The sequence below is a fragment of the Lithobates pipiens genome, unplaced genomic scaffold (genome assembly GCF_037356315.1).
Source record: "Lithobates pipiens isolate NorthernLeopardFrog02 unplaced genomic scaffold, aLitPip1_a1.2 Scaffold_28, whole genome shotgun sequence".
Lineage (NCBI taxonomy): Eukaryota > Metazoa > Chordata > Amphibia > Anura > Ranidae > Lithobates > Lithobates pipiens.
Window position 1 is genome coordinate 230,539,291 of NW_027507789.1, and position 116,583 is coordinate 230,655,873.

Sequence of the window (116,583 nt, forward strand, 5' to 3'; positions counted from 1 at the left end):
CCAAACCCCCCTCCCGCCTCCTCCGGAGGAGGAGGAACCCAAACCCCCCTCCCGCCTCCTCCTCCGGAGGAGGAACCCAAACCCCCCTCCCGCCTCCTCCGGAGGAGGAGGAACCCAAACCCCCCTCCCGCCTCCTCCGGAGGAGGAGGAACCCAAACCCCCCTCCCGCCTCCTCCGGAGAAGGAACCTAAACCCCCCTCCCGCCTCCTCCGGAGGAGGAGGAACCCAAACCCCCCTCCCGCCTCATCCGGAGGAGGAGGAACCCAAACCCCCCTCCCGCCTCATCCGGAGGAGGAGGAACCCAAACCCCCCTCCCGCCTCCTCCGGAGGAGGAGGAACCCAAACCCCCCTCCAGAGGAGGAGGAACCCAAACCCCCCTCCCGCCTCCTCTGGAGGAGGAGGGACCCAAACCCCCCTCCCACCTCCTCTGGAGGAGGAGGAGGAGGAGCCCAAACCCGCCTCCTCCGGAGGACATAGGTGTCCTTTTATGAAGCAGTGAAATCTATTCACTGCTTCATTCTCCGGCATTCACATAGGAGATCTTTCTCCTCTGTGTGCCACTATATGAAGCGGAGTAGATCGTTTCACCCTTGGAGGTGTGAAGCGATCTACAAACGCTTCTAACACTGGAGAACGGCCCCTAATACTGGAATCTCGTGAGACTTTACGAGATTACAGTACTAGAAATTCACTCATACACACAGATGTCAATATATTAAGCAGTGATAAATTATCACAGCTCAATACACTGACACGCGGTGTGATTAATGTTAGTGAAATAAAGCGTCCCCCTACATAATATATACATGTATACACACACAGACATTATATATACATGTATATACACACACACATTATATATATATACATATACACATTATATGTATATATGTATATATATGTATACACATACATATGACAGGGGGACATGGTTACAGTGTTGGGGGGTCTGAACGAGGCATAAGGAAGTTAATTATCTTCCTCTTTCCTCCTCAGATCCCCCCCGATTCCCTCTTCACTACCCCGGTTCTCCACCTCTGAGTTGGTGAATCGGGGAGTGTGAATTCTGACACAGATCACAAGTGAAGCGCTGAGATCGCAGCTTCATAAAGTGACCGTTACTGTGTCAGTCTATGAGGATTCTCCATGTGCGGAGATAATCGGCGGGAGAACAAGTTCAAACACATCTCCCCCCGATTATCTCTGGTTTATATACTGTTTATGGGTTGTGATCAGCGGCGATTCTCTGGATCTCCACTGATCATTGCTTCATAAACGGACACCATAGTCAGGTTGAAATAAAAGATCAATTAAACCAATAATAAAATAAATAATACACCGCCTCGTCGGGGGAGGGGGTTTTACACACTACGCCCCTTGGTTGAAGGGGGGCAATACTTTTAGAAGAATGGAGTAAGGACTACTATGGCCCATATCTGCTCCGGTGTAGAACCTCCTGAAATAGAGATATAGCCAGGGTGACAGTGCGATCAGCGGCACATTGTCAGAGCGGATTCCATCCAGCAGGGGGATCTCTCTCTGCTCAGCGGGGCCATAGAGAACAATGGGAGGGGGGGGGGGGGGGGTCTGATTGGTCCCCGGCTATGAAGGGGCCTTATAATTCCAGAAAGAGGCCATCAGAGACGTATGGACCAAGTGTAGGGTCTACAACAACCAATCACAGCTCAGTATACTACACCGCCCTCTACACCAAGAAACAGACACTAATCTCTGGTTTATCCCCCTTCATGACCTGGACATTTCCTACTACTCAGCACTGCACTACTTTAGTCGGTCATCACACGGTCATGTGACACTGTCCACCAATCACATCTTTATCTTTTCCTTCACACAGATTTCCTACATCCAATAATTTCATCATCAATTCGGAACAAAATGAATTCTACTCCATGTCTGGAAAATCCCAATCCGTGTGTTCTATATCTATATACTATGGGACGTATACATCTATATACACTGCACTGGGACGTATACATCTATATACACACACTGCACTGGGACGTATACATCTATACACACTGTACTGGGAGTATACATCTATATACACTGCACTGGGACGTATACATCTATATACACTGTACTGGGAGTATACATCTATATACACTGCACTGGGACGTATACATCTATATACACACACTGCACTGGGACGTATACATCTATACACACTGTACTGGGAGTATACATCTATATACACTGCACTGGGACATATACATCTATATACACTGTACTGGGAGTATACATCTATATACACTGCACTGGGACGTATACATCTATATACACTGTACTGGGACGTATACATCTATATACACACACTGTACTGGGAGTATACATCTATATATACACTGTACTGGGACGTATACATCTATGTATACACTGTACTGGGACGTATACATCTATACACACTGTACTGGGAGAATACATCTATATACACTGCACTGGGACGTATACATCTATATACACTGTACTGGGAGTATACATCTATATACACTGCACTGGGACGTATACATCTATATACACACACTGTACTGGGAGTATACATCTATATATACACTGTACTGGGACGTATACATCTATGTATACACTGTACTGGGACGTATACATCTATACACACTGTACTGGGAGAATACATCTATACACACACTGTACTGGGAGTATACATCTATACACACTGTACTGGGAGTATACATCTATACACACACTGCACTGGGAGTATACATCTATATATACACTGCACTGGGAGTATACATCTATACACACACTGCACTGGGAGTATACATCTATGTATACACTGCACTGGGACGTATACATCTATATACACTGTACTGGGAGTATACATCTATATACACTGTACTGGGAGTATACATCTATATACACTGTACTGGGAGTATACATCTATATACACTGTACCGGGAGTATACATCTATATACACACTGCACTGGGACGTATACATCTATATACACACTGCACTGGGAGTATACATCTATGTATACACTGCACTGGGAGTATACATCTATATACACTGCACTGGGAGTATACATCTATATACACTGCACTGGGAGTATACATCTATATACACTGCACTGGGAGTATACATCTATACACACACTGCACTGGGAGTATACATCTATATATACACTGCACTGGGAGTATACATCTATACACACCCAAACCCCCCTCCCGCCTCCTCTGGAGGAGGAGGAACCCAAACCCTCCTCCCGCCTCCTCTGGAGGAGGAGGAACCCAAACCCCCCTCCCGCCTCATCCGGGAGGAGGAGGAACCCAAACCCCTCTCCCGCCTCCTCTGGAGGGAGGAGGAACCCAAACCCCCCTCCCGCCTCCTCTGGAGGGAGGAGGAACCCAAACCCCCCTCCCGCCTCCTCTGGAGGAGGAGGGACCCAAACCCCCCTCCCACCTCCTCTGGAGGAGGAGGAGGAGCCCAAACCCGCCTCCTCCGGAGGACATAGTCAGGTTGAAATAAAAGATCAATTAAACCAATAATAAAATAAATAATACACCGCCTCGTCGGGGGAGGGGGTTTTACACACTACGCCCCTTGGTTGAAGGGGAGCAATACTTTTAGAAGAATGGAGTAAGGACTACTATGGCCCATATCTGCTCCGGTGTAGAACCTCCTGAAATAGAGATATAGCCAGGGTGACAGTGCGATCAGCGGCACATTGTCAGAGCGGATTCCATCCAGCAGGGGGATCTCTCTCTCTCTCTCTGCTCAGCGGGGCCATAGAGAACAATGGGAGGGGGGGGGGGGAGGGGTCTGATTGGTCCCCGGCTATGAAGGGGCCTTATAATTCCAGAAAGAGGCCATCAGAGACGTATGGACCAAGTGCAGGGTCTACAACAACCAATCACAGCTCAGTATACTGCACCGCCCTCTACACCAAGAAACAGACACTAATCTCTGGTTTATCCCCCTTCATGACCTGGACATTTCCTACTACTCAGCACTGCACTACTTTAGTCGGTCATCACACGGTCATGTGACACTGTCCACCAATCACATCTTTATCTTTTCCTTCACACAGATTTCCTACATCCAATAATTTCATCATCAATTCCGAACAAAATGAATTCTACTCCATGTCTGGAAAATCCCAATCCGTGTGTTCTATATCTATATACTATGGGACGTATACATCTATATACACTGCACTGGGGCGTATACATCTATATACACTGCACTGGGAGTATACATCTATATACACACTGCACTGGGACGTATACATCTATACACACTGTACTGGGAGTATACATCTATATACACACTGCACTGGGACGTATACATCTATACACACTGTACTGGGAGTATACATCTATATATACACTGCACTGGGACGTATACATCTATACACACTGTACTGGGAGTATACATCTATATACACTGCACTGGGACGTATACATCTATATACACACACTGCACTGGGAGTATACATCTATACACACTGTACTGGGAGTATACATCTATATACACTGCACTGGGACGTATACATCTATATACACACACTGCACTGGGACGTATACATCTATATATACACTGCACTGGGACGTATACATCTATACACACTGTACTGGGAGTATACATCTATATACACTGCACTGGGACGTATACATCTATATACACTGTACTGGGAGTATACATCTATATACACTGCACTGGGACGTATACATCTATATACACACACTGTACTGGGAGTATACATCTATATATACACTGTACTGGGACGTATACATCTATATACACACTGTACTGGGAGTATACATCTATGTATACACTGCACTGGGACGTATACATCTATATACACTGTACTGGGAGTATACATCTATATACACTGTACTGGGAGTATACATCTATATACACTGTACTGGGAGTATACATCTATATACACTGTACTGGGAGTATACATCTATATACACTGTACCGGGAGTATACATCTATATACACTGTACCGGGAGTATACATCTATATACACTGTACCGGGAGTATACATCTATATACACTGTACTGGGAGTATACATCTATATACACACTGTACTGGGAGTATACATCTATATACACACTGTACTGGGACGTATACATCTATATACACACTGCACTGGGAGTATACATCTATATACACTGTACTGGGAGTATACATCTATATACACACTGTACTGGGAGTATACATCTATATACACACTGTACTGGGAGTATACATCTATATACACTGTACTGGGATGGGGGTGATCAGAGATTTATGGGGCGGAAATCTGACACTAACTGACCGGGGGGGGGGGGGGGGTCACTGACCTGTAATGAGGTATTACCAGGGCCAGTGGTGGTGTATCAAGGATGGTTATGGCATGTTGGAGGGCATCATGAGGTAGTTATGGGGTATTATGGGGTGTCGGGGGGCATTTGCGGTACCCTATGAGGTGTCAGGGTGACATGCGGCGACGAGGAGCACTCTGACACGCCCACATTGGGGTGACTCACCCGCTCGGTGGATCATCTCCGGGCCTCGCTCTCTCGGCTCTCTCAGGCGCGGTGAATCGCTTGCCGATCACACAGACTCTCCGGCTCGGCGCTCCATTCCCCCGCCTGGACGGCCTGTTTGCGGTGCACGCCTCGTTCTGAGCATACCGCGCTGATTGGACGAGGCGGAAAGCGAGCTCTCCATTGGCTGAGAAAGGGAGGAAGTTGATTAGCTGGTTTCATCTGAGAGGGAAACCAGGATGTAGATCAAATCCACCGACTATACACCCCTCCCCCACCGGAGAGACCCAATATATCCTAAATTTCATTATGTACACTGCACCCTCCCCTCCTCCTCCTCCAGTGATCACATGATCCTTTCCCCTCCTCCCAGTAATCACATGATCCTCTGCCCTCCTCCCAGTGATCACAAGATCCTCCCCTCCTCCCAGTGATCACATGATCCTCTCCCCTCCTCCCAGTGATCACATGATCCTCTCCCCTCCTCCCAGTGATCACTTGATCCTCCCCTCCTCCCAGTGATCACATGATCCTTCCCTCCCAGTGATCAGGTGATCCTCTCCTCCCAGTGATCACATGATCCTCCCCCTCCTCCCAGTGATCACATGATCCTCTCCCCTCCTCCCAGTGATCACATGATCCTCTCCTCCTTCCAGTGATCACATGATCCCCCTCCTCCCAGTGATCACATGATCCTATCCCCTCCTCCCAGTGATCACATGATCCCCCTCCTCCCACTGATCACAAGATCCTCTCTCCTCCTCCCACTGATCACATGATCCTCTCCCCTCCTCCCAGTGATCACATGATCCTCTCCTCCTTCCAGTGATCACATGATCCCCCTCCTCCCAGTGATCACATGATCCTATCCCCTCCTCCCAGTGATCACATGATCCCCCTCCTCCCACTGATCACAAGATCCTCTCTCCTCCTCCCACTGATCACATGATCCTCTCCCCTCCTCCCAGTGATCACATGATCCTCTCCTCCCAGTGATCACATGATCCCCCTCCTCCTCCCAGTGATCACATGATCCTCTCCTCCCAGTGATCACATGATCCCCTCCTCTCCTCCTCCCAGTGATCACATGATCCCCTCCTCCCAGTGATCACATGACCTCTCCCCTCCTCCCAGTGATCACATGACCCTCTCCTCCTCCCAGTGATCACATAACCCTATCCCCTCCTCCCAGTGATCACATGACCCCCTCCTCCCAGTGATCACATGATCCTCTCCCCTCCTCCCAGTGATCGCATTATCCTCCCCTCCTCCCAGTGATTACATGATCCTCTCCCCTCCTCCCAGTGATCAAACTATCCTCTCCCCTCCTCCCAGTGATCACATGATCCTCTCCTCCTCCCAGTGATCACATGATCCTATCCCCTCTTCCCAGTGATCACATGATCCCCCTCCTCCTCCCAGTGATCACATGATCCCCCTCCTCTCCTCCTCCCAGTGATCACATGATCCCCTCCTCCTCCCAGTGATCACATGACCTCTCCCCTCCTCCCAGTGATCACATGACCCTCTCCTCCTCCCAGTGATCACATAACCCTATCCCCTCCTCCCAGTGATCACATGACCCCCTCTTCCCAGTGATCACATGATCCTCTCCCCTCCTCCCAGTGATCGCATGATCCTCCCCTCCTCCCAGTGATCACATGATCCTCCCCTCCTCCCAGTGATTACATGATCCTCTGCCCTCCTCCCAGTGATCAAACTATCCTCTCCCCTCCTCCCAGTGATCACATGATCCTCTCCTCCTCCCAGTGATCACATGATCCTATCCCCTCTTCCCAGTGATCACATGATCCCCCTCCTCCTCCCAGTGATCACAAGATCCTCTCCTCCCAGTGATCACATGATCCCCCTCCTCCTCCCAGTGATCACATGATCCTCTCCCCTCCTCCCAGTGATCACATGATCCTCCCCTCCTCCCAGTGATCACATCATCCTCCCCTCCTCCCAGTGATCACATCTTCCCCTCCTCCCAGTGATCACATGATCCCCTCCTCCCAGTGATCACATGATCCTCTCCCCTCCTCCCAGTGATCACATGATCCTCCCCTCCTCCCAGTGATCACATGATCATCTCATCCTCCCAGTGATAACATGATCCTCTCCTCCTCTCAGTGATCACATGATCCTCTCCTCCTCCCAGTGATCACATGACCGGCAGGAAAGGTGAGGTGGGGTGGGTTTCCTGGTCACTTTGTCACCTTGGTCTCCATATATTCTTATTATTGATATTGTCCGGTGCCGCCATGATTAATGATTCTCTGATTGGATGCAGATTCTCCTCTCTGCTTGTCTATAAGATCCCCATGGATGATGTGCCGTCCTTGTCACAGGCCTTTCTACAGCTGGAGGAAGGTGAGGACCTCAGAACTTACCCACATTAGAAGGGGGTTAGTGACAGTGGGGGAGGTGCTGGCATAGTGGGGTTATGCCATTTGGCAGTGAGTGTGGGGGTGATGTATGGGGACAGGGTTGCACAAGGACTGGTGAGAATGGGGAGGGAGAACTGGATCAGGGGAGGGAAATGCAGGAGGATCTCTAACCTCTTACAGTCTAATGAGAACCTTTGAGGCCACGAACCGCTGACATCCTTCAATATGTGAAGGGTAGTGAGGCATAGTGGTACAAAGATGGTGAAAGTCATTGGGTGCCAGACACTTCTTGGATGCAAAAGAGGTTTTATTTATTTTAACAGTCCTTTTTATATTTTGCAAGGGAAAGAGGGTTAGGGCCAGGACACCCTTACGTGGTTGCAATTTCCATTGGCAGACTCCAAGACTTCAGGAGGAGGACAGCCGTACAGGGAAAGGCACCACTTCTGCACATGCACATTTGCTGTCTCCTATGGCAACAGTACTTAACAGTTTCTAACGCAAAGTTCGACCATTCTCTCAGCTTCACTACAATGTCCACTTGCAGCTCTTCAGCCCCTTGAGCTCCTGGTCTCTCACTGGATTCTCTGACTCGCTGACTCTGAATCCCTGGAGCTCCTCAAGGCTTTTGTGGTGGTATCTTCCTCAAGTGTCACCCACCCTTCCCTGCTGGGTCCCTAGCTTAGCATCCCAGATACTTCTCAAGCTTCACCCCTGATAACCAGCTTGGTTTTCTATCTTGACATACAAGGCTGCTCTGCAAGGGTCGCCTCCGCAGGTTGGGAGGTTTAAATACCTGAGCATTATCCAATGGACAGGTCAGGTTTTTATTCATGCAAGAAACAGCCACATCAACAGATGGGACCCCCCACTTCTTGGTGAAACTTTCCTCCAGAGGATAATGCATAGAAAACCTTTTAGGAGGAGCAAACAGTTTATCGGGATGTCCCCAATCCTCATACAACAATTTATCCATTAAGGGATGAATTGGAAAGGAATAGGCAGTCTGTGGGGCTTTCCTGACTCCCAGGGAAGAAACAGAGGACGTAGCGACTTCAGCAGCAGGCATTCTGAATGTGGTACGCACCAATTCAGTATAATACTGCACCTGCTTTCTGAGTGCCTGGGAGGAGGGGACTCTCTCCTCTTCCTCTGATTCATCCGACTGCTCAAGATCCCTGTCCCAAGATAGGGATCTCTCCTCATTGTCAAAAGAATCATCTGAGAGAGGAATGTCAGCAGAGGGAGGGGATCTACCCCTTTTCCTGCTATCTTTCAGGGAAGCAGAAATAAAATTCATGATTCTCCCTTCAAAACCCTCCAATGTAGCCCTAAGGGAGTCCTCAGTGACATATACCGGGGCTGACACATTAGGAGAGGCTGCAAAACCTGACAGGGGCACTGACTCATCCTGTGAGGCTGGCTCCAGTCTTGCAGGGGGGATGGTAACTTACAGGCATTTTTAGAACCTCTGGACCTAGGCGGTGATTTACCAGTGCTCTTGTTACCTCCCCCTGAGACCCTCTTACGAGGAGACATAGTCCTAAGCTACAAGCAGAGGTACTAGTACAAAGTCCAATCACTGTTGTGCTAAAAGTCTCACAATAAATATATATGCTTAATACTGCACAACCTGATGCTGAGTAGGTGTCTAAGGTTTGCCTGGATCCAATCCCCTGGGATGCTTACTGCCCACAGCTCCTGTGTCTCCACTTACAGCCCCCTGACGCTCTGGGCTTTTAAAACTGCCGCCTGGCGCCTGCGCAGTACAGCGCTGTGCATACCAATGTGCACGGCTCACAACCACACTCCCCCTCCTCCATTAGCCCGGGAGCGTGCTCGGCGCGTGCACGAGGACCGCCGGAATCCAGGGGGGGAAAAGGAGTCTCATCAGAGCTGCGTGGGACCCCCAGACTACGAGGAACCCCTGTATTACCTTGTTGTGGCAGGGACTGCAGTGGAGACGTGAGACCTCTGGAGAACCAGGCTTCACTGAGCATGTGTACTGAAAGGCATGTAAGTATGCATCAGGCTGCTCTTACTCCCTCTAGTGGTGGAAACCAGGTAAGACATACAACTACTCAAAATGAAGAAATACATCATATAAATATATATAGTATTAACTTCCCTTACCTGTCCTCGCCGCAGGAATTGCTGAAACAGACAGAATCCAGCCTTCACCCATCATGGCCGGCAGAGTTAGAACCCCAGATAAACCTGAAGGTTGGCTTTCTCAGAAGAACCTCCTACCTGGACCTTGTAAAAGACTCTGCCAGAAACTTTCGTGCGCTCTGTGTAAACAGTACACCAATCTGGTTTTCCTAGAGCCCAGTCTTCCAATAGGAGAGGACTTACAGGCCAAACCTCGTTTCTTCGGATGACGAGGCCCGGGTACCATACCATCTTGGGAGTCAAATATCGGCCCGAGATATGGATTTGGTTTGTTGTAGCCCTTAGGCCCCCGCAAGGACCTGCACAGAGCTTTCTTCATAGCACATGTTTTACGTGACCAACCACCATAGACACTGGCGAAAAAACTGAGGTGCCTCCCATATGGGAGGGGTTATATAGGGGAGGAATTCTCCTTAATTGGGGTTAACCAGTGTCCAATCACCAGAGGTGACTATATAACCCACTATGTGTCCCGTGTCCCGTGATGTATGATCAAGAAAGTCATTTAAAACTGCTTGCGGTTTTAATGTAATATCTTGTTCCGGCAATATGGATAAAAATCATTGAGAAAAATGGCATAGGTAGCCCCCCCTGCCCATTACCAGCCCCTTTGGGTCTTGTACGGATATTAAGGGGAACCCCGTACCCATATTAAAAAAAAAGAAAGGCGTGGGGCCCCCGGGCCCTATATACTAAGAACAGGAGTATACAGGCAGTGCAAACAAGACAGGGACTGTGTAGGTTTGTTGTGTTAAGTAGAATCTGTTTGTAATTTTGAACTGGTACATTTTTAAAGTGTAGCTCCAGTCAAAAAATCTATTTTTAAGCTTTTTGGAAAACATAGGAAAGGGTTATCACCCCTGTATCATTTTTTTGGCCGTCCATATTTTTTCATCTCACTTCCTGTTGTCTCCTTCCGTTTGCAAGTAGGAAACGTTTGTAAGTTGGATGTTTGAAAGTAGGGGCCTGCCCTATATGCTCTGCAGAAATGGCGGAACAAGGTGTTGGTTTTGCCACAACATTGTAAGCCCTCAAAGTGACTCTTGGTGGGCGCTGGAGCGCCCTGCTGTGAACGATTATATCAAGAATTGTAATTACATGCCATTGTTGAACAGTGGTAGAAAAATTGGGCCTTTGGTGGTTGTGGTGCTGGTGCCACAACACTATAAGTCCTCACAGTTACTCTCGGTGGGCGCAGGAATGAGCCCTGCTGTGAATTATTATATCAAGAATTGTAATTACATGCACATGTTAAACAGGGGCTGAAAAATTGGGCCTTAGGCACTGCTTGCTGGTGCCACGACACTGCAATCTCTCCCAGATACTCTATTTATTTGTAGTGCAGGGATGAGCCCTGCTGCAAAGCATTGCATCAAAAATTTTAATTACACGCCCCTGTTAAACAGGGGCTGAAAAATTGGGCTGGTGGCATCACCCAGAACCAAAAATGTTCTTCCAAGATATCAGCGGAGGAGGAAGAGGATAGACAGTCAACATAACAGGACAGTCACTCAGCATCAGCATAGGCAGTCTTGAAGGGATGTGATATTTCAAAATAAATTATTCGGTTACATCAGCTTCAGGTGCTTGGTAGCTGGTGGTGATCCAAGACTGATTCATCTTTATGAAGGTCAGTCGATCAACCGAGTCGTTGGAAAGGCGCACCCTGTGATCGGTTACAAAGCCACCAGCAGCACTGAAGGTGCGTTCTAAAAGAACGCTGGATGCAGGACAGGCCAGTAGCTCAATTGCATACTGTGCAAGCTCTGGCCAGTGATCCATCCTCAAGATCCAGTAAGCCAGAGGATTTTCGGTGGGAAAGGTGTCCAAGTCTGACCTTGTTCCTAGGTATTCCTGCACCATGTAAATCAGATGCTGGCAATGGTTGCTGGAACCGATCATACCTTGGGGCTGCGGACTAAAAAATTGTCTGAATGCATCGGTCAGACGGCCACCTTCTCCATCGCTCCTTCTGACCGATGCCTCAGCAACACGTTGTCCAGGACCAGGAGTTTGTAACCTCCCAGTCTCTGGGAAAGCGTTGCACAGACCTTTCTGCAAGGCCTCCCGGAGATGTCTCATCCTCTGCTCCCTCTGCGATGGCAAGATAAGGTCTGCAACCTTACCCTTGTACCGTGGATCAAGGAGAGTGGCCAGCCAGTAGAGGTCCCTCTCCTTGATCCGAAGAATACGAGTATCCTTCCGCAGGCTTTGCAGGATCAGGGAGGCCATGCAGCGTAGGTTAACTGAGGCATTCGGTCCGGAGTCCTCTGGGTCACTAAGGACAACATGATCCGCAGCTACCTCCTCCCAGCCACGTACAAGTCCACAGGTTTCTTGGGACTGTAAATCATCCCTACAAGACTGCTGCTGCTGATGCTGAGTGCCAGGCTCCACCTGCATGCTGACACAATCCTCCTCCTCCTCCTCTTCCTGTATGATGGGTGGGACAGCAGGAACACTGTCTGGATAAAGGGGGGCCTTGAGAGGCAAGGAAGTCCTCTTCCTGCCTCTGTTCTGCCTCAAGTGCCCTGTCCATTATTCCACGCAGCCTATGCTCCAACAGGTGGACAAGAGGTACAGTGTCACTGATGCATGCACTGTCACTGCTCACCATCCTTGTGGCCTCCTCAAACGGTGACAGGACAGTGCATGCATCCCTGATCATGCCGCACTGGCGTGGTGAGGAAAAAACCGAGCTCCCCTGACCCTGTCCTGGTGCCGTAGTCGCACAGGTACTCGGGAGTTCCACCTGGTGGGCATGTCACATATAAGGCGGTTCTTGGGCAGGTTCAACTCCTTTTGGAGCTCAGCCAGCTGAGCACAGGCATTAAATGATCGATGGAAATGCACACAGACTTTCCTGGCCTGCTTCAGGACATCCTGTAAGCCCGGGTACCTGCCCAAGAATGGCTGCACCATCAGGTTAAGGATGTGAGCCACACAGGGCACATGGGTCAGTTGTCCCTGTCGGAGGGCGGAGAGGAGGTTAGTGCCATTGTCGCAAACCACCAATCCTGGGTTAAGCTGGCGTGGCGTCAACCACCTCTCGGCCTGCCCCTGCAGAGCTGACAAAATATATGCCCCAGTGTGGCTCCTGTCCCCCAAACAAACCAGCGCAAGCACGGCATGGCATCATTTTGCCTGCGTACTTGCGTAGCCCCTTGAACGCCTGCGGAGCACCGCTGGTTCAGAGGACAGAGCACTGGAAGAGGCCATGGAGGAAGAAGAAGAGGAGAGGGTGGAGGAGAGAGGTGTGTCACAACCAGTAGTAGCATTTTGGAGGCGTAGTGGCGGAACAACCTCCAACACTACTGCACCTTGTCCTGCATCCTTCCCAGCTGCCAGAAGAGTGACCCAATGGGCCGTGAAGGACAGGTAACGTCCCTGTCCATGCCTGCTGGATCATGAGTCAGTGGTAATATGCACCTTACCGCTGACCGCCCTGTCCAGCGAGGCAAGGACATTGCCTTCCACATGCCGGTAGAGAGCGGAATCGCCTTCCGTGAGAAAAAGTGGCGTCTGGGGACCTGCCACTGAGGAACTGCACATTTCACAAACTCGCGGAAGGGGGCCACGCAAGATACGCTTGAGACATATGTTGCAAATAGCGGTGCGATCTGATGCACTCGTCTCAAAAAAGGCCCACACCAAAGAACTTTTAGAATAACGCGCAGAGGCAGCGCCCTGCACAGGCGGAGCTCTGCGGTGTGATTCAGTCGGTGTGCTGCCCCCCGGAGAGCATCCTGCCTCGTTGGAGATGTGCCTCCTCCTCCTCCTACCAGGCACCCATATGGAGTCAGTGCCCTCATCAACCCCTACCCTTTATCACTGGAGCAAACCTGGCAGTATGCTGCAGCTTGTGGAACATGACTGCTAGATTGCTTTCCTTCTTGAGCATCCCCTCTCTCTGCGCTCACGCTACTGCCTTCCTATAGCTGAGTATCATCATCAGAGCCTACAAAACGCTGGGCATCCTCCTGGAGCATGTACCCAACACTGTGCTCAAACAGTTCGGGGGACTCCTCAGGAGGACGTGGTGGGTCTAGGGAAGGAGTCACTGATGATGACATTGAGACGAGGGAAGGGGATGCATTGGCAGCTGCTTTGCCAGTACCCTGAGCCTGGGTGAGAGAGGATGAGGAGGATGAAGAGGGCTTGGTCATCCGCTCTACCAAGTCTTTGGCATGATGCGGCTCAACAAGTCCAGCTGCTGAAAATAAGGACAAGCGTGTCCCATGGCCACGTGCTGATGACGATGCACCGCGTCCATGACCAGCACTGTTGTCTCTAGACACAGAGCCTGCTTGCCCTCTTTTATTGGCTCGCGCCTGTCTGCCTCTCCTTGTTGGCCTTCCAGACATGGTAATGGCCTGCAGGGAGATGGGGAAAACCAGCAATTGGGTAGTGTATATTGTGCTGGAGGCATAAAACGCCCACTAACTCCTGCAGATGTCTTTATTATAGAACACCAGCAATAAAGGGCAGATACAGGCGTGGCCTACACAACGTTCCCGGAAGTGACGAGTGTGTTCTGCCGCTAACCAAGATCCAGGAAGTCACCCATAGTGTCTGCAGTGAAACACATGCAGATGATCCTGGCGTTAGGAGGCACGGTGAAACACACAACTTTTAATGCTGTTTTTCTATTTTAACAATGTACGCAGATAATTAAATGGGGTAACTTACTAGCTTGTGCAATTAACTTTAAAATAAAACGGAATTACGCTATGTGCAAACTCTGCTTTGTTTTATGACATTTGTGGAGCACTGTTGAAAGCTGGACCCTAGTGGATGACGTATGAAATTTGGTAAACCTAGAGAGGGAATACTTCCTTAGGGCTCTTTTGCTCAACTTTGTCTGGTGAGTTTAACCCCCTAAGGGGGACGTGTTACATGTGGTTAAATCCTGCCATTATCTGGTGGAAGTGACACTAACAGCACTTTGAAACAACCACCGTTATCACCTTGCAACATTGATTAAATCACTACAGTCACCTTTCCTGCACATTAAGGACTCTTTTTAACTTTTTATGGATATAACTTTTTATGGATATATCTTGGACTTTATCTAGAGCGCTGTTTTAATACTGAAATTTTCAGGAATCGCATTGATTAATTTCTGTATTACTTGTTACATAGATACAGGTGTATATTGTGCTGTGCTGGAGGCTAGTGATGGCCGAACGGTTCGCCCGGCGGTCGTTTCGCGGCGAATTTCCGACATTCGCGGTCCGCACGTTCGAACGCCTTTTTCCGTCGTTCGCCGCGGCGGACTTACGTGTTTAATGTATACAAGAACTTTAACCTTTGGTGACACGTTTATCATGTGATACAGGACAGCCAATTGAGACATGACAGCACATGGACACTTGTACATTCCCCCTAACCTATAAATACACCCGATCCGGTGGCCATTTTACATTCTTTCTTCTGTTAAGATAGGGACAGGTTCCTGTGTGGAGTAGGGAGAGATAAACCACTAGCTATTTGGTACACAAAAGTTCTTTTCAGGACTGGTATAGGTGTTAGGTGTTGATAGGTTTGCTGTGCTGCTGATTCTTGCAGCAGCCTGAGTGTCTTTTGTTAGTTTAGAGAAAGGGAAAGGACGGTGTATGCTACAGGGACAGCCAGATTAGTCTTTCATCATCATCATCATCATCATCATCATTAGCTGTTACTATCAAGGTCCACAAAAGAGCTGTTCCAGTAACCACTAATCGTTCTCTTTTTTTGCCAATTTGTATAGGGACAGGAAGGAAGCAGTGTTGTCAGGCAGTGAGGGTAATTTTAAAGACTTGCTGTTATTATTAGTTCCACAAAGGTTCTTTTCAGGACTGGTATCAGTGGTACAGTAATAGGCTTGTACATGTATAATATTCTTTCTTCCAAATATAGAAAGGATATTATACTTGACTGCTGCCCTTCTGCTGCAGTCTGCTAAACATTCACAACTCACTTGTTCCACAAAAGTTCTTATAAGGACTGGTAACTTGGTATAGGGTGCTACGGTACATAGGCTTGAGTGCGGTACAGTCTGCTGTTCTGTAAGGACCGCTATCGGTCCACAATAGATAGGGTTGACGTGCACCACTGCTGACCGCTGCCCTATACTGCAGCAGTCCTTCAGCGGTATAGGGACTGACGTACAGTCTGCTAATCACTAACACACAACCTGCTTGTTCCACAAAAGTTCTTATAAGGACTGGTAACTTGGTATAGGGTGCTACGGTACATAGGCTTGAGTGCGGTACAGTCTGCTGTTCTGTAAGGACCGCTATCGGTCCACAATAGATAGGGTTGACGTGCACCACTGCTGACCGCTGCCCTATACTGCAGCAGTCCTTCAGCGGTATAGGGACTGACGTACAGTCTGCTAAACACTAATACACAACCTGCTTGGTCCACAAAAGTTCTTATAAGGACTGGTAACTTGGTATAGGGTGCTACGGTACATAGGCTTGAGTGCGGTACAGTCTGCTGTTCTGTAAGGACCGCTATCGGTCCACAATAGATAGGGTTGACGTGCACCACTGCTGACCGCTGCCCTATACTGCAGCAGTCCTTCAGCGGTATAGGGACTGACGTACAGTCTGCTAAACACTAATACACAACCTGCTTGGTCCACAAAAGTTCTTATAAGGACTGGTAACTTGGTATAGGGTGCTACGGTACATAGGCTTGAGTGCGGTACAGTCTGCTGTTCTGTAAGGACCGCTATCGGTCCACAATAGATAGGGTTGACGTGCACCACTGCTGACCGCTCACCTATACTGCAGCAGTCCTTCAGCGGTATAGGGACTGACGTACAGTCTGCTAATCACTAACACACAACCTGCTTGTTCCACAAAAGTTCTTATAAGGACTGGTAACTTGGTATAGGGTGCTACGGTACATAGGCTTGAGTGCGGTACAGTCTGCTGTTCTGTAAGGACCGCTATCGGTCCACAATAGATAGGGTTGACGTGCACCACTGCTGACCGCTGCCCTATACTGCAGCAGTCCTTCAGCGGTATAGGGACTGACGTACAGTCTGCTAATCACTAACACACAACCTGCTTGTTCCACAAAAGTTCTTATAAGGACTGGTAACTTGGTATAGGGTGCTACGGTACATAGGCTTGAGTGCGGTACAGTCTGCTGTTCTGTAAGGACCGCTATCGGTCCACAATAGATAGGGTTGACGTGCACCACTGCTGACCGCTGCCCTATACTGCAGCAGTCCTTCAGCGGTATAGGGACTGACGTACAGTCTGCTAAACACTAATACACAACCTGCTTGGTCCACAAAAGTTCTTATAAGGACTGGTAACTTGGTATAGGGTGCTACGGTACATAGGCTTGAGTGCGGTACAGTCTGCTGTTCTGTAAGGACCGCTATCGGTCCACAATAGATAGGGTTGACGTGCACCACTGCTGACCGCTGCCCTATACTGCAGCAGTCCTTCAGCGGTATAGGGACTGACGTACAGTCTGCTAATCACTAACACACAACCTGCTTGTTCCACAAAAGTTCTTATAAGGACTGGTAACTTGGTATAGGGTGCTACGGTACATAGGCTTGAGTGCGGTACAGTCTGCTGTTCTGTAAGGACCGCTATCGGTCCACAATAGATAGGGTTGACGTGCACCACTGCTGACCGCTGCCCTATACTGCAGCAGTCCTTCAGCGGTATAGGGACTGACGTACAGTCTGCTAATCACTAACACACAACCTGCTTGTTCCACAAAAGTTCTTATAAGGACTGGTAACTTGGTATAGGGTGCTACGGTACATAGGCTTGAGTGCGGTACAGTCTGCTGTTCTGTAAGGACCGCTATCGGTCCACAATAGATAGGGTTGACGTGCACCACTGCTGACCGCTGCCCTATACTGCAGCAGTCCTTCAGCGGTATAGGGACTGACGTACAGTCTGCTAAACACTAATACACAACCTGCTTGGTCCACAAAAGTTCTTATAAGGACTGGTAACTTGGTATAGGGTGCTACGGTACATAGGCTTGAGTGCGGTACAGTCTGCTGTTCTGTAAGGACCGCTATCGGTCCACAATAGATAGGGTTGACGTGCACCACTGCTGACCGCTCACCTATACTGCAGCAGTCCTTCAGCGGTATAGGGACTGACGTACAGTCTGCTAATCACTAACACACAACCTGCTTGTTCCACAAAAGTTCTTATAAGGACTGGTAACTTGGTATAGGGTGCTACGGTACATAGGCTTGAGTGCGGTACAGTCTGCTGTTCTGTAAGGACCGCTATCGGTCCACAATAGATAGGGTTGACGTGCACCACTGCTGACCGCTGCCCTATACTGCAGCAGTCCTTCAGCGGTATAGGGACTGACGTACAGTCTGCTAATCACTAACACACAACCTGCTTGTTCCACAAAAGTTCTTATAAGGACTGGTAACTTGGTATAGGGTGCTACGGTACATAGGCTTGAGTGCGGTACAGTCTGCTGTTCTGTAAGGACCGCTATCGGTCCACAATAGATAGGGTTGACGTGCACCACTGCTGACCGCTCACCTATACTGCAGCAGTCCTTCAGCGGTATAGGGACTGACGTACAGTCTGCTAATCACTAACACACAACCTGCTTGTTCCACAAAAGTTCTTATAAGGACTGGTAACTTGGTATAGGGTGCTACGGTACATAGGCTTGAGTGCGGTACAGTCTGCTGTTCTGTAAGGACCGCTATCGGTCCACAATAGATAGGGTTGACGTGCACCACTGCTGACCGCTCACCTATACTGCAGCAGTCCTTCAGCGGTATAGGGACTGACGTACAGTCTGCTAATCACTAACACACAACCTGCTTGTTCCACAAAAGTTCTTATAAGGACTGGTAACTTGGTATAGGGTGCTACGGTACATAGGCTTGAGTGCGGTACAGTCTGCTGTTCTGTAAGGACCGCTATCGGTCCACAATAGATAGGGTTGACGTGCACCACTGCTGACCGCTGCCCTATACTGCAGCAGTCCTTCAGCGGTATAGGGACTGACGTACAGTCTGCTAAACACTAATACACAACCTGCTTGGTCCACAAAAGTTCTTATAAGGACTGGTAACTTGGTATAGGGTGCTACGGTACATAGGCTTGAGTGCGGTACAGTCTGCTGTTCTGTAAGGACCGCTATCGGTCCACAATAGATAGGGTTGACGTGCACCACTGCTGACCGCTGCCCTATACTGCAGCAGTCCTTCAGCGGTATAGGGACTGACGTACAGTCTGCTAAACACTAATACACAACCTGCTTGGTCCACAAAAGTTCTTATAAGGACTGGTAACTTGGTATAGGGTGCTACGGTACATAGGCTTGAGTGCGGTACAGTCTGCTGTTCTGTAAGGACCGCTATAGGTCCACAATAGATAGGGTTGACGTGCACCACTGCTGACCGCTCACCTATACTGCAGCAGTCCTTCAGCGGTATAGGGACTAAGAGTTTTGTCACAGGGTCATTTAAAAAATGACATGCAGAGGAAGAGGCAGGCCCTTCCGCAGGGGTGGTAGGGGTAGGGCAGGAGCAACAGGCTTGAGCCAAAGTGGGAAGTTGCAGAAGGTGCGTTCAATTACTTTAAAGGATGCACCAGACTTGGTTGAGTGGCTCGCTCAGCCTTACTCTTCTGCACCCTCCTCATCCTCTCGATCTGCACCCTCTTCTTCACTCTCTGCTATGTGCACCCCCAAAGACACTACCACCAACAACACGACCACCACCACCACCACCACATACCTTCCGCTTGAGTCACTGGAATTATTTTCCGATCCATATCAAGAGGACATTTCTGATGCGCAGCCACTCTTGGTATTGGATCAGGAAGAGGAGGTAGCAACAAGCGCTACTCAGCAGTCTGACGCCAGTACCCAGATCAGCCCAAGGAGGAGGTTGGTCCCCGGTGTTGCTGCCTACTCTACTTATAGCGGTGGGGAAGGTGACGTTGATGATGACGTGTCTAGTGATGTCACGTGGGTGCCCACAAGAGAGGAAGAGGAGGGGAGTTCAGAGGGAGATATGGACCAGCAGATAGGGAGGAGAAGCAGCAATGACTTACATTGCACAGCAGGGACAAAGCAGACTGCAAATGTATCAGGAGCGAGTCATCGACCATGTACGGTCACATCTGGCGCTCCCAGGACACCGGCACATGGCTCCGCAGTGTGGGCTTTTTTTAACGTGTCCGCTGCTGACAATAGCGTTGCCATCTGCAATCTTTGCAGTCAACGCGTTAGTCGCGGTAAGCCCAATACTCACCTAGGGACGACCGCCTTAAGAAGGCACATGAGCAGCCATCACCGAGCCCAGTGGGAGCAACGGAACACACAAAGCCACACTGCAGGCTCTCACCGTCCAGCCTCGTCTTCTACTTCTCCTTCTCCTCTCTCCTCACAATTGTCCTCCACTCCACCTTCCATCACGCCAAGCTCACATTTTTCTGCAAAAAGGCAGGCTTCCGTGGGCCTAATGTTTGAGCGTAAAAAAATGATGACGCCGGATAACCCTCTTGCCCAACGGTTGGCGGCTGGCTTGTCAGAACTCATAGCCCGCCAACTACTGCCATATAAACTGGTGGACTCGGAGGCCTTTCGCAAATTTGTGGCCATTGGAACACCACAATGGAAGGTCCCAGGAAGGAAGTATTTCTCAGAGAAGGGCATCCCAGAGCTATATGGCCATGTTCAGCGGCAAGTGAATGTATCTCTGGCACACAGTGTCGGTGCCAAGATACATCTGACCACAGACACGTGGTCTAGCAAACACGGGCAGGGAAGGTATATCAGTTTTACTGCCCACTGGGTGAACCTTCTGACGGCCGTCAAGCATGTAACCCGTGGCACCCGTGTAGATTTGGTTTTACCGCCACGGATTGCATGCAGGCCTGACTCTTCTTCTCCTCCTCCTACTCCATCCTCCTCCCTCTCCTCCTCAGCTGCCTCCTCCTTTTCCGCTGCTAGCGTCTCTTCCACTGCACCGCCCAAGCTCCCCAGAACCTATTCCACATGCCAGGTGAGACGTTGCCATGCCGTGCTGCGTCTGTTGTGCCTGGAAGCAAAGAGCCACACTGGCCCGGCACTCCTTTCAGCTTTGCGTTCACAGGCAGATGAGTGGCTAACACCGCTCAATTTGACAGTTGGTAAAGTGGTGTGTGACAACGGTGCCAATCTGCTTAGCGCATTGAAACAGGGCAAAATCACGCACGTGCCGTGCATGGCACACGTCTTAAACTTGGTCGTGCAGCGATTCCTTGTCAAATACCCTGGGGTCCAGGACATCTTGCGGCAGGCAAGGAAAATCTCGGCCCATTTCAGAAGATCTTACACGGCCATGGCTCGCCTTGCTGACATTCAGCGGCGACACCATCTGCCGGTCAGACGTCTTATTTGCGATTGCCCGACGCGATGGAACTCAACCTTCTATATGCTTGATAGGCTGCTCCAGCAGAAACGTGCAGTTAACGTCTACCTGTATGAACTCTGCGAAAGAAACGGTTCTGGGGAGCTGGGTTTTTTTTCACCGCGCCAGTGGCTGCTCATGCGCGACACATGCAGACTTCTGCGGCCATTTGAGGAGATCACCAAACTGGTCAGTCGCAGCCATGGCGCCATCAGTGACATGGTACCTTATGCCTTCTTTCTGGAGCGTGCATTGCGTCGTGTCATTGATCAGGCTGTGGAGGAGCAGGAGCGGGAAGATGAGGAAGTCGCAATGCTGGATGAATTCCCAGGGGGGGCTACTCTATCTGAGACAAGTCAACAACAGGAGTCTGATGAGGAGTCAGAGGAGGATGGTGCCGGGGCGGATGAGCAGGAGCAAGAAGAGCATGCTTTAAACCTTTCTGGGATCCCTGTTGTGCGAGGATGGGGAGAGGAGAATGAAGAGGACGACATTATCCTGGATGATGAGCAGGAGCCAGGCCACCACACCGCTTCCACTTTAGTGCAAATGGGGGCCTTCATGCTCCAGTGTTTTAATAGGGACCCCCGTATAAAAAGCATGAGGGTCAAGGACCAGTACTGGGTGGCAACGTACTTAGACCCCCGGTACAAACACAAAATGGCGGAAATGTTACCGCCGTCGCAGAGGGCTGTCAGAATGCAGCACTTCCAGGCCTTGCTTCGAGAAATGCTGCATTCTGCTTTTGCGTGCGCTGGCAGAGGAGCAATTCCCACTCCCAGAGAAGGATTTGCGGGTACCAATCCAACAGCGCCTGCAAGAAGAGGCCGGTTTGAAGATGTGTTGGTGACTTCGGATATGAGGTCATTCTTTCAGCCGACCCATCGACAGGTGTCATCCGGATCCAGCATCAGGGAACGCCTAGACCGTCAGGTGTCCGACTACATTGGGTTAACGGCCGATGTGGACGCTCTGAGGAGTGATGAACCCCTAGACTACTGGGTGGGCAGGCTTGACCTCTGGCCAGAGCTTGCCCAATTTGCAATCGAACTGTTGGCTTGCCCCTCATCCAGTGTCCTGTCCGAAAGGACGTTCAGCGCAGCAGGGGGGATTGTGACCGATAAGCGTACTCGCCTAGCTCACCACAGTGTTAACTACCTCACATTTCTAAAAATGAATGAGGCATGGATCTCGGAGGAATTCAACACATGTGATCAGTAGACCATGTATATGTCTATAAACAATTTTTGGAATCAAGCACACAGACCTTCTTAATTCATTTGGCTCACTTCCCTGACCCAAAAAAGCACACCGTACTATATGCCCCTACCCTCCTCTTTGAAGAGGTTGAGCGGTGTCATATTTCTACTGGGGCTGCTTATTATGAGGGGTTCCCACCATCCCTGTGCTGTGCTGACTTCCTCCTGGGTGTTCTTATTATGAGGGGCTCCCACCATCCCTGTGCTGTGCTGACTTCCTCCTGGGGGTTCTTATTATGAGGGGATCACACCATCCCTGTGCTGTGCTGACTTCCTCCTGGGGCTGCTTACGGTGCTGCTGTCAGCGCTGTATGTCACGGAGCTGCTGTCAGCGCTGTATGTCACGGAGCTGCTGTCAGCGCTGTATGTCACGGAGCTGCTGTCAGCGCTGTATGTCACGGAGCTGCTGTCAGCGCTGTATGTCACGGAGCTGCTGTCAGCGCTGTATGTCACGGAGCTGCTGTCAGCGCTGTATGTCACGGAGCTGCTGTCAGCGCTGTATGTCACGGAGCTGCTGTCAGCGCTGTATGTCACGGAGCTGCTGTCAGCGCTGTATGTCACGGAGCTGCTGTCAGCGCTGTATGTCACGGAGCTGCTGTCAGCGCTGTATGTCACGGTGCTGCTGTCAGCGCTGTATGTCACGGAGCTGCTGTCAGCGCTGTATGTCACGGAGCTGCTGTCAGTGCTGTATGTCACGGAGCTGCTGTCAGCGCTGTATGTCACGGAGCTGCTGTCAGCGCTGTATGTCACGGAGCTGCTGTCAGCGCTGTATGTCACGGTGCTGCTGTCAGCGCTGTATGTCACGGAGCTGCTGTCAGCGCTGTATGTCACGGAGCTGCTGTCAGCGCTGTATGTCACGGAGCTGCTGTCAGCGCTGTATGTCACGGAGCTGCTGTCAGCGCTGTATGTCACGGAGCTGCTGTCAGCGCTGTATGTCACGGAGCTGCTGTCAGCGCTGTATGTCACGGTGCTGATGTCAGTGCTCTGTATTACGGTGCTGCTGTCAGTGCTCTGTATCTCCTGCACCCTCTTGTTTGCCTACCCTGGTCCCTGACCTTCCCTCTCCTCCATTGCCTTCATTAGCTCCATAGTCCTGAATTGTCAGAACAATTTCCCAAATAAAAAAAAAATGCTTGTAGTTATCGATCCCAAATTCACCTCATACATGTATTATGCTATTGTCCAGGTGGTGGGACTACGTGCTACCCCCTAATAATTACCCCGTGGCCGCAAATTCGACCTAAAGGTTTGCGAAATTCGCCTCCCATTGAAGTCAATGGAGCCCGCGGCGAACGGTCGTTTTCGCGAACGTTTGTGTCCGTTCGCGTTTCGCGTTCGCGAAACGTCCCGTCGGAAGTTCGTCCATCACTACTGGAGGCACACAACACCCACTAACTCCTGCAGAAGCCTTTATTATAGAACACCAGCAATATACTGTGCTGGAGGCACACAACACAAACTAACTCCTCCTGCAGATGGCAGATGGCTCAATTAGAGTACAGCAACAATGGGTAGATACAGGTGTTTTCTGCAGTGCTGGCACACAGACAACACCCAGTTGCCCACTAACTACTACAGATGGCAGATGGCTCAATTAGAGAACAGCAACAATGGGTAGATACAGGTGTATTCTGCAGTGCTGGCACACAGACAACACCCAGTTGCCCACTAACTACTGCAGATGGCTCAATTAGAGAACACTCAGAACAGCAATGAAGGGTAGATACAGATGTATTGTGCGGTGAAGGCACACACGCAACATCCACTAACTCATGCAGACACCGGAACACTACACAAGGCCGCCGCGCTGGTGGCCTTATATAGTGTGGGGCGTGTACTACCCAGCCTGAGCTATAATTGGCCACAGGCCTCCTGTCTGTGGCCAATCATGGCTCTCCTCGCTGCCGGCGCTGTGATTGGCCAAGCATGCACTGTGAGCCTGCATGCTTGGCCAATCACGAGCCAGCAATGCACTGCAATGGCACAGTGCACCGTGGGCCGTGAGCGGTACGCGAATTTGGCGCAAACGGCCCACAGAGTTCTGGCTTCACCGAACGGGCGAACCGCCGGTGTTCGAGTCGAACATGCTTTCGGGGGATGTCAGTGGGTGTACTAGGAGTATCGGGGGATGTCAGTGGGTGTACTAGGAGTATCGGGGGGATGTCAGTGGGTGCACTATGAGTATCGGGGGGATGTCAGTGGGTGCACTGGGAGTATCGGGGGGATGTCAGTGGGTGTACTAGGAGTATCGGGGGGATGTCAGTGGGTGTACTAGGAGTATCGGGGGGATGTCAGTGGGTGCACTAGGAGTATCGGGGGGATGTCAGTGGGTGCACTAGGAGTATCGGGGGGATGTCAGTGGGTGCACTAGGAGTATCGGGGGGATGTCAGTGGGTGCACTAGGAGTATCGGGGGGATGTCAGTGGGTGCACTAGGAGTATCGGGGGGATGTCAGTGGGTGTACTGGGAGTATCGGGAGGATGTCAGTGGGTGCACTAGGAGTATCGGGGGGATGTCAGTGGGTGCACTAGGAGTATCGGGGGGGGATGTCAGTGGGTGCACTAGGAGTATCGGGGGGATGTCAGTGGGTGCACTAGGAGTATCGGGGGGATGTCAGTGGGTGCACTAGGAGTATCAGGGGGATGTCAGTGGGTGCACTAGGAGTATCGGGGGGATGTCAGTGGGTGCACTAGGAGTATCGGGGGGATGTCAGTGGGTGCACTAGGAGTATCGGGGGGATGTCAGTGGGTGCACTAGGAGTATGGGGGGGATGTCAGTGGGTGCACTAGGAGTATCGGGGGGATGTCAGTGGGTGCACTAGGAGTATCGGGGGGATGTCAATGGGTGTACGGGAGTGTTGGAGGAAGTCAGTGGGTGTATGGGGAGTGTCGGGAGATGTCTTTGGGTGTACAACAGGTGCCGGTAATGTCTGTGGGTGGATGACGAGTACTGGTAATGTCTGTGGGTGGATGATGAGTACTGGTAATGTCTGTGGGTGGATGATGAGTACTGGTAATGTCTGTGGGTGGATGATGAGTACTGGTAATGTCTGTGGGTGGATGATGAGTACTGGTAATGTCTGTGGGTGGAGGATGAGTGTCTGTGATGTCTGTGGGTGGATGACGAGTACTGGTAATGTCTGTGGGTGGAGGATGAGTGTCTGTGATGTCTGTGGGTGGATGACGAGTACTGGTAATGTCTGTGGGTGGATGATGAGTGTCTGTGATGTCTGTGGGTGGATGACGAGTACTGGTAATGTCTGTGGGTGGATGATGAGTGTCTGTGATGTCTGTGGGTGGATGATGAGTACTGGTAATGTCTGTGGGTGGATGACGAGTACTGGTAATGTCTGTGGGTGGAGGATGAGTGTCTGTGATGTCTGTGGGTGGATGACGAGTACTGGTAATGTCTGTGGGTGGAGGATGAGTGTCTGTGATGTCTGTGGGTGGATGACGAGTACTGGTAATGTCTGTGGGTGGAGGATGAGTGTCTGTGATGTCTGTGGGTGGATGATGAGTGTCTGTGATGTCTGTGGGTGGATGACGAGTACTGGTAATGTCTGTGGGTGGAGGATGAGTGTCTGTGATGTCTGTGGGTGGATGACGAGTACTGGTAATGTCTGTGGGTGGAGGATGAGTGTCTGTGATGTCTGTGGGTGGATGACGAGTACTGGTAATGTCTGTGGGTGGAGGATGAGTGTCTGTGATGTCTGTGGGTGGATGACGAGTACTGGTAATGTCTGTGGGTGGAGGATGAGTGTCTGTGATGTCTGTGGGTGGATGATGAGTGTCTGTGATGTCTGTGGGTGGATGACGAGTACTGGTAATGTCTGTGGGTGGATGATGAGTACTGGTAATGTCTGTGGGTGGATGATGAGTACTGGTAATGTCTGTGGGTGGAGGATGAGTGTCTGTGATGTCTGTGGGTGGATGATGAGTGTCTGTGATGTCTGTGGGTGGATGACGAGTACTGGTAATGTCTGTGGGTGGAGGATGAGTGTCTGTGATGTCTGTGGGTGGATGACGAGTACTGGTAATGTCTGTGGGTGGAGGATGAGTGTCTGTGATGTCTGTGGGTGGATGACGAGTACTGGTAATGTCTGTGGGTGGAGGATGAGTGTCTGTAATGTCTGTGGGTGGATGACGAGTACTGGTAATGTCTGTGGGTGGAGGATGAGTGTCTGTGATGTCTGTGGGTGGATGACGAGTGCCGGTGATGGGATTGTTCCACTTTCAGAGTTTGGGAACACAGTGCGGTCAGGACACACAATGGATTCTTTGTATACCGTGGCTGATCTCCCAATATCAGGGGTCATTTCCCTGGCAGAGAGAGAGCCTCATTCTGGCACTTCTCACGTACACAGCATGTGCGGGCCAAGTGGCCTGGCCTAACATCCACCGACTGTATGAACTAAGAAGGGTCGTTCATAGGAAGTGCCTTTTTCTTTCATTACTGGAGAATGTGTCTGTAAGATTTCTAGAACTGTTCTAGGAAAAAGGTGGGAGAGTGGACACTGGATGGACCTCCTACCGCCCTCTGCCAGGACTGTTCTAGAGGCGAGATGAGAGAGCGGCCACTGGATGGAGCTCCTGCCGCCCTCTGCCAGGACTGTTCTAGAGGCGAGATGAGAGAGCGGCCACTGGATGGAGCTCCTGGCTGTCCTTGGTGTAGGACACATGTAGCACCCTGATGTTTAGGCAGGGTTGCTCTTAAATTTACCTGCCAGGTATAGTTGCCTTGACCAATTGATAGGAGATCAATTGATTTCGCCCTAATTCTGTAATTGCTGCACTTCTCTCTTTTGTCACTAGGTGACCGGGTATCTGGTGACATTAGATAAGACAAGGGAATTTCAAGGACAGATTAGGAATAGAAGGGGTGTCTCAGCCAATGGGCAGGGATTTTCTTGGGTCCCTTGGCCTGCTGGGAGAGCCTATATATTTGGGGGAGGTCAGGTGACCGGGGTTCTGTACCACCTGGATGGCTGTCTGGGTGAACGTGTGTCGTATTGCCTGGGCTGCTAGGCCAGGATCTGAGACCTATCCTGGGGGGCGTCTGGCTGCCAGGCAGTCCTGAGGGTCTATCCAGAAGCAAGAGAGCAGCACAGGGTTGGGATTGGGGGTGACGGTTCTGCCGCCGAGACCCTGTCATGGTCGGAGGTAGAGGGGAAGCTGTCGCCACTAAGGGACCGTCCACCTTATTACCAGGGGCCACCGTGAGTAACTGAAGCAAGTACCGGGGCAGAATTCTCACCAACCGGGGACGGGGAAGAATCAGGAAACTTCAGCAAGTGCCAAGCCAGGGACCCAACCAGCTGAGTTGACACTTGCAGAGCAGTCTTGTGTGCCAAGCCAGGGACCGAGCAGGCAAATGGGGTGAAGCTTGAGAAGTATCTTGAATGCCAAGCTAGGGATCCAGCAGGGACGTGTGGATGGGGCTTGAGGAAGATATTCTGTGATATGATTGGAAGAGCTCAGGAGATCCAGTGGCAGTGGATCAGTAGATTTAGGTGATAGACTGGGAGCTCAGTTGAGTGAAAATATAAAGAGGAGATTGTGAAGGAAACAAAAGAGTTCATTGCAACTTTTTCTAGAAACTGTTCAAGATTGTCGCCACAGGAAACACAGTGTCTACACGTACAGATGTGGTGCCCAGCTGGATGCCTTTCCCTGCGTGGCTGCCTACCTATAGAAGTCTGGGAGTCTCGCAATTACCATTGCAACTACTAAATGGTGTTCTGGCCCTAACCCTCTCTCCCACAGTTCTGTTTAAGAGAAAATAAATCTCTTTGCATTCAAGAAGTGTCTGGTGCCCATTAATCTACCTACATTGCACCCACCATGCCTTGTAACCCACTCTACACAGAAGGATGTCAGCTGTCCCTAACTCTGGAGGTCACCATTAGGCCTGGAGAGGTTTGGGACTTGGCTACACACAGTAAAGGAGAACTCCAGAGTTCTGATAGAGAACAGTGTTCATGTTCTGGATCTGCTAATACACTTCTACAGTCCAGCACGATGGAACACTTCCAGGACTGTTGTCAGTGGTTGTCATGTAGGTTGTAGAGGTGGGTTCGGAGGGGTTAATCCTGGCCACACACAGTGATAGATTTCCTGAGGTGTCACAATGACAGATGAAGGAGAGGGTGCCGCCTGTTCCATATCAGTAGCTGAACACAAAGGCTTGTTGTGGAGATAAAATGACTGGAAGGTGGCTACCTGGAGTCATAACGTTCCAGACCGGGCCATCAGGTATGAGCGGGGATGGGGGCTCTCTGCATTACTCATTATCGTTACTAGCAGGTCATGTTTTATAGATGTCCAGCAAGCAGCACAGCTTTGATTGTTTTGAAAACCTGGCCTGCTACTGACATAGGGCTTGTTCAGACATATATCCAGGGGGTGTTATAAAGCAGGTGGTCGAGCCATACTTTTACCACCCCTTGGAACTAAGCCCTCTGGTAGAAGCACTTTGTGCGTTTTCCTGGAAATGAGACACCTTAGTGAATATGGTCCATCTGAAGAGGTGTTGTGTTCAGAGCTGAACTGAGTTCTCTCTCCTCTCATAGACATTCATAATGCCTCTACCGCCCTTATTACAGAAGAGAGCGCTCGCCCTACAGAGACAGCTGCTGTCTGCTTCTCTCCTGCAGGAGCTAGAGACCTTCCTGAAGACAAAGGTAAGGAGCAACCCTGGTCTGACCCTTCCCCTGTCTTTGTGTCTCACTTCTTCTGCTGCAACAGGGAAATTCCTCTTCACTTGCTGCATTCTCCCTCCTCATTCAACACAAGGTGCAGGCAGACCTGTCTGGGAACCATAGCAGACCTTGGCTTCAGATGTCCCCTCATACATTGTGCCCCTTTATAAATCCAAGGACTCTGCTGACTGGACTGAATGTCCCATTGTTTCCATTGATGGATATGAGGAGGGTGGTGTTTGTGGAAGTGTGTGATGGGTCATATGAGAGATATAAAACCGTCTCTCTTATTACAGGGAGTCCAGAAATCAGACACTCAACATGGAAGCTTCAATGACGAGGAGAATGTTCTCAGGTAAGCTTCCATCATTGTATTCTGAGGTACACTTCCATCATTGTATTCTGAGGTACACTTCCATCATTGTATTCTGAGGTACACTTCCATCACTGTATTCTGAGGTACACTTCCATCTCTGTATTCTGAGGTACACTTCCATCTCTGTATTCTGAGGTACACTTCCATCATTGTATTCTGAGGTACACTTCCATCATTGTATTCTGAGGTACACTTCCATCACTGTATTCTGAGGTACCCTTCTGTCACCGTATTCTGGGGTATGCTTCCATTGTTGTATTCTGAGGTCCGCTTCCGTCATTGTATTCTGAGGTACACTTCCATCATTGTATTCCAAGGTACGCTTCCATCACTGTATTCCGAGGTACGCTTCCATCACTATATTCTGAGGTACGCTTCCATCACTGTGTTCTGATGTACACTTCCATCATTATATTCTGAGGTACGCTTCCATCACTGTATTCCGAGGTCCACTTCCATTGCTGTATTCTGAGGTACACTTCCATCTCTGTATTCTGAGGTACCCTTCTGTCACCGTATTCTGGGGTACGCTTCCATTGTTGTATTCTGAGGTCCGCTTCCATCATTGTATTCCGAGGTACGCTTCCATCACTGTATTCTGAGGTACGCTTCCATCACTGTATTCTGAGGTACGCTTCCATCACTGTATTCTAAGGTACACTTCCATCACTGTATTCTGAGGTCCGCTTGCATCTCTGTATTCTGAGGTACCCTTCTGTCACCGTATTCTGGGGTTCGCTTCCATTGTTTTATCTGAGGTACGCTTCCATTGTTGTATTCTGAGGTCCGCGTCCGTCATTGTATTCTGAGGTCCACTTCCGTCACCATATTCTGAGGTCCGCTTCCGTCACGGTATTCTGCAATCCCCTTCTGTTGCTTATTCTGAGGTAGCATTCTCATACCTCCCAACTTTTAAACTTCCCAATGAAGGACACTTGAGTCAAGGGACAACCTGCGGCATGTGCTGCAGCAAAATGTGGGTAAGCAATGCACAGAGCGCAGGGTCGGGAGGGTGTAATGCACAGAACGCAGGGGTGGGGGGGTGTAATGCACAGAAGGCAGTGGAAGGAAGGGTGTAATGCACAGAAGGCAGAGATTGTGAGGGTGTAATGCACAGAATGCAGGGGTGGGGAGTGCTTGGAGTCTGCATTTTTTTTTACTATACGTACAGAGTGCAGGGTTGTGGGTTGCACTATATACTGAGTGCAGGGTTGTGGGGTGCACTATGTACTGAGTGAAGGCTTGTGGGGTGGGGGAGAAGGAAGAGGGGAGGAGAAGGGGGAGGGGAGAAGGAAGACGGGGGAGGGGGAAGTGATAGAGATCCTAGCCCTGACATGGAGATCACCATGCAGTAAGGCGTGAGCTGCGCCTGCTAAAAGAAAGCCTTGTGACAGCGCGCCCTGTCATTAATTTCAATGGATTGCCCTTGCTCCAGGACATAACTATGATTGGCTGAGACCTCGGGACATAGATCAATTTCCGGGACAGTCCTGGTCAATCCGGGGCGGTTGGGATGTATGCTTTCTGTCTCCATAGTCTGAGGTGTCTGCAGATCTTCCAGGTATGAAATCTGGTGGATGCTGGGAGTGGATCCTGCTGATCATTATCAGTAGGTAGGTGGGATCACCTCATACATTCACCTCCTTCTCTCCTCATCTTTGTATATTACTGTGGTGTTGGAGATGCCATGTCACTTCTCACAATGATTTGATGGCTCTGTGGACCAAGCTGGCCAGACACTGCTGAACCTTTCAGACAAATACTTCTGGCTCAGTAGAAGTTCAATGAGTGCAAGTTCCAGTCATCACCGCCGCATTCTCCACACACCATGAAGGAAGGGACCTGATCCGTCTATGGCCAGCTTGGAGCTGTATTACAAAATCAAACATTTCTTATTTTGCATTTTACCAATCTTTAGATGCTTGCATTTGTTTTCTTTTTTAATGCGTTCTTTCTTCTATTCTCATCTGGTGATCCAGCCAGTAAGTCTGTTGTTTTATCAACAGAACAAGCTGTCCCGAAGATCTGTCAGTTAGAGGGTTGGGATAAACCATTTCCCACTGACAGGGGTACTACAATGATCAGCCTTTATTTATTGATGTAAATCCTTTACCCCGAAAGGAAGAAAACTATTACTGTAACAGCTGTAATACTCCGGGGTATTACGCTAGGGTTGCCACCTTTTGTTCAAGTCAAACCCGAACACTTTAGCGGCGCACAGCAAAGAGTCCCCCTTTACATCAGATTCCACAGAGTTCCCCTTTTACATCTGAACTCACAGATTTCCCTTTCACTGTAAGGGGGGACTCTGCAGACTCTGATGTAAGGGAGAACACTGGGGCCTCTAACATAAGGGGGAACACTGAGAACACTGATGTACGAAGAAGTCTCTAATGTAAGGGGAAACACTGTGGCCTCTGGTGTAAAGGGGAACTCTGATGTAAGGGGTCCTCTGAGAACCCTGATTTACCTTTGTGTACTTACTCAGAGGCAGGGGAGAGAAGGGGGGTGAGACTTAAATCACAGACAGGGAGGGATGGTGAGCTCACTCACCCTTTGGCAGCACCTCTCATCCAGATGTATCTGAGGCTGCTTGACTTCAAATTTCCGGCCCCAACTTTCCTTTTCTGAGGCACAGCGCCAGGGAATTGAGTGAGAGAAGACAAAGAGGGGTAGGGGTGGGGTAAGAGGTGCAGATCGAACCCTCTCTCCTCTCCCATCTGTGTTTTTTTTTTTTTGGGGGGGGGGGGGTTGTTAGTGTTGCCTTTAGGCAGTGTGAAAGAGTGTAACAGACACTCTCAGCTGAGACAACTGCAGCCAGCAATCCTGCTGGGAAGCCATAGTCCAGTCTAAATAATGTGTCCGAGTTTCAGACAGTCTGAAACCCGGACACATGATTCCAAACCCGAACTGTCCGGGTGAATCCTGGACAGGTGGCAACCCTATATTACGCTCTAGTGGTGTGTTTGAGTTGGAGAAATCCTGTCAGTCCGACTGCATTTTCAAGGGCATGGCAGCCCATTTTTATTCAGAAGAAACAGTTCAAAAATAAACATCTCAGGGTATCCAGCATGACAGTCCTGCTTCAGAACAAGCAGCATTCAGCCTTCCTGGATAACACACAGCACTCCTCCTCAGGTCTTCCACCTCAGGCCTTCCACCTCAAGCCTTTCTCCTCAGGCCTTCCTCCTCGACCACTCCTCCTCAGGCCTTCCTGGATAACACACGGCACTCCTCCTCAGGTTTTCCTCCTCAGGCCTTCCTCCTCGGCCACTCCTCCTCAGGCCTTCCTGGATAACACACGGCACTCCTCCTCAGGCCTTCCTCCTCAGGCCTTCCTCCTCAGGCCTTCCTCCTCGGCCACTCCTCCTCAGGCCTTCCTGGATAACACACGGCACTCCTCCTCAGGTCTTCCACCTCAGGCCTTCCTCCTCAGGCCTTCCTCCTCGGCCACTCCTCCTCAGGCCTTCCTGGATAACACACGGCACTCCTCCTCAGGCCTTCCTCCTCAGGCCTTCCTCCTCGGCCACTCCTCCTCAGGCCTTCCTGGATAACACACGGCACTCCTCCTCAGGTCTTCCGCCTCAGGCCTTCCTCCTCGGCCACTCCTCCTCAGGCCTTCCTGGATAACACACGGCACTCCTCCTCAGGTCTTCCTCCTCAGGCCTTCCTCCTCGGCCACTCCTCCTCAGGCCTTCCTGGATAACACACGGCACTCCTCCTCAGGTCTTCCGCCTCAGGCCTTCCACCTCAAGCCTTTCTCCTCAGCCACTCCTCCTCAGGCCTTTCTCCTCGGCCACTCCTCCTCAGGCCTTCCACCTCAGGCCTTCCACCTCAGGCCTTCCACCTCAGGCCTTCCACCTCGGCCACTCCTCCTCAGGCCTTTCTCTTTGGCCACTCCTCCTCAGGCCTTTCTCTTTGGCCACTCCTCCTCAGGCCTTTCTCTTTGGCCACTCCTCCTCAGGCCTTTCTCTTTGGCCACTCCTCCTCAGGCCTTTCTCCTTCGCCACTCCTCCTCAGGCCTTTCACCTCAGGCCTTCCACCTCAGGCCTTCCTCCCCAGGCCTTCCTCCTCGGCCACTCCTCCTCAGGCCTTCCTCCTCGGCCACTCCTCCTCAGGCCTTTCTGGATAACACACGGCACTCCTCCTCAGGCCTTCCTCCTCAGACCTTCCTCCTCGGCCACTCCTCCTCAGGCCTTCCTGGATAACACACGGCACTCCTCCTCAGGCCTTCCTCCTCGGCCACTCCTCCTCAGGCCTTCCTGGATAACACACGGCACTCCTCCTCAGGCCTTCCTCCTCAGACCTTCCTCCTCGACCACTCCTCCTCAGGCCTTCCTGGATAACACACGGCACTCCTCCTCAGGCCTTCCTCCTCAGACCTTCCTCCTCAGGTCTTCCTTCTCAGCCACTCCTCCTCAGGCCTTCCTGGATAACACACGGCACTCCTCCTCAGGCCTTCCTCCTCAGGCCTTCCTCCTCAGCCACTCCTCCTCAGGCCTTCCTGGATAACACACGGCACTCCTCCTCAGACCTTCCTCCTCAGCCACTCCTCCTCAGGCCTTCCTGGTTAAAACACGACACTCCTCCTCAGGCCTTCCTCCTTGGCCACTCCTCCTCAGGCCTTCCTGGATAACACACGGCACTCCTCCTCACACCTTCCTCCTCAGACCTTCCTCCTCAGGCACTCCTCCTCAGCCACTCCTCCTCAGGCCTTCCTGGGTAAAACACGATACTCCTCCTCAGGCCTTGGTCTGTCTTCTCCAGACCCGCCTCCCTGTATCTAAACCTGCTAGTCCATCTAACACTCTCCCCCCGACTGACAATGCTGCTGTCCAAAGGTGCCCCCTGTGCCCCTTCCTCCAGAGTGAGGGGAGCAGTCTAATACAGAAGGTGTGTTACTGGCCAGATCAGCGGGTGAGGGGATAAGCTGTAATATGACATTTCTGGTTTGGGGGGTAATAGCTTCTTTCCCCTGGATGTGATATGCAGTATGAGCTGAGAAGTGTCAGCTTCCGTCACGGCCTAACTGTGTGACTTCCCCCACCATGACTCTTCATCTGTTTATCCAACGACTGGAGTCCTTACCTCTGACCTGCAAGACCAAGCCGTGCCGCCGCTTCTCCACGCTACCGGGTGTGGCCATTGCTAGGCGGAGGACCATATCAACCAGTCTGTGTGTATATACTCTATATATGTGTGTGTGTGTGTGCATATAATATACTGTATATATGTGTGTATATACTCCTATATACGTGTGTGTGTGTGTGTGTGTGTGTGTGTGTGTATACACTCTATGTGTGTGTGTGTGTGTGTGTGTGTGTGTGTGTGTGTGTATATATATATATATATATATACAGACAGGGCTAGGAGGAACCTGTATACACATATTGTTCCTCTATACACAGTATCTGACAAAAGTAAGTACACCCCTCAGTGACGTGTGTAAATCTTTTCATGTGACAACACTGACTACTTTACATTGTAGAGAAGTGTCGATTGTTAGAGATCTATTGATTTCTCCCTAAGTTTGGCCTTGTTGCACTTTTTCTCTTCTAGCACTAGGTGGCCGGGCAATTGGTGGTTAGTGATGGACGAACTTCCGACGGGACGTTTCACGAACGGGGCCGATAGTTTGCGAACCGTAACGTTCGCGGCGGGCCCCATTGACTTCAATGGGAGGCGAACTTTGCAAACCTACAGGTCAAATTTGCAGCCACAAAATAATTACTAGCTGTGCAAACATAGTCCCACCACATGGCCAATGACATAACACATGTATGAGGTGAATCTGGGATCGACAACTACAAGCATTCTTTTTTTATATGTGAAATTCTGACAATTCAGGACTGTGGAGCGCATGAAGGCAATGGAGGAGAGGGAAGGTCAGGGTAGGCAAAGAAGAGGGTGCAGGAGATGATCACCAGCAGCGTGACATACAGCAATGACACCTGCACCGTGATAGAGAGCACTGACATCAGCAGCGTGACATAAAGCACTGACACCAGCACCGTGATATACAGCACTGACACCTGCACCGTAAGCAGCCCCAGGAGTAAGTCAGCATAGCACAGGGATGGTGGGAGCCCCTCATAATGAGCATAGCACAGGGATGGTGGGAGCCCCTCATAATATGCACAGCAGAGGTACAGCCCCAGGAGGAAGTCAGCATAGCACAGGGATGGTGGGAGCCCCTCATAATAAGCAGCCCCAGGAGGAAGTCAGCACAGCACAGGGATGGTGGGAGCCCCTCATAATATGCACAGCTCCAGGAGGAAGTCAGCACAGCACAGGGATGGTGAACTTTACAAACCTACAGGTCATATTTGCAGCCACAAAATAATTACTAGCTGTGCACATGGCCACCACATGGCCAATGACATAACACGTGTATGAGGTGAATCTGGGATCGACGACTACAAGCATTCTTTTTTTATATGTGAAATTCTGACAATTCAGGACTCTTGAGACAATGGAGGCGAGGGAAGGTCAGGGTAGGCAAAGAAGAGGGTGCAGGAGATGATCACCAGCACCATGATATACAGCACTGACACCAGCACCGTGATAGAGTGCACTGACATGAGCACCGAGATGGAGAGCACTAACAGCAGCACTGATACCAGCAACTTGCTGCTGGGCCCCAAAAATATGACACCGCTCAACCTCTTCAAACAGGAGGGTACGGGCATATAGTATGGCATGCTTTTTAGGTTGTGATCAGCAGACTGTACCTCATTCAACCCTATATACTGTAGTACACTATACCTTACCAGTCCTTAGAAGGACCTATACTGATAAAGGACTGCTGCAGAATTGGGCAGCAGTCAGCAGTAGTGCACCTCAACCCTATATATTGTGGACCTATACCAGTCCTTAAGGATTAGCAGACTGTACCTCACTCAACCCTATATACTATAGTACGCTATACCTTACCAGTCCTTAGAAGGACCTTTGTGCAAATAGTAGGTTGTGATTAGCAGACTGTACCTCAGTCCCTATACTCATAAAGGACTACTACAGCAGAAGGGCAGCAGTCAAGTATAATATTCTTTCTATATTTGGAAGAAAGAATATTATACGTATACAAGCCTATTACCATACCAGTCCTGAAAAGAACCTTTGTGGACCTAATAGTAACAGCTTGTCACGGTCGTTCCACTATCCCGGTCGCCCAAGGAAGACTTACCCGCAGGTTCCCTGTACGAGGGGATCGTCGGTGCCTTCGGACGCGGGTTGGCGCTAACGAACGCACGCGAGTGCACGTAGTCCCCAACAGGCGCACGCGGGTGCGCGTTGACACGAGCGGGCGCACGCGGGTGCGCGACGAGCCGAACGGGCGTACGCGGGTACGCGGGGTCACGAACGGGAGCACGGTTACCCGCGGGGGTACGCAAACGTACCGTGCGACCGTTCTTGGCGCCCAGTTGCCTACTTAAGGGACCTGCTCCTGCTCCTCTGTGCTGTCCTGTCTACAGCGTTCCCGAGACTCCTGCTATCCGTTCCTGTGTGTGTGTTCCTGATTCTGTACCCGGCCTGTTCCTGGACCTTGCCTGTTAGCCGCCTGCCTCCGACCCTTTGCCTGATTGACCACGCTTCTGCCTTCTGCTTTGTACCTCCGCTGCCCGATTGTTGCCGACCCAGCTCGTCCCTGACCACGCCTGCCAGTCTGCCTAAAGTCCAGCGCTGACTACTTCTGCAGTTCCTGCCTGTTCACCTGTGCCAGCTGTCCAACAGTTCCTGCCCAGCATCCAGCGCTGGTTGCACCTGCCGTTCCAGTCTACCACCTGTTCCGGCCACCCACTACCAGCTATCCTGCCTGGCACTTGTGTCCTCCGGACTCCTGAATCCCTGTTCCCATCTCCAGGGGCTCTCGAGCCGGAGGCTTACGAGGCGCCACTCCCTGCACGCTTGGGCTCTCCAACCAGGTACGTGACAGTACAGGACAGCCATGTCCGAGCCCTCGCAGGGAGCGTCTCCAATGGATGAACTTTGCCACCATCTAGCCGGCCTCACCCAGGCCGTGAAGAACCTGCAAGAGGGCTACGGTCGTTTGGAAGAACGGGTTCAAGCCCTATCTGCCGCAGCTCCAGTTGCCCCTGGACCTCCAGGCCCACCTTCAGTGGTCATGTTGCCGCCAGAGCCAAGGGTCCCTACACCAGACCGTTTCTCCGGTAACCGAAATAAGTTCAGGGCCTTCCGGAATTCCTGCGAGCTCTTCTTCGCCCTTCAACCCCGGACCTTCTCTCTCGAGGCAACGAAAGTAGGGTTCGTTATCTCCCTGCTAACCGACGAACCCCAGGCCTGGGCACATCGCCTTCTTGAACGAAAAGACCCCTCTCTGGACTCCTTAGATGCTTTCTTCCAAGCCATGTCTCGTCTATATGAGGACCCCCAGCTTGCTGCTACCGCAGAAGCAGCTTTGCACGTACTCCAACAAGGTCGCAGGCCAGTAGAGGACTATGTGTCTGAGTTCAGGCGCTGGAGCGCCGACACGGAGTGGAACAACTCAGCTCTCCGCTACCAGTTCCGCATGGGACTCTCGGAGGCATTGAAAGACGAACTGGCCCGTGTAGGAACCCCTGAGACCCTTGAAGCGCTCATCGACCTCTCTGTCCAGATTGATAGGCGTTTAAGAGAGCGTCGTCTGGAGCGTTCTTCTTCCACCTCTCGCCCAGTCTGGATGTTGCCACGGGTTCCAAGTTCCAATCCACCGGTCCTTCCTGGTCCTTCTTCCCCGGATTTATCGGAACCTATGCAGCTGGGTCTACTTCGTCCATCTCTGACCCCCGAGGAGCGCCAACGCCGAAGAACTGGTAACCTGTGCCTCTATTGCGGGGGATCTGGACATTATGTTCGCACTTGCGCCGCCAAGTCGCGTAAGTGCCTTCTTATACCTCCTGCCTCTTCTCCTACTCCGCCTAGTACCAGTACCATCTCTCACCTGGCTGTGCCTCTTCTTTTACAGTTCTCCGGAAAGACTAGCAGCGTCAACGCGATTATTGACTCTGGGGCCTGTAGCGGTTTTATGGACCTATCCTTTGCCTTGAGAAACAACATTCCCCTTCGGCCTAGGGCCAAGGAACTTCCAATCTATTTGGCCGACGGTTCCTCTCTGAGATCCGGACCTGTAACCCAGGAAACATCCCCCCTTCATGTCACCATCGCTGGGGACCACCAGGAGCACCTGTGTCTGGACATTATTGAGTCTCCACTCTTTCCCATAATCCTTGGCATGCCCTGGTTGAAGGCCCACAACCCCTTGATAAATTGGTTCACCGGAAGAATTGAGTTTCCATCTGCCTATTGTCATCAGTATTGTCTTCCAGCCATCAAGACGGACCCTTCTTCTCTGCTCTGCTTGGAGACAGACGCCGAGATCCGACAGGCGGTGCCCGAAGTCTATCATCAATTTATGGACGTTTTCAGTAAGAAGGGCGCAGAGACTTTACCTCCCCACAGACTATATGACTGCCCCATTGACTTGCTTCCGGGAGCGGAGATTCCCTTCGGGAGAATCTTCCCCCTATCTGAGACCGAGCTGGGAGCCCTAAAGACCTACCTGGATGATAACTTAAAGAAGGGCTTTATCCGACCATCCACTTCCCCGGCAGGTGCAGGGATTTTCTTCGTCCAGAAGAAGGACCACTCCTTACGGCCATGTGTAGACTACCGGGCACTCAACAAAGTTACTGTAAAAAACCGCTACCCTCTACCGTTGGTGCCCGAATTATTCCAGAGACTGGGGTCGGCTAGGGTGTTCTCCAAGCTGGATCTGCGGGGTGCCTACAACCTGGTCCGTATTCGCGAAGGCGATGAGTGGAAGACTGCCTTTCGTACCCGCTTTGGGCATTATGAATATCTTGTTATGCCCTTTGGACTCTGTAATGCCCCTGCTACATTCCAGCATTTCGTTAATGATGTCTTTAGAGAGTACCTAGACCTGTTTGTTGTCATATACCTTGATGATATTCTAATCTTCTCTTCCTCTTTAGTCGAACATCGGGAACATGTGAAGGTTGTCCTGGCTCGTCTCCGCCTCCATGGCCTGTACGCTAAACCGGAGAAGTGCGTCTTTGAGCAACAGAGCATTCAATTCCTGGGCCTGATCATTTCAGTAAATGGAATAGAAATGGATCCCCAGAAGATCTCAGCCATCCTAGACTGGCCCGCTCCCTCGGACCGAAAAGGGGTCCAACGGTTCGTGGGATTTGCTAATTTTTATAGAAAGTTCATCAGAGGATTTTCATCCATCATTTCCCCCATCACTGAACTGACCAGACAGGGTCAAAGATTCCTGTGGACTCCTAAGGCACAAGAAGCCTTTGAAACCTTGAAGAATCTGTTTGTATCTGCTTCGATCCTGAGACACCCCGACGCCACGCTGCCTTATATCCTGGAGGTGGATGCTTCGGAAGTAGCCGTTGGGGCAGTATTATCCCAGAGACAGGGACCTAAGTCACTTTTGTACCCGGTGGCCTTTTTCTCCCGTAAACTCTCGGAAGCTGAGCGGAACTACGACGTCGGTGACCGGGAACTACTGGCAATCAAGGCAGCATTGGAGGAATGGCGCTACCTCCTTGAAGGTGCTTCCCACCCGATCCTGGTTTATACGGACCACAAGAACCTGGAGTATCTTAAATCAGCCAAGCGACTGAAGCCAAGACAGGCTCTTTGGGCACTTTTCTTTTCTAGATTCATGTTCCATATCACGTACAGGCCCGGGTCAAAAAACGTGAAGCCCGATGCTCTCTCCCGGATGTACAATGAATCAGTGGTACCTCCTACTCCAGACACCATTCTTCCCCCAGGAAACTTCCTCCTGCTTCAGGAAGATCTCCTGTCCCGAATTAAGCAGGCCTCCAGTGATCCGGCTCTATCATCTGACACCTCCTTAACCTCCAAAGACGGTCTTCTCTGGCACCAGGACAGAATCTTTGTCCCCCAGGAGATACGTACTGCGGTCCTCAGCTCCTGCCACGACCACCCATTGGCCGGTCACTTTGGGGTGTTCAAAACCACAGACTTACTCCGACGCACGTTTTGGTGGCCTCAAATGAAGAAGCACTGCAGGGAATATGTAGAAGCATGCACCACTTGCATTAGGAATAAGGGGAGTAAATCGAAGGTTTGGGGCTTGCTGAGACCATTGCCCATCCCGGATAGGCCATGGAAGATGATATCCATGGATTTCATCGTGGAACTGCCCCCCTCTGAAGACTTTTCCTCGATCCTGGTGGTGGTAGACAGGTTTACTAAGATGGCCCACTTTTTACCCATGAAGGGGACCCCGTCGGCCACAGAGATGGCCAGGACTTTTATTAAAGAAGTGGTAAGGCTCCACGGCATTCCTGCTGACATCACCTCTGACAGGGGAGTTCAATTCACATCCAGGTTTTGGAAAGCTCTCTGTGGGGCCCTGAAAATTGAACTTCGCTTTTCTTCGGCCTATCACCCTCAAACTAACGGCCAGACCGAGAGAACCAACCAAACGCTGGAGCAATATCTGCGTTGCTTCTCTTCCTTCTCCCAGGACGATTGGGTATCGCTCCTACCTTTAGCAGAATTCGCATATAATAATTCTATCCATTCGGCCACCAAACAGTCCCCTTTCTTTGCAAACTTTGGTTTCCATCCACTTTTTCTACCCGGTAATCTTCCCGAGTGTTCAGTACCGGCGGTTCAGGAGGACCTTAACTTCTTCAGGAATAACAACAGGATTCTTCAAGAAACTCTGGCTAAGACCCAGGAACACTATAAGGAAGTCTTCGATAAGAAGAGAAGGGGCGAACTTAACCTCCAGGTCGGGGACCAGGTCTGGCTGTCTACTTTAAACTTGAAGTTAGCTTGTCCTTCCAGGAAGCTGGGCCCGAAGTTTGTGGGTCCATTCCCCATTCTGAGGAAATTAAATGAAGTAGCCTTTGAGCTGAAACTCCCGGGGTCATTCCGGATCCACCCGGTCTTTCATGTCTCATTGCTCAAGCCTGCGGTTCCGGACCCCTTTGCCGATCGGAGTAACAACCCCCCAGAACCCGTGATGATCGATGGGGAATTGGAGTATGAGGTTGAATCTATCTTGGACTGCAGGAGGAGACGTAACCAGACCCAGTTCCTGGTTAAATGGAAGGGATATGGCCCTGAGGAGAATTCGTGGGAACCGGAGTCCAACCTGCATGCTAAAAGACTGATCCATGCCTTCAAAAGGGCTCATCCGGATAAGATGGCACAGTTGGGCATCCGGAGGTTGCCCCTTGGGGGGGGGGCAATGTCACGGTCGTTCCACTATCCCGGTCGCCCAAGGAAGACTTACCCGCAGGTTCCCTGTACGAGGGGATCGTCGGTGCCTTCGGACGTGGGTTGGCGCTAACGAACGCACGCGAGTGCACGTAGTCCCCAACAGGCGCACGCGGGTGCGCGTTGACACGAGCGGGCGTACGCGGGTACGCGGGGTCACGAACGGGAGCACGGTTACCCGCGGGGGTACGCAAACGTACCGTGCGACCGTTCTTGGCGCCCAGTTGCCTACTTAAGGGACCTGCTCCTGCTCCTCTGTGCTGTCCTGTCTACAGCGTTCCCGAGACTCCTGCTATCCGTTCCTGTGTGTGTGTTCCTGATTCTGTACCCGGCCTGTTCCTGGACCTTGCCTGTTAGCCGCCTGCCTCCGACCCTTTGCCTGATTGACCACGCTTCTGCCTTCTGCTTTGTACCTCCGCTGCCCGATTGTTGCCGACCCAGCTCGTCCCTGACCACGCCTGCCAGTCTGCCTAAAGTCCAGCGCTGACTACTTCTGCAGTTCCTGCCTGTTCACCTGTGCCAGCTGTCCAACAGTTCCTGCCCAGCATCCAGCGCTGGTTGCACCTGCCGTTCCAGTCTACCACCTGTTCCGGCCACCCACTACCAGCTATCCAGCCTGGCACTTGTGTCCTCCGGACTCCTGAATCCCTGTTCCCATCTCCAGGGGCTCTCGAGCCGGAGGCTTACGAGGCGCCGCTCTCTGCACGCTTGGGCTCTCCAACCAGGTACGTGACACAGCTACTGATTAAACTGACTGTCCCTCACTGCCACACACAGCTTCCTGCATGTCCCTATTTAAACTGACAAAACACAGGCTGCTGGAACAATAACTTGAATAGCACTCAAAACTATATCCTGTACTATTATACCATACCAGTCCTGAAAAGGACTTTTGTGGACCTAATAGTTTAATCATTAGCTGTTACTGACTGTCCCTGCTGCACACAGCGTCCTGTCCCTCTCTCAGCACTGACAAAAGACAGACTGCTGCAACAATGACTTGAATAGCAGTGCCTCAAACCTATATCCTGAACTACACCTATACCATACCAGTCCTTAAAAGAACTTTTGTGGACCTAATAGCTAGCGATTTGTGTCACTGCAGTCTCTCCCTGCTCCATACAGCAACCTCTCCCTATAGTGACAGAAGAAAGAATGTAAAATAGCCGCCGGATCGGGTCTATTTATAAGTTAGGGGGAATGTCCAAGTGTCCATGTGCTGTAATGTCTCAATTGGCTGTCCTGTACCCCATGATGGATGTGTCAACATAGGTCAAAGTTCTTTTACACAGTAAACACGGAAGTCCGCCGGGCAAACAGTGGCAATAGTCCGCCGATCGGGCGGACTGCGAACAGCCGAAATTCGCCACGAACCGACCGCCGGGCGAACAGTTCGGCCATCACTATTGGTGGTACTAGATATGAGAAGGACAACTCAAGGTCATGTTATGGGTATGTGGGATATCTCAGCCAATGGGCAGGGGTTTTCTTGAATCCCTTAGCCTGTTGGGAGAACCTATATATTTGGGTGAAGTCAGGTGACCTATGTTCTGTGCCACCCGGACAGCTGTCTGGGTGGAGGTGTGTTGTGTGCCCTGTGCCGCTAGTGAAATGGATCAGACCAATCGTCTGGTGAGTATCTGTCCCCATCCTGATTAGGCCTATGTAATCTGATGCATCATGAAGAACCACAAGGAGACTGTGTCCAGATAGGTGATACTACTTTATCCTTCCTGGTTACATGGGGTTATATATATATATATATATATATATATATATATATATATATATGAGTGACTTGTGCTGTGGGGGAGTACATCGCTAGTACAGTCTTATCTATATAATTGTAGCTTCTGATTGGTTATGTCCATGTAAGGTGGATTTCTTCCAGGATCTAGGTGTCATCATCTTGGGCATAGCCAGAGATTGGGCCTATCCCGGGGGCATCTGCCTGCCAGGCTGTGTGAGGGCCAGAAGTAAGAGGGCAGCACAGGGTTGGGATTGCGGCTTGCAGTCCAGCCAGAAGTGATGGTTCTGCCGGTTGGAGAAGCTGTCAGTGGTCGGAGGTAGAAGGGAAGCTGTCACCACGAAGGGACCAATCGCCTTTACCAGGGACCTCAGTGAGTAACTGAAGAAAGTACCAGAGCAGTTTTCTCACCGAACGGGCACGGTGGAGGACCGGGAAACTTCAGGCGGTGATGAAGTCAGGGACCCAACCAGCGAAGGTGACACTTGCAGAGCAGCCTTGTGAGTCAAACCAGGAGCCGAGCCGGCGAGCGGGGGTGAAGCTTGAGAAGTACCTGGAGTTCCAAGCTCGGGAGCCAGCAGAGAGGCGGGGGTAACGCTTGAGGAACATACCACGCCAACCTTGGAGGAGCTCCAGGGATTCGGAGTCGGTGAGTCCGGTGAGAGATCGGGAGCTCAGTGTTGAAGAACTACAAGGAGCAGTTGTAGTGGAGCTGAAAGAACTGTTAAGCTACTTTCACACAGGAGAATTGAGGGCGTTGGCGGTGTCCTATTTTTAGGGGCGCTTTTAACCCCCGCTAGCAGGCAAAAAAGGATTAAATCCACCCACAAAGCACCACTGCAGCAGCGCTTTGCTGGCGGTTTGGCAGCGCTGCCCATTGATTTCAGTGGTCAGGGGAGCTTTAGGAGCGGTGTATACAGCGCTGCAAAGATGCTGCTTGCAGGAGTTTTTTTAGCGTCCTGCCAGCGCACCACTCCAGTGTGAGCTCTCTGGGCCTTCACACTGGAGAGAGGAGAGGTGCTTTACAGGCACTATTTGTAGCGGTAAAGCGCCTCAGTGTAAAAGCAGCCTAACGTTTGAGTTAGGGACTGTTAAGTACTGTTGCCATAGGAGACAGCAATCCTGCAAGTGCAGAAGTGTCGCCTTGCTGGAGCTTTTCCCTGTACAGCTCTTCTCCTATTGAAGTCTCGGAGTCGGCCAACTGAGTTTGCTACTATCTAAGGGTGTCTTAGCCCTAACCCTCCTTCCCTTGCAAAATATAAAAAGGCACCCACTGTGCCTCACAACCCACCACATATTGAAGGATGTCAGCCATATCTGGACCTGGAGGTCCTCATTACACCAAAAGACCTTCCAACACAAAAAATGGGAGGGGTCTACGCACTCTGGTGAGATACTGTATATGCCCCTATACACACATATTGTCCCTCTATATACTGTATATCCCCCTATATACACATATTGTCCCTCTATATACTGTATATCCCCCTATATACACATATTGTCCCCCGTATACTGTATATCCCTCTATATACTGTATATCCCCCTATGTACACATATTGTCCCCCTATATACTGTATATCCCCCTATATACTGTATATCCCCCTATATACACATATTGTCCCTCTATATACTGTATATCCCCTATATACACATATTGTCCCCCTATATACTGTATATCCCCCATGTACACATATTGTCCCACTATATACTGTATATCCCCCCTATATACACATATTGTTGCTCTATATACTGTATATCCCCCCTATATACACATATTGTTGCTCTATATACTGTAATTATATCCCCCTATATACAGTATACATAGACACACGTTGTCCCGTGTGTGTGTGTGTGTGTATGTATATATATATATATATATATATATATTATACTCCCCTATATACAGTATATAGACACGTTGGGGGGTTTCTAGGGGAGGGTTTTGGTTTTCTCGGTCGCTGAGCGGATCATCCAGACTCTTCCAGTCTGTTATTTATTCACCAATCGGAATGTGTGACCGTCCTGCAGACTGACCGGAGGAGCCCAACACCTGACGGGTCAGGATGAGCTTCTCCAGAACCGACCTCCGGATCTATGAGGAGGAAGTGCCCAGCTCCATCACACGGTAATATGACTGGAGGAGGGGGATTTACTGACCAATGAGAGGAGAGGTGGGGGATTTACTGACCTGTGAGAGGGAGATTCACTGACCAATGAGAGGAGGGGGATTTACTGACCAATGAGAGGAGAGGAGGGGGATTTACTGACCTGTGAGAGGAGGGGGATTTACTGACCAATGAAAGGAGAGGTGGGGGATTTACTGACCTGTGAGAGGAGGGGGATTTACTGACCAATGAGAGGAGAGGTGGGGGATTTACTGACCTGTGAGAGGAGGGGGATTTACTGACCAATGAAAGGAGAGGTGGGGGATTTACTGACCTGTGAGAGGAGGGGGATTTACTGACCAATGAGAGGAGAGGAGGGGGATTTACTGACCTGTGAGAGGGGGATTCACTGACCAATGAGAGGAGGGGGATTTACTGACCAATGAGAGGAGAGGAGGGGGATTTACTGACCTGTGAGAGGAGGGGGATTTACTGACCAATGAGAGGAGAGGAGGGAAGTATTCACTGACCTGTGATAGGAGAGGGCTATTTACTGACTTCTAACTTCAGAGCTTTTCCTTCACACTAATAAGAAGCAATATTTAGTAGATTTGTGGGTCCTCACAACCTCTCCAGAGGTTCTCCATCCATAATACGGTCACACAATCTCATCATCATCCATAATACGGTCACACAATACCACCATCATCCATAATTAGGTCACACAATCCCATCATAATCCATAATACGGTCACACAATACCATCATCATCCATAATACGGTCACACAATCCCACCACCATCCATAATACGGTCACACAATCCCACCACCATCCATAATACGGTCACACAATCCCACCACCATCCATAGTTAGGTCACACAATCCCACCACCATCCATAATACGGCCACACAATCCCACCACCATCCATAGTTAGGTCACACAATCCCACCACCATCCATAATACGGTCACACAATCCCACCACCATCCATAATATGGTCACACAATCCCACCACCATCCATAATATGGTCACACAATCCCACCACCATCCATAATATGGTCACACAATCCCACCACCATCCATAGTTAGGTCACACAATCCCACCACCATCCATAATACGGCCACACAATCCCACCACCATCCATAGTTAGGTCACACAATCCCACCACCATCCATAATACGGTCACACAATCCCACCACCATCCATAATATGGTCACACAATCCCACCACCATCCATAATATGGTCACACAATCCCACCACCATCCATAGTTAGGTCACACAATCCCACCACCATCCATAATACGGTCACACAATCCCACCACCATCCATAATATGGTCACACAATCCCACCACCATCCATAGTTAGGTCACACAATCCCGCCACCATCCATAATACGGTCACACAATCCCACCATCATCCATAATACGGTCACACAATCCCACCACCATCCATAATACGGTCACACAATCCCACCACCATCCATAATACGGTCACACAATCCCACCACCATCCATAATTGGGTCACACAATCCCACCATCCATGATACGATCACGCAGTCCCATCATTGGACAGTACAATTGGTGAATGAGATGTAGGTCGAGGTAGCTGTGAATAAATCGCACAGCACTGGTGCCATGGCATTGAATCTATTGGCCAGTGTAAAGGTAAAACTCCCCCGAGATAGTGAAATCTGCCATTCTGGGCGGTCAGTTGAATCCCTGACATTGCTGAAAGCACAACCCCTGTAGGAGTCGCTGAGTACAGATTTTCCTGGGCCTCCCTCTTATTATCCTCAGCCAGATGCTTGGGTATTGTCACACTTATCCGCTCATTATCCAATGACCAGTCTAAGGGATTTGTTTTTTTTTGTATTTATTGGTAGAACTTGGATAGGAGAAGAGATTAGTGGGATACTCCAACTTTAAAGTGGTTGTAAACCCTTGCAAACCACTTTGACCTACAGGTAAGCCTAGATTAAGGCCTAGATTAAGGCCTACCTGTAGGTCCAAGAAATATCTCCTAAACCTACACGGTTTAGGAGATATTTACCTGAAGACAGCCACCGCTGTCTATGGCGCATGCACTGGGTAAGCCGCAGATCGTGGCGATATGCTGCGAGTGTTGGTTCCCGTGCGCATGCGCGGGAGTGACGTCAGCTAGACCCACGGAGACCCACCATGAAGATGGACGCTCGGAACTACAGGGGACAGCATTGACTTCGCTGGCTCCTGTGTCAGGTAAGTGACACATAATGGACTACTATGTGATGCACAGTAGTCCATTATGCTTTACCTTTGCAGGGAATCAGGGTTTACTTACTCTTTAACTAGACACAGATGAGGACAACTCTCACTTGGCTTCGCTTGGTTGAATTGAAGAGCAGACCCTCTGCAGAATTTGTATGGAAGAATAAGTCCTTTGCTTGCTCTGCCAGGAGACTCAATGAACCCTGAATCTTCGGGACACTAACCAGTATCCTCTTTAGCTGGCACCTGTCCAGGGATGGTCCTCACAGAATAAGCTCCTAGACTTATGTCTGTATTCACAGTAGCCAGGAACAGATCCTTCTAGGTGTGACTCCCTCCCAGTCAGTTCTGCAGGAAATCTGGGTTGCGACTCTGGACTCTGACCCTCAGGTCAACTACCTGAGGCCGCATGACAGCCTGTACAGAGGAGGGGCAGCAGCCCCCCCCCCCCTTCCTCCGAGACCCCACTCTCCAGCCGAAGACCCGTGCACATGTGCTCTCCTGGTATAAATACAGTCACCCAGCATGCCTTGTGGCAACCTCCTCAGCCAGTGGCCTATACCCATGCTCCCATTTGTCAGGTTTCCTCCCACTTTTCAATAGACCCCTTCCTATTGGATCAGAGTGAAAAAGGGCAGACAACATGAGCAGCATCTGATCACACTGAGCAGACCCAGTGGTATAAAGCTGACCCCTGAGGAAGCTTCACAGAAGCAGGAAAATAAATAATAGCAACAATATAAAACACTGACACAGAAGCAATAACTGATTGTAGAATATAAAGACTTTTCAAGCAACACTCCATTCAACTAGAAACCTATGTGATCAGGCAGGAGGGGGGGGGGGAGGGGTGACCAGGCAGGAGAGGGGTGACTGGGCAGGAGGGGGGGGCAGAGGGGTGACTGCTATTGTGTAACACCACTCCCTTCTGTGCCACAATACCACAGGTCAGATCAGATAGTTCAGCAAGTTACAGGCGTGGTCCTCAGTGACAGGCCTCGCTGGAGCCCTTCTCAAAGGGTACAGCGGTCCGGTGACACACCGCGCTTCAGGCTGGATCTGGCAAGGACATGTGAAGAGTGTCCTCCAGGCCACCGCTGGTTGGACAGAGGTACCTGGTGATGGATGCTCCTGCACCCACACGCAATGAATCTCCCTAGATCAGCCACAGTACACACCAACACAGAGTCACTTGCTGAAAGTTTGCAGGCCGGGGTCCCAAGAGGAAGATCCCGCCAGTGTTGCCAACCGTCAGTATTTTTACTGGCATCCAGTAAAAAACAGGCCATTTTCTCCTGCCAGTAAATGGCAGTAAAAGGAAAAGGTTGCCAGTAAAAAATATGGCTGTGACGCTTGGCTCAGTCCGGAGCCAGCCGAGACCATCCGAGTTACTGCTACGGTGTGTTCGGGCGACTCTGGCGGAGGTCGTTCCTGACCATGTCGTGTGATCTCATAGTGCAAGGGAGCCAAGCAGAGCAGCCTCGTGTGCAGGTCAGGGGCAGGGCAGGAGTGGGACTGTCAGTGCTGTGTGGACTGGAGGGACCACCTGGCGTGGAGAGAGACTGTCACTGTGACTCAGGAGGGGGCGTGTCCCGTCTGTGATCTGTACTGCTGTCATTGTCACTGTGACTCAGGAGGGGGCGTGTCCAGTCTGTGATCTGTACTGCTGTCATTGTTACTGTGACTCAGGATGGGGCATGTCCTGTCGGTGATCTCTACTGCGGTCATTGTCACTGTGACTCAGGAGGGGGATTGTCCCGTGACTCAGGAGGGGGCGTGTCCTGTCGGTGATCTGTACTGCTGTCATTGTCACTGTGACTCAGGAGGGGGCGTGTCCCGTCGGTGATCTGTACTACTGTCATTGTCACTGTGACTCAGGAGGGGGTGGCGTGTCCTGTCGGGGATCTGTACTACTGTCATTGTCACTGTGACTCAGGAGGGGGCCTGTCCCGTCGGGGATCTGTACTGCTGTCATTGTAACTATGACTCAGGAGGGGGCGTGTCCCATCGGTGATCTGTACTGCTGTCATTGTTACTGTGACTCAGGAGGGGCCGTGTCCCGTCGGGGATCTGTACTGCTGTCATTGTCACTATGACTCAGGAGGGGGCGTGTCCCGTCGGTGATCTGTACTACTGTCATTGTCACTGTGACTCAGGAGGGGGTGGCGTGTCCTGTCGGGGATCTGTACTACTGTCATTGTCACTGTGACTCAGGAGGGGGCCTGTCCCGTCGGGGATCTGTACTGCTGTCATTGTCACTGTGACTCAGGAGGGGGCCTGTCCCGTCGGGGATCTGTACTGCTGTCATTGTAACTATGACTCAGGAGGGGGCGTGTCCCATCGGTGATCTGTACTGCTGTCATTGTGACTCAGGAGGGGTGTGTCCCGTCGGGGATCTGTACTGCTGTCATTGTCACTATGACTCAGGAGGGGGCATGTCCTGTCGGGGATCTGTACTACTGTCATTGTCACTGTGACTCAGGAGGGGGCATGTCCTGTCGGGGATCTGTACTGCTGTCATTGTTACTGTGACTCAGGAGGGGGCGTGTCCTTTCGGTGATCTGTACTGCTGTCATTGTCAGAGTCAGTTTCATGTGTGTGCCTGATCCAATCCAATTTCTTACCCTCCTGAGTCCTGTTTCTGAGCTATTTACTGAAAATAAAATAAGAAATATGTTTTTTTGCCTTATTATCATATTGCTAAGTGCATATTGTGCATGTTTGTAGCCCAAATACTGACATTTGCATTTAAAACAGTCATTTTTTTAACTTCTGGAAATGCCAGTAAAAAACTTGGCTCTGCCAGTAAATTTAAACCTGGTAGGTTGGTAGCACTGGATCCCACGCCCACACAGGCCTTTTATCACCTCTTCCAGCATCCTGTTCTACTTCTCCAGCCGGCTGGTATTTGTAGTTCAAAACAGTCCAGCTAATGCAAATCTTGACTCCATGGACTACACGTCCCAGGATGCTTTGCTTTACTCATAGAACTCAGTCACTCTATATTCAGGATATGACAACACAGAGTCCAGCTGAACACTAGGAGAGAAAAGCTCCATAGCAGCGTCTTGTGACAGCTTATGGCTACATACTGTAATAATGTCGGGAAATCCAATCCATCATCTAATGATGCCGATGCAATGTGTCATCTTTTCATAGATCTGTATTGTGTGTAGCCATCCCTCAGTGGCAGGCAATGGGAGATTTTTCCTAGAGCTTCCAACATCAGATAATACGATTGTACAGAAGATGGTCTCCTAGCTGTGGTGTTCATGGGGGCTCTACATGTCCTCCTCTTCTGGTACCTCTACATGTCCTCTTCTGTCTGTAGGCGTGGTTCCTATTCTGGGACCTCTACATGTCCTCTTCTGTCTGTAGGCATGGTTCCTCTTCTGGGGCCTCTACATGTCCTCCTCTGTCTGTAGGTGTGGGCCTCTACATATCCTCCTCTGTCTGTAGGCGTGGTTACTCTTCTGGGGCCTCTACATGTCCTCCTCTGTCTGTAGGCGTGGTTACTCTTCTGGGGCCTCTACATGTCCTCCTCTGTCTGTAGGCGTGGTTACTCTTCTGGGCCTCTACATGTCCTCCTCTGTCTGTAGGCGTGGTTACTCTTCTGGGGCCTCTACATGTCCTCCTCCGAAGGAGCGGCTGAATTTTTCTGGGCTTACCGATTACCTCCACCAGCAAGTGTAAAGGATTGTCTTTTTTTTGTAGGGATTACAATTAGTGAAGAGAATAGTGGGAATTAGATACTTTCTGGTCAGTCTTCTGATTCCATCAGTTAAACTTCTGATTCCTTTTATTGATCCAGCTTCGATAGAAATGAGAACATGCGGCTGGAGGAGAAGTTCCGTTTGGATGACTTGCTGCGGTTAGAAGAAATTTTTGCCAATCATAACCAGCATGAAGAGAAGACTGAAGTGATGGGGGGAAGGAGGAAAGCTGTGCTGGGCCCACAGCGGGTCGGGAATATGACCCTGATAGAGTTTCAGAAAGTTCTGTCTGACCTATTCGGTTCACAGTTCTGGGATAACAACATGGAGCTTCTGTTTAACAAGGTATGAAGAGTCTCCTTCTATCTTCCTTTTATAGGTTGGTACTAGAAGCTGGATCCGGCTGTGGATCACTGGAATGGGGGAGGCTGGATCCGGCTGTGGATCCACTGTAATGGGGGAGGGGCTGGATCTGGCTGTGGATCCACTGTAATGGGGGAGGGCTGGATCTGGCTGTGGATCCACTGTAATGGGGGGGGCTGGATCTGGCTGTGGATCACTGGAATGGGGGAGGCTGGATCCGGCTATGGATCACTGGAATGGGGGAGGCTGGATCCAGCTGTGGATCACTGGAATAGGGGAGAGGCTGGAACTGGCTGTGGTTCACTGGAAAATGGGGGGAGGCTGGATCTGGCTGTGGCTCACTGGAATGGGGGGAGGCTGGATCTGGCTGTGGCTCACTGGAATGGGGGGAGGCTGGATCTGGCTGTGGATCACTGGAATGGGGGGAGGCTGGATCTGGCTGTGGATCACTGGAATGGGGGAGGCTGGATCTGGCTGTGGATCACTGGAATGGGGGAGGCTGGATCCGGCTGTGAATCACTGGAATGGGGGGAGGCTGGATCCTGCTGTGAATCACTTGAATAGGGGGAGGCTGGATCCGGCTGTGGATCACTTGAATGGGGGGAGGCTGGATCCGGCTGTGAATCACTGGAATGGGGGAGGCAGGATATGGCTGTGGATCACTGGAATGGGGGAGGCTGGATCCAGCTGTGGATCACTTGAATGGGGGAAGGCTGGATCTGGCTGTGGATCACTGGAATGAGGGGAGGCTGGATCCAGCTCTGGATCACTGGAATAGGGGGGAGGCTGGAACTGGCTGTGGATCACTGGAATGGGGGGAGGCTGGATCCGGCTGTAGCTCTCTGGAATGGGGGAGGCAGGATATGGCTGTGGATCACTGGAATGGGGGAGGCTGGATCTGGCTGTGGCTCTTTGGAATGGGGAGGCAGGATATGGCTGTGGATCACTGGAATGGGGGGAGGCTGGATCCGGCTGTGGATCACTGGAATGAGGGGAGGCTGGATCCGGCTATGGATCACTGGAATGGGGGGAGGCTGGATCCGGCTGTGGATCACTGAAATGGGGGGAGGCTAGATCCAGCTGTGGATCACTGGAATGGGGGGATATGAAAAAGTTTGGGGCTTGGGTTGATGACATTCATGCAAAACACGCAGAACCCACAAATCTGAATAAAGTCCCATTAGGTGAGGAATAAAGTGCTCATCTCCCGTACAATGGGGCTCGTCTCCTGTACAATGGGGCTCGTCTCCTGTACAATGGAGCTCTTTTATTGTACAATGGGGCTCGTCTCCTCTATCCTCTCCTCACTTCTCCTCCTCCTTATCTCCTCTTGTATCCTCTCCTCACTTTTCCTCCGTCTTTCCTCCTGTTTCCTCTCCACACTTCTCCTCCTCCTCCTCCTCCTCCTCCTCCTCCTCCTCTCCTCACTTCTCCTCTGTCTCTCCTCCTGTATCCTCTCCTCACTTCTCCTCCTGTATCCTCTCCTCACTTCTCCTCCGTCTCTCTCCTCCAGTATCCTCTCCTCACTTCTCCTCCGTCTCTCCTCCTGTACCCTCTCCTCACTCCTCCTCCCACCTCTCTTCCTGTATCCTCTCCTCACTACTCCTCTTGTATCCTCTCCTCACTTCTCCTCTTGTATCCTCTCCTCACTTCTCCTCCTGTATCCTCTTTCTCCTCCATCTCTTCTCCTGTATCCTCTCTGCGACAGACATAGCCAGGACAGAGGCTGTTGGAGGGGACAGAATGTGAGCCTCTTCCTTGCGATTTATGGGCCCTGGCATTTGGGGAACGGTGCTCTTTGTGAGCTGTATGCCTGGGGACCCTTGAGGTGGTGTTACTTGGAGTCAGATCCATGTCCCCCCCCCCAAGACACACAGACTCTGGATATGTATTTGCCATATTAGCAATAGACTGAATCACACTGTTGGGACACAAACTGTTAGATGCGAATGTCATCAACTCCAGCCACCTGTCTGTTGTGTAAATGGGTCTAGTCTGGCTTGTAAGAGTATTCCACACGTTGTTGTGCTAATTAACCCTGTGTTTATGTTTATGGTAATGTATATTGAATAGCCAATCAGTGAGCTAGGAGACAAAGTCTTACCCTGAAAAGTCCTATCTCTCAGACAATTAGTCTGGGTCAATGATTAGATAATTAGCTCATGCTAATTAGGTTAGGTTTTAGTCTTCTACTGTATTACAAATTCTTGTCATTATGGTTCTAATAAATGAGTCCGTGTAGAGCAGCTAAGCAAGTGTCGTCTTGTTTTGTGCTTGTGAACAGTTGGACTATCTGATATTTATATTCAGACAGTCACACTCTCCTCACGTCTCCTCCGTCCCTCCTCCTGTATCCTCTCCTCACTTCTCCGTTTCTCCTCCGTCCCTCCTCCTGTATCCTCTCCTCACTTCTCCTCCGTCTCTCCTCCTGTATCCTCTCCTCACTTCTCCTCCGTCTCTCCTCCTGTATCCTCTCCTCACTTCTCCTCCGTCCCTCCTCCTGTATCCTCTCCTCACTCCTCCTCCGTCTCTCCTCCTGTATCCTCTCCTCACTTCTCCTCCGTCCCTCCTCCTGTATCCTCTCCTCACTTCTCCTCCATCCCTCCTCCTGTATCCTCTCCTCACTTCTCCTCCGTCTCTCCTCCTGTATCCTCTCCTCACTTCTCCTCCGTCTCTACTCCTGTATCCTCTCCTCACTTCTCCTCCGTATCTCCTCCTGTATCCTCTCCTCACTCCTCCTCCGTCTCTCCTCCTGTATCCTTTCCTCACTTCTCCTCTGTCTCTCCTCCTGTATCCTCTCCTCACTTCTCCTCCTGTATCCTCTCCTCACTTCTCCTCCGTCTCTCCTCCTGTATCCTCTCCTCACTTGTCCTCTATCTCTCCTGCAGGTGGACACATCATGTGATGGATTTATTGACTGGAGTGAATTTTGTACATATATGTTGCTGCAGTACAAGGAAAGAGAGGTGATGATGACACAGAGGGCGAGTGTTTTGGGGGAGCCCCTCATACGTCTGTGCACCCTCAGTAAGGTCAGTAGAGAGAGATGAAGGGCCACATGTCAGTGGAATGGCGCCCTCTGCAGGAATTGGGTGCGCTGGGGATGTCCAGAACCAATCACATTGTTCCGTCTTCTTTCTCTCTCCAGCAAGAGCCCACCTGCCGAATCCTGGCCATCGGTGGCCCCCCATCGTTCTGGTTCATGAGTGTCAGCAAAGGAGGGGTCCTCACTGCATGGGACGGCAACCTGAACCCAATGAGATCCTATGAGGTACATTCCATCCATTACCCCTCTATGTCGGACAGGGGTAGGTTACCCCTCTATGTCCCACCTTGTACAGTACACGGGGGTAGGTTACCTCTCTATGTCCCACCATGTACAGTACACAGGGGTAAGTTACCTCTCTATGTCCCACCATGTACAGTACACAAGGGTAGGATTTACACCCTCTCCCATGGCAGAGTTTAGTCTCCCACAAACTCTCTTTATTGTTAGGATGATGTCCATGATTATATGGTAGTAAAGCATGAGCAGTCAGTGAAGGTCTCGGATAACACACATTCTCTTTTTTGGACTATGCTGGATGTGGGGTTGAGAACTGTGTGTAACCATGCTGGATGAGGGGTTGAGGATTGTGTGGGACCATGCTGGTTGTGGGGTTGAGGACTGTGTGGAACCATGATGGATGTAGGGTTGAGGATTGTGTGGAACCCTGATGGATGTGGGGTTGAGTATTGTGTGGGACCATGCTAGATGTGGGGTTGAGGATTGTGTGGGACCATGCTGGATGTGGGGTTGAGGATTGTGTGGGACCATGCTGGATGTGGGGTTGAGGATTGTGTGGGACCATGCTGGATGTGGGGTTGAGGATTGTGTGGGACCATTCTGGATGTGGGGTTGAGGACTGTGTGGGACCATGCAGGATGTGGGGTTGAGGATTGTGTGGGACCATGCTGGTTGTGGGGTTGAGGATTGTGTGGGACCATGCTGGATGTGGGGTTGAGGATTGTGTGGGACCATGCTGCATGTGGGGTTGAGGATTGTGTGGGACCATGCTGGATGAGGGGTTGAGGATTGTGTGGGACCATGCTGGATGTGGGGTTGAGGATTGTGTGGGACCATGATGGATGTGGGGTTGGAGGCTCGCTTGAGACCATGCAGGATGTGGGGTTGGATGCTCGTGTGAGACCATGCAGGATGTCGGGTTGGAGGCTCGTGTGAGACCATGCAGGACGTGGGGTTGGAGGCTTGTGTGGGACCATGTTGGATGTGGGGTTGGAGGCCCGTGTGAGACCATGCTGGATATGGGGTTGAGGATTGTGTGGGACCATGCTGGATGTGGGGTTGAGGACTGTGTGGGACCATGCAGGATGTGGGGTTGAGGACTGTGTGGGACCATGCTGGATGTGGGGTTGAGGACTGTGTGGGACCATGCTGGATGTGGGGTTGAGGACTGTGTGGGACCATGCTGGATGTGGGGTTGAGGATTGTGTGGGACCATGCTGGATGTGGGGTTGAGGACTGTGTGGGACCATGCTGGATGTGGGGTTGAGGACTGTGTGGGACCATGCTGGATGTTGAGGACTGTGTGGGACCATGCTGGATGTGGGGTTGGAGGCTCGATGGAGACCATGCTGGATGTGGGGTTGAAGGCTCGTGTGAGACCATGCTGGATATGGGGTTGAGGATTGTGTGGGACCATGCAGGATGTGGGGTTGAGGACTGTGTGGGACCATGCTGGATGTGGGGTTGAGGATTGTGTGGGACCATGCTGGATGTGGGGTTGAGGACTGTGTGGGACCATGCTGGATATGGGGTTGGAGGCTCGATGGAGACCATGCTGGATGTGGGGTTGGAGGCTCGTGTGAGACCATGCTGGATATGGGGTTGAGGATTGTGTGGGACCATGCTGGATATGGGGTTGAGGATTGTGTGGGACCATGCTGGGTGTGGTGTTGAGGACTGTGTGGGACCATGCTGGATGTGGGGTTGAGGACTGTGTGGGACCATGCTGGATGGGGGGTTGAGGACTGTGTGGGACCATGCTGGATGTGGGGTTGAGGACTGTGTGGGACCATGCTGGATGAGGGGTTGAGGACTGTGTGGGACCATGCTGGATGTGGGGTTGAGGACTGTGTGGGAACATGCTGTATGTGGGTTTGAAGACTGTGTTGGACTATGCTGGATGTGGGTTTGAAGACTGTGTTGGACCATGCTGGATGTAGGGTTGAGGATTGTGTGGCACCATGCTGGATGTAGGGTTGAAAACTGTGTGGGACCATGCTGGATGTGGGGTTGAGGACTGTGTTGGACTATGCTGGATGTGGGTTTGAAGACTGTGTTGGACTATGCTGGATGTGGGTTTGAAGACTGTGTTGGACTATGCTGGATGTGGGTTTGAAGACTGTGTTGGACCATGCTGGATGTAGGGTTGAGGATTGTGTGGCACCATGCTAGATGTAGGGCTGAAAACTGTGTGGGACCATGCTGGATGTGGGGTTGAGGACTGTGTGGGACCATGCTGTATGTGGGTTTGAAGACTGTGTTGGACTATGCTGTATGTGGGTTTGAAGACTGTGTTGGACTATGCTGGATGTGGGGTTGAGGATTGTGTGGGACCATGCTGGATGTGGGGTTGGGATTGTGTGGGACCATGCTGGATGTGGGGTTGAGGATTGTGTGGGACCATGCTGGATGTGGGGTTGAGGATTGTGTGGGACCATGCTGCATGTGGGGTTGAGGATTGTGTGGGACCATGCTGCATGTGGGGTTGAGGATTGTGTGGGACCATGCTGGATGAGGGGTTGAGGATTGTGTGGGACCATGCTGGATATGGGGTTGAGGATTGTGTGGGACCATGCAGGATGTGGGGTTGAGGACTGTGTGGGACCATGCTGGATGTGGGGTTGAGGATTGTGTGGGACCATGCTGGATGTGGGGTTGAGGACTGTGTGGGACCATGCTGGATATGGGGTTGGAGGCTCGATGGAGGCCATGCTGGATGTGGGGTTGGAGGCTCGTGTGAGACCATGCTGGATATGGGGTTGAGGATTGTGTGGGACCATGCTGGATATGGGGTTGAGGATTGTGTGGGACCATGCTGGGTGTGGTGTTGAGGACTGTGTGGGACCATGCTGGATGTGGGGTTGAGGACTGTGTGGGACCATGCTGGATGGGGGGTTGAGGACTGTGTGGGACCATGCTGGATGTGGGGTTGAGGACTGTGTGGGACCATGCTGGATGAGGGGTTGAGGACTGTGTGGGACCATGCTGGATGTGGGGTTGAGGACTGTGTGGGAACATGCTGTATGTGGGTTTGAAGACTGTGTTGGACTATGCTGGATGTGGGTTTGAAGACTGTGTTGGACCATGCTGGATGTAGGGTTGAGGATTGTGTGGCACCATGCTGGATGTAGGGTTGAAAACTGTGTGGGACCATGCTGGATGTGGGGTTGAGGACTGTGTTGGACTATGCTGGATGTGGGTTTGAAGACTGTGTTGGACTATGCTGGATGTGGGTTTGAAGACTGTGTTGGACTATGCTGGATGTGGGTTTGAAGACTGTGTTGGACCATGCTGGATGTAGGGTTGAGGATTGTGTGGCACCATGCTAGATGTAGGGCTGAAAACTGTGTGGGACCATGCTGGATGTGGGGTTGAGGACTGTGTGGGACCATGCTGTATGTGGGTTTGAAGACTGTGTTGGACTATGCTGTATGTGGGTTTGAAGACTGTGTTGGACTATGCTGGATGTGGGGTTGAGGATTGTGTGGGACCATGCTGGATGTGGGGTTGGGATTGTGTGGGACCATGCTGGATGTGGGGTTGAGGATTGTGTGGGACCATGCTGGATGTGGGGTTGAGGATTGTGTGGGACCATGCTGCATGTGGGGTTGAGGATTGTGTGGGACCATGCTGCATGTGGGGTTGAGGATTGTGTGGGACCATGCTGGATGAGGGGTTGAGGATTGTGTGGGACCATGCTGGATGTGGGGTTGAGGATTGTGTGGGACCATGATGGATGTGGGGTTGGAGGCTCGCTTGAGACCATGCAGGATGTGGGGTTGGATGCTCGTGTGAGACCATGCAGGACGTGGGGTTGGAGGCTTGTGTGGGACCATGTTGGATGTGGGGTTGGAGGCCCGTGTGAGACCATGCTGGATGTGGGGTTGAGGATTGTGTGGGACCATGCTGGATGTGGGGTTGAGGACTGTGTGGGACCATGCAGGATGTGGGGTTGAGGACTGTGTGGGACCAAGCTGGATGTGGGGTTGAGGACTGTGTGGGACCATGCTGGATGTGGGGTTGAGGACTGTGTGGGACCATGCTGGATGTGGGGTTGAGGATTGTGTGGGACCATGCTGGATGTGGGGTTGAGGACTGTGTGGGACCATGCTGGATGTGGGGTTGAGGACTGTGTGGGACCATGCAGGATGTGGGGTTGAGGACTGTGTGGGACCATGCTGGATGTGGGGTTGAGGACTGTGTGGGACCATGCAGGATGTGGGGTTGAGGACTGTGTGGGACCATGCTGGATGTGGGGTTGAGGATTGTGTGGGACCATGCAGGATGTGGGGTTGAGGACTGTGTGGGACCATGCTGGATGTGGGGTTGAGGGTTGTGTGGGACCATGCTGGATGTAGGGTCGAAGATTGTGTGGGACCATGATGGATTGATGGATGTGGGGTTGAGGACTGTGTGGGACCATGATGGATGTGGGGTTGAGGATTTTGTGGGACCATGCTGGATGTGGGGTTGAGGATTGTGTGGGACCATGATGGATGTGGGGTTGAGGATTGTGTGGGACCATGCTGGATGTTGAGGACTGTTTGGGACCATGCTGGATGTTGAGGACTGTGTGGGACCATGCTGGATGTGGGGTTGGAGGCTCGATGGAGACCATGCTGGATGTGGGGTTGAAGGCTCGTGTGAGACCATGCTGGATATGGGGTTGAGGATTGTGTGGGACCATGCAGGATGTGGGGTTGAGGACTGTGTGGGACCATGCTGGATGTGGGGTTGAGGATTGTGTGGGACCATGCTGGATGTGGGGTTGAGGATTGTGTGGGACCATGCTGGATGTGGAGTTGAGGACTGTGTGGGACCATGCTGGATATGGGGTTGGAGGCTCGATGGAGACCATGCTGGATGTGGGGTTGGAGGCTCGTGTGAGACCATGCTGGATATGGGGTTGAGGATTGTGTGGGACCATGCTGGGTGTGGGGTTGAGGATTGTGTGGGACCATGCTGGATGTGGGGTTGAGGACTGTGTGGGACCATGCTGGATGGGGGGTTGAGGACTGTGTGGGACCATGCTGGATGTGGGGTTGAGGACTGTGTGGGACCATGCTGGATGAGGGGTTGAGGACTGTGTGGGACCATGCTGGATGTGGGGTTGAGGACTGTGTGGGACCATGCTGTATGTGGGTTTGAAGACTGTGTTGGACTATGCTGGATGTGGGTTTGAAGACTGTGTTGGACCATGCTGGATGTAGGGTTGTGGATTGTGTGTCACCATACTGGATGTAGGGTTAAAAACTGTGTGGGACCATGCTGGATGTGGGGTTGAGGACTGTGTTGGACTATGCTGGATGTGGGTTTGAAGACTGTGTTGGACTATGCTGGATGTGGGTTTGAAGACTGTGTTGGACTATGCTGGATGTGGGTTTAAAGACTGTGTTGGACCATGCTGGATGTAGGGTTGAGGATTGTGTGGCACCATGCTGGATGTAGGGTTGAGGATTGTGTGGCACCATGCTGGATGTGGGGTTGAGGACTGTGTGGGACCATGCTGGATGTGGGGTTGAGGATTGTGTGGGACCATGCTGGATGTGGAGTTGAGGACTGTGTGGGACCATGCTGGATATGAGGTTGGAGGCTCGATGGAGACCATGCTGGATGTGGGGTTGGAGGCTCGTGTGAGACCATGCTGGATATGGGGTTGAGGATTGTGTGGGACCATGCTGGGTGTGGGGTTGAGGATTGTGTGGGACCATGCTGGATGTGGGGTTGAGGACTGTGTGAGACCATGCTGGATGGGGGGTTGAGGACTGTGTGGGACCATGCTGGATGTGGGGTTGAGGACTGTGTGGGACCATGCTGGATGTGGGGTTGAGGACTGTGTGGGACCATGCTGTATGTGGGTTTGAAGACTGTGTTGAACTATGCTGGATGTGGGTTTGAAGACTGTGTTGGACCATGCTGGATGTAGGGTTGTGGATTGTGTGGCACCATACTGGATGTAGGGTTAAAAACTGTGTGGGACCATGCTGGATGTGAGGTTGAGGACTGTGTTGGACTATGCTGGATGTGGGTTTGAAGACTGTGTTGGACTATGCTGGATGTGGGTTTGAAGACTGTGTTGGACCATGCTGGATGTAGGGTTGAGGATTGTGTGGCACCATGCTGGATGAGGGGTTGAGGACTGTGTGGGACCATGCTGGATGTGGGGTTGAGGACTGTGTGGGACCATGCTGTATGTGGGTTTGAAGACTGTGTTGAACTATGCTGGATGTGGGTTTGAAGACTGTGTTGGACCATGCTGGATGTAGGGTTGTGGATTGTGTGGCACCATACTGGATGTAGGGTTAAAAACTGTGTGGGACCATGCTGGATGTGGGGTTGAGGACTGTGTTGGACTATGCTGGATGTGGGTTTGAAGACTGTGTTGGACTATGCTGGATGTGGGTTTGAAGACTGTGTTGGACTATGCTGGATGTGGGTTTGAAGACTGTGTTGGACCATGCTGGATGTAGGGTTGAGGATTGTGTGGCACCATGCTGGAGGTAGGGTTGAGGATTGTGTGGCACCATGCTGGATGTAGGGTTGAAAACTGTGTGGGACCATGCTGGATGTGGGGTTGAGGACTGTGTGGGACCATGCTGTATGTGGGTTTGAAGACTGTGTTGGACTATGCTGTATGTGGGTTTGAAGACTGTGTTGGACTATGCTGGATGTGGGGTTGAGGATTGTGTGGGACCATGCTGGATGTGGGGTTGAGGATTGTGTGGGACCATGCTGGATGTGGGGTTGAGGATTGTGTGGCACCATGCTGGATGTGGGGTTGAGGATTGTGTGGCACCATGCTGGATGTGGGGTTGAGGACTTTGTGGGACCATGCTGGATGTGGGGTTGAGGACTGTGTGGGACCATGCTGGATGTGGGGTTGAGGATTGTGTGGCACCATGCTGGATGTGGGGTTGAGGACGTTGTGGGACCATGCTGGATGGGGGGTTGAGGACTGTGTGGGACCATGCTGGATGTGGGGTTGAGGATTGTGTGGCACCATGCTGGATGTGGGGTTGAGGACTGTGTGGGACCATGCTGGATGTGGGGTTGAGGACTGTGTGGCACCATGCTGGATGTGGGGTTGAGGACTTTGTGGGACCATGCTGGATGTGGGGTTGAGGATTGTGTGGCACCATGCTGGATGTGGGGTTGAGGACTTTGTGGGACCATGCTGGATGTGGGGTTGAGGATTGTGTGGCACCATGCTGGATGTGGGGTTGAGGACTGTGTGGGACCGTGCTGGATGTGCTTAAAGTCCTGTCCTCTCCATTGTAGATCTCCTCTGACCTCCATGACCCCCAGGCTGGGAAGAGAAGGTTTAAGTCTTGGACTACAGACGCCATTTATCTTCCCAACCTGCACAAATTCACCGTGGCCACCACCAGCCGAAGCATCCACTTCTTCGACATCTCCACCATGAACGTGTCCGAGGAGTTCTACTTGTGTGGTAGGTATGAAGATTACTGATCTATACAGTGGCAGTATGTGTCTCTGCCCCCATAGGCTGATCCCAGTGTGGTCACCATGTGTCTCCGCCCCCATAGGCTGATCCCAGTGTGGTCACCATGTGTCTCCGCCCCCATAGGCTGATCCCAGTGTGGTCTCCATGTGTCTCCGCCCCCATAGGCTGATCCCAGTGTGGTCTCCATGTGTCTCTGCCCCCATAGGCTGATCCCAGTGTGGTCACCATGTGTCTCTGCCCCCATAGGCTGATCCCAGTGTGGTCACCATGTGTCTCCGCCCCCATAGGCTGATCCCAGTGTGGTCACCATGTGTCTCCGCCCCCATAGGCTGATCCCAGTGTGGTCACCATGTGTCTCCGCCCCCATAGGCTGATCCCAGTGTGGTCACCATGTGTCTCCGCCCCCATAGGCTGATCCCAGTGTGGTCTCCATGTGTCTCCGCCCCCATAGGCTGATCCCAGTGTGGTCACCATGTGTCCATATTCCCCATAGGCTGATCCCAGTGTGGTCCCCATGTATCCATATTCCCCATAGGCTGACCCCAACCTGGTCACCATGTGTGTCTCCATGAGTGATCACATGTGAGTGGCTGCGATAAGCTGCGGGAGCTGTCATCCTCCTCCTATTGCTTTCAATAGGGCTGTTTCCTGCAGCTGATCACGCAGAACCACCGCTGGGGTCCTCGCAGGTGATCGCCCACAGCCCCATTCACAGGTATGAGACTTACCTGTACTAAGCCAGGTGTCACCCCATAATAGAGTGAGAACATACCAGCCATGATAGGTCTATGACCTCACTGCTATAGTGGACTCCTATACATGGTAAGGTATGACATCACTGCTATATTAGACTGATATAAATGATGAGGCATCAGATTATTGCTATATTGGACCCTCGCACATCACATCGAGCTCTCACCGCTGTTCTTCTTTCTTCAGCTTTGCAGCACATCCCCACCTGCTTCTCGTATTGGCACAACGGAAAGGTAACCTACACCTGTTTTGTCTTCTCTGTGTGTAGAGTTCTCTGGTCACCCGGTGTCCTCTTATATCCACAGACCCCTGGAAGCTCCTCTCTTCTCCTGTGTGTAGAGTTCTCTGGTCACCCGGTGTCCTCTTATATCCACAGACCCCTGGAAGCTCCTCTCTTCTCCTGTGTTTAGCGTTCTCTGGTCACCCGGTGTCCTCTTATATCCACAGACCCCTGGAAGCTCCTCTCTTCTCCTGTGTTTAGCGTTCTCTGGTCACCCGGTGTCCTCTTATATCCACAGACCCCTGGAAGCTCCTCTCTTCTCCTGTGTGTAGAGTTCTCTGGTCACCCGGTGTCCTCTTATATCCACAGACCCCTGGAAGCTCCTCTCTTCTCCTGTGTTTCGCGTTCTCTGGTCACCCGGTGTCCTCTTATATCCACAGACCCCTGGAAGCTCCTCTCTTCTCCTGTGTTTAGCATTCTCTGGTCACCCGGTGTCCTCTTATATCGACAGACCCCTGGAAGCTCCTCTCTTCTCCTGTGTTTAGCGTTCTCTGGTCACCCGGTGTCCTCTTATATCCACATATCCCCTGGAAGCTCCTCTCTTCTCCTGTGTTTAGCGTTCTCTGGTCACCCGGTGTCCTCTTATATCCACAGACCCCTGGAAGCTCCTCTCTTCTCCTGTGTGTAGAGTTCTCTGGTCACCCGGTGTCCTCTTGTATCCACAGACCCCTGGAAGCTCCTCTCTTCTCCTGTGTTTTGCGTTCTCTGGTCACCCGGTGTCCTCTTATATCCACAGACCCCTGGAAGCTCCTCTCTTCTCCTGTGTGTAGAGTTCTCTGGTCACCCGGTGTCCTCTTATATCCACAGACCCCTGGAAGCTCCTCTCTTCTCCTGTGTTTAGCGTTCTCTGGTCACCCGGTGTCCTCTTATATCCACAGACCCCTGGAAGCTCCTCTCTTCTCCTGTGTTTAGCATTCTCTGGTCACCCGGTGTCCTCTTATATCGACAGACCCCTGGAAGCTCCTCTCTTCTCCTGTGTTTAGCGTTCTCTGGTCACCCGGTGTCCTCTTATATCCACATATCCCCTGGAAGCTCCTCTCTTCTCCTGTGTTTAGCGTTCTCTGGTCACCCGGTGTCCTCTTTTATATTCACAGACCCCTGGAAGCTCCTCTCTACTCCTGTGGGGTGATGATAAGGGCGGAGTTAACTTATTGTGGCTGTTAAAGCCAACCTCTGGTCTCTTTGAGAAGCCATTCAGCCAGGACCCAGGACCACACAAGATCTCCATGCAGGTGAGGAGACCCGACACTGACAGCAGATGACAGACTTACCCTTCATATGTCTACTGTGCCTCACTTGTCTATGAGATGGGGTAAATTTCCCACCTGTCTGATACACACACATATACTGTACATTATATATATATATATATATATATATCAGGATTGCAGAATTTGGAAGATAATCTGACAAACCAAGGACTATGGATCTTGTAAGCACCACTGACTGGGGGGGTAAAGGCCTGACTGTAGACGTAGCTGATATCTGACAGCCGGTGTTCAGGAGTGAGTGACCATGAGGTGTTAGTATTGATGACCTGAGCAGAGGCCTCTGGTGTAGTAGATCTTCTCACATCAAAGGATTTCCCCAAATGATCACTATACTACTTCTTCTTCGTAGGACCTGAGACATCATAGCAATTTCCTTGGTTACCAGTCAATCCCTAATGTCCACTCCGAACCTGTGACCAGACTCCTCTACATCCCAGGACAGGAGCTTATAATTTCAGCATCTGGCAGCTCCAAGACCTCGGTTGTCATCATGGACATTCATAGACGAGGGAGAGTTTACACCTGGAAGATCAGTAAGGTTAGTGGAGTTTCCTCCTGGAAGATCAGTAAGGTTAGTGGAGTTTCCTCCTGCAAGATCGGTAAGGTTAGTGGAGTTTCCTCCTGCAAGATCGGTAAGGTTAGTGGAGTTTCCTCCTGGAAGATCAGTAAGGTTAGGGAAGTTTCCTCCTGGAAGATCGGTAAGGTTAGTGGAGTTTCCTCCTGGAAGATCGGTAAGGTTAGTGGAGTTTCCTCCTGGAAGATCGGTAAGGTTAGTGGAGTTTCCTCCTGGAAGATCGGTAAGGTTAGTGGAGTTTCCTCCTGGAAGATCGGTAAGGTTAGTGGAGTTTCCTCCTGGAAGATTGGTAAGGTTAGTGGAGTTTCCTCCTGGAAGATCGGTAAGGTTTGTAGAGTTTACACCACTTTGTTTTGGTTGTTGGAGGTCATTTGGTGACTCAGCCTGTTCATTTTCAGGGTGTTCAATGCTTTGACTTCTGCAAGGCTATGAACCTGTTGGTCACTGGGGGGCTCGATCACCAGGTCAGACTCTGGAACCAGTATGTCCCCGGTCACCCTACAGCTGTCTTCTCGGAACACACTATGCCCATTCTTGATGTGGTTGTATATGAACCCCTCAAACAAATATTTAGCTACTCCAAGGACTCGGTAAGTATGATAGTATGAATACAGGCTGGAGAAGTGTGTGTGGTCCATCAATGCAAGCCACACAATGGAATTGTCCTCCATCTCTCCACAGGTCCTAAAAATTTGGGACATCTCCTCCCATAGCTGCCTGCAGACGCTGGTTCTGAAGTTTCCATGTATCCAGCCTGGAAGGATCCAGGAACAAGGAAACTTCCCCTTTCTCCTGGTACCATCGCCTTCTCACTGCTTGCTTGTCGCTTACTGTGACTACATTGCGATGCTGAGACTGGCCCAGAAGTGCTCTAACGAGGAGGTTCTGGCGACACACGAGGCTCCTCTATCAGCTGTCCTGTACAATGGCTTCTTCCATCAGGTGAGTCTCATACAGGTCTGATCTCCTGGACTCTGGGGACCCAGGAGACATGTCTATCCTCTGTCCTGTATAATGGCTTCTTCCATCAGGTGAGTCTCATACAGGTCTGATCTTCTGGAATAAGGGGACTCTGGGGACCCAGGAGACATGTCTATCCTCTGTCCTGTATAATGGCTTCTTCCCCCAGGTGAGTCTCATACAGGTCTGATCTTCTGGAATAAGGGGACTCTGGGGACACAGGAGACATGTCTATCCTCTGTCCTGTATAATGGCTTCTTCCATCATGTGAGTCTCATACAGGTCTGATCTTCTGGAATATTCACTGCAGCTGCCAAAAGCCATGATTCTCCAGATATTTCATCCTGACCCCCCTATACATGTTCACATCAGGTAGTGACAGCGAGTGAGGACTCCAACATAGCGGTCTGGGATGTGGAAACAGGCGACAAGTTTCTTCTTCTGAGGAATGCTCATGGCCAGGAGGAGGTGACATGTTTATCACTGGACACCTCAAAGAGGAGGCTAATCAGCGGGGCCCAGAATGGCACCATCAAGGTACACCTTGGCATTAGGCGCAGGGGGTGTGTTGATGGCTATAAAGAATCCTGAAATTAGTAAAATAGAATTGTACCCCAAATATCATTCCCAATAACATATCCATCTTCTGCTAAGAATTGTACCCCAAATATCATTCCCAATAACATATCCATCTTCTGCTAAGAATTGTACTTGGGGGAGGGGGTGGATTGGGTTGTACACAACATTCTCACCTCTCCATATTTCAGATCTGGAACATCCAGAATGGACACAACCTGCACAGACTGCAGCCGGTGGAGGAGGTGGAGGTCACCGGTGTCCTGGCTCTTCGGGAGCACACAGTCCTCAGTGTCGGCTGGAACAGGAAGATTGTCACTTACAATGTCACAAAAACTGAGGTTAGCCGACTCCGTCTTCTCTTCTTCTCCAGAGTTTATTCCTGCATGTTAGTGGGCAGGCAGCTCTAGCAAATCAGTGCCCCTCCTGCCATCATTTCATCATTGTCTATTACTTTCATATCTTTAGAAGATCCTGAGTGCAGGAATAGAGGCGTGTCATGGCTGTCTGTCCCTCCATCTTGGTTTGCTATGATTAGATATCATTGTATACACATGGTCTCCTCTCCCCTCCCCATAGAACATGTATGTGCCCGCCAAGGAAGGCTGGAAAGGAGGTCATCTGCACAAGGATGACATCATGGCGGCGGACTATTGTCCATCTCTGGGTCTCCTGGTGACGGCGAGCTTTGATGGCGAGATTATCGTCTGGAATGTGGAAACGCAGAGACTGTATCTGTACCTGAGGAAATGTCCGCTGTACAGGTAAAGGAGCGGACCCCCACCGTCCTTCCATCCCACCCCCTCTGTACACGGGTGCTCCAGCTGACCCCTGCTATCCTTCCACCCCACCCCCTCTGTACACGGGTGCTCCAGCTGACCCCCACCATCCTTCCACCCAACCCCCTCTGTTCACGGGTGCTCCAGCTGACCCTCGCTATCCTTCCACCCCACCCCTTCTGTACACCGGTGCTCCAGCTGGGTCCATCATATACACCCCACTTTATTAGGTCCCCCTTGCTAGTTGCACCCCCTTTGGCCTTCATTCTTGATGGCAGAGATACAACAAGGTGTTGGAAACGTTCCTCAGAGATTTTTCTCCATAGTGACATCATAACATCACACGGTTGCTGCAGATTTGTCAGCTGCCCATCCACGATGTCAATCTCCCATTCTACCACATCCCAGAGGTGCTCTATTGGACGAGATGTGGTGAGTGTGGAGGCCATTGGAGGACAGTGACCTCATTGTCCAGTGTTGAGATGATTGGAGCTTTGTGACATGGTGCATTATCGTGATAGAAGGAGCCATCAGAAGATGGGGACACCTCATCCCCCACACCATTACACCCCCCACCACCAGCCTGAACCGGTGATACCCCATCCCCCACACCATTACACCCCCAGCACCAGCCTAAACCTGTGATACCCCATCCCCCATACTATTACACCCCTACCACCAGCCTGAACCAGTGATACCCCATCCCCCGCACCATTGCATCCCCACCACCAGCCTGAACCAGTGATATCCCATCCCCCACACCATTACACCCCCACCACCAGTCTGAACCAGTGATACCCCATCCCCCCCACCATTACACCCCCACCACCAGCCTTAACCAGTGATACCCTATCCCCCGCACCATTACACCCCCACCACCAGCCTGAACCAGTGATACCCCATCCCCCGCACCATTACACCTCCACCACCAGCCTGAACCGGTGATATCCCATCCCCCACACCATTACACCCCCACCACCAGCCTGAACCAGTGATAACCCATCCCCCGCACCATTGCATCCCCACCACCAGTCTGAACCAGTGATACCCCATCCCCCACACCATTACACCCCCACCACCAGCCTGAACCAGTGATACCCCATCCCCCGCACCATTACACCCCCACCACCAGCCTGAACTAGTGATACCCCATCCCCCGCACCATTACACCCCCACCACCAGCCTGAACTGGTGATATCCCATCCCCCGCACCATTACACCCCCACCACCAGCCTGAACCAGTGATACCCCATCCCCCGCACCATTGCATCCCCACCACCAGGCTGAACCGGTGATACCCCATCCCCCACACCATTACACCCCCACCACCAGCCTGAACCAGTGATACCCCATCCCCCGCACCATTGCATCCCCACCACCAGGCTGAACCGGTGATACAAGGCAGGGGTTGCATTGGCAGCTATCATCTTGGATAAAGTATTGGTATTGGATGAAGTATTGCACTTCGGCTCAGACTTCAGCGAATGAACAAAGTGAAAATCTACAACAGACTTCAGCAGAACACTAAAGAGACCACAGGGGACCCGATTCTCCATAGAACATCTCATCCCGTCTGCTCCTTGCCGCTCTGTATTCGGCGCTCCCTACTTTTCCTCCTCCTTAAATTCCCTTTCCTTCACCCCTCTTCTCCACCCCACAGCTTATATATATATATATATCCCTCACTCCTGTCTTCACCGTATTACTGCACTCATCAGCTCCTGCTAATTCTGAACCCGCACACCAATAAAACCTCCAGGACACGGAGAAGTGCCCCCCACAGAAGTCACACTCCCATATCACCTCTCTCACCCTTCTCCTAATGTCTGGAGAGATTTCCCTAAATCCTGGACCACCATCATTTACCTTCAGCCATCATACCCGGCACAACCCATCCTCTGCCAGCAGCCACAATCTACACAATCTCATTTCTATTCCTCTTCTGCCTAGAGCCAGTCTCCCTTCTCCTGTGCCCTTTGGAATGCCCGCTTGGTTTGCAACAAACTCACCACCATCCATGACCCATTTATCACAAACTCCTTCAACCTACTTGCAATTACAGAGACCTGACTTCAAGAATCCGACTTTCCTTCTCCTGCTGCCCTCTCCCATGGTGGCCTCCTGTGGACTCTCCCAGGCCTAACGGACGGAGTGGAGGTGGTGTTGGAATCCTCCCATCCCCTCCAAGCACTTTTCAGGTTCTTCATCCACCTCTCTCCTTATTTGAAGCTCTCTGTATTCGTCTATTTTCTCCAGTTTCATTGAGAATTGCTGTGATCTGTCAGCCTGCTGGACCGGTATAAAGCTTCCTTGATGACTTCTCCGCCTGGCTACCCTACTTTCTCTCTTCTGAAATCCCAACTATCATTCTTGGTGACTTCAACATCCCCGGTAATCTTAAAGTGGTTGTAAACCCATTACAACCACTTTAACCTACAGGTAAGCCTAGATTAAGTGCAAGAAATAACTCCCACACCTAAAAGGTTTGGGAGATATTTGTAGAAATAGCAGCACCATGTCTACGGCGCATGCGCACCGAGCGTGCCATTTAGCGATCATGCTGTTAGTGGTGACATGATGCGTGGGAGTCACATCATCGCTGCTCCGGCCAGTCACAGCGCCAGAGCAGCGATACCCGGAAGGCACACCGAGTCAAACATGTCAGCGACGGGGGAGGTGAACGAGGGTCGCGTCGGGGGCTTCGATCTCAGGTAAGTAAATCATAATGAACTAGTATGCTATGCATACAAGCTCATTATGCCTTTGTCCTGCAGGGTGTTTTTTATTTTTATTTTTTAAAGAGAGGGTTTACTTCCTCTTCAACACTCCCGCTATTTCTATATTTCTGAACACGACCTCCTCTTTTAACCTGAAACAATAGACAAACGCTTCTACTCACTCTCTTGGCAACTTACCAAGAGAGTGAGTAGAAGCTGGAGCTGCCGAGGATATCTCCTGAACCTGCACGGATTAGGAGATATCCCCTGTATTTACATGTGCTGACATCATCGGCACATGCACACTTACACAAACTGACGTGCTGTTGCTTCAGTGAGTGTGCCACTACCGGCGGCTCCTGTGCGCATGCGCAGGAGTGGCGTCATTGCGGCTCCGACCAATCAAAGCACTGGAGCCACAATACCCGGAATTAACACCCAGGAGTGATGTCATCGCCCGGTGCTGTGTACGGGCACCACAGCAAGGGCTTCAATCTCAGGTGAGTATTATATAATGAGCTAGTATGCTATGCATTCTAGCTCCTTATGCCTTTTGTCTTGCAGGTGTTTATTTTTAGTTTTTGTATTTTCAAAGTGTGTTTCCAACCACTTTAACCCTTCTCTTCTTTTTTCTGCTACAGATTGTCTCTATGTCAAAATCTCATCCTTGTCCTGCCCCAACCTGGCCACTTCTGTCTACAACAGTTCACTGTCATCCACCCTGGATACCTTCCTCCCTCACTACACACAGAATCAGGCCCCGACCGCTACAACCCTGGCGGACAGACATTTCCAAAAGCCAAAGTCACAGCAAGATTTCAGCCAATATAAATCTGCCCTCCAAAAATCCCATCCCTGCCTCCACACTGCCAAACAGACCTACTTCATCACTCTCATTAACACCTTCTCAACTCTTTTCTACCTTTACCACTCTACTTCATCCCCCATTACCTCCGCCCACTAACTTACTCACTGCCCAGGAGATTGCTAATCACTTCAAAAATAAGATTGAGACGATTCGTCTCGAGATCTCCTCCACTCTACAGACATCTCCCTCATTTTACACTTTTTGTCCTCCTGCACAATCAATACTCTTGTTTAACCCAAACTACTACAGAGGAAGTCAATAAACTTCTTTCTAACGCCCACCTAACTGTCTGCCCCCTGGACCCCGTTCCTTCTCAAATACTATGGTCACCCTCTGACTCTATCCTACACTCTTTAACTTACATCTTCAACCTCTCTCTCTCTACTGGCATCTTCCCCAACCCTCTAAAACATGCACTAGTCACTCCCATACCAAAAAAGGCCTCACTGAACCCCACCAATTTTAACAACCTAAGACCCATCTCTTTACTCCCTTTTGCCTCCAAACTCCTTGAACGTTTAGTCTACAATTGACTGAGCGACCATCTCATTGAATAACCTTCTTGATCTCCTTCAGTCTGGATTTCGTCCTCAGCACTCCACAGACACTGCTCTCCTAAAAGTCACAAACGACATACTAACAGCCAAAAGCAACGGTCATTATTCCGTACTCTTACTCTTGGACCTCTCTGATGCCTTTGATACAATTGATTACCCCCTCCTCCTCAAAAAACTCAATTTGCTTGGTCTCCATGGCTGTGCTCTCCTTTGATTTGAATCTTACCTATCTCATCGCACCTTCAGTGTCACTTACAACTCCACTTCCTCTTCTCCAACTCCCCTTTCCGTTGGGGTCCCCCAAGTTTCTGTCCTTGGACCTTTACTATTCTCGATCTACACATCCTCCCCGGGTCAGCTGATAGCCTCCCATGGCTTCTACTACCATTTATATGCCGATGACACCCAAATCTATGTCTCTACCCCTCAGCTCACCCCATCAATCTCCTCACACATCACTGATCTACTAACAGACATATCAGCCTGGATGTCACATCACTTCCTCAAACTGAATCTATCTAAAACCGAAGTCATAATATATCCTCCCCCACTTGCCCCTTCCCCCAACTTCTCTGTCAAGATCAATTGCACAACTATCAGTCCGTCCCCACATGCCAAGGGTAACCTTAGACTCTGAACTGTTCTTTCAGGCCCACATACAATCCCTGTCCAAATCATGCCGCCTCAACCCCTGCAACATCTCCAGAATACGCCCCTTTTTAACTAAAGACACCACCAAGCTTCTAATTTACTCCCTGGTCATCTCTCTCCTCGACTACTGCAACTCCCTCCTCATTGGATTACCTTTACATAGACTATCCCCCCTCCAGTCCATAATGAATGCTGCTGCCAGAATCATCCACCTTACAAACCATTTAGTGTCCTCCACCACTCTCTGCCAATCCCTCCACTGCCTTCCACTCACCCAATGAATAAAATTCTAAGTACTAACAATAATTTACAAAGCCATCCATAACACAGCTACATCACTAACCTAGTGTCAGGGCTGGCTCAGCCCTTCCTTCTCTGAGCTGGCCGCTCAGCTGTCGGCTAATTGTCAGCTCCTATCTCTCCACAGTTACTCAGCTGTAGATGATATCCTGCTCGTCAGTCCTGCCTACTTAAGCCGTTCAGCCCAGAGGACCTCTGCCTTTGCTTTGGTCACATCTCTAGAGACGCTCTTCTGCATTCCTGTTTAAAGGCTTACTTGGCTGACATCCCTTCTGGCTCCAGATCCTGCTTGCTGTTTTATTACACTCATCTCCGGCTCTGGCTGACTATCCGTTCCAGTTACTGAACTCTGGCTATGTTTTGACTACGTTTGTTCTCTTTTACTTTTATTAATAAACAAGTGTGATTTACCTGTACTTCTGTCTCGGTCTGATTTCATGGTTTCTGACACCTAGTCCCAAAATGCCAACCAAGCCGCTCTCTTCGGTCCTCCCAAGACCTCCTGCTCTCCAGCTCCCTTGTCACCTCCTCCCATGCTCACCTACAGGATTTCTCCAGAGCTTCTCCCATCCTTTGGAACTTCCTACTCCAATCTGTCCAACTTTCCCCTAATCTATCCATCTTGAGACGATCCCTGAAAACCCTTCTCTTTAAAGAACCCTATCCTGCTTCTAACTAATATACTGTTTTACTTTCTCCATCAGCTCATCCTTTACAGCTATTACCTTTTTTTCAATTGACCCTTCCCCCTAGATTGTAAACTAGTGAGCCGGGCCCTCTGATTCCTCTTGTACCAAATTGTAATGTAACTGTACTGTCTGCCCTCATGTCGTAAAGCGCTGCGCAAACTGAGCTATATAAATCCTGTATAATAATAATACAAGGCAGGATGGATTGATCCACCAAATTCTGACCCCACCATCTGAATGTCACAGTTGAAATCCAGACTCATCAGACCAGGCAATGTTTTTCCAATCTTGTATTGTCCAATTTTGGTGATCCTGTGCCAATTGTAGCCTCAGTTTCCTGTTCTTAGCTGACAGGAGTGGCACCTGGTGTGGTCAACTGCTGTTGTAGCCCATCTGCTTCAAGGTTGTATGTTTTGTGCAATTAGAGATGGTATTCTGCATACCTTGGATGTTACTGTTGCCTGTGATGGGAGTCACTTTGGGTGGGGGGCTTGTGGAACCCAGCTTACCTTGGAGAGCTCTGGAAACTCCTTGTCCAGATCCCCCGGCCCCTCCTATGTGTAAGTCACTCTGTGTCTATTAGGGGAACAGGGTACCGAGAACCCCAGTTGGGTCTGCCTAACCCGACTCACTGTACAACCACACCAGACTCAGCATTTCCTTTTACTCCTGTAATGTGGTTTGTGATGAAAGAATGAAGGGGCTTTTTCACTTTGGACATTAATATTGTGGAACGATATCCCAGTAACAGTATGTGGATTAGAGGGGAGAGGGGGATTTCTCCAGCAGCCCCTCCTAAAGATGGTCTACTGTTGAAAAGTTGAATACACCTGTGTGTCTCTGGTTACTGAATGTAGTTTACCCCGCCCTGTGTCATTATGCAAAGCAGAGGGGTTGTCTCCCGAGTGTCTTATGTTTTTACCCTACACTGATGCTTCAACAAGTGACTGGGTGGGCTAAGGGATCTTGGATCGTGCTGGTACCAGACAAAGGAAGTATATATGGCGGAGAGACTCTTCTTGAGTACAGGGCCAGCAGTGGAATTGTGCTTCCTGGCTGTGAATACGTCCAAACCACCCCCAGAATCGATGATGGGATAGCAAACTTTGGGCGTACCAGCGGAGATATGGATCCGGCATCAGAGATCCCGAGGCTGCTGCGGAGCGCCCTTTCAACAATCCCTAGGACTGTGTCTGCAGGTCAGTACCTGGAGATCAGGCAGCAGATTTGGGTGCAGGTCTGGCTTGGAGCCCTCCAGGTCACTGGTAGACAACAGGGCAAGTGCTTTCCAACCCCGGAGCAATGGGCCAGTGACCAACGGCAGTTATGGATGACATCCCTGGGCCCCAGGACCAATGGGTGTCCGAATTGGACTGGCTGGTCCAGCAGGAGATAGAGCTGGACAAACGTTATCGGCAGTGGCGGCTGGTGACGTTTTTGGATGGGGGAGGGTGCCAGACTCCGCCCATCATTTTTTGACCCCCTTCCACTTCTCATAAACCACACCCCTTATATAACCCACCCAATCCGTCCCCTGTATTCCACTTCCTTCCACCCATAGTGTCAGGAGTATACAGCTCATATCACAGGACAGAGTATACAGTCCCAGCATCACAGGACAGGTTTTTTTTGCTAGAAAATTACTTAGAAATCCCCAACATTATATATTGTTTTGTTTTTTTCTAACACCCTAGAGAATAAAATGGCGGTCATTGCAATACTTATTTTCATAATGTATATGCACAGTGGTCTTACAAGCGCACATTTTTTTTTAATGCACTTTTTTTAATACAAAAATAAGACAACAGTAAAGTTACCCCAATTTTTTTCTATATTGTGAAAGATAATGTTACGCCGAGCAAATTGATACCCAACATGTCACGCTTCTAAATTGCACCCGCTTGTGGCATGGCGTCAAACTTTTACCCTCAAAAATCTCCATAGGCGACATTTAAAAAAATTCTGCAGGTTGCATCTTTTGCGTAACAGAGGAGGTCTAGGGCTAGAATTATTGATCTCACTCTAACGATCGCGCCGATACCTCACATGTGTGGTTTGACCACCGTTTTCATATGCGGGCGCTACTCATTTTTGCGTTTGCTTCTGCGCGCAAGCTCGTTGGGACTGGGCGCTTTTAAAATAAAAATGTTTTCCTTATTTTTTCACTGTTTAAAAAAAAAAAAAAATGTGTCACTTTTATTCCTATTACAAGGAATGTAAACATCCCTTGTAATAGAAAAAAGCATGACAGGTCCTCTTATATATGAGATCCGGGGGGGTCAAAAAGTCCTCACATCTCATATTTGGACTAAAATGCCAAAAAGGTTTGTGAAATGATGGAGATGTATATCAGCGAGATAAAGATGCTCCGCACTCCCCTATGTATGTTATCAGCACAGAGCACCCAACAAGCCACACCAATTCTACCAAGCAAAATCATTAGGCTTTGCCAGCAAATGCTTGGAGCAACAAGCAGCCGACCATTTGATTGTTTGCACTTTGCTGATAAGAATACCGCATGTTCCATTACATCTCCTCCTGCAAGAATTGTTATGTTATTCATATTCCTGCTTAAATATATTCTAAAATATTTTAAAATGGCTGACATATTACTGCTCACTGTGACTCAGACTCTGAGTAAAGGGGTGCATTTTAAAATAGATTTTAACATGATTAAATCGTTTTTCCCTCAGTGAGAACATTTACATTCTCCCTCACAGTGATTTTACGGGCGGAAGCTAGACGGCGTTCTGCATTGCGCCGCAAGGCGGGTTAAATACCCGCAAATGAAGCGCCATGGATGCAATCTTGTGATTGCATCGACATGGCGCTTCCCATAGTGCACTGCGACCGGCGCCAAAGTGCACTATGTTAAATGATTTTTTTTTATGTCTTAAAGGGGCCGTTTTAAAAAAATATCATTATTTTTTTTTGTGACTACAGGAGGGGGGGGGGGGGGCGGCGGCGTCTGGGCGCCCCCTATGGACGGGCCGCCACTGGTTATCGGGCTCTGCAATGGCACGCACCGCAGGGATATTCAGGAGGGACAACAGAATGCTCTCCGGAGGGATATGACTTTGGAGGCCCTGGATTGCTGTGGGAGAGCCTTACAGATCGTTTTGTGTTTGGCGATGAAGGGGAACCTACCCTTGAGGACCTGCAAGAATATAGAGAGGCTATGCTCGGTCTTGCAGGGGTCTCAGAGCTTAAACCTGATCTGGACTATTTGTTAAGGAAGGAACAGCATCTGGAAAAGGCATACAGGAAACTGCTAGAACACGCTCAGCAGCATGCCAGAGAACCGGCAGTGGAAACTCCGGAGATTGTCGTCCCCAAACCTGAAGTGCTGACAACAGGGCAGAGCCATGCTAGCCTCTGCCCAGCACCAATAACATTGTCTTTGTTCTATGGACAGGAGATAGTGAACCTCTATCCCCAGACACCAGTTCCAGAGACTGGGGATTTAATAGACTTTTGCACTGAGGAGGAACAACCCAGTGGGCCTCCAGCAGAAGAGCTGTCTTCAGAGCATGGCACTGTTGACCTCTGCCCACAACAATCCACCGCGCAGGAGCTCCAGGGAGAGAATGCAATTAGCACCTCACAACTGCAGCTTGAGCTGATATTGGTGGATGGTACTTTGGTATCCACTGACACAACCCCAGAAAATGTCAGCCTTGCTCTGCAAGCACCTGGGGATTTTAATCTAGTAAATGTGGATGGGACTTCAGTCTCCACCTGTATACCCCAGGGATGCTGGGCAGTCGGCCCAGATCCCCAACATCCTGACAAAGTGAGCCCAGCCACCCTGTTTTCTCTGCAGCGGCTGAAGAGACTCCAGGGGGAGAGACCAGTCCGCACTTCTCCCCAGCAGCGGGTATGTTCTATGAGAGAGGCAGAGGTTGGCTGGGTAATGCTCTGATTGGGACAATGTGTTTGGGGTACTGTGTGGGCAGGGGCGTTGCTAGGTGGCAAAAAGACCAGGGGCTTCAGCCTGAAGTCCAAGAACCGGGTGGGGTGACATGGCTTTTTTTTGTGGGCTGGGTGGTGGGGTTGTGTGACTTACCAGTGCCCATCAATACTGACCAGTAAGCACATCTGCCTGACACTGACCATTACACTGACCTGCCTGACCTACATACATTGACAATGACATACATACACACACTGAGTGTCTGACCTACCTCAGCTCAGCCGTGGTGTGTGGTCTCTATGGCACTTGGCCATTTTCCGCCTCTATGGCACTCGGCCATTTTTGGCCTCTATGGCACTCGACCATTTTCGGCCTCTATGGCACTCGGCCACTTTCGGCCGCACTCAGCCACTTTTGGCCACACTTGGCCACTTTCAGCCGCTATGGCACTCGGCTACTTTTGGCCGCACTCGCCCATTTTCGCCCACTATGGCATTTGGCTACTTTTGGCCGCATTCGGCCACTTTCGGCCGTACACTCTCGAACAGATCGGTCCTGGCAGCGAGCGCTCAGGGCTAACAATGGAATGCAGCATTCCATAGACTTGTGGCTTTTCAGGGTCACATTCGGGGCTTCAGCCCCCCCTAGTCACCCCCTCCCGATGCCCCTGTGTGTGAGAACAGACATTGGGGGACTGGAACTACTGACTAACTTCAAATTCAACTCGTTTGGGGTCTCCTTCTGTGTTAGTCTTCTGCCAAAAGGGGAGATGTGTGACAGGAGTAACTTTGGGTGGGGGGCTTGTGGAACTCGGCTTACCTTGGAGAGCTCTGGAAACTCCTTGTCCAGCTCGTCCAGCCCCTCTTATGTGTAAGTCACCCTGTGTCCATTAGGGGCATGGTGACCGAGAACCCCAGTTGGGTTTGCCTAACCGGACTCACCGTAGAATAACACCGGCCTCAGCATTTCCTTTTACCCCTGTTGTCATGGATTCTATGTGTGGTTTGATGAAAGAATAAAGGGGCTCTTTCACTTGGGACAGTAATATTTATGAACAATATCCCTCAAGAAATATATGAAGATAAATAATTTAACCTTTCAGACTGCTAGATTGTTTGAGGTGTGGTTGTTCTATTGTTTCTGTCTGCCCTGGGAGCAACCTGTTATGGGATGTTTATGTGTATGTGGATTAGCTGGGAGTGGGGAGTGGGGTATTTATCCAGAAGCCCCTCCCAAAGACGGTCTACTGTTGAAAAGTTGAATACACCTGTGTGTCTCTTGTTACTGAATGTAATTTACCCCGCCTTGACAGGGTGTAGGTCGGCAAGGCTGTGTGAAGTTGTTGTACAACATCCAATATAGAAACTACATTGATAGAAAACCCCTGGTGGTAGACTTTAACGGCAAGTACAATCAAAAATTACAAATAGGAGCAATTAACTTTCTTTATTAAATTGATATAAAAACATAGAGTTTTATACATATCATAGCAGTTTGTACAGTACAAGGGACAAATTACTTATACATAATTGACTATAGAGGCGATCACCTACGCGTTTCGGAGCTGGAATAGTCTCCTTGTTGAGGGGTATAGATACAGCATAGGATATAGTTATAGCCATGTACAGTATCATATGAATATCATTCATATTCGCAATTCGATCGTGTGTGGGCTCCATCGGACCTTTGCTTGCCAAAAATCTGGTGGACTTTAGAAATAGAAAATTTTTAAAATTTTCCCACCGGAAGTCCGCCGGACCGAGAAATCCGTTCTTGTGTAGGCTGGTCCGACGGACAAAAACCGACGCTAGGGCAGCTATTGACTACTGGCTATGAACTTCCTTATTCTAGTTCGTCATCACGTTCGAATCCATCGGACTTTGGTGTGATTGTGTGTGGCCAAGTCCGTTTATTCGGAAAGTCCGTCGGAACTCCGCCGAAAGTCCGTCGGAAAAAAACGGACCTAGTCCCTCAAAGTCCGGTCGTGTGTACGCGGCATAACAGGTTTTCTTCTAAGATTGTCCTGTATTTGTCTCCATCCATCTTCCCATCAACTCTGACCAGCTTCCCTGTCCCTGCTGAAGAAAACCATCCCCACCACATGATGCTGCCACCACCATGTCTCACGGTGGGGATGGTGTGTTCGGGGGATGGGCAGTGTTAGTTTCCCCCACACATAGCGTTTTGCTTTTAGGCCATAAAGTAGAATTTTGGTCTCCTCTGACCAGATCACCTTCTTCCACATGTTTGCTGCCCCCTCCCTCACATGACTTCTCACAAACTACAAACAGGACTTCTTATGACTTTCTTTCTCCAATGTCTTTCTTCTTGTCACTCTTCCATAAAGGACAGATTTGTGGAGAGACGACTAATAGTTGTCCTGTGGACAGATTCTCCCCCCTGAGCTGTGGATCTCTGCAGCTCCTCCAGAGTTACCATGGACCTCTTGGCTCTTCTCTGATGAATGCTCTCCTTGCCCGGCCCGGTCAGTTTAGGTGGATAGCCATGTCTTGGTAGGTTGGCAGTTGTGCCATGCTCTTTCCATTTTCCGATGATGGATTGAACAGAGCTCCGTGAGATGTTCAAAGATTGGGAGATTTCTTTATAACCTGACCCTGCTTTATACTTCTCCACAACTTTATCCCTGACCTGTCTGGTGTGTTCCTTGGCCTTCATGATGCTGTTTGTTCACTAAGGTTCTCTAACAACCCTCTGAGGGCTTCACAGAACAGCTGTATTTATACTGAGAATAAATGACACACAGGTGGACTCTATTTACTAATTAGGCGAATTCTGAAGGCAATTTGTTCCTCTAGATTTTAGTTAGGGGTATCAGAGTAAAGGGGGTACCATACAAATGCCCCCCCCCCCCCCCCCCACACACACACACGCACACACTTTTCACATATTTTATTTGTATCATTTACCTTCCACTTCACAATTATGTGACACTTTGTTGATCCCTCACATAAAATCCCAATAAAAAAACAGTATCTGACAAAAGTAAGTACACCCCTCAGTGACATTTCTTCTCTCTTTTCATGTGACAACACTGAAGAAATGACACTTGTCTACAATGTAAAGTAGTGAGTGTACAGCTTGTATAACAGTGTAAATTTCCTGTCCCCTCAAAATAACTCAACACACAGCCATTAATGTCTAAACAGCTGTCAACAAAAGTCAGTACACCCCTAAGTGAAAATGTCCAAATTTGGCCCAAAGTGTCATTTCTTCAGTGTTGTCACGTGAAAAGATTTACACAAATGTGACTGAGGGGTGTACTTACTTTTGTCAGAAACTGTACATTTGTTTTTTGGTTGTAACATGATAAAATGTGGAATATTCCAAGGGGTATGAATACTTTTTCCAGGCACTGTACACTGCGCACTGACACGTCTGTGTTTCTGACATCCACAGGCAGAGTTCCAGGGGAAGAGCGGGCAGCCGGTATTGTCAGAGGGGGCGGAGCGGTGACCTCGGGTGAGTTATTATTGTGCTGGTGGTCAGGGAAGGGACTCTGTCTGGTGTAACCTCTCGGTCATCTCTTCCTTTCAGGTGCCCCTTGCCAGTGGACCGCCTCCTCTTCCTACAGTATCGTGCAGCACAGAGAGAGGGCGCCGTCCTCATCAGTTCAGAGGGAGGAGTCCTGTGCTGGTGGAGTATCTTCACCCCGGACTCCATATTCGGTGATTGCAGTGGATGATGTTTATCTGAATTGTACATGCAGAGTGGCCCTCAGGTGACACAGAGTCTGAAATATGAACTGCCTGAGCCTTTCATCAACATGGAGCGTGCCCAGACCAGGCAGCCAGGCGATTTGGCAGGTGCCATAGAGCTGCTTAGTCTCAGTATCTGTCAGAAGTCTTGTATTAAGTCTTCTCATATCCTTTATTGGGGGACAAGTGATGGCAATTTATCATGTATCACACGGCCAGGCCAAGTGATGGCAGATTAGTGTATAGCCCACAGCCGGGCCTATCAGAGGTTGGGGACCGGCACAGCTTGGGGAAGAACATCTTAGTCTTGCTGTAACTCACAGTCCTGATATCACAATCTGATATAAAGGTCCTTCATGGTCTTGAACTAAATGATAATCTTGTCTTGGAGTAGTCTGTGTCTCCATTATGTGCAGTCCTTGTTGTCTTCTTGGTTCCATCTCCTGGTAATCTGGTGGGATTGAAGTCCTCAACGTCCTAATGATAATCTTGTCTTTAATACTCAGAGTCTCCTGTACATAGTTCTGGTTCATATACTGGTGGGTTTGGAGTCCTCAGTATAATGATAATCTAGTTCAGAGAACACAGGACCTCTTGTACAAAATCCTGAGTGTTGTCTCTTCTGTCCTATCTCCTGGTAATCTAGGGGGATTGGAGTCCTCACTATAATAATGATGGTCTTGTCTTGGAATGGTTGGGGGGTCTCCTGTACATGTCGTCTCTTCTGTCCAATGTTCTGGTAATCTAGTGGGATTGGAGTCCTCGCCTTACTAATGATGGTCTTATCTTGGAATGGTCGGGGGGTTGTTGTCCTCTCTTTCCAATCTTCTGGTAATCTAGTGGGTCTTGGAATGGTCGGGGGGTCTCCTGTAAATGTCGTCATCTCGTCTGTCCTATCTTCTGGTAATCTATTGGGATTGGAGTCCTCACACTAATAATGATGGTCTTGTCTTGGAATGGTCGGGGGGGGGGGGGGGGGGGGGTCTCCTGTACATGTCGTCGTCTCGTCTGTCCTATCTTCTGGTAATCTAGTGGGATTGGAGTCCTCACACTAATAATGATGGTCTTGTCTTGGAATGGTCGGGGGGTCTCCTGTACATGTCGTCGTCTCGTCTGTCCTATCTTCTGGTAATCTAGTGGGATTGGAGTCCTCACCCTAATAACGATGGTCTTGTCTTGGAATGGTCAGGGGGGGGGGGGGTCTCCTGTACATGTCGTCATCTCGTCTGTCCTATCTTCTGGTAATCTAGTGGGATTGGAGTCCTCGCCCTAATAATGATGGTCTTGTCTTGGAATGGTCGGGGGGTCTCCTGTACATGTCGTCGTCTCGTCTGTCCTATCTTCTGGTAATCTAGTGGGATTGGAGTCCTCACCCTAATAACGATGGTCTTGTCTTGGAATGGTCAGGGGGGGGGGGTCTCCTGTACATGTCGTCATCTCGTCTGTCCTATCTTCTGGTCATCTAGTGGGATTGGAGTCCTCACCCTAATAATGATGGTCTTATCTTGGAATGGTCGGGGGGTTGTTGTCCTCTCTTTCCAATCTTCTGGTAATCTAGTGGGATTGGAGTCCTCACTATAATAATGATGGTCTTGTCTTGGAATGGTCGGGGGGTCTCCTGTACATGTTGTCGTCTCGTCTGTCCTATCTTCTGGTAATCTAGTGGGATTGGAGTCCTCACCCTAATAACGATGGTCTTGTCTTGGAATGGTCAGGGGGGGGGGGGTCTCCTGTACATGTCGTCATCTCGTCTGTCCTATCTTCTGGTCATCTAGTGGGATTGGAGTCCTCACACTAATAATGATGGTCTTGTCTTGGAATGGTCAGGGGGGGGGGGGTCTCCTGTACATGTCGTCGTCTCGTCTGTCCTATCTTATGGTAATCTAGTGGGATTGGAGTCCTCGCCCTAATAATGATGGTCTTGTCTTGGAATGGTCGGGGGGTCTCCTGTACATGTCGTCGTCTCGTCTGTCCTATCTTCTGGTAATCTAGTGGGATTGGAGTCCTCACACTAATAATGATGGTCTTGTCTTGGAATGGTCGGGGGGGGGGGGGGGGGGGGCTCCTGTACATGTCGTCGTCTCGTCTGTCCTATCTTCTGGTAATCTAGTGGGATTGGAGTCCTCGCCCTAATAATGATGGTCTTGTCTTGGAATGGTCGGGGGGGGGGGGGGGGGGGGGGGCTCCTGTACATGTCGTCGTCTCGTCTGTCCTATCTTCTGGTAATCTAGTGGGATTGGAGTCCTCGCCCTAATAATGATGGTCTTGTCTTGGAATGGTCGGGGGGTCTCCTGTACATGTCGTCGTCTCGTCTGTCCTATCTTCTGGTAATCTAGTGGGATTGGAGTCCTCACCCTAATAACGATGGTCTTGTCTTGGAATGGTCAGGGGGGGGGGGGTCTCCTGTACATGTCGTCATCTCGTCTGTCCTATCTTCTGGTAATCTAGTGGGATTGGAGTCCTCGCCCTAATAATGATGGTCTTGTCTTGGAATGGTCGGGGGGTCTCCTGTACATGTCGTCGTCTCGTCTGTCCTATCTTCTGGTAATCTAGTGGGATTGGAGTCCTCACCCTAATAACGATGGTCTTGTCTTGGAATGGTCAGGGGGGGGGGGGGTCTCCTGTACATGTCGTCATCTCGTCTGTCCTATCTTCTGGTCATCTAGTGGGATTGGAGTCCTCACCCTAATAATGATGGTCTTATCTTGGAATGGTCGGGGGGTTGTTGTCCTCTCTTTCCAATCTTCTGGTAATCTAGTGGGATTGGAGTCCTCACTATAATAATGATGGTCTTGTCTTGGAATGGTCGGGGGGTCTCCTGTACATGTTGTCGTCTCGTCTGTCCTATCTTCTGGTAATCTAGTGGGATTGGAGTCCTCACCCTAATAACGATGGTCTTGTCTTGGAATGGTCAGGGGGGGGGGGGGGGTCTCCTGTACATGTCGTCATCTCGTCTGTCCTATCTTCTGGTCATCTAGTGGGATTGGAGTCCTCACCCTAATAATGATGGTCTTGTCTTGGAATGGTCAGGGGGGGGGGGGGGGGGGCTCCTGTACATGTCGTCGTCTCGTCTGTCCTATCTTCTGGTCATCTAGTGGGATTGGAGTCCTCACTATAATAATGGTAATCTTGGAAGGGTCTCCTATACATAGTCCTTGTGATCTCTTCTGTCCCGTTTTATGGTGATCTGGTTGAGATCGGAGTCTTTGCTATGCAGTACTTTTGATGATCTTGTGTTGGGGAGGGGTTGGGCTCCTTTGTAAGCAGTAGTGTGAAATCACACTATCAAAAAGAAAAGCGCCATAAAACCAAGCAGTTTGATTGGAATCATTTATTAAAGAAGTCGATATAAATGAGAGACTTCCTAAATAAGACAGCTTTATACTTTTAGAAAACATAAAACATAGTGGGCAGCACAGTGGTGCAGTGATTAGCACCTTCACCTAGCAGCAAAAAGGATCGCTGGTTCGAATCCCAACCACAACACCATCTGCCTGGAGTCTGTATGTTCTCCCTGCGCCTCCAGATACTTTGGTTTCCTTCCACACTACAAAGACATGCTGGTAAATCAATTAGATCCTGTCAAAACATTGGCCGAATACGTGTATGTATTTGTAAGCATGTCAGGACCCCATGGGGTTAAAGGACCGCACTATACTGCAGACGGACATCAGCGGCAAAAAGCACCCTAATGCGATTCAGTTCACATAGGTAGCGCTATACAAGTCACTCATTCATTCATTCAAGTCACTGACTATGGAACTACGATAAAACAAACCCTAAAAAAGACAATCTGGATTATCAACCCACATGCTGATAAACAGGGCTGGACTCGGCCAAAAATGTGGCCCTGGACTTCATCCAGGGCACTTGGGGCACAAGGTACATTATGGGGCACTTGGGGCACAAGGTACATTATGGGGCACATGGGGCACATTGTTTACTAGCCAGCATGCAGAGTAGCACAGGAAGCGTCTGTGATAGGTTCTCTCTCATGTCACACAGCGCTGCTCCCTGGCAGCCCCTCCTCCCTCATCCCAGATGATGTCACAAGCAAATGAGGATGGACGAGAAGCGAGGAGGGGCCGTCGGGTAGCCGTGTGACATGAGAGAGAACCTATCACAGACGCTTCCTGCGCTACTCTGCATGCTGGCTAAATCTTGATCTACCCGTCAGGCGCCAGCTGTCGGCGATTGGTGGGTAGATTGGCGCGGACCTCCGATGCAATAGGTGGCCGCTGTAACCAGCCCACTGAGCCATCGGCCCACCGGGAAACTCTCAGTAGTCCTGATGACCAGTCCATCCCTGATAATAAAGATAATTATCTCAGATATCAAACGATAGGAATTGCCATTGATGATAAACCTCAGACTGAGCAGAGGGAACAATCACCACAATGATATAGAGGACAAGGAGAAATCTTCACCAACCCCCATCAATAATAGACACGGATTCTATCCAGTCCTGATGGAGGGGACACTCCGTGTATAGAAGAGTCATATCTCCTTCTAATCATCTGTATTGGAATCGATCATTGATTATAAGCAGCAAATATTCCCTCACTATAGATATAGAATGGTTGTGGTAAAACACGATCAATGAATGTGGCCGTTCTGTGGTACAAACCGTCCCTCATACAATTCACAGATACGAGATCCGCGATTAGAGGGGATGAATTAAAAGCAATATGGGTATTGACCACAAGATGGCACTTTGTTAAATGAATCTCTTCTCTACTTTATCATCAAACAACTTTCTATCATGCTCTTTTCTGTCTTGCTTTTCTTTTTTCCTCTTTTTCTCTTTTTTTATTTTTCTCCCTGTGATGATTTTTTTCATTAACTTTGCACTTATCTTGCTAGTTCTCTGGTATTATCAGTTTGGACTATCGCATTCTTTGAAGGTGATTAAATAATTCTTAAATGTTTTTTTGGACATACCATATGAGAGATTAAATGAATTTAGTGAGATATGAAATTTGGCCACAAGATGGCACTATCACCTATATACAAGACCCGCGTGCTGAACCGTCCAGCACTATTGATTCCTAATCTGTATGTATTTGTATCTAAGTGGAAAAACATGATGACAATCAGCTTAATTGGGAGCTCATTGAAGTCCGAACTAAGGAAGATAAAAGGAGGATAACACCTCCCTATTCTGAAGAAGTCCTATGATTGGAGGATGAAACACGTCAATCAAGCGAGGTCAACACATTATTCAATCCAACCATGGAACCCACACACAAGCCTCAAGATCTCTGAAAAGGGACTTTAAGATCAGCTGGTCGGCTCTGTCTCTGGCTTCATAGAGCAACACTGACAAAGGGATTGAAAACTATTATTACCAAGAAAAACCTCATTTAAAGCAACTTAATGTGAAGATAACCTTGGAGGATTGGAATCCAGCTCAGTGACCATCATCCAACAGATCCAATCGTTGGGTCATTGAACCCCAACTTTATGTGAGGATAACCTTGGAGGATTGGAATCCAGCTCAGTGACCATCATCCAACAGATCCAGTCGTTGGGTCATTGAACCCCAACTTAATGTGAGGATAACCTTGGAGGATTGGAATCCAGCTCAGTGACCATCATCCAACAGATCCAATCGTTGGGTCATTGAACCCCAACTTAATGTGAGGATAACCTTGGAGGATTGGAATCCAGCTCAGTGACCATCATCCAACAGATCCAGTCGTTGGGTCATTGAACCCCAACTTAATGTGAGGATAACCTTGGAGGATTGGAATCCAGCTCAGTGACCATCATCCAACAGATCCAGTCATTGGGTCATTGAACCCCAACTTAATGTGAAGATAACCTTGGAGGATTGGAATCCAGCTCAGTGACCATCATCCAACAGATCCAATCGTTGGGTCATTGAACCCCAACTTAATGTGAGGATAACCTTGGAGGATTGGAATCCAGCTCAGTGACCATCATCCAACAGATCCAGTCGTTGGGTCATTGAACCCCAACTTAATGTGAGGATAACCTTGGAGGATTGGAATCCAGCTCAGTGACCATCATCCAACAGATCCAGTCGTTGGGTCATTGAACCCCAACTCTACTGAAACAAGGTAACAATGAGGACTTTCTCTGGAATTGGCCATTTATACTCTTTTATAAAAGGCTGAATTGCTGAGATTTTGACTGGAAAATGTTGATAAATGACTTCAGACACTGAGAAATAAATCCGCAGACATTGTGAAGATCTATCGATTGAAAGAAAGAAATCTGCTGTCTGGAAAACACGATCGAGATCCCAAATCATCCGTCTCCAATCCCCTCTGATCGCGGATCTCGTATGAATTGTATGAGGGACGGTTTGTACCACAGAACGGCCACATTCATTGATCGTGTTTTACCACAACCATTCTATATCTATAGTGAGGGAATATTTGCTGCTTATAATCAATGATCGATTCCAATACAGATGATTAGAAGGAGATATGACTCTTCTATACACGGAGTGTCCCCTCCATCAGGACTGGATAGAATCCGTGTCTATTATTGATGGGGGGTGGTGAAGATTTCTCCTTGTCTTCTATATCATTGTGGTGATTGTTCCCTCTGCTCAGTCTGAGATTTATCATCAATCGTCATCATTCAATTTCCAGCATGCGGGTTGATAATCTGGATTGTCTTTTTAACAATGTTTTATGTTTTCTAAAAGTATAAAGGTGTCATATCTAGGAAGTCTCTCATTTTATACCGACCTCATTAACCACTTCAGCCCCGGAAGATTTTACCCCCTTCCTGACCAGAGCATTTCTTGCGATTCGGCACTGCGACGCTTTATCTGACAATTCGGCGGTCGTGCGACGATCTACCCAAATAAAATTGATGTCATTTTTCCCCACAAGTAGAGATTTTGGTGGTATTTGATCACCTCTGCGGTTTTTATTTTTTGCGCTATAAACAAAAAAAAGAGCCACAACTTTGAAAAAAAGCACACAATGTTTTTTACTTTTTGCTATAAATATCCCCAAAAATATATAAAAAACATTTTCTTCTTCGGTTTGGGCGATACGTATTCTTCTACATATTTTTGGTAAAAAAAATCACAATAAGCGTTTGATTGGTTTGTGCAAAAGTTATATTGTCTGCAAAATAAGGGATAGTTTTATGACTTTTTTTACTATTAATTCTTTTTCACTAGTAATGGCAGCGATCAGCGATTTTTATCGGAACTGCAACATTGTGGCAGACACATCGGACAATTTTTACATATTTTTGGGACTGTGGTAATTTATACAGCGATCAGTGCTATACAAATGCATTGATTACTGTAAAAATGCCACTGGCAGTGAAGGGGTTAAGTGTGTCCTAGGGAGTGTTCTAACTGATGGGGGGGAGGGGACTCTGTAGGGGAGATGACAGATCGCTGTTCATACTCTTTATGAACAGAGGATCTGTCTCTTCTCCCCTCAAAGAGCCGGAAACTGTGTTTACACAGAGAGATCCCGGCCCTGGGTGTGCCCCGAGCGATGGTGGGGGCCCGGCGGTGACCGAGACCCCGGACACTCGCATCTGCTCCGGGGGCAAGCAGGAGGAGCGCACACACCCCTTAATGGCCGTCTCTGATACCGACGTAACATGACGGCGATTTGTGAGGCCGAGCCATGCTGCCGCAGTACAACAAACTGCGGGGGCGGTCGGCATGCGATTAATAAATCATTCGAATCAAACGGCTTGGTTTATATTTCTTTTATTTCTCACAGTTCACTTTCATTATCTGATAATCACTGAAAGCAAAACCACACAGGAGAGTCCGAGGATTCTCTACAGCTCTACAAATGGGGGTCCGACTTCTTCCCTCCCTTTGTAAGTTCTCTATCATCTAATGGGGCTGGAGTTCTGATCTCTGACCCCCCCGTGTTATACTGACCCCTCCCTTCTGTATTATACTAACCCCTCCCCCTGTATTGTACTGGCCCCTCCCCCCTATATTATACTGACCCCTTCCCTGTATTATACTAACCACTCCCCCCTGTATTGTACTAGCCCCTCCCCCTATATTGTACTGACCCCTCCCTCCTGTATTATACTGACCCCTCCACTCTGTATTATACTGACCCCCCCTGTCCTGCAGGCTCCTTCTATGCCCCGGGGGAAGCGGATGAGTCGGTGTTCGGTATGGCGAGTGATGACACCAATCACCTTCTTGTGTCCGGTGACACCTCCGGCTACATCCAGGTTTGGGACATCTCCCAGTACAATCTCCACCCTCAGGATCAGGTAATCCATCCAGCATGTGGGCAGAGAATAAAGGAGCCCCGCAGGGGGCGCTCTATCCTCCTCCATGCTCATTAATGATGATATGATGGTCTGGTGGGGCAGTGTGGGGTTGTGACTTGCCCTGTCTTGGGTATAAAGCTTTTCATTTCAATTCTTCTGCAGGCCAAGGGGGTGAGGCCTCCATTACTCTTCAGCTGGGCGGCACATAGCGGCACCGTGGTCAGTTTGGAAATCTTCCAGTTTGAGGGGGAACCATTCATCGTCAGCGGCTCTTGTGACCGGACAGCCAAGCTCTGGACCTGTAATGGAAGTCATGTGGGCACATTTGGCCAATCCCGAACCTGGAACCTGAAGAAACCATCCAGCTTCCAGCAGAACAAGTAAGAACTTCCCGGAACCCCCGGCATCTGCCTTTCCTGGTCAGAAACCCTCAAATCTTTCCTCCATTCAACGACCGATCTTCACACCTCGACCATTGGGCTCATTAGGACACCCGGGGGAGGAGGAGGACGCCGGGTACAACACAAAAGTACCATCCCTGGGGGCAGCCCCTTCCAGTGACCCAACCCCCCATCTGTAACACACAACCCCCTTCTACTGACCCAACCCCCATCTGTAACACACAACCCCCTTCCAGTGACCCAACCCCCCCATCTGTAACGCACAACCCCCTTCCAGTGACCCAACCCCCCATCTGTAACACACAACCCCCTTCCAGTGACCCAACCCCCCATCTGTAACACACAACCCCCTTCCAGTGACCCAACCCCCCCATCTGTAACACACAACCCCCTTCCAGTGACCCAACCCCCCATCTGTAACACACAACCCCCTTCTTGTGACCGACCCCCCCCCCCCATCTGTAACACACAACCCCCTTCCAGTGACCCAACCCCTCATCTGTAACACATAACCCCCTTCTAATGACCCAACCCCCCCATCTGTAACACACAACCCCCTTCTAGTGACCCAACCCCCCATCTGTAACACACAACCCCCTTCCAGTGACCCGAACCCCCATCTGTAACACACAACCCCTTCTAGTGGCCCAACCCCTCATCTGTAACACATAACCCCTTCTAATGACCCAACCCCCCCATCTGTAACACACAACCCCCTTCCAGTGACCCAACCGCCTATCTGTAACACACAACCCCCTTCTTGTGACCGACCCAACCCCCCCATCTGTAACACACAACCCCCTTCTAGTGAGCCAACCCCCCATCTGTAACACACAACCCCCTTCTAGTGACCCAACCCCCATCTGTAACACATAACCCCCTTCTAGTGACCCAACCCCCCATCTGTAACACATAACCCCCTTCTAGTGACCCAACCCCCCATCTGTAACACACAACCCCCTTCCAGTGACCCAACCCCCATCTGTAACACACAACCCCCTTCTAGTGAGCCAACCCCCCATCTGTAACACACAACCCCCTTCTAGTGACCCAACCCCCATCTGTAACACATAACCCCCTTCTAGTGACCCAACCCCCCATCTGTAACACATAACCCCCTTCTAGTGACCCAACCCCCCATCTGTAACACACAACCCCCTTCCAGTGACCCAACCCCCATCTGTAACACACAACCCCCTTCTAGTGACCGACCGCCCCCCCCCCCATCTGTAACACACAATCCCCTTCTAATGACCCAACCCTTCATCTGTAATACACAACCCCCTTCTAGTGACCGAACCCCCATCTGTAACACACAACCCCCTTCTAGTGACCGAACCCCTTATCTATAACACACAACCCCCTTCTAATGACCAACCCCCCATCTGTAACACACAACCCCCTTCTAGTGACCCAACCCCCCATCTGTAACACACAACCCCCTTCTAATGACCCAACCCCCCATCTGTAACACACAACCCCCTTCTAGTGACCCAACCCCTTATCTATAACACACAACCCCCTTCTAATGACCAAACCCCCATCTGTAACACACAACCCCCTTCTAGTGACCCAACCCCTTATCTATAACACACAACCCCCTTCTAGTGACCGAACCCCCATCTGTAACACACAATCCCCTTCTAGTGTTGGGCGTTAAGCAGGATACATAGATCCTTAAACTGGCAAAAACCTCTGAATGGAGCTTTAAAGGCCAAGACCAAATATATACAATTAAAAAACTTTTATTATACAACTTTTTACATATAAAAGATAAATATACAAAAGTTAAAAACACAAACAAAGATGCGGTTACATGAAGAGGCGATGGTGACGGTTGATTGGATCAGATAATTGTACATTACTATCATTCATCCGACAGTGGAGACAGATCATGTCTTCTTCAGGGGTATCTGATTATCCTGAATAGATGTCCGTCTGTATACATAGATGTCCGTCTGTATACATGGATGTCCGTCTGTATACATGGATGTCCGTCTGTATACATGGATGTCCGTCTGTATACATGGATGTCCGTCTGTATACATAGATGTCCGTCTGTATACACCAGTGCACAAAGCAAGGTCCTATAGAGAGTCAGCCTGGAGAGGGCTAATAAAACAGGGCAAGTACTTCCCTCTCAGGCCTATTTATTAGGCACGCGGTCAGAGAGGGCGAGAGCTGAGAGGAGCTTGATGCTGGAAGGACCTCTGTTGCCTCTCTTGAACCCGCTGGGTGAGGGTCCCTGACCTTGTGATAGGCTGTGGTCGGGACGCTGAGAATTATGAAAAAAAATCTTCTACCGATAAGTTTTATTCTTTGAACTGCCCTTGAGGACAAATTCTGCCATTCTGGTTTTGCTTTTTGCTGAATAAAACTTTTTCAATTGACTAAACTGTCTCAGAGCTGCCTGTTCAGCCCTCGGATCCTGACAATGAGTGGAGGGTGTGGGCAGTTATAGGGGTGTGGGCAGTTATAGGGGTGTGGGCAGTTATAGGGGTGTGGGCAGTTATAGGGGTGTGGGCAGTTTGAGGGGTGCAGTTTGAGTGGTGCAGCTTGAGGGGTGCGGTCAGTTTCAGGGGGCAGTTTGAGGGGTGTGGGCAGTTTGAGGGGGCAGTTTGAGGGGTGCAGGCAGTTTGAGGGGGCAGTTTGAGGCGTGCGGGCAGTTTAAAGGGTGCGGACAATTTGAGGGGTGCAGTTTGAGGGGTGCAGGCAGTTTGAGGGGTGTGGCCAGGTAGAGGAATGCAGGCAGTTTGAGGGGCAGTTATAGGGGTGTGGCAGTTTGAGGGGTGCAGTTTGAGGGGCATGGGCGGTTTGAGGGGTGTGGGCAGTTTGAGGGCTTCGGCCAGGTAGATGGTTGCGGGCAGTTTGAGGGGGCAGTTATAGGGGTGTGGGCAGTTTGAGGGGTGCGGGCAGTTATAGGGGTGCAGTTTGAGGAGTGCAGTTTGAGGGGTGCAGGCAGTTATAGGGACGCAGGCACTTTGAGGGGCGTGGGCACTTTGAGGGGTGTGGCCAGTTTGAGGGGAGCAGTTTGAGGGGTGCGTGCAGTTATAGGGGTGTGGGCAGTTATAGGGGTATGGGCAGTTTGAGGGGTGTGGGCAGTTAATGGCGGCGCGGGCAGTTTGAGGGGCGCGGGCAGTTTGAGGGCCGCGGGCAGTTATAGGGGCTTGGGCAGTTATAGGGGCGCAGGCAGTTATAGGGGCACGGGCAGTTATAGGGGAGCGGGCAGCTTGAGGGGTGCAGTTATAGGGGCGCGGACAGTATGAGGGGTGTGGGCAGTTATAGGGGTGTGGGCAGTTTGAGGGGTGCAGTTTGAGGGGTGCGGGCAGTTATAGGGGAGCGGGCAGTTTGAGGGGTGCAATTTGAGGGGTGTGGGCAGTTATAGGGGAGCGGGCAGTTTGAGGGGTGCAGTTATAGGGGCGCGGGCAGTTATAGGGGCGCGGGCAGTTTGAGGGGTGCGGGCAGTTATAGGGGAGCGGGCAGTTTGAGGGGTGCAGTTTGAGTGGTGCGGGCAGTTATAGGGGAGCGGGCAGTTTGAGGGGTGCAGTTTGAGGGATGCGGGCAGTTTGAGGGGTGTGGGTAGTTATAGGGGCGCGGGCAGTTTGAGGGGTGTGGGTAGTTTGAGGGGCGCGGGCAGTTTGAGGGGCGCGGGCAGTTTGAGGGGTGCAGTTATAGGGGCGCGGGCAGTTTTAGGGGTGCAGTTATAGGGGCGCGGGCAGTTTGAGGGGTGCAGTTATAGGGGTGCGGGCAGTTTGAGGGGTGCAGTTATAGAGGCGCGGGCAGTTTGAGGGGTGCAGTTATAGAGGCGCGGGCAGTTTGAGGGGTGCAGTTATAGGGGCGTGGGCAGTTTGAGGGGTGCAGTTATAGGGGTGTGCGGGCAGTTTGAGGGGTGCAGTTATAGGGGCGCGGGCAGTTTGAGGGGTGCAGTTATAGGGGCGCGGGCAGTTTGAGGGGTGCAGTTATAGGGGCGCGGGCAGTTTGAGGGGTGCAGTTATAGGGGTGTGCGGGCAGTTTGAGGGGTGCAGTTATAGGGGCGCGGGCAGTTTGAGGGGTGCAGTTATAGGGGCGCGGGCAGTTTGAGGGGTGCAGTTATAGGGGCGCGGGCAGTTTGAGGGGTGCAGTTATAGGGGTGCGGGCAGTTTGAGGGGTGCAGTTATAGAGGCGCGGGCAGTTTGAGGGGTGCAGTTATAGGGGCGCGGGCAGTTTGAGGGGTGCAGTTATAGGGGTGCGGGCAGTTTGAGGGGTGCAGTTATAGAGGCGCAGGCAGTTTGAGGGGTGCAGTTATAGGGGCGTGGGCAGTTTGAGGGGTGCAGTTATAGGGGTGTGCGGGCAGTTTGAGGGGTGCAGTTATAGGGGCGCGGGCAGTTTGAGGGGTGCAGTTATAGGGGCGCGGGCAGTTTGAGGGGTGCCTTCCAGTCCCAGTCCTGGGTTAAAGCTGCACAGGCTCTGAAAACGTCAAGGTAATGGAGGGATTCTTGAAGCGGTTGATGGTGTTGAATGGCGCTGAATAGCGCTCAGCGGGAGACAAAGCACTTACTGGTGGAACAAATAGCGGGATTACAAAAGGCGGTGACCCGGCAGTGGCTTACATTTTGAAAAGTGACCCCGCTGTAAAGAGTGATCCACGGAAGGCAGGGCAGTGGACCCTCCACCATAGATAATGGGGAAGCGTATTTGACATTGTATGAGAGGAAGGGAAGGTCTGCCTGAGAGACGGGCGGCTCCTTTCCTGACCGCAGACCCCCAACAGCCGCACTGCGACTTGGCCCCTGAATCAGCACAGGACTATAAGCTGCTAAAAGCAGAAATCCTAGCCAGGCAGTCACTTTAAGGGTGAACCGAGTCCATGACTGGCACAGAGCTTAGCCCACCCGTGTGCAGCTCTACCACCTGATGCACTTATTCCAGGACTGGCTGAAACCTGAGGAGTAGACACCCAATCAAATTGTGTAAAGAGTGGCACTGGACCGTTTCCTGCAGGTGATGCCCGGGGAGCTCCACCAATGGGTGGCTCAGTCCGAGCTGCAGTCCCTGGATCAGGTGACTGTTGAGTGAACTACCGTTGTGCGGAAATTGTTCAGGGATTAGCAGATAGCCGGCCCGTTCTAGGGAAGTGTGCTCCAGTGCCAAGCTGGCATCTGTTAAATGCATGGTGACTGGGTGCCTGACACTCCTGCCAGGAACACCCCAACGTCAAACCCTCCTGAGAGTCGGCATGGAGAACGGGAACCTCATGACGTTCACTGTTGGTCCTGCCAACAACTGGGTCATATGGCAGCCCAGTGTCCAAGGTGGGAGGAGCCAACAGAGTGTGACATGGCTCTGTTTGTTCATTGGACCAGCAACAAAAAACAATCTGAGCCCCCTTGAGAGTGTGGTGCGGGTTAATGGACAAGGGGTTGTAGCACTCTACGACTCGCGGAGTGCGGTTACCCTGCTCCGATTGGACAGGTTCGGGGAAAGCCGATACCCAGATTGGAGTGGTCTCTGTACTTGGGGCTATCAAGGACTATCCAATGGCCCATGTAACCCTGTCCACAACTGCAGGAACTGACCTAGAGAGGGCTAATAAAACGGGGCAAGTACTTCCCTTTCATACTTATTAGGCACCCGGCCAGGGAAGCCGAGAGGAGCTTGATGCTGGAAGGACCTCTGTTGCCTCTCCTGAACCCGCTGGGTGAGCATCCCTGAACTGGGACTTCACTATGTGAACTAAGGAATGTCTTCTACTGTAAGAAGAGTTTTGTGTTGTTTGCACTGCCCTTGAAGACCAAGTCTGCCATTTTTCTGTTTCATTTTGCTGAATAAAGCTTTTTTTCTATTGACTAAACTGTCTCACCGCTGGCTGTTCACCCCTCGGATCCTGACAATCAAGACATGGATGAGCGAGTTTGGGGTGGAGGAACTTGACTGACCTGCACAGAGTCCTGACCACAACCCAATAGAACACCTTTGGGATGAATTAGAGTAGAGACTGTGAGCCAGGCCTTCTCGTCCAACATCAGTGCCTGACCTCACAAATGCTCTTCTGGAAGAATGGTCAAACATTCCCATAGACACCCTCCTAAACCTTGTGGACGGCCTTCCCAGAAGAGGTGAAGCTGTTATAACTGCAAAGGGCAAACTCAACTCAATATTGAGCCCTAAGGACGAAGACTGGGATGTCATTAAAGGTTAATGTAAAGGCAGGCATCCAAATATTTTTGGTGATCTAGTGTACTTTTCTCTTTGTATATTATTATTTTATTTTTATATATTATTTGGTTGAAATTCAGTTTTTCTTTTAACCACTAGGGGTCGCTTTTGCTAAATATTTGGTTGTCACCCCATATGGGATAATTTGGCACTTCCTGTTGTCCAGATGTGCGCTATACTGGTTGGATGGCGTACTCGTGGCGTTTCCCGTTGAATCCTATGATGGATGTATGTAGCGGATTAGGAGGTTCTTCATTTAATTAGAAGCGTATGGCCCAGCATCTTGTCCCCAATCCTCCTATATTATGACATCAGGCAGGCAGTCCGGATGCAGATTTCTCTCCGTCTGTTAGATTTTGTTGCAATGTAGTTTTATTCTGATCACATGGTTGTGACCCCATGTAGGATCATCTTAATAGTTCCTGGTGTCCATATCTGCCCTTTACTAGCTGGATGGCGTGTATATATTTATATTTATTTATTTTTTGGAATGTAGTTTCTATCATGACCACTAGGGGCCACTTTTGCCAGTTACATGGTTGTGATCCCACATAGGATAAATGTGGCACTTCCTGTTGTCTAAATCTGCGCAGGAGTTTGCTGCAGGAGGCCAGGGCAGGAGTTTGCTGCGGGAGGCATTTTCTGCGGGGGGCCGGGGCAGGAGTTTTCTGCGGGGGGCCGGGGCAGGAGTTTGCTGCGGGGGGCCGGACAGGAGTTTGCTGCAGGAGGACGGGCAGGGTTTTGCGGTAGTCCGGGCAGGAGTTTGCAGGAGGCCAGGCAGGATTTTTCGGGAGGCTGTGAGGATTTTGCGGGAGTCTGGGCAGGAGCTTGCAGGAGGCCAGGGCAGGAGCTTGCAGGAGGCCAGGGCAGGGTTTTGCGGGAGGCCGGGGTTTGCGGGAGGCCGGGGTTTGCGGGAGGCCGGGGTTTGCGGGAGGCCGGGGCAGGGGTTTGCGGGAGGCCGGGGCAGGGGTTTGCGGGAGGCCAGGGCAGGGGTTTGTGGGCGGCCGGTGCTGGGTTTTGCGGGCGGCCGGGGCGTGGTTTCGCGGGAGGCCGGGGCGTGGTTTCGCGGGAGGCCGGGGCGTGGTTTCGCGGGAGGCCGGGGCAGGGTTTCGCGGGAGGCCGGGGCAGGGTTTCGCGGGAGGCCGGGGCAGGAGTTTTCGGAAGTCTGGGCAGGAGCTTGGGGGAGGCCGAGGCAGGGTTTTGCGTGCAGCCGAGGCAGGGGTTGGAGGGAGGCCGGGGGCAGGGGTTGGAGGGAGGCCGGGGGCAGGGGTTTGCTGCGGGAGGCCGGGCGCAGGGGTTTGCTGCGGGAGGCCGGGCGCAGGGGTTTGCTGCGGGAGGCCGGGCGCAGGGGTTTGCTGCGGGAGGCCGGGCGCAGGGGTTTGCTGCGGGAGGCCGGGCGCAGGGGTTTGCTGCGGGAGGCCGGGCGCAGGGGTTTGCTGCGGGAGGCCGGGCGCAGGGGTTTGCTGCGGGAGGCCGGGGCAGGGGTTTGCTGCGGGAGGACGGGGCAGGAGTTTGCAGGCAGCCGAGGCAGGGTTTTGTGGGAGGCCGGGGTTTGCAGGAGGCCGCAGCAGGGTTTTGCGGGAGGCCGGGGCAGGGGTTTGCTGCGTGGGGCAGGGTTTGTGGGAGGCCAGGGCAGGGGTTTTGTGGGAGGCCAGGGCAGGGGTTTTGTGGGAGGCCGGGGCAGGGGTTTTGTGGGAGGCCGGGGCAGGGGTTTTGTGGGAGGCCGGGGCAGGGGTTTTGTGGGAGGCCGGGGCAGGGTGTTGTGGGAGGCCGGGGCAGGGGTTTGCGGGAGGCCAGGGCGGGGGTTTGCGGGATGCAGCAAAGGGGATTCCAGGATTCATTAAGCCAGTGTAGAATCTGCTGTAGAAGCTGCTGGTGGATCTTACATGCTGCTGCCTTGTGATGACCTTTTTCTACTTTAATGGAGGAGCAGCAAATAGTGAAGCTCTGTATTTGACACCCTCATAAGCTTTGTGTCTGTGTCCAGTATCTCCATTTCATGGGACTGAGCACAGAATAGGAGAATCTTTCTGTATCCTGGGAGCAGATCTTTGTTCCTGTGTCACACCTGATCAGCAATGAGGAGGAGACACGCCTAGCACATAATATTCCGGATCTCCTTCCTATAGGTCAGACCCTTCACAGAGCTTTTCTTCACTGACACGGCTGAGAGATCTGACATTTCCAGAAATACAAACATTGCTCACAATGTTTGCTCTCTTTCATTGTACAGGTAGAAGTACAAATAACAGCAGCAGATCGGAAACTAGAGCCGTCCTGAGCTCCCTGTCTGTGCTGCATTCTATCAGTTCCATCCTTCCTAGCTATCCTTGTGGACTACAGAACACCGCTCCTCCATATATACAGGTCAGGGTTGTCACCCTTATAGAGGAAGGGTAAACAGAAGTACTAATGCTCACAACCCTTATTAATATCCCTAATCTCACGCTCAGGGGATTTTTATTCCCTCTTTTTTTTGCACTATTGATGTATGTTGCACGTTTATTTGCAAGGTGTATTATTGCACATTGTGAATTTGCTTATTTGCTCATGTTTATATTGATGTAGTTTGAGAATATATTTTATTATATATTTTTTTTTTTTTGTTTTTTTAGGTAGGTAGCGCCACATAATAACTTTAATAATATACAGGAAGGGTGCTTCTGCCAGGGCCACCAGTAGAGTATACATGGGAAAATAATGAATGCAGCCTCCTCCTCTAGTAATCTATAATATGTAAGTCTTTGGGGTTCGATGAGATTTTATGCCGTGTTTCTTCCGGAGGGGGAAAAAAGGATTGAACCCGACTCGTATACTGTAAGTAACCAGAGTGAGCTGTGTGATTTTATTATTGGGGTTCTATAGCGTTGTACATGGATGGCCTCCATTAATATGCCTCTGCTGAGACAGCAAGGTGTATTCTTTTAATGCAATATGAAAAGTGGTGTCACCCTCCTTGGTGTGCTGTTTGGTAGAAGTGTGTCATTCACAGAAGGGGGGGCTGGGCAGATGAGAATATTCTGGCATAAAAAAATATACACCAGTATATATCTCTTGTATTTAACATTTTCTCTGGAGATATTTAGACAGATAAAGAATGATAAATGGATGAAATTGAAAGGAACATTATCAGGGGTGTGTGGCTCTCATACCGTACCCGTGGCCACCCCTCATGGTCCCAGGTGTTTGTATTCCATCTTGATGCTCACTGTGTGACCTATATGTATAGGCTCAGTATTCGCCTTGTACATAGCACCCATGGTTATACCCTTAATTTCCATGGTCCCAAGCTTTTGTATTCCAGGTCCATACTTTCTGTGTGATTTGAACATATGGGGTCAATGTTCCCCCTGTACTCTGCACCCATGGCCACCCCTTCTGTGGTCATTCAGCTCCATACTTGCTGTATGACCTCTGGCCGGTTATCAAGTCCAAGCACCACCCAAGGTTAGCTGCTATTAATGTGAGTAGTGACATAATCCTGCATTACGCCATATCTGTCACCACTCCTAAATCTCCTGTGTACCTGAAATAAATCTCCAAATCCCGACAAATCCTCTACCTCTGTGCTCTGCTAGTCTGTTAAATCTTCTGATTACTTACAAATTCCACTTCATCTCCACCTAGACAAATAACATGTGGCCCTCCCTGCCCACTTATACAGAGATGAATCCAATGGATTGGTGTTTCTTCCCTGGGGTGATATGCCCTTCAGGTGGGGGTGTGTAACCTACAGACTATACGGCAATACTGGGTGATGGGTCAGTAACCTTCATTGATTCTCCCTTCCAGCCAGTAAGGGAAGATTCCATAAACCTCCGATTCCAATGGCAACTTTCCAGTGCCTGACTGACTTTCTTCTCCTGTGGGGCCACAGTCATGTGGAGTCATTGTTCCCCCTGTATTATTGTATGTGTAGGGTGGGCAGTCCCACAGTATCATTGTATGTTTCTTAAGGGATATTGTTCATAAATATTACTGACCAAAATGAAAGAGCCCCTTCACTTTTTCAATACAAACCACATATATAAGGCCCATGATAATAGGGGTAACATGAAATGCTGAGTCTGGTTGTATGGTGAGTCTGGTTAGTGCAGACCACACCAGGGTTCTCTGTCACCCTGTGCCCTTAATATACACAGGGTGACTTCCACGTATCAGGGGCAGTGGAAAGTTGGACAAGGAGTTTCCAGAGCTCTCTAAGGTAAGCTTGGTTCCACAAGCCCCCAGCCCAAAGTGACTCCTGTCGCACATCTCCCCTTTCAGCAGAAGACTAACACAGAAGGAGACCCTAAACGCATTGATTTCGAAGTTAGTCCGTAGTTCCAGTCCCCCAATGCCCTTACCCACACAGTACCCCAAACACATTGTCCCAAACAGAACATTACTCGCCCAGCCAACCTCTGCCTCGCTTGTAGAACATACCTGCTGGAGAGAAGTGCAGACTTGTCCTTTCCCCTGGAGTTCTTTAAGCCGTTGGAGACTGAAGTCTCATCCACTTTTGCTAGATGAAAATTCCCCGGTGTTTGCAGAGCAAGGCTGACATCCTCCTGTCCCAATGCCGGACCTTTTTTCTGGGGTTGTGTCAGTGAAGACTGAAGTTCCATCCACTACAATAGGAACTCCATCTTCTGTTAGTTGAGGGCAGAGGCCAGCAGCACTCTGCTCGGTTGCCAGCTCTTCTGCTTGGTTGCTGTCAGTGGAGACCGCAGTCCCATCCACCGATATCAGCTCAAGCTGCAGTTGAGGTGCCGATTGCATTCTCTTCCTGGAGCACCTGCAGAGTTGATTCTTGTGGGTGTCACGTCACATTCGGCTACCCATCACATTTTGCTACCCACCATATGCATTCCAACACGGGGCACGGCCTCGCTTCACTCTGCATAATTATAATCTAACTCAATGTCTGCTTGGATGGTGGGGTTTGAACCTGGACTCAGGGGTGAAATGCATATGGCGACTTCGCGCATGCGCAGTCCAGCGGGTAGCCAAATGTGATGGGTCGCCACATGTGATGAAACATGGGCAGAGGTCAACAGTGCCATGCTTTGAAGCCAGCTTTTCTGCTGAAGGTTCACTGGGTTGTTCCTCCTCAGCAGAAAAGTCTATTAAATCCCCAGTCTCTGGAACTGATGTCTGGGGATAGAGGTTCACCATCTCCTGTCCATAACATCTTCTGGGTTCTATCGGTGCCGAGCAGAGGTTAGCAGAGCTCTGCCCTGTTGTCAGCACTTCAGCTTTGGGGACAGCAATCCCCGGAGTTTTCACTGCTAATTCTAGGGCATGCTGCTGAACAGGTTCTAGCAGTTCCCTGTATGCCCTTTCCAGATGCTGTTCTTTCCTGTAAGACTGAGCATAGCCCCACTGTGATCTCGCAGGTCCTCAAGGGTAGGTTCCCCCTTCATAGTCAACATAGTCAAATGTGTAACCATCTGGCCAGTGGTCATCTGGTATCACTGTATGTGTAGGATGGGCAGTCCCCCAGGTCTTTAGTATCATTCTAATATGTTTTCCTCCTTTGCAGAGTCAGAAGAAGCAGAACCACAGAAGACCCCAATGTCCTGCCAGAGGGGCTGCAGAGTCACAGCGGGGAGGAGGGCGCAGTACCTGGAGGCACGGTACAGAGAGGTGGGTGTGCTATATCAGACTTACATTTTATATACATCATGTCAGTAATGAATGAATGAATGAAATACTTATATAGCGCACAATGCGAACTGAATCGCCTCTAGGCCACCTGTCTCACCCCAGGTCTATTATACTGGGGAATTATGACCCTGTGGTACTAATAATATACTGGGTAATTATGACCCCGGGGTACTATATTATACTGGGGAATTATGACCCCGGGGGTACTATAATATACTGGGTAATTATGACCCCGGGGTACTATATTATACTGGGGAATTATCACCCTAGGTGTATTATACTGGGGAATTATCACCCTGGAGGTACTATAACATACCTGTGATTTATCGACCCAGGGGTACTATAATATACTGGGGAATTATCACCCTGGGGGTACTATAATATACAGTACCAGGGAATTATCACCCCGGGGGTACTGTAAGGCTATAATGTAAGTTCTAGTAAGCCTGTGTATGGGAATGGCTGGGTGTGATGTGGTGGGGGTTGGGTGCATGAGGATGGCTGGGTGTGATGTGGTGGGGGTTGGGTGTATGGGAATGGCTGGGTGTGATGTGGTGGGTAGTTGGGTGTATTCTGGTCCTGGCATTGCTCCATCCTCGCCTCTTCCTCCTCTTCTCTGGAATTATTCAATTCTTCCCGTCCTCGCTCCATTTACTCATCTCTCAACACTTCCCTGCAAACCACAATGTCCTGGCCTTCCTCCATCTCTTCCCACTGGCATGGCTTGTGGGCGGACAGTCGATGCCAGCGGCAGGATGTGGTCTAGTGTCTGAAATGACTCTGCTGAGGTGATGATGGCAAAGATGAGGAACACAAGTGACACATTCCCCGAGAGCTTTGTTTACACTGACATTCATAGAGAACTAGGCTGCATGGCATGGCCCCCCCCCCCCCCATACAGGACTATGAGTATCTATACAGACTACACTATATTGTCAAAAGTATTGGGACACCTGCCTTTACACACACATAAACTTTAATGACCCCCCCAGTCTTAGTCCGGAGGGTTCAATATTGAGTTGGCCCTTTGCAGCTATAACAGCTTCACCTCTTCTGGGAAGGCCGTCCACAAGGTTTAGGAGGGTGTCTATGGGAACGTTTCACCATTCTTCTAGAAGAGCATTTGTGAGGTCAGGCACTGATGTTGGATGAGAAGTTGGGATCCCTGGTGGGATTAAATGTATAATTTCAAGGATATCGGGGATATCGGGGAACTGGAGAAAGTGCAGGGAAGGGCAACCAAACTGATAAGAGGCATGGAGGAGCTCAGCTATGAGGAGAGATTAGAGAAACTAAATTTATCCCTCTTGAGAAAAGGAGATATGATCTCCATGTACAAATATATAAGTGGTCCATATAGTGAACTTGGTGTTGAGTGATTCACTTTAAGGTCATTGCAGAGGACAAGGGGGAACTCTTTACTCCTAGAGGAAAAAAGATTTAATCTCCAAATACCAAAAGATTTCTTCACAGTAAGAGGTGTGAAGATGTGGAATAGACTCCCTGCAGAGGTGGTTCTGGCCAGCTCAGTAGATTGCTATAAGAAAGTCCTGGATTCTTTCCTATAACTGGGTACAAGGTACATAGGTAAAGTGGACCTAGGATAAATCGGATTGCCTCTCGGGGGATCAGAAAGGAATTTAGTAGAAAGTGGAAATCTGACCCCACTCTGATGGATGTTGGAGTTTCATTGATGGATCTTTTTTCAATGACTACTCCATTTCCTCCACGTTCTAATTTTGTCACGGAAATAATCACTGTCCATGTTTATTAGAGACCCAATGTGTGATGTAACGTGTGGAGTAACCTGTGGCACACGGGCGTCCGATGGTTTCTGTGGCACACGGGCGTCCGATGGTTTCTGTGGCACACGGGCGTCCGATGGTTTCTATGCACATAGGTGTCCGATGGTTTCTATGGCACCCACTGCATCCTAAACTACCATGTCTATTCTGCTGTCAGCGGTACTCCATGCTGATAGAAGAATGTAAATGTAGCAAGGTCCCAGGCCTCCTTCAGTCTAATGAGAACCTCCAGGGCCAGAGATGGCTGACATCCTTCTGTATGTAGTGGGTTGTGAAGCAAAGTGGGTGCAAAGATGGTGAAAGTCATTGGGTGCCAGACACATCTTGGATGTAAAAGATGTTTTATTTCTCGTAACAGTCCTTTTGTATTTTTTGGGGGGTAGAGAGTTAGGGCCAGGACACCCTTAGATAGCTGCAAACTCAAGTAGCCTCGGACTCCGAGACTTCAATAGGTGGACAGCCATGCAGGGAAAGACCCCAGCAAGAAGCCACATCTGCATGTGTAGGAATGCTGTCTCCTTTAGCAACCGTCTTTAATGGTTCCTAGCACAAAGTGTAACAATTCTTCCAGCTTTACTACAACTTCTCCTTGTATTTCTTCAGCCCACTGATCTCTCGCTCTCTCTCACTAGACCAGTGATTCTGAACCAGGGTTCCTCCAGAGAAGCCTTTCTCAACCTTTTTAACTCAGAGGAACCCTTGAAATAGTTCTCCGGTCTCAGGGAACCCCTGCTAAAAATTAGAAATCTACAACTCATGATACATTAGTGTGATGGTCAGTGGGAAGAATGGTCCTTACACTGGTGATCATTGGCAAGAACTACCGCCTTACAGATAGCTAAAAAGATCAATGGTGTCGGTGGGAACTTATCCGAGAGGTAGAAATGGCCCAATGCTGAAGGAACCCCTAGCAACCTCTGGAGGAACCCTGGTTGAGAATCACTGCTCCAGAGGTTGCTAGGGGTTCCTTCAGCATTGGGCCATTTCTGCCTCTCGGATAAGTTTCCATCGACACCATTGATCTTTTTAGCTATCTGAACTAGAATTATCCAGAATGTTAAAAGATTCTGCATCAGGGAAAAGTCCAGGCCCTGATGGGTTCACGATTGCCTACTATAAAAAATTTAGTGAGATTCTGGTGCCTAGAATGGTATCATATATGAACGGGATAGGAGGAGATTGGGAGATACGACGGGAAGGGCTAGAGGCTGAGATTACTATTATCCCCAAGGAAGGAAAAGATCCCTCTCTGTGTTCTAGTTACCGGCCCATCTCTCTATTAATTGCAGACGTAAAACTGTACGCAAAGACTCTAGCCAATCAATTGAAAACAGTAATGAACAATTTGGTTCATACAGACCAATTGGGATTCATCCCGGGCAGGGAGAGTAGGGATAGTGGTATCAGAACTCTTTTAGTTATCCATAAATTGAAATTGAGTGGACCCCCAGGGCTGCTACTGTCTATAGACGGCCAGAAAGCGTTTGACAGAGTAGACTGGGGATTCATGCAAAAGTCCCTGGAGGTATTTGGAGTTGGCCCTAAGATATTAGTCCGGATAAATACCCTATACAAACACCCCACAGCAAGGGTCAAAATAAATGGGTCTCGATCACGGCCCTTTGAGATGTTCAATGGGACAAGGCAGGGTTGTCCCCTATCTCCTTTATTAGTTATTCTATCAATAATTTATTCTATCACTGTTGTCAAGGATAAGATCGAATGCCGATATTAAGGGAATGCAGATCAACAATGAAGAGCAAAAAAATAGCTGCCTATGCTGGTGATGTCTTGTTTTACGTGACCAGTCCCAGGACAACCCTCCCGAGCCTAATGAACATCCTAAAAATGTATGGGGAAGTCTCAAACTTTAAGATGAACCCCTCAAAATCCGAAATTCTGAATATAAATCTTGCCCCACAGGAGGTCCAAATACCCAAACAAAATTTTCCGTTTACCTGGAGGGAGAAGGAAATCAAGTATCTCAGAGTTAATATAACACCTACATACGATATGTTATATCAACAAAATTTTATTCCGCTAATGAATGAAATTAAAACAGAATTAAACATAATGGCCCCTAGACAGAGATCTTGGATTAATAGGATAAATTGTTTAAAAATGATAATACTCCCTAAAATATTATATAAAATTCAAATGTTACCAATTTCGATTCCCGATTCATATTTTAATAAGTTAAACCTGCTATTCCGCAGGTTCATTTGGTGGCATAAAAAACCACGGATAAGTATGGGAATACTCTCTAGAGACAAGACTCAAGGGGGGCTGGGGGTTCCGGATATTAAAACCTATTACTACATAATTCTAATGGCACGAGCGGTGGAATGGGCAAGGGATAATAAAGAGAGAAGTTGGGTTAAATTAGAGAAAGGGATAAGTAATGTTGCACTAGGAAAGGTGATCTGGATTCCGTCACAGTTAAGAGAATTAGACGTTCACACTCACACAATTACACGGACCACAATGATAATTTGGGATAGGGTTCATAAAAAACAAAAATGGGTCCACAATTCCCTGTTAATACCTTTTTTATGTGACACTAATTATTTTTCACCAGGGAAAGAAAGGACATTTGGAGGGTGGATTAGAAATAGGGAGGCGCAAGTAAAAGATATTACTAACAAAAGGTAAAATTTGCACATTTCAGGAATTAAAGACAAAAAAAGAGGTGTTGGATATTAATTGGTGGAGGTATGTTCAGCTGAAACATTTTGTGGAATCCCTCCCCCACCCGATTAGATCAGTAGACAACTTACTCCATTTAGAGCAGTTGTGTACGGCGACTGAATGAAGGCGAGGAATTGCGAGGATATATAAAATACTGAGTGGTTTAAAAATCACGGAACCCTCCGCATACATTAAAAAATGGGATGAAGAAATCGGGATAAGGAGTACAGAGGCCGAGATCAAGAAAATACTAAAGATGCCGCATGCAATCTCACCGGACTGTAATTTATTGGAAATGAACTACAAGTGTATGGCCCGGTGGTATTTAACTCCAGACAGAATACACCAACGGGTGGGGGTTTGGTGGTAGGGTGGGAGAAAATTTTGGTAAGATTTATAAAGATACGTTTAAAGAAAGTAGATTAATTCTCCCCGAGGGGCATTATTTACACATACAAAAAAAAAAAAAAAAAAAAAAGAGAAGAATGCTACAATGATGTTATAACGAGTCGGGACAACGATGAACATTAGAGTTGATTTGTGTTTCCCGAACGAGTTTACTGAGGTGGCAAAAAATAAAAAAAAGAAGAATGTAAATGTAGCAAGGTCCCAGGCCTCCTTCGGTCTAATGAGAACCTCCAGGGCCAGAGATGGCTGACATCCTTCTGTATGTAGTGGGTTGTGAGGCAAAGTGGGTGCAAAGATGGTGAAAGTCATTGGGTGCCAGACACTTCTTGGATGTAAAAGAGGTTTTATTTCTCTTAACAGTCCTTTTGTATTTTTTGGGGGGAGAAAGTTAGGGCCAGGACACCCTTAGATATCTGCAAACTCAATTAGCCTCCGACTCCGAGACTTCAATAGGTGGACAGCCATGCAGGGAAAGACCCCAGCAAGAAGCCACATCTGCATGTGTAGGAATGCTGTCTCCTTTAGCAACCGTGTTTAATGGTTCCTAGCACAAAGTGTAACAATTCTTCCAGCTTTACTACAACTTCTCCTTGTATTTCTTCAGCCCACTGATCTCCCGCTCTCTCTCACTAGACCAGTGATTCTCAACCAGGGTTCCTCCAGAGGTTGCTATTTCTGCCTCTCGGATAAGTTCCCACTGACACATTGCTCTTTTTAGCTATCTGTAAGGAGGTAATTCTTCCCAATGACCACAAGTGTAAGGACCATTCTTCCCATGGACCATCACACTAATGTATCATGAGTTGTAGATTTCTAATTTTTAGCAGGGGTTCCCCCGAGACTGGAGGACTATTTCAAGGGTTCCTCTGTGTTGAAAAGGTTGAGGAAGGCTGCACCAGACCCTCTGATTCACTGCCACGGAATCCCTTGAGCTCCTCCACTCATCACAGTGGTATCTTCCTTGGTGAGAATGTTGCTCCGGTTGCTTCAGTTACTCACAGTGGCCCCCGGTAATAAGGTGATTGGTCCCTTACTGGCGACAGCTTCCCCTCTACCTCTGACCACGACAGGTTCTCCGGCTGGCAGAAACGGCACTTCCGGTTGGACTGCAAGCCACAATCCCAACCCTATCCTGCTCTCTCAATTCTGGATAGGTTCTCAGTCAGCTTAGCAGCTAGATGGGCCCAATCTCCAGCTTAGCAGCCCGGCAACACGGCACACGTCCACCCAGACAGCCGTCCGGGTGGCACAAAACATTGATCACCTGACTCCAGCCAAATATATAGGTTCTCCCAGCAGGCCAAGGGATTCAAGACAACCCCTGCCCATTGGCTGAGATATCCCTACATACCAATAACCTGACCTTGAGTCGCCCTTCTCATATCTAGTATCACCAAGTACCCGGCCACCTAGTGGTAGAAGAGAAGAATGCAATAAGGCCAAACTTAGGGAGAAATCAATAGGTCAACCAGGATAACTGCTCCTGGCAAGTATATTTGTGAGGAGTTCCCTGCCTAAACTACAGGGTGCTACATCAACAAAGGAAAAGCCGACATTAGATTTTTGGGACCCTCCCTCCCAATCTATGCTAGGTCCTTTGGGTATACCAAAATACATATCAGACCCCTTTTCTGAGCATGCAGCTTGGCAGGCCAGGAAAGTGGGGGGCATGGGTGAGCATCACCCCAACCCCGGCATGAATTTATTATGGGTGATGTTGGAGTTACCTCCTGGGGACATGAATTCTGGTTTTTAAAGGACTTGTCAAAAACTGGCTTTGGTTTTTTTATTTACTTTGGCCATTTTTGGGTGTATGAGTACTATAAACCCCATACTCATTCACATATGGGAAAGTTGGGATCTGAGGCCCAGATTCCAATAAGTCACCCCCACCACCACTGAGCCAAGGTTGTCTCCATATTGAAGAAGGCCTCTTCCCCACAATGTACCTTGGGGAGGGGGGGAGAGGACCCCCCTCATGTTGAGGGCATCTGACCTGGTATTGTTCTGAGGAGGTGGGGGGTTGCACTTATAACAGCAGCTGGGGAGAAGAGCCGACTGCTCCATCTCCTGTACCCTCATCCAGCTGCTGGACAGGCTCATTCCTCCATCCAAGATTGTCCCGTGCAGAAACAGGTTTGTCAAGGTCAGTTGGCACTTGCTGCATCTGCCATAAGACCTTTGTGTCCATAGCTATGGGCAGAGATGGGCAAAGCATACTGCCACATTGCCGACACTTAAGCCAGGATTTCAGAGCTTTCGGCTGGTATTTCCTAATAGTCCCAGGCTAAGGGAGCCCAGACCTCCTGCTGAGCAGAATCTAACAGCCGTCTGTAGGTGAGCTCCAGCTCCCATTCCTGATTGGCTAGAAACTCCAAATCTTCCAGTTCCCAGCACTTCGAGACATTCAGCATTCGTTCTCCCGCTGATTTCCTCCAAACGTCACTCCAAATCGCTCCCAAAGTCAGGCTCCTCGGATAACCTCTCTAATAACAGCCCCAGGCCTCCGTAGCCAAAGCCTTGTGTTGGGATATCATCCGCTGTCCATGGGCACACTTGGGCTACATATCAGTGGAGGGCTCTGTAGTTCTCGTCCAACCACATCTCCACTTGAACCAGCCTGGTTAACTCAGCTTTCCATTCCTTATGTGGTTGTTTCCTAAAAAAAAGCATTTGTACTGTGACTAGTACCTTTCCTGGAAGGAGGAGAGAACTTTTCCCTGGTGTTGCTGCTCACAGGCTAGCGCATCCTTCCCAAGTTCCCAGAGGATAAAATCAAACCATCTCAGCAGGACCTGCTCTGACACTGGTCCTCTGTACTGTGTCTGTATCTCTTGCAACCTCCTTCCTATGTGTTGATGGTGCACCTAGCACTAGCTCTGGTTGGTTGGTGGTGTTGTGAGTAATACCGTCATAATTTGGGACTTCTCCTTTGTCTTGCAGGGTCGCCTCTACTGGAGCTGGACTCGGAGTTGATGTGTGATGTAGCTGATAATGAGGTGAGAGATTTCGGCCCCCGGTTCACCACATACACTTGTATCTATCTATCATACAACCAGATAATGATATACCGTGCCTTCCTGTATTGGTCAGGAGGAGTCTTCCTTAGTTGTGAGTTTTCCAGAAAATCACATGAAAGTGTCTGCTGGAAGAAAACAGAGCAAGAGGTTCCCAATCGACCTCAACAAGTGTAGCCTGTATGGTCAGCTGTGCACGCCGTTCCAGGCTCTTCATGTGGCGGTAAGATGACATAAACTGAGAGGATGCTATAGGATCTGCCTTTCAGAACTGTCTGCATGGAGTTTGCATGTTCTCCCTGTGCCTGTGTGGGTTTCCTCCGGGTACTCCGGTTTCATGGTGGTTTCGGATGGGGACTGACTGTTCCTGTGCTTTATGAGGACCATTGCTGATTTTACCCTTCTGTTTTAGGAAATGGCAGAGGTACCCTCTATCTCTCGTGGTCTTTCCGGCCTCGGCACAAGTGACTTCTGGTGGCCCCAACAAGGGGAGTCTCACAGGGACCCCAAGACACAAGATAAACAATCATCCCAGAACCTACAGAGCCTGAACCGCAGAGGGTCACATCTTCTGTCCCTCCCCCCTCATTCCTGCTGATTCAGAAATACCCCAATTCATCATGTGACACATTATATGAGACTATCAAACCTGGGCTGACCATACACCCCGACAGAGCTCTGGCCCCTAGATTGACCTCACACCCCATACGGAGCTCCGACACCCAGACTGACTGTACACCCTTCTCCTATCTACACCCCATACGGACTTCCGACACCCAGACTGACTGTACATCCTTCTATCTACACCCCATATGGAGCTCCGACACCCAGACTGACTGTACACCCTTCTATCTACACCCCATACGGAGCTCCGATACCAAGACTGACTGTACACCCTTCTATCTACACCCCATACGGAGCTCCGACACCAAGACTGACTGTACACCCTTCTATCTACACCCCATACGGAGCTCCGATACCAAGACTGACTCTACACTACAAGGTCCGATATACAGAAATGTTGCTGATTGTTGTTTAGTAAATAAACTTTACTGTGTGTGTTAATGTGTCCTCTATAATTCAGGTTGGCACCTCATCCATATAAAAGCCGTTCCATGTGGTTCTCATTAGGCAGTGGAGTAATGTTTAAGTGGAAGTGTCTTGGTGGAAATTTCTCTCACCGTCTCTGTGAAATGGAATAACATTTAATTACACCATAGTGCCTGTTTATGAGCAGCTCCATATGGCTGGACACACATGATGGCAGAAATGACTGAGCACCTGCCATAGAACTAACAGAGAACACTGCCTTTCCACCAATAAGCAGTCAGTCTCCAGCATATCTTGTGCCATTGAAGGGTAAATCTGGGGGCAGCAGCTCTTTGTCTTCTATGCTAATGGATAACAAACCACTGAGGAGAATGTTTTCCTGCCAGTACACAGGATGTTCACACTCTACCATGCTGGATTGTTGTTGGTAACCTCATACAGTTTTGTGGATGGACAGTCTAGTTTGTGTTCCTCCAGTCCCACAAGTGGTGCAGGTGACCCCATAGATTGTATAAGATGCATTGTTCTAGTAATTTGGCTTCCTGTGTGTGTGTGTGAACCTCCACAAAACCAAGCCAATGTGGCCAGTGGCCACTTCTCGTGGTGTTCAGCCTGCTTGACCTTGTGTGGTCCCAGACCCCATATGATCCCTTCTTTTGGATGGAAGCCCTCTCTGCCTAAGAAGTCACCCTTTGCTTCCTGGCTCACACAGATCTGCATAGGAAAGCAGAAGTGACTAAAGTGGCCAGCCAGGCTCGAGGAGACCCCACTGCAGACATAAGCCAACTCGTTTCTGGCTTTAACAGCATTTTTCTATAGTTCCCTTCTAGGACAGAACAGGAGAGTCTGAGGTTTGTTCCACCAGGGCGTGACACTTGTAAGCAAATAAAACATAAAAAGTCCTTCTTTGCACAGCCCAGATCAGTTATTGTTTATTCTGTCTGACCAGCAAGACTAGGATGGCCGTGAAATGGTGCTGGGATGCTGGAATTGGGAAAGTCCTCTTTTCTGATAGTCTTGACAATATTGGAAGTGGATGTCAGCCTGTTGAGCTGGGGAGAAGTCTTTGACTCTCCCAGTCCAGGAGACTTGATCACCAGAGGAAGCTCAGCTCCTGTTCAGTTTTCCCTTCAGCACTGGACCTTTTGTCTCTGGGGTCAGACAGTGCCATGGCGGTGGCGTACATCAAGGGGGCACCAGAGGTTGCGCTGCTCACAAAGAAGCTGATCTAATTCAAGCTTGAGGAGAGATGCACACCAGCCTTGTTGGCAGTGCACATTCCTGGTGTGGAAAACTGTCAGGAGGACTTTGTTATCAATGTCCTGGATCCCGGGCAGTGGTCTCTCCACCTGGAGGTGTTTTAGGCTCTCTGCCACAGGTTGAGTGGTGACTTTGTGGGATCATTTCCACCTGATTTGCTCTCAAGCTCCTTCCTTGCTTGTTCAGTGGATAGAGAAGGTAGCGATGTTGAGCATTCAGGTGATTCTCATCACACTGATTGGGTCTATGAGAAATGTGGTACTTGAAAATAATCAAGCTCCTGGGAGACTATCTGTAGAACAATATCGAATTGTCTAAGTCTGCTGTCTCAAAGACCGTCCTGCTTCATGGTCACTGGCTTTAATGGCATGACTGTTGAAGCTCAGGTCCTGAAGAACTGGGATCTATCAGATTCAGTCAACCATAGCTTATGAAGGTTCAGAATTCATCTTCCCACAATCTACCATCACATGTGGAAAGCAAACTTTGCTTAGTGCAAGGACCCAAGAAGTATTGTATCTGTGGGATGGGTTCTGCCTTCTTTCCATTCGATAAGGACATCAACACTCAGCGAATACACTACACACATTTAATGAGGTCAAATTGCAGAAGCCATGTACAAAAAGCAGAGTCTATACCAATTATCACTGACATTTCAAAGAACCCTTTTCTCAAGGGGACACAGACAGACAGCTGAGGTCCAGGTAAGTCTTTGGCCGGAAGCACTATTTGTCAGGGCTGGCTTAGCCCTTCCTTCTCTGGGCTGGCTGCTCAGCTGTCGGCTAATTGCCAGCTCTCACCTCTCTCCACAGTTACCAGCTGTTCTTGATCATGCTTGTCTGACCTGCCTACTTAAAGCTGTCCAGCTCACTTCACCTCTGCCTTCGCCTTGGTCACATCACAAGAAACCATCTCCTGCGGTTCTGTTTAAAGACTGGCTTGCTGACATCCCTTCTGGCTCCTTATCCTGCTTGCTGTTGTTCTACTTGGATCCCTGACTTCTGGCCTGGCTGATTACCCGATCTGATTATTGAACTCTGGCCTGGCTGACTACTCGAACCGGTTACTGGACTCTGGATATGCTTTGACTACGCTTTTTCTATTTAGCTTTTTATTTTTATTTAATTAATTAATCTGTCTTTGTCTGATTCATGGAGGAGGGAGAGATTGTGCCTTTATTGTGACCAGGCAGGTCACTTTTTGAAGTCTTGTCCTACCCGTCCAGGGAATGCCTGAACCTTGAGGTCCTGTCATGGACAGACCTTAGGTGGCGTTGTTTCGTCCCCAGTTATCCAGAAGGATAAGCCCCTGGTTTTGATCACCCTTTCTTGGGCTGAGTCGTCCATCGAGATACAGGCTCTAATCAACTCTGGGGCTGCAGGCCTGTTCATTGATGCTGCATTTGTTTCTCAGCACTCGATTCCGCTGCAGCTGCGTGACACTCCACTTGCCATTGAGGATCTTGAAGGGAGACTTTTACAGCCTGCCCATGTGACTCATGAGACGGTTCCGTTGTCCATGGCCGTAGGGGCTCTTCACCATGAGATAAACCAATTCCAAGTTATTTCCTCACCCAGATTTCCACTGGTTATTGTTTATCCTTGGTTACAGAGGCACAACCCCTCTTTTGATTGGCTCCCTGCTGAGGTTCTCTCCTGGTCACCACAATGCAGTGAGACATGCTTCCTGAAGGTATCCAAGGTCCTGTGCACCTCTTCACTCCCCTCCCTGCCGGAGGAGTACCGCAATTTTCAGCGATGTCTTTGATAAAGGTCAAGCCGGTAGTTTGCCTTCACACCGTTCTTATGATTGCGCAGTTGACCTTCAACCTGGTGCCATACCTCCTCGTGGCCGAGTTTACCCTTTGTCGGTCTTGGAGGATAAGGCCATGGAGTAGTATGTTACTGACACACTTTGTCGAGGTTTCATCCGCAAATCCTTATCTCCTGTTGGTGCTGGTTTCTTCTTTGTGAAGAAGAGCGGTGAACTGAGACTTTGTATAGATTATATGGGTCTCAATCGTGTCACGATTAAGAATGCCTACCCAATTCCATTGATTACAGGGTTATTTGACCACCTCAAGGGAGCAATGGTTTTCACGAAGCTTGACTTGAGAGGGGCATACAATCTCGTGCGCATTAAGGAGGACGACGAGTGGAAAACTGGGTTTAATACCAGAACAGGCCATAGTGAATACCTGGTAATGCCTTTTGGCCTTTGTAATGCCCTGGCAGTTTTCCAGGAATTTGTTAACGATGTCCTCCGAGATTTGTTGCAGTTATGTGTGGTGGTTTATCTCGATGATATCCTCATATTTTCCAAGTCCCTGGAAAGCCACCACAAAGATGTCTGTTGTGTGCTTCAGAAACTAAGAGAGAACAATCTCTACTGTAAACTGGAGAAGTGTGAGTTCCATCGTGAACAGGTTACATTCCTGGGCTTGTCATTTCCACTGCTGGTTTTTCGATGCACCCAGAGAAACTTTCGGCAGTCCTACAGTGGCCTGGACCCGTGGGTATACATCCTCTGCAGCATTTCCTGGGTTTTGCCAACTACTATAGGAAGTTTATTCGTAACTTCTCGTCTCTGGTGAAGCCCCTGACTGATATGACCAGAAAGGACGGTAACCCACAGAGTTGGTTTCCGGAGTCCATTAAGGCCTTTGAGACTCTCAAGGCTGCCTTTGTTTCTGCTCCTGTGTTGGCACATCCTGATCCTATGTTGCCTTTTATCCTAGAAGTTGATGCTTCTGAGACTGGAGTTGGCGCCCTTCTGTCACAACGTCCTAACTCTGAGAGCCCTATGCATCCATGTGGCTACTTTTCCAAGAAATTGTCACCTGCTGAGTGCAATTATGAGATTGGTGACAGAGAGCTGTTGGCGATCATTTTAGCCCTGAAAGAATGGAGACATCTCCTTGAAGGTACCACTGTGCCCATTCTTATTCTTACTGACCATAAGAATCTCACATTCTTGTCTGAGGCTAAGCGACTCTCTCCCAGAAGGGCGCGATAGGCTCTTTTCTTGTTGAGCTTTAATTACATTGTCTCATTCTTACCCGGTACTAAGAATGTAAGGGCGGATGCCTTGTCACGACAATTTTCCTCCACTTCCAAGTCGGAGTCGGTTCCGGTTCCTATGATTCCTCCTGATCATATCTTGGCTACGGTTCGCACCAGTCTTACTTCTCCTTTGGGTGATAAAATTCTTGCTGCTCAGGTCCATGCTCCTCCTGAGAAACCTTGTGATCGCTGCTTTGTCCCAGAGAGTCTCCGTACTGCAGTGCACCAGACTTACCATTCTCCCAAGGCAGCTGGCCATCCTGGGAAGAATCAACTCATTTGGGCCATCTCCCAACAATTCTGGTGGCCTAGTCTACGGGCTGATGTTACTGCCTTCGTAGCTGCCTGTCCCGTGTGTGCTCAGAGTAAGACTCCACGACACCTTCGCTTACATGGGCTACTCAAGGTGATTGTCTCGGACAGGGGCAGTCAGTTTGTCTCCCGGTTCTAGCGAGCCTTTTGTGCACAGTTCGGAATCCAGCTTGCGTTCTCTTCTGCGTATCACCTGTAGTCTAATGGGGACGCAGAGCGGGCCAGTCAGTCCTTGGAGCAATTCCTACGTTGCTATATTTCTGACCATCATAACAACTGGTCTGACTTATTACCTTGGGCAGAGTTTGCTCACAACAGTGCCTTGAATTCTGCCTCCCGATTGTCTGCATTTATGGCGAATTATGGTTTCCAACCTTCCATGTTGCCTGACTCGTTTGTTCCGCAGAGTATTACTGCATTAGAGGAGCATCTCTGTGGTCTTCGTTCCACTTGTGTACAAGTCCAGGAGGGTTTGCGTCATGCTAATGATAGGTACAGACTCCATGCTGACCACAGACACCTGCCTGCGCCTTTCTACCAGGTTGGGGACAGGGTCTGACTATCATCTCACAACCTCCGGCTTCGTGTTCCCTCACTGAAGTTTGCACCTCTATTTATTGGGCCATTCCGTATCCTTCGCAGGATTAACCCAGTGGCGCATCTCAAATGTGTTTCATGTCTCCTTATTGAAACCGTTGGTCTGTAACTGATTTACCACCTCTGTGCCACACCCTCACCCTGTTCAGGTTGAGAACCATGAGGAGTATGAGGTACAATCCATTGTTGACTCCCGTAGGTTCCGTGGGCGCATACAGTACCTGGTGCATTGGAAGGGGTACGGTACGGTCTACACAGTTACCA

General features: G+C 50.0%; 1 protein-coding gene across 7 annotated transcripts; it reads left to right on the forward strand.

Annotated features, from left to right (window-relative positions):
• Window positions 1-6,094: 6,094 nt before the first annotated feature.
• On the forward strand, window positions 6,095-111,103 carry LOC143936269 (cilia- and flagella-associated protein 337-like). Of its 7 annotated transcripts, none has more exons than XM_077460707.1 (24): window positions 6,098-7,694; window positions 7,804-7,883; window positions 29,298-29,408; window positions 29,723-29,781; window positions 52,012-52,258; window positions 55,165-55,308; window positions 55,425-55,547; window positions 62,841-63,012; window positions 63,967-64,013; window positions 65,155-65,292; window positions 65,681-65,869; window positions 66,304-66,495; window positions 66,587-66,847; window positions 67,238-67,402; window positions 67,633-67,782; window positions 68,021-68,205; window positions 81,333-81,395; window positions 81,471-81,601; window positions 89,730-89,875; window positions 90,038-90,255; window positions 101,996-102,099; window positions 109,965-110,020; window positions 110,115-110,261; window positions 110,451-111,103. In XM_077460707.1, the coding sequence occupies exons 1-24, from the start codon at window positions 7,679-7,681 to the stop codon at window positions 110,634-110,636; spliced, it is 3,330 nt and encodes a 1,109-aa protein (XP_077316833.1). In that variant the 5' UTR covers window positions 6,098-7,678; the 3' UTR covers window positions 110,637-111,103. The 7 variants fall into 7 exon arrangements, with proteins under 7 accessions (XP_077316837.1, XP_077316833.1, XP_077316834.1 ...); XM_077460708.1 differs by having other exon boundaries at window positions 29,331-29,408; XM_077460711.1 differs by lacking the exon at window positions 67,238-67,402 and having other exon boundaries at window positions 6,095-7,694.
• The last annotated feature ends 5,480 nt before the right edge of the window (window positions 111,104-116,583 follow it).

Excerpts from the sequence above, each read along its gene's own strand:
- LOC143936269 (XM_077460707.1), top strand. Across the intron at positions 67,783-68,020 it reads ACAATGTCACAAAAACTGAG|AACATGTATGTGCCCGCCAA; the intron begins GTTAGCCGACTC and ends CCCTCCCCATAG. Across the intron at positions 81,602-89,729 it reads CACCCCGGACTCCATATTCG|GCTCCTTCTATGCCCCGGGG; the intron begins GTGATTGCAGTG and ends CCTGTCCTGCAG.